Consider the following 144,179-nt stretch of genomic DNA (forward strand, 5'->3'; position numbering starts at 1 on the left):
AATCTAAATTCAAATACAAAAATCTAAAAAACAGCAGCTCACCAGCCTTTGGATGTGGTGGCTACGTTGGCTTTCCCTTTTCAAGTTGTTTTCACTTTATTTTCACCTGGTGATCCTTTGAATAACGCGCTTTCCTGTACCTGAGTGACTACACACATTACTCCACTGTATCTATGGAGGGAGCCAGGGGCGGACTGACCATTTGAGCACTCGGGCACTGCCCGAGGGCCCGAGGTCAGTAGGGGCCCCATGATATGCCCCTGGTTTCTTTCATTGGCTTTTTCATAGGCTTTTTTGGGTGTGGGCGAGGACACAAGGGTCCCATGATTCCCTATTGCCCAGGGCCCCATGAGTTGTCAGTCCACCCCTGGTGGGAGCCATGGTTGCCATCCAAGCATGTCTGTATTCGTTCATCTCCGTTACATGGGGAATGGGGTGACTGGTGGTTGACAGAAAGAAGATAACATTGTTTTTGCTTTCAATTCATCTCACAAGTAGTAACCAGGACCAGGGGCAGACTGACAACTCATGGGGCCCCCGGGCAATAGGGGATCATGGAGCCCCTGTGTCCTTGCCCAAACTCAAAAAAGCCTATGAAAAAGGTATCAGGGGTATCTCATGGGGCCCTCTACTGACCCCGGCCCTCAGGCAGTGCCCGAGTTTCCAAATGGTCAGTCCTCCCCTGACCAGGACACTGCATTTCTGGCAGGATCCACACGTTTTTTGCTGAAAATGTTCTTTGCCTGAAAATATCAGGATCCTACTTTGATGTCTCAGATGTACGTGTAGTTTACCAGCTTTGTCCCGGTGGTAATAGAACCTGTGACTAGTAAAAAAAAAAAGACTGCCGTAGTTCTGCTTCCTTGGTCACCTCCCCATCCCCAGCCTGAAGCTGATAGCTCATTGGTGAGGCGATCTCTGTGTCCTCCCCTCCTGTAAGCAAAGTGACAGTGTTAGAGTGACAACACAGTGCTGTACAGTAGAGCTTATTTCACCTTAAACCTCAAGCTGGTTCCTTATGGACCAGCCGAAACTGAATCAGTGGGTTATCCCGTTGGCACCACTTCAGCCAACATGTCTTGCCGGAGCAGCTAAATAAAGAGAAAATGAAGGACTGAAATACAACCTTGCCTGGGGAAAATGCTGCTGCAAGCTCTTCCTAGTACTGCTCACATATCCAAAAGTTCTTTGTGTTCACGGCAGGGGCAGACTGACAACTCATGGGACCCCGGGGCAATATGGGGATCTTGGGGTGCCTGTGTCCTCGCCCACACTCAAACTACACCCAAAAAAGCCTATGAAAGGTACCAGGGGCATCTCATGGGGCCCCCTACTGACCTCGGGCCCTCGGGCAGTGCCCGAGTGCTTGAATGGTCAGTCCGCCTTTTGTTCATGGTGATGGGGGAGAGCAGCTAGTCTATCCTCTGATCTTCATAGCAGGGTGCCCATGATCATTTGGTCACCTGACACCCTGCTCATGGAGAACAAAGGCTTTTCTTGAAGTGAGCAGCACTGGAGGGAGAACAAAGCAGCATTTTCTCCTTGCAGCCATTTTAGTTGTTTTATTCCTATCTAGTGAGCTTCCGAAAGAGGATCTTCAGTATGAAAAAAATTAAAAGTCCTTTAGCTGCTGACTTTTAATAAAAGGACACTTCCCTGTCCAAGGCTTCCAGCGCCGCCCTCACCTGGGCCGGTTCTTTACTGGTCCTCATGTCCCATCATGTTTACTATTGGAAGCCGGCTGTGATTCCTTGTGGCTTCACAGCTTGCTTCCGACTGCGCATGTGCGAGCCGTGCAGTTCTTTGTGAGCGGTCCCACAGCCTTCTGGGACTTTTGATGTGTCCTTAAAGGCTAAAGGAGGGGGCCCCCCCATCAAAAATTAGGGGGGGGGGATGAGGAGGAGGGGGGGGGGTGAGGAGGCGGAAAAGCAGAACTTCCCCTTCTGGGTGAAATTCTGCTTTCAAATCTAAAGTGGGATTCCTTTGAGATCAGTGAGGCTTTTCTTTCCCGATTTTTTTTTTTTTTTTTTCTTCAAAAAATTTAACTATGAAATACATACAATAGGAACAAAGCATATCCCTCTATAGTGTGTGCTAGTCTCAATCCAGAGCACAAAGTGTCACATCTGCCACTTTGCTCCTCTGTATCTGCATGAGTCACTTCTAAAAAGTTTTGAAAAAAGGTGACCGGGGAGGGAGCTCCAGCACACAGCCTGTGATTGACAGCCTCAGCTCTGTTCCTGTGTGCTGTGTGGAGGGAGGTGTGTCCCTTCCTCCAATCAGCTCTCAGAGCTCTCCTCACCGTGCTGTTTCAGCTCTCCTTCCCCCTGCTTTCTGACACCCCAGACAAGCTTTATAAATTCTGGATTTTTAAAGGAGAAGAGAGGGCTACAGATAAAAAGGTACAACTTGTGTAGGAGGAATTGTTTCATCTTTCTGTCACCTCACTGGGTGTTTGAAAGGGTTTACAGCCACTTTCAGTTTTGTCTCTTTAAGAAGGTGCAAGTACAGAAAATGACTCGGTGATCTGCCAGAAATCCAGTCAACTCTTAGGCCCCATTTAGATATCGCATTGCGGGAACATGCGTTCTGCTGGAAATTCCGAAATCTTTTTCCGCTTGGCGCACATAGGACATACCATTCACTTCAAAGGGCTGCCCTACGCACGTTTGTCGCCCAAAAGAAGCTCCTGCTCCTTTCTGGGCTACAAACTTACTGCGATTTTCAAAGCGCTTGCTTTGCCGTGCGATTCGGTGCGACAATCATGGCAGAATCAACATGATTTCCATATCACCTCTTAACAGGGCCCTGTTGTGGGCTGAGATCGCCGACTAATGCAGGCCATACATGGTTCGAATTCCGAACGATGATTTGTCCGAAAATGGAAACGTCGTTTGTTCTCTAATCTGATGGTTCCACCAATGATTTCGAAAATCGGTCGTTTTTCAAGAATTATCCAGCATGCCCAATAAACGAAAATGGGGAGGAACCACGAAAATTGGCCGATGCCATTGCCCCACTAACAGAGCGAAAATCGGCCGATTATTCTTAGGTCCGATTTTTGTAGGAAAATCGTTCGGAATTTGAACCATGTATGGCCTGCGTTGGTCCCCAGTCACACCAATCCGACCGTGAAGTCGCACGATTTCAAAGTCGGGTGTCATTCCAACACAGATGTCTATGCAAGCCGCACCTACTTTAGAAATCGTCGCGGCTCCGACCAAGTCAGAATCGCACCGATATGACCGCTTTAATATCGGACAACAGGGTGCGACTTGCCATACGATTTGAAACTCGCATGGTGTGACTGGGGTACTAGATTGGACTACAAAACCCCCGCCCCTGTGCTCTCCTAACATGAGGAGGAGGTGTTCTGTAGTTCAGCCAGGAGTACTCAGGCAATGCTGGACTACAACCCCCCACTCCCGTGCTCTCCTAACATGAGGAGGAGGTGTTCTGTAGTTCAGCCAGGAGTACTCAGGCAGTGCTGAGCCTCCGTGTAGCAGAGCGTGCTCAGCTCAAATGCACCCAGCAGACATGCACCCTGCTTTATACACGCATGTTGAACACCTGTTAGCGTGTGTGCACTGAAAACCCATTCATCTTAAATGGGCCGCACCGCTGCTGCATGCCACACGCCGTGGACAGAACCTTCACATCTGTGTGCTGTGGTGTGTCGCGGGTCCTATATCCAATGAATCGCAGTGCAGTGCAGTACATGGGTAGAGGTGCATTTGCAAAGGGTGCAAAAGTGTGAACCGCTACTAAGGATTTCACCCCTTTTTTTTTTTAGCGTGTTGCAGTGGGAATAGCGCCTGTTCTTATCTCAGCGCTGCACCGCCTTTGGGGGTCCTTAGTCATTGGCAGCACATAACATGTGGGGGCAACTGATACTAACAAGCCATGGCCGATGCCTAATGAGCCTAACAAGCCATGGCCGATGCCTGGTGACCATAACAAGCCATGGCCGATGCCTGGTGACCCTAACAAGCCATGGCCGATGCCTGGTGACCCTAACAAGCCATGGCCGATGCCTGGTGACCCTAACAAGCCATGGCCGATGCCTGGTGACCCTAACAAGCCATGGCCGATGCCTGGTGAGCCTAACAAGCCATGGCCGATGCCTGGTGACCCTAACAAGCCATGGCCGATGCCTGGTGAGCCTAACAAGCCATGACCGATGCCTGGTGACCCTAACAAGCCATGGCCGATGCCTGGTGACCCTAACAAGCCATGGCCGATGCCTGGTGACCCTAACAAGCCATGACCGATGCCTGGTGAGCCTAACAAGCCATGACCGATGCCTGGTGAGCCTAACAAGCCATGGCCGATGCCTGGTGACCCTAACAAGCCATGGCCGATGCCTGGTGACCCTAACAAGCCATGACCGATGCCTGCTGACCCTAACAAGCCATGGCCGATGCCTGGTGACTCTAACAAGCCATGGCCGATGCCTGGTGACCCTAACAAGCCATGGCCAATGCCTGGTGACCCTAACAAGCCATGGCCAATGCCTGGTGACCCTAACAAGCCATGGCCAATCCCTGGTGACCCTAGCCGCTCCAAATGGTAAATTCCAAAAATGTCAGAAAAATGCGGGCTGACGCTCTGACTACAAAAAAAAATGCACGTGCAAAGATCTAAAAGGGTCCTAGTCTATTCTTTCCAAGTCTTCAACATATGAATAAATCCAACTGAGTTGGCATGTATCTGCTGAAAGCTGAAATCAGGCTTGCAGTGCTTGCCCTGTGAGCTTATGGACAAGAAGGGGAGGAACTTTAGTCTCCTTTTTAGCTTCGGCTCTTCCCCATCCGGCGTCGCCATCTTTGTTACTCTGGCACGTGTGCAGGTGAGCCCGCAGGGTTTCGGGTCCGCTCAGAGCAGGGGTGGACTGACCATTTGGAAACTCGGGCACTGCCCGAGGGCCCGGGGTCAGTAGGGGGCCCCATGAGATGCCCCTGGTACCTTTTTCATAGGCTTTTTTGAGTTTGGGCAAGGACACAGGGGCCCCATGATCCCCTATTGCCCGGGGGCCCCATGAGTTGTCAGTCTGCCCCTGGCTCAGTGCACTGCTGCGCATCTGCCCATGCGTGTGCGTGTGCGTGTGTGTGTGTGTGTGTGTAGGGGGGGGGTCCGCACATATGCTTAGCTGTGCAAAAAAAGTAATACACCTTTGCATCCAGATCTGCAGATTTTACGCGTGTGCGCACCTAAACGCATAAACACCTAAATATGTAGCCATTCATTCGAATGAAAGAAGAACTGTACGTGTGTAAACGCACCTAAACACGAGTGCAGATTTTCTGCAGGAACTTCTATCAGCAAGAACCTGCGTTCATGCGGAAAATACGCCTATGCCCCCCGTGAATGGACCTTCACCCCACGTTCACACCTAAACGTTCTCCGCAGCGTTTTGCAGAAACGCAGCGCTGTCCATTTAACATGCTTTCCTATGGGACACGTTCACACATCCGCGTTTTCACCCGGTGCGTTTTTTCAGAAAAGGTCGGGGACTTTTTTGAATGCAAAAAGTTGAGTTTTTGGTTCTATAGACCTCAATGGAAAAGCATGTGGTGGGTTTTTGCTGCATTTTTTATGCATTTTCACATTTTTTATGTGTTTTTCATTTTAAATCTGCCTAGCAACAAGAAAAAATTTTAAATTAAAAAAAAAACGCATCAAAAACGCAATACAGAAATGGGTCGAACGCAACCAGCATAGGTGTGAACCTAGCCTTAGGCTGAAAGTCCACTGTACCCCATTTTCACACCTAAGCGTTTTCCGCAGCGTTTTGCAGAAACGCAGTGCTGTCCATTTAACATGCTTTCCTATGGGACACGTTCACATCTCCGCGTTTTCACCCGGTGCGTTTTTTTTGGAAAGGTCGGGGACTTTTTTGAACGCAGAAAAGTTGCGTTTTTGGTTCTATAGACCTCAATGGAAATGCTGCAGAAAAGCATGTGGTGCTTTTTTTGCTGCATTTTTTATGCATTTTCATCATATTTTTTATGTGTTTTCCATTTTAAATCTGCTTAGCAACAAGAAAAATGTTTAAAATGACAAAAAAAACGCATCAAAAACGCAATGCAGAAATGGGTCGAATGCAACCTGCATAGGTGTGAACCTAGCCATAGGCTGAAAGTCCACTGTACCCCAGGTTCGCACCTAAGCGTTTTCCGCAGCGTTTTGCAGAAACGCAGTGCTGTCCATTTAACATGCTTTCCTATGGGACACGTTCACATCTCTGCATTTTCACCCGGTGCGCTTTTTGGAAAGGGTCAGGGACTTTTTTGAATACAAAAAGTTGCATTTTTTGGTTCTATAGAAATGCTGCAGAAAATCATGTTGTGCGTTTTTGCTGCATTTTCGCTGCGTTATTGATGCGTTTTGTGTTTTAAATCTGCCTACAACAAGAAAAATTTAAAAAAAAATGAAAAATATGCACCTAGGAAATCATCTCCGCATTTTCACCCGGTGCGCTTTTTGGAAAGGGTCAGGGACTTTTTTGAATACAAAAAGTTGCGTTTTTTGGTTCTATAGAAATGCTGCAGAAAATCATGTAGTGCGTTTTTGCTGCATTATTGATGCGTTTAAAATCTGCCTAGCAACAAGAAAAATTAAAAAAAAATGAAAAATATGCACCTAGGAAATCATCTCCGCATTTTCACCCGGTGCGTTTTTTGGAAAGGGTCAGGGACTTTTTTGAATACAAAAAGTTGCCTTTTTGGTTCTATAGAAATGCTGCAGAAAATCATGTAGTGCGTTTTTGCTGCGTTATTGATGCGTTTTAAATCTGCCTAGCAACAAGAAAAATGTAAAAAAAATGAAAAATGTGCACCTAGGAAATCATCTCCGCATTTTCACCCGGTGCGCTTTTTGGAAAGGGTCAGGGACTTTTTTGAATACAAAAAGTTGCATTTTTGGTTCTATAGAAATGCTGCAGAAAATCATGTAGTGCGTTTTTGCTGCGTTATTGATGCGTTTTGCGTTTTTAATCTGCCTAGCAACAAGAAAAATGTAAAAAAAATGAAAAATATGCACCTAGGAAATCATCTCCGCATTTTCACGTGCTTTTTGGAGAGCGTCAAGGACTTTTTTGAACGCAGAAAAAACGGCGTTTTTAGTTCTATAGACGTCAATGAAAATGCTGCAAAAAAGCATGTAGTGTAATTTTGCAGCGTTTTGCCGTGCTTTTGGTGTGTTTTGTTTTGAATCTGCCTAGCAACAAGAAAAATTTTAAAAATGAATAAAAAATGAAAAACGCGTCAAAAACGCAGGTGCAAAAATGGGTCAAACGCAACCTGCATAGGTGTGAACCTAGCCTTAAGGTGGCTTACAGGAAGGGGAGGGCTTAGGGTGGGCGTCACCGGAGTAGTCTAAAGGACAGGCGGGGGGGGCGGAGCAGTGGCACCGGGTCCTCCGAGAAGTCCTCTTGTCCCCATCATGCGACCGTAACACGCAGCAAGTTCACACAGCTCCCATGTATATTTCACACACATCTTTGGCAGGTACACGTGTTCCACTCTATATGTATTTAGTCGGTTGACTGGAGTTGCCCTTTAACCTTTTAACGGCTAAAGTGACCCCGTGACCCACTTACTTTTGTGGGCTTATTTAACCCCGCCTCCTTCCTGTAATCAAAAAAACCGTCTATGGCATTGGGACACTTTTCCGACACTCATAGTATTTTTACCCCCCCCCCCACGGGCAACGTTGTTACAACACGGAATGTATATCTTGTAATATTAACAGACCTGTGTTTTCTAATTCCTGAAGTAACTGCATAAATTAATAATTTATTGTCTTTTTTTATTGCTTTGACCGTTTTTTTTTTTTTAATTTATACACTCTGTAGATCTTTTGTCATTTTTTTAACATAGAATTTATGTTTTTAGTATTTTTCTTTTTTCTGATGTCAATAAACATGGTACATATTGAAAACGCATCTTGTCTTTATTGCTTTATGTTTGCGCTGTCCATCAAGAGAACAAGACCCTTTATTAAACATTTGTTGGGCAAATGCAAACCGCACAAATTTCTACTGTGATTTCTCTAATAGATTCATTCCTGTAATCATCCACTCCATCTAGTGGCCAAAATGCAGTATAGTTTTCTCCAGGAGCAATAGATCTTTTTTTTTTGACCGCTAGATGGAGCTGACAAATATTGGAATTATTCTATTACAGAGATTGCGATCTAAATTCATGCGGCCTGCACAAATGTGTGATTAACCACTTCAAGTCCGGATGCTTTCACCTCCAATTTTCACTTTGAGGGGGATTTACTAAAACCGGTTCACTCAGAATCTGGTGCAGCTGTGCATGGTAGCCAATCAGCTTCCAACTTCATTAACCACTTAAAGTCCAGACACTTTCACCCCCTTCCAGTCCAGGCCAATTTTCAGCTTTCAGCGCTATCACACTTTGATTGACAATTGCGCGGTCATGCTGTACTGTACACATTTTTTAGCATTTTTTTGAGACAGATAAAAATTTTATTTTAGTGGTATTTATTCAACACTGGGATTTTTATTTTTTTTGCTATATAAATGAAAAAGTCCAAAAATGTTTTTAAAAAAGTGTTTTTCTTATTAAGTTTTGCAAATAAATAATCTTTCTTCATCAATCTTGGCCAAAATGTATTCATCTATCTTTTTAGTAAAAAAAAAAAATAACACAAATTAGTTTATAACCAAAAATTATAATTTTTTAAAAATGTTTTTACATTTTTATTTTTTTTTTAATATTATTATTTCTTTTTTTTGTTTTTTTTTAAATAACCCAAATTAGTTTATAACCAAAAATTATAATTTTTTAAAAATGTTTTTACATTTTTATTTTTTTTTTTAATATTATTATTTGTTTTTTTGTTTTTAAACCCAAATTAGTTTATAACCAAAAATTTAATTTTTTTCAAAATGTTCTTACATTATTATTTTTTTTAATATTATTATTTGTTTTTTTGTTTTTTTTTCAAAACCCAAATTAGTTTATAACCAAAAATTTAAATTTTTTCAAAATGTTTTTACATTTTTATTTTATTTTGTATTATTATTTGTTTTTTTTGTTTTTTTTAAATAACCCAAATTAGTTTATAACCAAAAATTATAATTTTTTAAAAAATGTTTTTACATTTTTATTTTATATTTTATTATTATTTGTTTTTTTAAAATAACCCAAATTAGTTTATAACCAAAAATTATAATTTAAAAAAAAATGTTTTTACATTTTTATTTTATTTTTTATTATTTGTTTTTTGTTTTTTTTTAAATAACCCAAATTAGTTTATAACCAAAAATTAAAATGTTTTCAAAATGTTCTTACATTATTATTTTTTTAATATTATTATTTGTTTTTTTGGGGTTTTTTTCAAAACCCAAATTAGTTTATAACCAAAATTTTAAATTTTTTTAAAATGTTCTTACATTTTTATTTTTTTTTAATATTATTATTTGTTTTTTTGTTTTGTTTTTTTTAAACCCAAATTAGTTTATAACCAAAAATTATAGTTTTTCAAAAATGTTACATCTGTAATTTTTTTTATATTATTATTTATGGTTTTTTTTAAACATACTGTCACCCTAGCAGTGCAGTGTCGCCATAGTGACACTGTACTACTTGTGGGGGGTGATAAAGATTATTTTTTTTCTTTTTTTACACTGATTGCTTTTATACCCATAAAGGCTGTAAAAGCAATCATTTCTCCTTCTCTCTGGCTGCATTCATGCAGCCATTGAGAAATACTGTGAGTGCTGTGATTGGTCACAGCTTGTCACATGGTACAAGGCTGTTGTGAATCACATGTGATCACATGAATCAGGAAAGCGCTCTGTGTTCCGGACACAGAGGGCGCCGATCACTCTGCCGCGCGCCCCCAGGGAGAATGCACAGGTAATGGATGTGGGGGGACCTTTAGAAACGTCCACCCGCATTGGCAGCGCTCCCTTCCGGCCATTTATCTTCATGGGCCGGACTGGAAATGGTTAATAATGCACATAATACCCATCCAACACCAACAGACCATTAACAATGCAAAGGTGAAAAATATACTTGATAGTAAAGCAAAAACTAAACCAACAACCTACATATAATACACTATGTACAAATGGAAGGAAGCTCACATGAACAGGGCATGATCACGACTGGGCCTGGATACAATGGGGTAACAGGATACAGGGTACTGGTTGCAAATTAGAAGATCAGGCAGGGAAGTGACTCACAGGCTGAACACTGAGGCATAAGCAGGGACGGACTGACCATTTGGAAACTCGGGCACTGCCCGAGGGCCCGGGGTCAGTAGGGGGCCCCATGAGATGCCCCTGGTACCTTTTTCATAGGCTTTTTTAAATTTGGGCAAGGACACAGGGGTCCCATGATCCCCTATTGCCCGGGGGCCCCATGAGTTGTCAGTCCACCCCTGGGTATAAGGAAGGGATTATATACCTTCCCAGCAGCCAGCATCAGGTGAAACTTAATTACTGGAAGCTGCTAGCTCCAGGGAGACACCCGCTGGTGGCCACCAGAACTGTGCCCTTCTTTTCTGGGAACCACAGATGGGGTCAGGAGAGTGTAGTGCAGCATGTAGGGGTCAACAATATGTAACACACAAGCCAGGGTGCACAGTCCATTGAAATTACCCCCTCCTCCGTACAGATCCCTCCTCTCCAAATCCCCCCAGTACAGAACTCCCCCAACAAAATCCCACCTAGTACAAAGCTCTCTGGGACTAACCCCAGTACATACCTCCCCCCCCCCACACACAAATATTCATAAATACAGACCTCTCTGCCAAATACAGACCTCTCTCCCTGGTACACACTCCCCCCTCCCTTAGTACAAACCTTTCTTCCCCCAGTACGTCTCTCCCCCAATACAGACCTCCCTTCTCCATACAGACCTTTCCCCCCTCACTAGAGCCAACCCCCCCGCCATTACAGACCATTCCTCTCGGGTACAGACCTCCCCCCCAATGCCGACCTGTCTTCCCAATGCAGACCTCTCCCGCTCACTACAGCTCCCCCCTCTGCCAATACAGACCTAACCTTCCTAGTACAGACCTCCCCAGTACAGACCTCTCCCCCAAGTACAGATCCCTCCTCCCCAGGACAGACCTCTGGAGAGCAGGGGGAAGGTGTGGTAAAAAAGGTTGCATTTACCAGCCCTTCCTTTCCCGAATGAACACAATGACTGATCGGTACCGATCACTCACTGTGTTCATTCAGAAATAAAGCCTAGTAAACTGTTTTTCTTGGGGGGCCTGTCCAGTTGGCTGCATGGGGCCCCGTGGTTTGTAACAGCAGCCCTGGGTGTAAGGTACACATTTTGGACCAGTTACCCCCTTGCTTGCCCCTATTAAAACACGCCTCTTTATTATACCTTCCACCACCTGCTTTTTCACAACCCCCTACCCCTTCCACTTTACTGCTTCAAAGTAAATGAAGGCAGAGGTGGTGTAAGATGTTTCTACACATAGAGCTGTACTGGTAAATTGCAGGGTTAGCACAGGTTGCAATAGTGATTTCCCATGTGTACCTTGGGGTTTTGGTCATGTGATCAGACCACATGATCAAGTGCAGGATTCCCAGCAGTGATAGATGCAACTTAGCCTTCTGTTGCATTTCACCGTTGCCAGGCTAATTAGTTACATAATTACATAGTTAGTCTGGCTGAAAAAACACAAAAGGCCATCCAGTTCAACCATAAAAAAAAAATAGTTCTAATCCTACACCCACAGTGGATCCAGAGGAAGGCAAAAAAACCCAGCAAAGCATGATCCAATTTGCTCCTGCAGGGGAAAAAATTCCTACCTGATCCCCCGAGAGGCAATTGGATATTCCCTGGATCAACTTTACCTATAAATGTTATATCCAGTTATATTCTGTGTATCCAAGAAAGAATCCAGGACTTTCCTACAGCAATCCACTGAGCTGGCCAGAACCAGCTCTTGAGGGAGTCTATTCCACATTTTCACAGCTCTCACTGTGAAGAAACCTTTCCATGTTTGGAGATTACATTTCTTTTCCTCCAGATGTAAAGTGTGCCCCCTTGTCCTCTGTGATGACCTCAGGGGGAATAGCTCTACACCGAGTTCACTATATGAACCACTGATGTATTTATACATGGAGATCATATCCCCCCCTATGTATTATACATGGTGATCATATCCCCCCCCTTATGTATTATACATGGAGATCATATCCCCCCTTATGTATTATACATGGTGATCATATCCCCCTTATGTTTTATACATGGAGATCATATCCCCCCTTATGTATTATACATGGAGATCATATCCCCCCTTATGTATTATATATGGAGATCATATCCCCCCTATGTATTATACATGGTGATCATATCCCCCCTTATGTATTATACATGGAGATCATATCCCCCCTTATGTATTATACATGGAGATCATATCCCCCCTTATGTATTATACATGGTGATCATATCCCCCCTTATGTATTATACATGGAGATCATATCCCCCCTTATGTATTATACATGGAGATCATATCCCCCCTTATGTATTATACATGGAGATCATATCCCCCCTTATGTATTATACACGGTGATCATATCCCCCCTTATGTATTATACATGGAGATCATATCCCCCCCTTATGTATTATACACGGAGATCATATCCCCCCTTATGTATTATACATGGAGATCATATCCCCCCTTATGTATTATACATGGAGATCATATCCCCCCTTATGTATTATACATGGTGATCATATCCCCCTTATGTTTTATACATGGAGATCATATCCCCCCTTATGTATTATACACGGAGATCATATCCCCCCCTTATGTATAATACATGGAGATCGTATCCCCCTTATGTATTATACATGGAGATCATATCCCCCTTATGTATAATACATGGAGATCATATCCCCCCTTATGTATTATACATGGAGATCATATCCCCCCTTATGTATTATACATGGAGATCATATCCCCCCTTATGTATTATACATGGATATTGTATCCCCCTTATGTATTATACATGGTGATCATATCCCCCCTTATGTATTATACATGGAGATCATATCTCCCCTTATGTATTATACATGGTGATCATATCCCCCCTTATGTATTATACATGGAGATCATATCCCTCCTTATGTATTATACATGGAGATCATATCCCCCCTTATGTATTATACATGGAGATCATATCCCTCCTTATGTATTATACATGGTGATCATATCCCCCCTTATGTATTATACATGGAGATCATATCCCCCTTATGTATTATACATGGTGATCATATCCCCCCTTATGTATTATACATGGAGATCATATCCCCCCTTATGTATTATACATGGAGATCATATCCCCCCTTATGTATTATACATGGAGATCATATCCCCCCTTATGTATTATATATGGTGATCATTGTTGGGGATGCAACAGCATGTACTATATACAGTATTGTATGTTAATATCACTTGACCAGTAGATGGCACTGTACACTAAGGTTACCAGTTGTGCATATCTGTAAAAATTGTTGGTTCTCTCTCTTCTCTCTCTCTCTCATAACCAAGATGTCTGCTGTTACAGATTGCTGAAATGTTTTGTATGTTTGCAAGTTAAGCCACACAAGTAAACCAAGTTCTGCCTCATCACAAGCTACTGGTGTCTTCTCTAACACATAACCAACAGGTTATGGGCTCAGCTCAAGACACTGGAAAAAGGAAAACTACAAGCAAGTAAGTGCTGCATTTACAATCCTACCAAATCCTGTGTGAGGAAACAAGAGCTGTATCCAATTCACTGAAAGATGGCAAGTGCTTCAGATATGAAGTTTACAATAGCAAAGCTCAACAACACCAACTACCAGCTATGGAAGTTTAACCTTGAAATGCTGTTATCCGAAGATGACTTGTGGCAGGTACTAGATACACACAGACCCAATGACAACCCGGAAGAATGGAACAGAAAAAACAGGCAAGCAAAAGCAGTCATAAGCCTGTTAGTGGAGGACGATGAACTCATTCATATAAGGAAAGAAAACACAGCTAAAGGTATGTGGACTGCATTACAAAAGCTGCATGAACATGCAAACCTAAACAGTAAACTATATCTGCTACGCAAACTGTATAAGATGAGGCTGGAAAAAGGGCAGGAAATGGGTGAACATGTAAATGCTATGCTAGAAATTGTGGACCAGCTGGGTGCAATAGGTGAAGAAATTAAAAACAATCATGTAGTAGCACTACTGCTATGCAGCCTTCCACAATCATACAGTGCCCTTATAAATGCTCTAGAAACTAGACCGGAAACTGAACTGACGCTAGAATATGTTAAGGGTAAATTAATTGATGAATACAGCAGAAGAAAGGAAAATTTGCATAGTGAAGAGAACGAGAGACCAGAGGCAGCTCTGAAGGTGCATGAAGGCATAAGACAAAGCAAAGAAACCAGGGTATGTTTTCACTGCAAAAAGGCCGGTCACCTGAAAAAGAACTGTTCAATCTGGAAAGCTGAGCAGCGAAAGCGGGAGCTACCCACAAGAGAGCTAAAGCAGTCATGAAAGAAAATTAAAGTGCATCATGGAGTGGTACTTTTAAAGTGACTCAGAATAGTACCTCACATGGATGGTACATTGATTCAGGGGCAACAAGTCACATGACAAGCGACGAGACATTCTTCACAGAAATTGATTTTAGTGTAAAAGATAAAGTCTTCCTAGCAAATGGGAAAAGTATTACAGCGGAAGGTAAAGGTCAGGGATTTCTGAACTGCAAAACGCCATCAGGGGGCAAGCAGAGCATCCTTGTAAAGAATGTTCTATATGTTCCAAGCCTAGAAGGAAGCCTCCTATCAGTTAAAACCCTTGCAAGCAATGGACTCGCTGTCCAATTCAGAGGTGATGAATGCACAATTCAAAATGGAAAGCAAATTCTAGCAAGAGGAAGGTTACATGAACATCTGTACAAACCCGTCACTGAAAGTGAGAAGGCTAATGTGGCAACTCATAACCCACATGACAAGTGCATCCACCTGTGGCATAGAAGATTGGGGCATCGAAACCCAGAAGCTATAAAGGACTTTGTAAAGAGAGGTCTATCAGAAGACACGAAAATATTGCCTTGCCACACACTCAGCAAGTGCACGTGTTGCATCAAAGCAAAGGCCACCCGAACCTCTCTTCCACAGACCAGAGTAAAATCTTCAAACCCAAAACTGATTAGATATGTGGACGCCGATTGGGCTGGAGACACCACTGACCGCAAATCAAGTGGTTACATCTTCCAGTATGGACAAGGAACCATAAGCTGGTCTAGTCGGAAACAAGTGACAGTTGCACTCTCTTCAACTGAAGCGGAATACATAGCAGCAGCACATGCATGTCAAGAAGCCATTTGGATTCATCAACTTCTACTAGACATGGGACTGAATATGTCACAACCCACACCCATCTTTGAAGACAATCAGGGATGCATAAAGCTTACACACTCTGAGAAGATTAACCCAAGAACCAAGCACATTGATGTAAGATATCATCTGCTCAGAGACAAGCAAGAACAAGGGGTTATCGACATCCAGTACTGCCCATCAGAGGAGATGACTGCAGATGCACTCACCAAACCTTTGCCAAGAAACGTCTATGTTTTCTACAAAAGAGACTAAATGTCATATAATTATGCACATGCCATTGAGAAGGGGTGTTGGGGATGCAACAGCATGTACTATATACAGTATTGTGTGTTAATATCACTTGACCAGTAGATGGCACTGTACACTAAGGTTACCAGTTGTGCATATCTGTAAAACGTGTTGGTTCTTTTTCTTCTCTCTCTCTCTTTATAACCAAGATGTCTGCTGTTACAGTTTGCTGAAATGTTTTGTATGTTTGCAACTTAAGCCACACAAGTAAACCAAGTTCTGCCTCATCACAAGCTACTAGTGTCTTCTCTAACACATAACCAACAATCATATCCCCCTTATATATTATACATGGAGATCATATCCCCCCTTATGTATTATACATGGTGATCACATCCCCCCTTATGTATTATACATGGAGATCATATCCCCCCTTATGTATTATACATGGTGATCATATCCCCCTTATGTATTATACATGGAGATCATATCCCCCTTATGTATTATACATGGTGATCATATCCCCCCTTATGTATTATACATGGTGATCATATCCTCCCTTATGTATTATACATGGAGATCATATCCCCCCTTATGTATTATACATGGAGATCATATCCCCCCTTATGTATTATACATGGTGATCATATCCCCCCTTATGTATTATACATGGAGATCGTATCCCCCCTTATGTATTATACATGGAGATCGTATCCCCCTTATGTATTATACATGGAGATCGTATCCCCCCCTTATGTATTATACATGGAGATCGTATCCCCCCCTTATGTATTATACATGGTGATCATATCCCCCCTTATGTATTATACATGGAGATCGTATCCCCCCTTATGTATTATACATGGAGATCATATCCCCCCCTTATGTATTATACATGGAGATCATATCCCCCCCTTATGTATTATACATGGAGATCATATCCCCCCTTATGTATTATACATGGAGATCATATCCCCCCTTATGTATTATACATGGAGATCATATCCCCCCTTATGTATTATACATGGAGATCATATCCCCCCTTATGTATTATACATGGAGATCATATCCCCCCTTATGTATTATACATGGTGATCGTATCCCCCCTTATGTATTATACATGGCGATCGTATCCCCCCCTTATGTATTATACATGGCGATCGTATCCCCCCTTATGTATTATACATGGAGATCGTATCCCCCCTTATGTATTATACATGGAGATCGTATTCCCCCCTTATGTATTATACATGGAGATCGTATCCCCCCCTTATGTATTATACATGGTGATCGTATCCCCCCTTATGTATTATACATGGAGATCGTATCCCCCCTTATGTATTATACATGGAGATCGTATCCCCCCCTTATGTATTATACATGGAGATCATATCCCCCCCTTATGTATTATACATGGAGATCATATCCCCCCTTATGTATTATACATGGAGATCATATCCCCCCTTATGTATTATACATGGAGATCATATCCCCCCTTATGTATTATACATGGAGATCATATCCCCCCTTATGTATTATACATGGAGATCATATCCCCTTTATGTATTATACATGGAGATCATATCCCCCCTTATGTATTATACATGGAGATCATATCCCCCCTTATGTATTATACATGGAGATCATATCCCCCCTTAATCTCCTCTTCTCAAGAGAGAATAAATTCAGCTCCTTAATCTTTCCTCATAGCTGATCTCCTCTATGCCTCTTATCAGTTTGGTTGCCCTTCTCTGTACTTTCTCCAGTTCCCCAATGTTCTTTTTGTGAATTGGTGCCCAAAACTGAACTGCATATTCCAGATGAGGTCTTACTAATGATTTGTACCGGGGTAATGATATCTCTCTCTGGAGTCTATACCTCTTTTAATACAAGAGAGGATTTTGCTCGCTTTAGAAGCTGCAGCTTGACATTGCTGCCATTATTAAGCTTGTGATCTACCAGAACTCCCAGATCCTTCTCCACCATTGGCCCCCACCCCCTGATCCTTCTCCACCATTGATTCCCCCAATAGTTACATAGTTAGTCTGGGTGAAAAAAAGACAAAAGTCCATCCAGTTCAACCATAAAAAAAAAGTTATAATCCTACACCCACAGTTGATCCAGAGGAAGGCAAAAGAATCCAGCAAAGCACGATCCAATTTGCTCCTGCAAGGAAGGAATCGGATATTCCCTGGTTCAAGGTTACCTGTAAATGTTAGTAACCAATTAGTGGAGCCGAGTGCTGGAACTTGTTCTGACACTAGGCTCTGGGATTCGGCCCATCAGAGTGCATCAGTTTGGGAAATGATGATCTCATGCGTATGTGTGATAGAACTGGACTACTAGAAGAGGGGTATTAGTACTGTTGGTGTATAGTAGAGTAAGCCCTCCTTCAATAAAGGTGCATTGTAGGTGGACCGTGTTCTGATCTGGGCTGCTGCCTCTCCGATAGCCTCAAAAAGAATGCTCAGTAGATAAACTCTGGGTGGATTTTGAGGCGCGCCCAATGCAAACGTTCATGACACTAATTGAAAAATGCATGGAATATTTAGGTCAATATAAAATATTTTGAGGGAAACTCCACCCCCTTCCTCAGGACTGAAGCCTTAGATATAATTGGACCCATAGTGAGATGCAATTAGGAGACCCATAGTGGGGCTTGATCAAGACTGAGGAGGAGGGGGGTTGGCATTTCCTCCGAAACGGAGCAGATTCACTTGAAGCTCCTATTCAATGAACTTTTCTATTAGTAACCCCTGAGTGTTATAAATGTTTGTATTGGGCGCTCCTCAATTTCCACCCCAAAGTTGGGGAAATGAGGAGCCCACATGGAAGAAAAATATATTTGAAATACTATAATTTTGGCCGTTTTCAATATATATATATATATGTGTGTGTGTGTATATATATATATATATATAACACATACATGTATATATATAAATATATATATATATATATATATATACACACACTCTCTGTATGTTGGATTATATTTTTATTACAAAATTTATGAAAAATATTTTTTTTAAAATACATTTTCAAATAAATATTTTATGTCTTTAAAAATACATTTAATATAAATTTTTGGAATGCATTTACAAATATATGTAAAAATATATGTTAAAATTACTTTTTGTATGTTAAAAAAAATCTGAAGAATATATTTAATAAAAATATATTTTTAAAAATATTTTTCATATATTTTGTAATATATAAAAAATTAACATGCAGTGTGTGTGTGTGTGTGTGTGTGTGTGTGTATATATATATATATTACATATATTTTTAAATGCATTCCAAAAATGTAGATTTTGTATTTTTAAAGACATATAGTATATTTGAAATGTATTTTTAAAATTATTTTTAATATATTTTGCAATAAAATTGCATTTCAACATGCAGTATGTATGTATATATGTGTGTGTGTGTGTGTGTATATATATATATATATATATATATATATATATATATATATATATATATATATGTATTGTATCTACCTGTCAGACTTCCTTGGGAGTCCTGGATGTGGAGTACCAATGTACACTCAGTGAGATTTCGAGGTTTTTTTCCTGCCCTCTGTTTGTGGACTTTGTGATAATCTTGGCTCTTTGTTTACTAACTCATTGGTTTCAAATTGCCATTTTTGCAAATTAACATGTTTTATTTTACCTCCTCATATACTGTGCTCAGATTGTTTCCTTGTTTATACTTCAGTACATTCATGGCACTAATTATCAGAAAACTTGTATGTCTTGCATTTTTGTTGGTCAGTGATCTTGTTTGACTGTTTCTCTGATGTTGTCTTTTCTATAATAAAATCCAATGTAAGAGAAATATATTTTGAATTATATTTTGAAATACTTTGAATGTGGCCAAAATTGTAGTATTTCAAATATATGTCAATATATTTGGGAATAATATTTTAAAAATATATTTAAAATATATTTTTCTTCCATGTGGGAGGGCATGCATGGTGAACATCATAAAAGATATACAGTCATTTAAGAAGAAAGACGTCATTTTTTAAAAAAATGCTGCTTCTGTTTATTTCACAAACTTGACTTTATTATCTGTATAGTTCAGTTAACATTCCTGTATGTGATGGCCGTACATAGGAGCTGGAGGCGGGGTGGTGCAACAGAGGCACCGCAGGCATTATAGTTCTACAAGTCCAAGCATGCTCCACCAATTGGAAATACAAGGTGGCTCCATGCCTGTCTACCAAGAACTTGTGAATATATGTAGGACCCTGTTTTTATCATTGAACATTGCTCAAATCTTTATTTTTTAACTATGGGTTGGTGATATTTCTACCACCCATGACCTTGCCAGGGGACCTCCTCCCATCTTCAGTCCAGGAAGCTCACACTGATGGTGTCACACCATAGGAAGAATCTTCTTTTCAGTAGGTTCCTTGTGGGTAGGAATTACGGTGGAGGACATTTGGCCTGGGTCAGTGGCGGTATTAAAGACCTAATGGGTATCAAAACTACACAACTCCACCCAAAGCAGTTTAGGATCGAGTTTTGCTTCAATTAATAATGTAAAGCTAATGTGCTTTTTATGTAACTCCAATCTAGATATTGCATATCACAGCATTCACAAGTAATGTCACACCTCCCCACATGGAAGAAAAATATATATGAAATATATTTTAAAAATATTCTTCCCAAATATATTGCCACATAATTGAAATGCTATCATTTTGGCCATATTCAATATATTTCAATATATACATATACACACACACACTGCATGTTGAAATGCGATTTTATTACAAAATATATGAAAAATGTTTTTAAAAATAAATTTCAAATATACTGTATGTTTTATATATATATATATATATATATTTTTTATAACACATATAATATGGCCAAAATTATAGCATTTAAAAAAAAAATAAAAAAAATAAAATAAATATATATATATATATATATATATATATATATATATATATATATATATACACACACATACATACATATATACATATACACACACACATATTTATGTATATATACATACACACACACACACACACACACATATATATATACATATGCACACACATATATACATACACACACACATATATATATACATATGCACACACATATATACACACACACACACTGCATGTTGAAATGCAATTTTATTACAAGATATATGAAAAATACTTTTAAAAATAAATTTCAAATATACTGTACGTCTTTAAAAATGCAAATCTTCATTTTTGGGATGCATTTACAAATATATGTTAAAATGACTTTTTTTTTTAAATATATTCTTCAGGTTTTTTTTTTTTAACATATAAAAAAATCATTTTAACATATATTTGTAAATGCATCCCAAAAATGAAGATTTGTATTTTTAAAGATATTCAGTATATTTGAAAATGTATTTTTAAAAATATTTTTCATATATTTTGTAACAAAAACCCATTTCAACACGCAGTATATATATATATATATATATATATATATATATATATTTCTTGAAATATAATTTAGAAAATATTGAATATGGACAAAATTATAGCATTTAAAATATATGGTATATATAATATATATATTTATATATATATATATTTCCGCCTGGCAGTACTCGGGTCGTTGGTTTGAATCCCAGCCACGACACTACCTGCCTGGATTTTGTATGTTCTCCCTGTGCCTGCGTGGGTTTCCTCCGGGTACTCCGGTTTCCTCCCACATTCCAAAGACATGCTGGTAGGTGAATTGGCTCCTGTCTAAATTGTCCCTAGTATGTGTATGTATGAATGTGAGTTAGGGACCTTAGATTGTACTCCCCTTGAGGGTTAGGGACTGATGTGAATGTACAATATATATATAAAGCGCTGCGTAAATTGATGACGCTATATAAGTACCTGAAATAAATATATTATATATTTATTTATTGAAATATATTGAATATGAACACAATTGTAGCATTTCAAATATATGGCAATATATTTGAGAAGAATATTTTTAAAATATATTTAAAATATATTTTTCTTCCATATGGGTCGTAACAAATGTGTGAGACTGTGGAATCGATTTCGGGAAGAAGGCTCCTCTAGGGCGGAGTCTGGTCTGTGTTTAGAGCTGTGTGATAGGTTACACTATATCACTAAGTACCATACTGTAACATGAATACAATGTCAATGTCCATCACCACTTAGGACAACTGAAGTCTTTTCAACATCCAGATTCCGCTAAATGTTACTTTTTAAGGCACTTGCCATGGTACTATAAGGCAAAATATAGATAATTTGCTATGAATTAATACAAAATGTTACATTATTTAACAAATATTGGCTTATACATTATTTATTTCAATAAATTATCATTTTTATTTTATTAAATAACATTTAAGTCAATTTGTTACACAAATTAATCTAATAAATAGAATTTATTTTCAGCAGGATTTAGAGATGTGAGGAAGCTCTCGCTGTTAGATAGACAGCATAGTGCGCAATACAGCTGCACCTGATTGGCTCTTAGTGTTAGCTCCTCCCTTTTCCTGGCTGAGTGTTACTGTGCAGGGGATTGCAGAAGGGTAATATCAGGAGAGAGGTACAAACACTTTTGCCACCTGCAGGTAAAAATACATGTAATTATTTTTTTAATTAATACATAACTTGGAAGCTTTTTAATCTAGGGGTTTAATTAAAAAAAAACTGTTCAAAATATTAAAATGGGTATATGATTTTTTTAATTAATACATATCTTGGAAGCTTTTTAATGTAGGGGTTTAATTAAAAAAACTGTTCAAAATATTAAAATGGGTATATGATCTTTTTAATTAATACATAACTTGGAAGCTTTTTAATCTAGGGGTTTAATTTAAAAAAAAAACTGTTCAAAATATTAAAATGGGTATATGATTTTTTTTTATTAATACATAACTTGGAATTTTCTAATTTAAAGTTTTCATTAGTTACTTTTAATTGAATCTAAAAGGGATCTTTAAATTTTTTTTTCAAATCTCATAAAATTACATTGCACAGATTGAAATGTTTCTAGGCCTTTTGATGGTAATTTTAATAACCAGATATTTATGAAAGTATTTTCTAATTTAAAGTTTTCATTAGTTACTTTTAATAGAATCTAAAACAAATCTTTTCCATTTTTTTTTCAGATCTAATAAAATTACATTGCACAGATTGACATGTTTCTAGGCCTTTGAATGGTAATTTTAAAAACCAAAGATTTATGAAATTATTTTTTCATTTAAAGTTTTCATTAGTTACTTTTAATTGAATCTAAAAGGGATATTTTAATTTTTTTTTCAGATCTAATAAAATTACATTACGCAGACTGAAAAGTTTCTAAACTTTTTGATCATAATTTTAAAAACCAATGATATATGAAATTATTTTTACATTTAATGTTTTCATTAGTTACTTTCAATTGAATCTAAACTGACCTTTAAACATTTTTTTCAGGTCCAATAGAAAAAAAAAGTCATTAGGTAGATTAAAATGTTTTCAGGCCTTTTCGATGGGATTTTTAAAAATAAAAATATTTTAAAAATGATTTTTAGGTTTTATGCGTGCATCAGCTAATCTCAAAAATGAACATTTATTTTAAGAAAAATAAAATTATCCAATTGATGTGTGTATGGCTAAATAAGATAGGGAAAATTGAGTTGAGAAATTTCATGGCTATGTTGTCGTTTTATTAATATTCTTTTTTAAACATGGTCTCTTGTAAACTAGAAACTTTCTTGATATTTAGCCCACTCCACTGTATCTCAATGAGAATCAACATAAAATTTACAACAGCCAGCATCAGCATCCAGACCATACGCACTATGGGAGTAATTTTACTAAAATTACAGTAATACATAAATATTGTATCCAACAATGAGGGTTTTTTTTGTTATAGGGATTTTATCTTTATGTGAAATAAAAGTACCGTATTTTCCGACGTATAAGACGACTTTCTAACCCATGAAAATCTTCTCAAAAGTCGGGGGTCGTCTTATACGTCGGTATACGGCATGCTGACACTTGGTGTCAGGGCGGCACTTTTTAGGGGGGCCGTGCGGTGCTTCCAACGGAAGGGACACTAAGTACAGGGGTGGGCAGGGGGCTGCTGTTTCTTACCTGGCTTCGGTCCCAGTCCCACGACGATCCAGTCCAGGAAGCCTGGCTGCTCCTTCATTCAGTTTGGCCGCTCGATGTTCGCGCGGCCGTTCGGCTCCGCCTCCTCACCGGTGATTGGGCACCAGAACTGTAGCTCAGGAAAGGCACACAGGCGGCCAATCACAGGCAAGGAGGCGGAGCCGAGCGGCCCCACGAAAATCGAGTGAGGGAGCGGCCGGTAAGTGTGCCGTGCAGAGGTGCTGCTGCAACCACGTATGCTGGAACAGGGGTCAGCAAGTGTCATTGGTGTCAGTGGGAGGAATAGTGGGCCATCGTTGGTCTCACTGATATTAATGATGGGTCATTATTCCTCCCACTGACACCAACGATGGGACACTATTCCTCCCCCCACTGACACCAATGATGGGGCACTATTCCTCCCCCCACTGACACCAACGATGGGGCATTATTTCTCCTCCCCACTGACACCAACGATGGGGCACTATTCCCCCCCCCCCCACTGACACCAACGATGGGGCACTATTCCACCCCCACTGACACCAACGATGGGGTACTATTCCTTAGCCCACTGACACCAATGATGGGGTACTATTCCTCCCACTGACACCAATGTTGGGACACTATTCCTCCCACTGACACCAAAGACGGGGCACTATTCCTCCCACTGACACCAATGATGGGGCACTATTCCTCCCAGTGATACCAATGATGGGGCACGATTCCTCCCACTGAGACCAATGATGGGGCGCTATTCCTCCCACTGATACCAATGATGGGGCACTATTCCTCCCACTGATACCAATGATGGGGCACGATTCCTCGCTCTGACACCTATGATGGGGCACGATTCCTTGCTCTGACACCAATGATGGGGCACTATTCCTCCCACTGACACCCATGATGTGACACTATTCCTCCCACTGACACCCATGATGGGACACTATTCCTCCCACTGACACTAATGATGGGACACTATTCCTCACACACTGACACTAATGATGGGGCACCATCATTGGTGTCAGTGGGAGGAATAGTGTCCCATCATTGGTGTCAGTGGGAGAAATAGTACTCCATCAGTGTCAGTGGGAGGAATAGTGTCCCATCATTGGTGTCAGTGGGAGGAATTGTGCCCCATCATTGGTATCAGTGGGAGGAATAGTGCCCCATCATTGGTATCAGTGGGAGGAATAGTGCCCCATCATTGGTATCAGTGGGAGGAATAGTGCCCCATCATTGGTATCAGTGGGAGGAATAGTGCCCCCTCATTGGTGTCAGTGGGAGGAATTGTGCCCCATCATTGGTATCAGTGGGAGGAATAGTGCCCCATCATTGGTATCAGTGGGAGGAATAGTGCCCCATCATTGGTATCAGTGGGAGGAATAGTGCCCCATCATTGGTATCAGTGAGAGGAATAGTGCCCCATCATTGGTGTCAGAGCGAGGAATCGTGCCCCGTTATTGGTGTCAGTGGGAGGAATAGCACCCCATCATTGTTATCAATGGGAGGAATTGCACCCCATCATTGGAATACCATACTGAAATACCATACCATATTGAAATCAAATCTGATGTTTTTTAATTTTTATTTGGTGTGTGTTGGAAGAGGGGTAGTCTTATATGGCAAGTATAGCCCAAACCCTATATTTTACCAGGAAAAGTAGGGGGTCGTCTTATATGCCAGAAAATACGGTATACTTTTTTTGTTATAGGGATTTTATCTTTATGTGAAATAAAAGTATTCTTTTTTATTTTTTTTGGGGGGGGGGTCATTTTAATTACCGCATTATCTTTGCTTGGTTTTGGATAGTTTACATTGAAGTTCATTAATGTTTTTTCCAGTATTACAGATAAATAAAAAAAAATGGATAAATGGTAAATGGATGCATAGGACAGACAGTTGTGGGGTTTTTTTCTTGGGTGTAAAGCGAATGTTTCCATTTATGTCTCAGCCTGTTCCTGATGGTGTTGATCAGGGATCCAAACAAATAAAGGTCCCACCAGCTGCACCCACCCTTCTATAATCTTCACTCTATATACCCCTAGTCCAGGAAAAAATAAATATGTGCAATGATCCTGCTGAGGGGCCATCACAAGAGGATCTTCTAAAACACCAGACCATGAAATGTTCCAGAAGCCCCCCCAGCCGTTGGGCCGAGTCCTCCTGATGAGCCGTCATCATCGCTGTCCTTGTCGAAGTCCTGCCACCATAGAGGAGATTTCAGGAGTGGGGAAATGTAAGCTGCTGTGTTCCTGGCTTCCTTTTCTTGTTCCTAGGAAAAAGAAAACAAATCCAAAGGGTTGGGAACTTTTTCGAGAACAAGTGCGCTTTAAAAACACCTTCAACATCAAGAGTCCCACCAGTTCAAATTTGCAGCAATCAGTGGAAGGGAGGGTGTTTCAGAGACTTAGGATACATCACATCAAACCGGTTTAAGGGTCTTGCCCACATGGAAGAAAAATATATTTGAAATATATTTAAAAAATATTCTTCCCAAATATATTGACATATATTTGAAATACTACAATTTTGGCCAAATTCAATATATTTCAAAATATATTTCAATGCATTTACAAATATATGTAAAAATATATGTTAAAATTACTTTTTTATATCTTAAAGAAAATCTGAAGAATATATTTTAAAAAAATATATTTTTAAAATTTTGTAAAAATATTTTTAATATATTCTTTTTTTTAACATATACTCTTCCCAAATATATTGACATATAATTTTTACCACATTTAATATATATATATATATATATATATATATATAATATGTTAAAAAAAAGTGAAGAATATATTTAAATAATATATATTCTTAAAATATATATGTTTTCAAATATATTCTTCAGATCTTTTTCAAAATATATTTATATATATATATATATATATATATATATATATATATACATATATATACATACACACATATATATATATATATATATACAAATCTACATTTTTGGAATGCATTTGCCAATATAGGGGACATACCCCGAAAGCTTGTCTTCAAAATTGTATGTTAGTGCAAATAAAAAAGTATCACGTCAGTACTCAATTGTTTCTGTCGCAAGTGCACTTATACGGCTAGAATCACCTCAACCAATATATGTTAAAATTACTTTTTTATATGTTAAAAAAAATGTGAAAACTATATTTTAAAAATATAAAACTATACTGCATGTCGAAATGCGTTTTTATATATTACAAAATATATGAAATATTTTTTTTTAAATTAATTTTTTTTAAATATATTTTTCTGATTTTTTTTAACATATAAAAAAGTCATTTTAATATATATTTTTACATATATTGGTAAATGCAATCCAAAAATGTAGATTTGTATTTTTAAAGACATACAGTATATTTGAAATGTATTTTTAAAAATATTTCTCATATATCTTGTAATAAAAATGCATTTCAACATCCAGTATATATATATATATATATATATATATATATATATTTATTGAAATATATTGAATATGGCCAGATATTTGGAAAGAATATTTTAAAAATATGTATCAAATATATTTTCTTCTGTATGGAAGGCTGAGGAGGGTCAGCCAACGGATTGCATCTCTGCAGAACTCTCTTACACGCATGACAAAATGTCCTCAAATTAGTCCAATATCATAACACCAGCTTGATAAAACTTGCTTTATTTGCAGTTGGTCCCATTCCAGCTCATGGAGTCAGTGGGTGGTGCACACCAGCCATTGTTTTGCCCAGAAGGCCACCTCTGCCTTCCACCAGTATGTGGAAAGTAGTGGGTCTGTGCAGCTGGGCTACACTGTCAGCAAGTAAGCAGGTGCAGTTAGCTAGTCTGCCACTAGGTGGCTCTGTCCCAAATGAGTATGCTAATAGGGAATTATGTAATTGGGTGTTAGGCCCCCTTTTTGAAAAAGTGATGTAATGGATGTAGTCACTGCCCATAAAAATGCCAGGATGGGAGGAGTCCTAGTTAGATGTGGCATGGGAGCCAAACACCCCACAGCCATGCAGATGTAATTAGCTACTGCAAAAGCACTGCAAAGGGCAGAAGGCCCCAAGTGAGTGACGCTCAGTGCATCCACGTGAGAGCTAACACACTCATTGACTATTTATACACAGACACTCATTGCAATTTAAAAAGCCACGAATGTGGGAAATGAACCTTTAATTGACATTTTAATCTGTGTGTGTCAAGGACAAACATTCCAGGGGAGGGAAACTTTTGATCGGGGCTATTTGGTTGATTTCTGTTATCATTAGGATTTAAAAAGGAGCCAAACAGCTGTAATATATATATATATATATATATATATATATATATACAGTCAGGTCCATAAATATTGGGACATCAACACAATTCTAACATTTTTGGCTCTATACACCACCACAATGGATTTGAAATGAAACAAACAAGATGTGCTTTAACTGCAGACTGTCAACTTTAATTTGAGGGTATTTACATCCAAATCAGGTGAACGGTGTAGGAATTACAACAGTTTGCATATGTGCCTCTCACTTTTTAAGGGACCAAAAGTAATGGGACAATTGGCTTCTCAGCTGTTCCATGGCCAGGTGTGTGTTATTTCCTCATTATCCCAATTACAATGAGCAGATAAAAGGTCCAGAGTTCATTTCAAGTGTGCTATTTGCATTTGGAATCTGTTGCTGTCAACTCTCAAGATGAGATCCAAAGAGCTGTCACTATCAGTGAAGCAAGCCATCATTAGGCTGAAAAAACAAAACAAACCCATCAGAGAGATAGCAAAAACATTAGGCGTGGCCAAAACAACTGTTTGGAACATTCTTAAAAAGAAGGAACGCACCGGTGAGCTCAGCAACACCAAAAAACCTGGAAGACCACGGAAAACAACTGTGGTGGATGACCGAAGAATTCTTTCCCTGGTGAAGAAAACACCCTTCACAACAGTTGGCCAGATCAAGAACACTCTCCAGGAGGTAGGTGTATGTGTGTCAAAGTCAACAATCAAGAGAAGACTTCACCAGAGTGAATACAGAGGGTTCACCACAAGATGGAAACCATTGGTGAGCCTCAAAAACAGGAAGGCCAGATTAGAGTTTGCCAAACGACATGTAAAAAAGCCTTCACAGTTCTGGAACAACATCCTATGGACAGATGAGACCAAGATCAACTTGTACCAGAGTGATGGGAAGAGAAGAGTATGGAGAAGGAAAGGAACTGCTCATGATCCTAAGCATACCACCTCATCAGTGAAGCATGATGGTGGTAGTGTCATGGCGTGGGCATGTATGGCTGCCAATGGAACTGCTTCTCTTGTATTTATTGATGATGTGACTGCTGACAGAAGCAGCCGGATGAATTCTGAAGTGTTTTGGGCAATATTATCTACTCATATTCAGCCAAATGCTTCACAACTCATTGGACGCCGCTTCACAGTGCAGATGGACAATGACCCAAAGCATACTGCAAAAGCAACCAAAGAGTTTTTTAAGGGAAAGAAGTGGAATGTTATGCAATGACCTGAATCCGATTGAGCATGCATTTCACTTGCTGAAGACAAAACTGAAGGGAAAATGCCCCAAGAACAAGCAGGAACTGAAGACAGTTGCAGTAGAGGCCTGGCAGAGCATCACCAGGGATGAAACCCAGCGTCTGGTGATGTCTATGCGTTCCACACTTCAGGCTGTCATTGACTGCAAAGGATTTGCAACCAAGTATTAAAAAGTGAAAGTTTGATTTATGATTATTATTCTGTCCCATTACTTTTGGTCCCTTGTCAAGTGGGAGGCACATGTGCAAAGTGTTGTCATTCCTACACTGTTCACCTGATTTGGATGTAAATACCCTCAAATTAAAGCTGACAGTCTGCAGTTAAAGCACATCTTGTTTGTTTCATTTCAAATCCATTGTGGTGGTGTATAGAGCCAAAAATGTTAGAATTGTGTCGATGTCCCAATATTTATGGACCTGACTGTATATATATATATATACATACACACACATATACATACATACACACACACTATAGATAGATAGGTACATACACATATATATATATATATCAGAGGCGGACTGACCATTTGGAAACTCGGGCACTGCCCAAGGGCCCGGGGTCAGAAGGGGGCCCCATGAGATGCCCCTGGTACCTTTTTCATAGGCTTTTTTGAGTTTGGGCAAGGACACAGGGGCCCCATGATCCCCTATTGCCCAGGGGCCCCATGGGTTGTCAGTCCACCCCTGATATATATATATATATATATATACACACACACTAAATAAATATATTTATTTCAGGTACTTATATAGCGCCTTCAATTTATGTAGCGCTTTACATATATATTTATATATATATATATTGTACATTCACATCGGTCCCTAACCCTTAAGGGGTGTACAATCTAAGGTCCCTAACTCACATTCACACATACACATACTAGGGACAATTTAGACAGGAGCCAATTAACCTACCAGCATGTCTTTGGAGTGTGGGAGGAAACCGGAGTACACAGAGGAAACTCACACAGGCAGAACACGCAAACTCCAGGCAGGTGGTGCCGTGGCTGGGATTCGAATCAACAACCCTAGTGACACACACACACACACACACACACACACACACACACACACACACACACACACACACACACACACACACACACACACACACACACACACACACACACACACACACACACACACACACACACACACACACACACACACACACACACACACACACACACACACACACACACACACACACACACACACACACACACACTATATATATATATATATATATATATATATATATATATATATATATATATATATATCATAATTGAGTCATTTTTACCGAAGGAATTTAGCAGAATAAATTTTGGCCTAAAAGAAAGATTATTTCTTTGCAAAATTTTATAACAGAAACTAAGAAAAACATGTTTTTTTTAAATTTGCGATATTTTTTTCGTTTATATAGCAACAAATATAAAAACCCAGTGGTGATTAAATACCACCAAAGGAAATCTCTATTTGAATGAAAAAATAATAAAAATTGAACATGGGTATAGTGTCGCATGACCAAGCAATTGGCAGTTAAAGTAGCACAGTGCTGAAAAAAAAAAAAGTCCTGATCATGAAGGGGGTAAAACCTTCGGAAGGTCAAGTGGTTAAACATTTAAACTGTCAAATAGGATTCTATATTGGCGTGAATGCTGGAGGGGTGCAATAATTCAAGGCCCATTATTCATGGTTAACTCTAAAATGATGACCTGTAGGGGGCTTTTACCCTTTGGGTACTGAAGATTATTATTATATCAGATTTAAGGCTTCACACGTTGGGCATTTATTTATTTGACACAACCTCATCTTTTGTATTTTACCAAATAATTGGGTAATACTGTATATTTTGTTTGTGTGCACTAAAATGAACACGTATTGAGTGTATATTTTACTAACAATATGGGTTTGATAAACCGTTCTTGCCATTGTGTTAGGTGGCAAAACAATTGCAAATACCGCTCTTTTATTCTCCAGAGTCTCTGCTTTCAGAAAATATATATTAATGTTTGAGGGTTTAAACTAATCTTCAGGCCTAAAATGTGTTCAAAATTGAAAAATGGCTTTGGGACTGAAGTGGATAAGGTGAAAGGTGAAAGCTCACCTGCAAATACTTGATGTTGTCTTTAGAAATTGCTTCCATTAGCTCCTTGTTCAGAGAGGTGTCACCATGTGGCTTGGCTTCTTCTAAGCCTTGTGATGCCTCAGGAAGTTCTTGTGGCCGGTGCCTGTAGAAGAGCACATAGGCCGTATCCTTGGGAAAAAAGGATGTTACATTGCTGACAGATTCAAAAGATGAGAAAGTCACTCTGGTGTCATTGAAGAGGTACCACTGTATCTCCATGTCCAGATGTTTTTCCGGAGGAAATCTTTTCATATCAGCACTGGGTGGTTTGTGGCTATCGGTGTCCATGCACTCTCTAGAATAACAATAGTAGTGACCACTTTCAGAAGACAGTCCCGAATGTACAATCACAGTACACAAGTCATAGGTTGCAGACTGGTGGACCTTCACAGAGGTGCATCTACTGCCCATTTCTGAAGTTGCATTCTCTGGCTGAGGAGAAGAAGGCACATGGATGGGTAACTTGAGAATCAGCGGAATGGACACATTGTCCAAGATTTTTCTCCTCCTCATGGCCTTCAAATCAAACGAAAACCTGAGCAAAGTCAAAATAAGGTATCGTGGACCAGTGGAAAGCTCCACAATTTTCTCTGCGTCTTGTAAGGACAGACAAGTTTCACATCGATATTTATTTTCTTCGGTCAACATCTCTGGGCATAAGAAATGATTGATCAGATCAGAAAGGGTAAGGGAACATTTTTTGATACCCGCTTTTTCAAAGGAGTTGATGGTGCTCAAATTCCGAATGCCAACCACCATACAATTATTTTCATCTTTGTCCTTAGTGCCATCTTTTCCAGGAATCTTCAAGGCTTCAGGTGAGGTCGTTTTACCTTGATTTTCCTCAATTTTCTGTTGCCACCTTACATCTATAGAATCTGTGGTTTGTGAGGCATGAGCTTTGGTTTTTGTGTGAACATTATATGGTCCTACCTCTTCTACTGGTGAGGAGGAACTAGAGATTTGAGGAACCTTTTTCTTAGCGAAGTCACTTGGAGGAAAAGCCAAAGATAAGTCAGTAAAGGCTTCTTCCCTTGCCGAAACACACTGACATTTCAGACACCGAATTTTGGTAACAATTCTTCCACCAAACATCTGCTCTACTAATGTCCTGTTACCCAAGAGGGTCTTCTTTGATTGTAAGCTACTGCTAGTTTGGGCCAAGGTTTGGGAAATTCTCTTTCCAGTTTTCTCTTCTTCGTGAAGCCTTTGAAAGAGAACATCAAATCAGAGATGAAAATCTCAAAAATACATTCAATAAAAAGAAGTCACACTTGGCCTTGGGTGTCACAAAGAAATCTTAATAAAGGGAAGAACACCTTGAAGTGCATGTTTAACATCTTTGCAAAGCATACACATTTACTTATGTTTAATCAATAACAACCCTGCAGCTACAAAAAAAATACCTGCTGACCTGCTAGAATTCCAGTGAGCTCCTATTTGGACCCTACTGGATGACTACCTATCCCTCTCCCAATTAAGCAGCAATGTTTTATTGGGAAAGAAATCAGTGCAGCTGCCGTAGCTCACATAAACCTGCCTACAAAATGTATGTAGGAGAAGGGCTCTTGGGAGATGTAGTTATGGGGGTGTGCCTACATCAGTATTAAGCTCCCAGCAGCTCCTCCTGCAAGGACCTTACAAGAAAATACATACTGCCGAGACATGCTCTAGAGCAGTGGTTCTCAACCGCTGGGCTGTGGACCACAGCCTCCTTCCTCCAGGGTCTCCTAGCTGCCGATCCCCAAACCTCCCATAGTGCCTCCTAGCTACCGTATTGTAATGCCTGTCCCTGTACCCACAGCCCCCTAGGATCCCTCCATGCCTACCAACCTTTGACAGCACCCCCAAGACCCCTACAGTGCCCCCCTGCTTGCTGCAGAGCCTCCAGCCCCTCATAGTGCTCCCAACAGTGTCCCAGAATGCCCCCTAGCCCCCCAGTGCCCTACAATCTCCCACATTGCCCCTACTTGGGGCAGCACAGTGGCTTAGTGGTTAGCACGTCTGCCTTGCAGTAAATGGGTCATGGGTTCGATTCCCAACCATGGCGCCTCCTGCGTGGAGTTTGCATGTTCTTCCTGTGCTTGCGTGGGTTTCCTCCAGGTACTCCAGTTTCCTCCCACACTCTAAAGACATGCTGGTAGGTGAATTGCCTCCTGTCTAAATTGTCCCTAGTATGTATGAATGTGAGTTAGGGACCTTAGATTGTTCGCCCCTTGAGGGTTAGGGACTGATGTGACTGTACAATATATATGTAAAGTGCTGCGTAAATTGATGGCGCTATAGAAGTACCTGAAATACATAAAAACTCCTGAAGAGATTCCCAGCTGCCTTCAAAGACCTCATCCTCCAAAATTACCTCCAGCCATCTAGAGACTTCATCTCTACGGGACTATCATGTCTGCTGAGTCCCCTAATCCCTCCAAAACCTTCATTCCCCCACAGTGATACCCAAGATTTCAATACATATTTTGTATTCCCATACTTTAATTTTGTGAGTATGAACTTTTTTTTCTTACTGTTGAAGCACAGAAGGTTTCGGAAGAATTTACTGGCCCCTCCCACATGAAAGAAAAATATATTTGAAATATATTTTAAAAATATTCTTCCCAAATATATTGAAATATATTTGAAATTATAAAATTTCGACCATATTCAATATCTTTCAATAAATATATATATATATATATATATATGTATATATATATATATATATATATATATGTGTATGTACTGCATGTTGAAATGTGTTTTTATTACAAAATATATAAAAAATACTTTTAAAAATACATTTCAAATATACTGTATGTCTTTAAAAATACAAATCTACATTTTTGGAATGCATTTACAAATAGATGTAAAAATATATATTAAAATGCCTTCTTTATATGTTAAAAAACATCTGAAGAATATATTGAAACAATATATATTTTTTTAAAAATGTTATCACATAAAAAAGTCGTTTTAATATATATTTTTACATATATTTGTAAATGCAATCCAAAAATGTATTTTTAAAGACATACAGTATATTTGAAATGTATTTTTTAAAATATTTTTCATATATTTTCATATATATCCTGCCAGCCGTGGCTGGAATCACGGCGGGAATTGCGGCCGCGGCGGGACGCCTCCGCTCCTCCGGGAAGCTACCACCACAACCACCAACGGTCCTGCTAACCTAGCAGGGATCCACCTCCACCCCGACGCTCCAGGACACCAGGTACTTCACCAGGGGCGCCCACTACCCACCAGGGAGCCCAACCACCATCACACCGCCAGCCTCCAGGGACCCTAAGCCACTATCCCTCCAGTGATCGCTACTACCCCACCAGGGATAGCACGGCCACCATCCCACCAGGGATCCCCTGCCCACCACCCCACCTGGGACTACCAGCCAGCCACCCCACTAGGGACCCCTCGCCCAGCACCCTGCTTTCCGACACGCTATTCCCTCTGGCGATGCCCCGGCGACTAGTGGCCCACCACGACCCTTGAAGCCGCGGTCTCTCCTACCGGCCGCAACAGATCACGGTTGAGCACAAACCACGCAGGGCCGACGATCGCTACCGCAACGCCCCGCTCGACCCTGACGACGATCCTTCAACACCTCCTGACGCTGCGCCCTTCAACACCTTCAGCGCCTCACGACGCCGAGCCCGCAGCACCCGACGCCTGGCCTCAACAACCCCAGTCACAGAGCCGCCAGCATCATCAGTCGCCGTGCCTACCAACACCCCCAGCCATCGCACCCTACGACCCCTCCGCTAGCCGAACCACCGTACTCACTGAAGACATGCCACAGCACCCACGGTCGCCAGCTTACTGCACCCACAGACTGCTGCCAACCAGCTGCCGCCCTCCACCCTCACTCTACCCCTACAGAAGGACTCAAATGACTCTCCCACGGTAATACAGATTCCCCACACCACCCTGCCCTGACCTGTATCCCTTCACCTCCCCTGACCCAACCGTCACTCCACCCACCCCAACATGCCTCCTGCACTCCTCCTCCTCGTTTTCCTCTCCACCATCCCAAAAATCACCTCCCTCTACCGGCCTACCCCCCCAAAACAGCTCTACATTGCCCCTTCACTTCTCCCCTCTCCCCACTACGGCACTCACCACCTCCTCCTGCTACTCCACTCCCCCGTCGACCCACGTGCCACCACTATCAGACCCACACGCTCCCACACGCTCCTGCACTTCCCATCCCCATGCCACCTTCCTCACCCTTCTCCTTCTCCTATCCGCTGGGGACATCTCCCCGAACCCTGGCCCCTCGCCACCTCACCCCTCCTCTAGGGACCCCCCTGCTCCCGCCAGCTGCCGTAACCCCCTCAACCTCATACCTGTGCCCCTTCTCCCCGCATCCATCCTCCCTCTCTCGGTTGCACTCCTGAACGCCCGCTCGGTCTGCAACAAACTTACTGCCATCCATGACCTCTTTATCTCCCGCTCCCTCAACCTCCTAGCCATCACCGAAACCTGGGTACAGGCCACTGACTCCACCTCCCCTGCGGCACTCTCCTATGGAGGTCTCGTCTGGTCCCATTCACCAAGACTGAGCGGTCACAAAGGTGGTGGGGTCGGCCTGCTCCTATCACCGCTGAGCACCTTCCAGGTCCTCCCTAACCCCCCCTCCCTAACCTTCTCCTCCTTCGAGGCTCACTGTATCCGGCTCTTCACCCCCACCCCCCTAAGGATCGCAGTGATCTACAGGCCTCCCGGATCCATACCCCGCTTCCTGGATGACTTCGCCGCCTGGCTTCCCTTCTTCCTCTCCTCTGAGCTAGCAACCATCATCCTCGGGGACTTCAATATCCCCATCAACGACAACAGCCCAGCTACCACCCAACTCCTCCACCTAACCTCCTCCTTCACGCTCACACAGCACACTCAATCCTCCACCCACATCATTGGGAACACCCTGGACCTCGTCTTCTCCCACCTCTGTACCCTCAACCAGTTCTCTAACACCCCCTTCCCTCTCTCCGACCACCACCTCCTCACGTTCTCCATCTCCCCTTCCCCTAACTCCCCCCCCCCAGAGCGCCAAACCATCACCAGCCGCAACCTCCGCAACCTGAACCCGGCCCCCCTCCACTCAGCTGCCGACCGCCTACACGACAGCATCCTTCCACTGTCATGTCCTGACCTAGCCACTAACACGTACAACGACTCACTATCAGCTACCCTAGACTCTCTGGCACCCCTAACCACACGCTACATCAAACCCAGACCGCTCCAACCCTGGCAGAACGACCACACTAAATGCCTCAAACGTCGCAGTCGCGCGCTAGAGAGACTATGGCGCAAAACCAGGTCCCCCCGTTCATTCTCCCTCTACAAATCTGCCTTCCTCACTTACACCTCCTCCCTCCATGCCGCCAAGCAGGCTTACTTCGTAAACCTGATCAACACCCAACTCCCTACTCTCCCCCCCCCCCCCCCCCCTCCTCCACTCAGTACCTCACTCACCGCCCACGAAATTGCCACTCATTTCCACAACAAGATTGATGCTATCCGTCAGGACATAGTCAACTCGCAATCTACCTCCCCACCTAGCCCCCCCCCCCCATCTCCCCCTCATCTCTTCCCTCCTCTGAGCTCGCAACCGCACTGCCCCCCTCCACACCCAAGACCCCGCTTACCATAACCCCCCCAGCTCTGCACTCCTTCAGCCCCGCTACCACTGAGGAAGTCACCAGGGTCTTCTCAGAAGCCCGCCTCACTACCTGCCCCCTGGACCCTATCCCCTCTCAACTCCTCCAGTCACCCCCCTCTTCCCTCATCTGCTCCCTCACCCACATCTTCAATCTCTCCCTCTCTACTGGCGTATTCCCCTCCCCCCTAAAGCATGCGCACATCACCCCCATACTCAAAAAGCCCTCCCTGGACCCCTCTGACCCAAACAACCTCAGACCCATCTCCCTGCTGCCACTCACTTCCAAACTCCTGGAGCGCTTAGTCTACGACCGCCTAAGCGCCCACCTAACTGACAACAACCTCCTTGATCCACTACAGTCCGGCTTCCGTCCCCTACACTCCACCGAAACCGCCCTCCTCAAAATCACCAAAGACCTGCTAACCGCCAAAGCCAAAGGCGACTACTCTGTCCTCCTCCTCCTGGACCTCTCCGCGGCCTTCGACACAGTTGACCACCCCCTCCTTCTTAATAAACTACTCTCCCTTGGCATCAGAGACACCGCTCTCTCCTGGTTCTCCTCGTACCTATCCCGACGCTCCTTCAGCGTTTCCTACAATGGTGCCACCTCCCCTTCCCTCCCCCTCTCTGTTGGGGTCCCCCAGGGCTCTGTCCTTGGACCCCTTCTCTTCTCCATCTACACCTCCTCCCTTGGCAAACTCATACACTCCCACGGCTTCAACTACCACCTCTACGCTGATGACACTCAAATTTACCTCTCCACCCCCCACCTCACCCCCACATTCTCCGCCCGCATCACTCACCTCCTAAACGATATCTCTGACTGGATGTCGCTCCATTTCCTCAAGCTCAACCTCTCCAAAACCGAGCATCTCGTCTTCCCTCCTGCCCGCGCCCCCCCCCCCATCCTATCCATCACTACTAACATCACCACCATCAATCCCGCCCCGCAAGCCAAAGTCCTTGGAGTCATTCTGGACTCTAACCTCTCCTTCCAACCTCATGTCAAATCACTTACAAACACATGCAGGCTCCACCTCCGGAACATCGCCAAAATACGCACCTTTCTTACCCCAGACACCACTAAACTACTTGTGCACTCCCTGATTATCTCACGCCTTGACTACTGCAACTCCCTCCTCACCGGCCTACCCCAGTGCAGGCTCTCCCCGCTTCAGACCATCCTCAACTCAATGGCCAGACTCATCCACCTCACCACCCGCTCCACCTCTGCCACCCCCCTCTGCCTATCCCTCCACTGGCTCCCTATCGCCCAACGCATCAAATTCAAACTGCTCACCCTGACCTACAAAGCCCTTCACAACACTGCCCCTAACTACCTCACCAACCTGATTCCCAAGTACCACCCTACCCGTACCCTTCGCTCTTCACAGGACCTCCTTCTATCTTGCTCCCTGGTCTCCTCCTCACACGCACGTCTGCAAGACTTCTCCAGGTCCTCCCCCATCCTCTGGAACTCACTACCCCAATCCATCAGACTGTCACCTTCCCTCCTCACCTTCAGGCGCTCCCTGAAAACCCACCTCTTCAGGGAAGCCTACCCCACCCTCACCTAACTGCTGCTCTCCTTCATTCCTCCTACCACTCCATCCCCCACAGCCACTTCCTCCTGTACCACTACCCCCTCCCTCCTAGATTGTAAGCTCGAAAGAGTAGGGCCCTATAACCCCTCGTGTGCTGCTTGTAGGTGCTGTAATGTTTCATGTATTGTCCCCCCTCTATTGTACAGCGCTGAGCAAACCCTTTGGCGCTATATAAACTCAATGTAATAATAATAATAATAATATTTTGTAATAAAAGCACATTTCAACATGCAGTATATTTATATATATTTATTTAAATGTATTTTAAAATATATTGAATATGGCCAAAATTGTAGAATTTCAAATATATGTCAATATATTAGAGATTATTATTTTTCAAATATATTTCAAATATATTTTTCTTCCATATGGGCTGGTCTCCATAAGGTTGAGAACCTCTATTTTAGAGAGGGACAGGATGGTGTGGGGTTCAATTAAGAAAAAGCTCCATTAAAAGTGAAGTGGAGCTATTATTTTTGTGGTGAAAGGAAGTTGAGCTTCTGCTTACCGATCTAGGAGATATTTCAGATACTCTGAGCAGTCCTGCTGAACCCCAGGAGTAAACCAAGGAGGCCAAGAAGAAGCCAAAAAACTTTCCGGTGAGACTGCTGGACGCTGGGGAATAAAAACACAAAACTGAATCAATAATTTCACTTAAAATATTTTCAGATAATAATCAAATAAAAACATAATAAAATTGGCCAAAGTTTTGGATTTAAATAGGCCCTCCTAGAGATGTGCACAAAGGAAAGATGTGTTTCATTTCGGATTCGTTCATTAAGTTTATAATTTAGTTTTGCTACATTTGTTATGTTAGAATGATCTGTGTTTACCACTTGCCCTCCAGAGGATTTACCCCCCTTAATGACCACGCCTCTTTTAGCTACTCGGCGCTGCACTAATTCAACTGATAATTGCGCGGTCATGCAATGCTGCACCCAAATGAAATTTACGTCCTTTTTTCACACAAATAGAGCTTTCTTTCGGTGGTATTTGATCACCTGTGCGCTTTTTATTTTTCACGCTATAAACAAAAAAAGACCAAAAATTTTGAAGAAAAAGGATATTTTCTACTTTCAGCTATAAAAAATATATAGTAAACTCAAAGTTGGTTATAAATTTAGGCCAAAATGTATTCTGCTCCATGTTTTTGGTAAAAAAAATCCCAATAAGTGTATATTGATTGCTTTGTGTGGAAGTTATAGCGTCTACAAACTATGGTATAGATACTGCAATTTACGCCATTTTTTTGCTATACAGCGCTGCGCTAGTTTAACGGACAATTGTGCAGTCATGCAATACGGTACATAAATGAAATTTACATCCTTTTTTTCCCCACAAATTGAGCTTTCTTTCGGTAGTATTTGATCGCCTGTGCATTTTTTATTTTTTGCGCTATAAAAAAAAAAGGCTGAAAATTTTGAGGAAAAAAAACAATATTTTGGACTTTTTGCTATAAAACATGTCCAGTAAAAAAAAAATTAAAAAATTTAAATTTGTCATAAATTTCTGTCAAAATGCATTCTGCGACATGTCTTTGCTAAAAAAAAAAACCAATACGTGTAAATTAATTGGTTTACGTGAAAGTTATAGCGTTTACAAATGGCGGGAAAGATACTGGGATTTTTAGTTTTTTTTATACTAATAATGGCGGCAATCAGCGACTTATGGCGGCGATCAGTACTTATGGCGGCGATCAGCAACTTATGGCGGGACTGCGGCGGATATTCTGACACTGGGGGGGAACTGACTTGGGGTCACTGACATCCCCAGTGACACCAATACAGTGATCGGTGCAAAAAAAACGATGACACTGTACTAATGGCACTGGGGAGGAAGGGGTTAAGTTTATTATTCAGTGAAAGGGTTAACTGTGTGAGGGGAGTGTTTTACTAGGGGGCGGGGGTGTGTACTGCAGGGAACACCGCTGATCCAGACAGATAAACTCTTCTCTCCCGATCAGCGTGTCCTGGAGCTGTCAGGGAACTGACAGAAAGCACAGCTACTGCAGCCCTGCTCTTTGTCGCTGATTGCCGCTAATCGCCGGGACATAGCCGATAACGACCGGCTGTGACCCGGCGACTGACATCCGCAGCCGTGATCGGCGGGACAGGTATGGCGGTGGCGGCGCCTCGTGCGCGCCCCCTACTTGTTTTAAAAACACACATTTTAAAACGTGATTTTGCTCAGCCGTGCCGCCCTGCCACCGTATTTCTACAGTGGCTGGGCGGCATGTGGTTAAGATTAATTTTGTATATTCCTTATTTTCACAATGATTTGAAATTTAAATGTCGGAAGACAGCTAGATTCATTCAATGTTATTTCATTCTATTCTGTTTTTTTCTAGTCTGTTCTGTTCCATTCTATTCTAGTCTATTCTGTTCTATTCTATTTTATTATATTCCTTTGCTTTCTATTCTAATCTGTTTTATTCTTTATTTTTTCTAGTATACTATGTTATCTTCTAATCTATTCCTTTCTATTCTATTCTTTTACATTCTATCATTTCACTTTTATTCTATTCCTTTATTTCTATTCTATTATTTTTAATTCAATTCTTTTCTATTCTATCCTTTTATATTTTTATTCTTTCCTGTTCTATTCTTTTCTTTAACGCAGCCTAAGTAGAAATTATCATGTTATTTCACTTTTATACCCAATTGTATTTATTGCCTCCAACCTTCTTTTACAAAAATGTATAGGGAGGGATGTGTAATGTATAGGGAGGGATGGTAATGTATAGGGAGGGATGTGTAATGTATAGGGAGGGATGGTAATGTATAGGGAGGGATGGTAATGTATAGGGAGGGACGGGTAATGTATAGGGAGGGATGGGTAATGTATAGGGAGGGATGGTAATGTATAGGGAGGAATGGTAATGTATAGGGAGGGATGTGTAATGTATAGGGAGGGATGGGTAATGTATAGGGAGGGATGTGTAATGTATATGGAGGGATGGTAATGTATAGGGAGGGATGGTAATGTATAGGGAGGGATGTGTAATGTATAGGGAGGGATGGTAATGTATAGGGAGGGATGGTAATGTATAGGGAAGGATGGTAATGTATAGGGAGGGATGGTAATGTATAGGGAAGGATGGAAATGTATAGGGAGGGATGTGTAATGTATAGGGAGGGATCGGTAATGTATAGGGAGGGATGGGTAATGTATAGGGAGGGATGGGTAATGTATAGGGAGGGATGGTAATGTATAGGGAGGGATGGTAATGTATAGGGAGGGATCGGTAATGTATAGGGAGGGATGGGTAATGTATAGGGAGGGATGGTAATGTATAGGGAGGGATCGGTAATGTATAGGGAGGGATGGGTAATGTATAGGAAGGGATGGGTAATGTATAGGGAGGGATGGTAATGTATAGGGAAGGATGGTAATGTATAGGGAGGGATGGTAATGTATAGGGAAGGATGGTAATGTATAGGGAGGGATGGTAATGTATAGGGAGGGATGGTAATGTATAGGGAGGGATGGTAATGTATAGGGAGGGATGGGTAATGTATAGGGAGGGATGGTAATGTATAGGGAGGGATGGGTAATGTATAGGGATGGATGGTAATGTATAGGGAAGGATGGTAATGTATAGGGAGGGATGGTAATGTATAGGGAGGGATGGTAATGTATAGGGAGGGATGGGTAATGTATAGGGAGGGATGGTAATGTATAGGGAGGGATGGGTAATGTATAGGGAGGGATGGTAATGTATAGGGAGGGATGGGTAATGTATAGGGATGGATGGTAATGTATAGGGAGGGATGGGTAATGTATAGGGATGGATGGTAATGTATAGGGAGGGATGGGTATGCATAGGGGGGATGGTAATGTATAGGGGGGGTGGGTAATGTATAGGGGGGGATGGTAATGTATAGGGAGGGATGGTAATGTATAGGGAGGGATGGTAATGTATAGGGAGGGATGGTAATGTATAGGGAGGGATGGGTAATGTATAGGGAGGGATGGTAATGTATAGGGAGGGATGGGTAATGTATAGGGATGGATGGTAATGTATAGGGAGGGATGGGTAATGTGTAGGGAGGGATGGTAATGTATAGGGAGGGATGGGTATGCATAGGGGGGATGGTAATGTATAGGGAGGGATGGTAATGTATAGGGAGGGATGAGTAATGTATAGGGAGGGATGTTAATGTATAGGGGGGGATGGTAATGTATAGGGGGGGATGGTAATGTATAGGGAGGGATGGTAATGTATAGGGAGGGATGGTAAATGAAAATGGTAATTTGTTTTGTTACATTTATATAGAATTCCTTGGAATTCATTACTATTGGGATTTGGAAATTCGGGTAACATTTGAATCTCTGAATAACGAAAATTTAATCTGAATTTCAATTTGTAAATAAACAAATCACACATGTCTGAGCTTCCCTGCTTTCCCTATGAGTGATCTGCCCTGTGGCTGCACCCGGACACTCCCTGATCCCTTCAGTAGCAACAATCAGACTCCAAGCCTCCAACCTTCTTTTACTAAAATGTATAGGGAGGGATGGTAATGTATAGGGAGGGATGTGTAATGTATAGGGAGGAATGGTAATGTATAGGGAGGGATGGTAATGTATAGGGAGGGATGTGTAATGTATAGGGAGGGATGGTAATGTATAGGGAGGGACGGGTAATGTATAGGGAGGGATGGGTAATGTATAGGGAGGGATGTGTAATGTATAGGGAGGGATGTGTAATGTATAGGGAGGGATGGTAATGTATAGGGAGGGATGGTAATGTATAGGGAAGGATGGTAATGTATAGGGAGGGATGGTAATGTATAGGGAGGGATGGGTAATGTGTAGGGAGGGATGGTAATGTATAGGGAGGGATGGGTATGCATAGGGGGGATGGTAATGTATAGGGGGGGTGGGTAATGTATAGGGGGGGATGGTAATGTATAGGGAGGGATGGTAATGTATAGGGAGGGATGAGTAATGTATAGGGAGGGATGTTAATGTATAGGGGGGGATGGTAATGTATAGGGGGGGATGGTAATGTATAGGGAGGGATGGTAATGTATAGGGAGGGATGGTAAATGAAAATGGTAATTTGTTTTGTTACAATTTATATAGAATTCCTTGGAATTCATTACTATTGGGATTTGGAAATTCGGGTAACATTTGAATCTCTGAATAACGAAAATTTAATCTGAATTTCAATTTGTAAATAAACAAATCACACATGTCTGAGCTTCCCTGCTTTCCCTATGAGTGATCTGCCCTGTGGCTGCACCCGGACACTCCCTGATCCCTTCAGTAGCAACAATCAGACTCCAAGCCTCCAACCTTCTTTTACTAAAATGTATAGGGAGGGATGGTAATGTATAGGGAGGAATGGTAATGTATAGGGAGGGATGGTAATGTATAGGGAGGGATGGTAATGTATAGGGAGGGATGTGTAATGTATAGGGAGGGATGGTAATGTATAGGGAGGAATGGTAATGTATAGGGAGGGATGGTAATGTATAGGGAGGGATGGTAATGTATAGGGAGGGATGAGTAATGTATAGGGAGGGATGTTAATGTATAGGGGGGTATGGTAATGTATAGGGAGGGATGTGTAATGTATAGGGAGGGATGGTAATGTATAGGGAGGGATGTGTAATGTATAGGGAGGGATGTGTAATGTATAGGGAGGGATGGTAATGTATAGGGAGGGATGGTAATGTATAGGGAAGGATGGTAATGTATAGGGAGGGATGGTAATGTATAGGGAGGGATGGGTAATGTGTAGGGAGGGATGGTAATGTATAGGGAGGGATGGGTATGCATAGGGGGGATGGTAATGTATAGGGGGGGTGGGTAATGTATAGGGGGGGATGGTAATGTATAGGGAGGGATGGTAATGTATAGGGAGGGATGAGTAATGTATAGGGAGGGATGTTAATGTATAGGGGGGTATGGTAATGTATAGGGAGGGATGGTAATGTATAGGGGGGGATGGTAATGTATAGGGAGGGATGGTAATATATAGGGAGGGATGGGTAATGTATAAGGAGGGATGTGTAATGTATAGGGAGGGATGGAAATGTATAGGGGGGATGGTAATGTATAGGGAGGGATGTGTAATGTATAGGGAGGGATGGTAATGTATAGGGGGGGATGGTAATGTATAGGGAGGGATGGGTAATGTATAAGGAGGGATGTGTAATGTATAGGGAGGGATGGTAATGTATAGGGGGGGATGGTAATGTATAGGGGGGGATGGTAATGTATAGGGAGGGATGGGTAATGTATAAGGAGGGATGTGTAATGTATAGGGAGGGCTGGTAATGTATAGGGAGGGATGGAAATGTATAGGGGGGATGGTAATGTATAGGGAGGGATGGAAATGTATAGGGAGGGATGGTAAATGAAAATGGAGTTTGTGGATATATCTATCTGGCAGAATATCTCATTCTGTGACCTAAGTTAGGCCTAAAAAAACAAACAAAAAAACACAAAAAAAACCAAAAACAAAAAAAAAGGTCCCACTTACCTGACTGTGCTCAAGAAAAGCAAATAGATACTGCAACTTCATCATCAGAGGCTGGGAGCTGCTGTCTGGCAGGCAGAGCACCGAGTGTCTGAAACTGACAACACAAAGTCAATGGACATCAAAACTATTTCCCCCTTTATTGGGGTCAATTTTATTTTATTTATTATTTTCAGGTAATTTACGCCGTGCTTTACATATATATATTGTACATTCACATCAGTCCCTAACCCTCAAGGGGCGTACAATCTAAGGTCCCTAACTTACATTCATACATACACATACTAGGGCCAATTTACCTTCCAACATGTCTTTGGCGTGTGGCAGGAAACCGGAGTACCTAGAGGAAACCCACACAGGCACAGGGAGAACATGCAAACTCCATGCAGGTGGTGCCGTGGTTGGGATTTGAACCAATGACTCCAGTACTGCCAGGTGGAAGTGCTAACCATTTAGCCACTGTGCTGCCCCAAAACAGAACAAAATGGATTCTCTTCTTTTTCTACACCTACTACACTTCTACTGCTGCATTGCAACTGTTGAAGCTCAGGGGATCCCACCATGGCTGTATCTACCATAATGGTAGCTGCGGGCCAGTGCCTAGGGCAGCAAGGTTATTGGGGGCAGTACCAGGCCCCAGAATTCATCTGTTGTCATATTTTGACTTTATTTTGTTTCTGGGCATTTGCGGCTAAAGGCAGCAAGAAAACTGTAGTGGGGAAAGAGGTACATGGGCATGTCGAGAGGAGTCAAAAGACTTGCTGAAGTTCAAGGAACATTAACCCCTTGACGCCGATGTAACACAAATATGCGGCCTCACAGAACTGGGCTTTTTACGGTAGGGCCGCACCTGTCTTTCTGCTGGGAGTGCGCCGCACAGCATAAAGACCGCAATGTCACTGAGAGCCCTGGGTCCTGTTCTAATGATCGCTGTGATAGCCTCTGATTTGCTATCACAGTGATCAGTCACTGTACAGCCCCGCCCCCTTGTTTTTTCTTCTCTCTCTATGAATGGAGGAGAGAGATACATTGTATCTCTCAAACTCCTGGCATAGATGGGGAAAAAATGTTTGTTAAAAAAAATAAATATAAGGAAGGAAGGAAAAGAAGGAAGGAAAGGAAGGAAGGAAGGAAGGAAGGAAAGAAGAAAAGAAAGAAAGGGAAAGAAAGAAGGAAAGAAAGAAAGAGAGAGAGAGAAAGAAAGAGAGAGAGAGAAAGAAAGAAAGAAAGAAAGAAAGAAAGAAAGAGAAAAAGAAAAGAAAAAAAGAAAAAGAAAGAAAGAAAGAGAAAAAGAAAGAAAGAAAAGAAAGGAAGAAAGAGAAAAAGAAAGGAAGAAAGAAAGAAAAAGAAAGGAAGAAAAAAGAAAGAAAAGAAGGAAAGAAAGAAAAAGAAAGTAAAGAAAAAAAAAATATATATACAGTTGCAAGAAAAAGTATGTGAACCCCTTGGGATTACGTGGAGTTTTGCATGAATTGGGCATAAAATGTGCTCTGAACGTCATCTAAGTCACAACAATAGAAGAACACAGTCTGCTGAACATAATAGTACACAAACATTAGATGTTGCCATGGTTTAATTGCACATAACATGTAAACATTCACAGTGCAGGGAGGAAAATGTATGTGAGGCCCTAGCTTAATGACTTCTCCCAGAGCTAATTGGAGCCAGGAGTGAGCCAACCTTGACTCCAATCAGTGTGATGATATTGGATGTGTTGCTGACAGCTGTCCTGCCCTTAAAAAACACACACCTGTTTTGGGTTTACTGCTTTCAAGAAGCACTGTCTGATGTGAACCATGCCTCGCAGAAAAGAGCTCTCAGAAGACCTACGATCAAGAATTGTTGACTTGCATGAAGCTGGAAAGGGTTACAAAAGTATCTCCAAAAGCCTTGATGTTCATGTGTCCACGGTAAGACAGACTGTCTACAAATGGAGAAAGTTTAGCACTGTTGCTACTCTCCCTAGGCGTGGTCGTCCTGTGAAAATGACTGCAAGAGCACAGCGCAGAATGCTGCATGAGGTAAAGAAGAATCCCAGAGTGTCAGCTAAAGACCTACAGAAATCTCTGGCACATGCTAACATTTTTGTTGACACATCTACAATAAGGAAAACATTAATCAAGAATGGAGTACATGGGAGGTCACCACGGAGGAAGCCATTGCTGTCCAAAAAGAAGATTGCAGCACGTTTGAAGTTTGCAAAATGCACCTGGATGTTCTACAGCACTACTGGCAAAATATACTGTGGACAGATGAAACCAAGATTGAGTTGTTTGGGAAGAACACACAACACTATGTGTGGAGAAAAAAAGGCACAGCACACCAACATCAAAACCTCATCCTCACTGTGAAACATGGCGGAGGGAGCATCATGGTTTGGGGCTGCTTTGCTGGCTCAGGGCCTGGACGGATTGTTGTCATTGACGGGAAAATGAATTCCAGAGTTTATCAAGACATTTTGCAGGAAAACGTACGACCATCTGTCCGCCAACTGAAGCTCCGCAGAGGATGGGTGATGCAACAGGACAATGACCCAAAGCATACAAGTAATTCTAAAAAACAATGGTTGCAACAGCACAGAATACGCCTTCTGGAGTGGCCCAGTCAGAGTCCTGACCTCAACCCCATTGAAATGCTGTGGCATGACCGTAAGAGAGCGATTTACACCAGACATCCCAAGAATATTGCTAAACTGAAACAGTTTTGTGAAGAGGAGTGGTCCAAAATGACTCCAGATCGTTGTGCAGGTCTGATCTGCAACTACAGGAAACGTTTGGTTGAGGTTATTGCTGCCAAAGTAGGGTCAACCAGTTATTAAGTCCAAAGGTTCACATACTTTTTCCTCCCTGCACTGTGAATGTTTACATGTTATGTGCAATTAAACCATGGCAACATCTAATGTTTGTGTAGTATTATGTTCAGCAGACTGTGTTCTTCTATTGTTGTGACTTAGATGACGTTCAGAGCACATTTTATGCCCAATTCGTGCAAAACTCCACGTAATCCCAAGGGGTTCACATACTTTTTCTTGCAACTGTATATAAAAAAAAAAAATATTAGAAAGAAAGAAAGATGAAGGAAGGAAAGAAGGAAGGAAAGGAAGGAAGGAAAGAAAGAAAGAGAAAGAAAAAGAGAAAGAAAGAAAGAAAGAAAGAGAAAAAAAAAAAGAAACAAAGAAAGAAAGAGAAAAGAAAGAAAGAAAAAATAAAAATAAAGAAAAGAAAAAGAAAGAAAAGAAGGAAAGAAAGAAAAAGAAAGTAAAGAAAAAAAAAGATATATATATATATATATATATATATAAAAAGAAAAGATAAATAAATATTAGAAAGAAAGAAAGAGAGAAAGAAAGAGAAAACAAAAGAAAGAAAGAGAAAAAGAAAAAGAAAGAAAAAAGAGAAAGAAAGAAAGAAAAAGAAAAGAAAGAAGATAGAAAGAAAGAGAGAAAAAAAAGAAAGAAAGAAAGAGAAAGAAAAGAAAGAAAGAAAAAAAGAAAAAGAAAGAAAAGACAAAGAAAGAAAAGAAGGAAAGAAAGAAAAAGAAAGTAAAGAAAAAAAAAGATATATATATATATATATATATATATATATATATATATATAAAAAAAAAAGAAAAGATAAATAAATATTAGAAAGAAAGAAAAAGAAAGAAAGAAAAATACCTAGACCAAGGTTTGATCTAGTTCAGTGCTAGGGTAAGTGTTTGGGTCAAGGTTAGGGTCAAAGGTCAGGAATTTTTTTTTGTAATTGGTATTAGTGTCAGTGTGTTTTAGGTAAAAAAAAAAATGCGCACTATTGTTTCTGGGCTGTACTCTGGGTACAAACAACAAATAACATACACATATATGGTATCGCTTCGATCGTCAAGAGCTGGAGAATTTATTTTGGGTTGTTCTTTGGTGGTAGGTTATGGTTGTAACAAGAAACACACAGCTAAATAATAAAAAATATTTTTTTTTTACTATTTTGGGCCAGTTTTCCCTTGATATTAAAACAAATCAGGAGATATCCATTACCACTTACCACCAAATGAAAGCCCAATTTGTCCTGAAAAAAACGCGGTATAATCCACCTGGATGTACAAAGTAGTTGTGATGATATGTACGGTTTTACTAGCACATGTCAACGTTGCAGAATTGTACTTAGGCGTTACGATTTGTTTTACCCTTAGGAGTGAAGGGGTTAAACCATTTCTCTTTACTTTTTTCTGGTGGTCTGTACATATAAAGCATCACTCCGCATATAAAGCAGACCCCATGCTGCCTCCAAGAGCACAATATAGTAGTCTCTTTGCCAGAACATGATGGAAGCATCAGAGGGCGCCAACTAAGTGCAGTATATAGAAAAATATTTTGGCAAAATGAAGAGAGTTATTAAGAATGTCGCAGGTAGGGATACAGCTAGTGGCGTCCTGAGGCAGGTGCGGGGGGTGCGGTTTCAACCAGGACATGCACAGTTGCTTCAGGGGGGACATATCTACATGGGAGACGCATCTTGCCGCTACACTGGACCCACTCCAAGAAAAGGTAAGTTATAAAGAAAGTCAACGATCCCCGCCGGATGGATCGGATCTGTGTATTGAGCATAATGGATCGGAGTCCGATCCATTATGCTCGATCCGCAGATCCGATCCATCCTGCAGGGATCGTCAGAGGGGGTGTCACCAAGTGTTACCACACCGGGTGACACCAACCCTAGGGACACCTCTGGTTACAGCTAAAATACAACGTAATCCTACAAGTGACTGTGGTGCGGGGGTGTAGGATTATACTAAAAAGTCTCTAGGTCCAATGATATCCATGGCAACTCTTCAATGAGACTGAAGTCATCTCTGCTTTATATAAAGGAAACGGCAGAGGGCGCCAACTAAGTGTAGTATATAGAAAAATATTTTGGCAAAATGGAGAGAACGATTGAGAATGTCGCAGGTAGGGATACAGCTATGCTATGAAGTCATCTCTGCAATATATAAAGGAAACAGCAGAGGGCGCCATCTAAGTGCAGTATAGAGGAAAAGCCTTTATTAAAAATCACAAGTGGCAACTCAAGAGATGTATAAGAGGAAATTCATGTCATCCAACCAGTGTGGTTTGCTGTTGAGCCTCGGTGTGTCTTCAGGAGCCAGGAAGCAGATGCCGCTGTCAGCTCAACAGCAAACCACACCGGGTGGATTGTATGCTCTTATCCTTAAGCATCGTGTGAATAAAACGTGCCTCCTGTGTTTTTTTTACACTACACTTTTTTTTTTTGGTGAATGAGTAAGGGTATCCCCTACTCATTCACATAGAGGGGCAGGATCTGGGGGCCCCCTTGTTAAAGAGGGTTTCCAGATTCCAATAAGCCCCTCGCCTGCAGACCCCCACAACCACAGGCCAGAGCTGGGGGGAAGAAGCCCTTGTCCCATCAACATGGGGATAAGGTGCTTTGGGCGGGGGGCAAAGCCCTGCCTCAAAGCACCCCCCATGTTGAGGGCATGTGGGATGGTATGGTTCAAGAGGGGGGAGCCCACACTCCCCCCCCCTTTCCTGACCTGCCAGGCTGCATGCAAGAGGAGAGAGATACATTGGATCTCTCTAACTCCTGGCATAGAGGGGGAAAAAAATGTTTGTTTAAAGAAAAAAGATAAATAAATAAATATAAGAAAGAAAGAAAGAAAGAAAAAGATATATATATATATATATATATATATATATATATATATAAAAGAAAGAAAGAGAGAAAGAAAGTAAAAGAAAAAGAAAAAAAAAGAAAAGAAAGAAAGAAAAACGAAAAAGAAAGAAAGAAAAAAAGAAAAAGAAAGAAAAGAAAGAAATAAAGAAAAAGAAAGTAAAGAAAAAAAAGATATATATATATATATATATATATATATATATATATAAAAAAAAGGTAAATAAATATTAGAAAGAAAGAAAAATACCTAGACCAAGGTTTGATCTAGTTCAGTGCCAGGGTAAGTGTTTGGGTCTAGGTCAGGGTCAAAGGTCAAGGTCAAAAGGTCAGGGTTAAAAGTCAGGATTTTTTTTAAACTTGTTTTATTTATTTATTTCAGGTACTTTTATAGCGCCGTCAATGTACGCCGCGCTTACATATATATTGTACATTCACATCAGTCCCTAACCCTCAAGGGGCGTACAATCTAAGGTCCCTAACTCACATTCATACATACACATACATTAGTGTCAGTTAGTATCAGTGTGTTTTAGGTAAAAAAAAACCCACTGACACTGATACTAACTGACCTCACCTGCCGGGCTGCATGCTCTGTTAAGAGTCTGGTATGGATTTTTGGCGGGACCCCTGCGCCATTTTTTTAATTTTTATAAGGGGGTTCTCCTCAAACTCCATACCAGACCTGAAGGGCTTGGTATGGGATGGACTGAGGGGGGACCCCATGCCATTTTTGTTAATTGCTGGCAATTCTTTTTTACATTCAGCCATCAGCGGGGAACCCCACTGAGAGCTGACAACTCATCGGTTGGTAAGGACGCAGCTCCTTAACAACCATGACAGTTACTGGTTGTTGAGGATGCCGCCGGCCACCCGCTCCTTAACAACCAGTACATACCTCATGCCTCAACCACTAATTAATTACCGCATGCATTTAATAATTTTTTTCCTTCTGTGAATTGACTTTAACGTCTTTTTATGCGGTATTCACTGATTGTTTTTGCTATTTGCTGTAAATACCGCATACTAGCAGTAGTGAATTGACATTTTCACTATCGCATGCAATATGTGGTCACGTCATAACACATGCAATAATTCCCTTTGTGAGCAGCTCACAGTGTGCAGTGAAATCAGAGTAAGTAGTGTGCGCCCAGGAGAGGAGCCGGTACAACTGTGCAAGACTGAGAGGCTGCAGGTCAGATTTGACCTTGGTTCAGCTTTTACACGCAATGTCTGGGCACACGGGACTGGCTTTAGGGCAAGTTCACACCACATGCAGTCCAGTGCGGTTTTTTTTTCTGCATCAAAAACGCATTGATAGTAGGTTAGATCATGTGCAGTAACCTCTAGCAACCAATCAGTGAGTGGTAATGATGTGCAGTAACCTCTAAGAACCAATGGGTGAGCGGTATGGATGTGCATTACCCTCTAGCAATTAATCAGTGAGCAGTAATGATGTGCACCAACCCAATCAGAAAGCAGAAATGATGTATTGTAAGCTCCAGCAACTGATCAGTGAGCCGTAATGCGTTCTGTAACCTCTAGGAACCAGTCAGTGAGCAGTAATGATATGCTGCAACCAATCGCTGCCTAATCTGCTGCAGTAAACTGATTTTGAGTCTAGCTGCTATCTATTGTATGTCTTAAAGTGGGGGGCGGCAAAAAAAAAATGTTTGCCTAGGGTCCAATCAATAGTAAAGGTTACATGGTTTTCAATTACATAGTTTACACCGGTGCAGTCAGTTCCAGAAAAAAAAGGAGACCATGCTGTATTTTTTCTGCACTGAACAGTACTGGAACGCAGTAAAACGCATCAAAAATGCACCAGAAGGCACCTAAACACACCAAAAGCACACTGCAATGCACATGTCCTTATTTAAGTTAAAGAAAAAGGGAGGGGAAAAATGAACAGGAAAGCATCAAAAACGCACCAGAACACATCAAAAATGAATCATAAACGCATCAAAAATATGTATACAGAAACGTATTAAAAATGCACCAAAAATGCACCGTAAGGCATCTAAACACACCAAAAGCACACTGCAATGCACATGTCCTTATTTAAGGTGAAGAAAAAGGGAGGGGAAAACAATGAACAGGAACGCATAAAAAACGCACCGGAACACATCAAAAACTCATCATAAACGCATCAAAAACATACATACAGAAACGCATTAAAAATGCATCAGAAGACACCTAAACTTGCCAAAAATTAACTGCAATGCATAAGTTTTTATTTAAGTTGAAGAAAAAGGGTGGGAAAAAATGAACAGGAACACATCAAAAATGCATCAAAACATGCATACAGAAACACATAAAAAATGCACCTGAACACATCAAAAACACGTCATAAACGCATCAAAAACATGAATACAGAAACGCATCAAAAATGCACCTGAACACATCAAAAACACGTCATAAACGCATCAAAAACATGAATACAGAAACGCATCAAAAATGCACCTGAACACATCAAAAACACGTCATAAACGCATCAAAAACATGCATACAGAAACGCATCAAAAATGCACCTGAACACACCAAAAATACGTCATAAACGCAACAAAAACATGCATACAGAAACGCATCAAAAATGCACCTGAACACACCAAAAATACGTCATAAACGCATCAAAAACATGCATACAGAAACGCATCAAAAATGCACCTGAACACATCAAAAACACGTCATAAACACATCAAAAACATGCTTACAGAAAAGCGCCCGGAACGCATCCCAACTGCATTTCTCTGGTGTGAACCGGCCCTAAAATTGCAATTCTGAAGCACACAGAAAGAGAATTGGAGTTGAAATGCAGAAGAAACCATCGTGTGCAGGGACCCCTAGAGGCGAGCCAAGGCCATGCGGCAGTTTTGTGATGACACAGCAATTGAAGACAAAAGTCAGTCCTCGCTGCTATTTCAGTCCCAACACATTACTGAATGCCAAAGAACAGAAAAGTCAATCAACATTTCCAGTAAACATCCTCCCTGTGGGATCTGATGCTGGAATATAGGTAAACGCAGGTTCCTGTTCTACAAGGACACGCTCAGATGTTCTCAGTCTCACTAAGAAAGCTGAACTCCGGGGTAAGTAAAGAATGTCTCAATCAGGGGCGGACTGACAACTCATGGGGCCCCCCGGGCAATAGGAAATCATGGGGCCCCTGTGTCCTCGCCCACACTCAAACAACACCCAAAAAAGCCTATGAAAGGTACCAGGGGCATCTCATGGGGCCCCCTACTGACCCCGGGCCCTCGGGCAGTGCCCGAGTGGCTAAATGGTCAGTCCGCCCCTGGTCTCAATCCATCCTTGAATCTTGGGGTGCTTTGTGCATTTCTTCCAGATCTGTGCAAAATTTGGAGCTTCCTGTATTACAGACCTGTCACTGCTGCTCTCTCTCCATGTGCAGGGTAACTGGTCTTCACTCCGCCCCCTCCTGCTGTTTTCTGCAGGCAGCCTGTAGTGGGTGGGGCCCCACAGCTGTGCTCTCTGCACAGGCTATGTACAGCACACTACTACTTTTACAAGGTAATACCAGGGCTTGCAAAGGCGGATTTATATCCTTTGTGGCTATCAAGGAACATATTTAACCACTTTAAGTCTGGACACTTTCAACTGTGGGTGTAGGAATATAACTTTTTTTTTCTTTTCTATGGTTGAACTGAATGGACCTTTGTCTTTTTTTCAGCCAGACTAACTATGTAACCCCCTTCCTGACCAGGCCAATTTTCATCTTTCAGCGCTATCACACTTTGAATGACAATTGCGCGGTCATGCAAAACTGTACCCATATGAAATTTTTTGCATTTTTTTGAGACAGATAAAACTTATATAAAACTGGTATTTATTCACCACTGGGATTTTTATTTATTTTTTTTGCTATATAAATGAAAAAGTCCAAACATTTTGGGAAAAAAAGTGTTTTTCTTATAAAATGGTGCAAATAAATAATCTTTCTTCATAAATCTGGGCCAAAATGTATTCTGCTACCTTTTTAGTAAAAAAAAATAGATAATAACCCAAATTAGTTTATAACCAAAAATTATATTTTTCTTTTTTTCCATTATTTTTATTTTTTTTTATATTATTATTTATGTTTTTTTGTCACCCTAGCATGGTGACACTACTACTTGTGGGGGGTGATGAAGATTTTTTTTTCCTTTTTTACACGGATTGCTTTTACACCCATAAAGGCTATAAAAGCAATAATGTCTCCTTCTCTCTGGCTGCATCCTTGCAGCCACTGAGAAATGCTGTGAGAGCTGTGATTGGTCACAGCTTGTCACATGGTACAAGGCTGTTGTGAATAGCCTTGTACCATGTGACCTCTGTGATCATTCACAGATTTCACACGTAGTAAGCAATGATGTCAGAAGTGACATCTTGCTTCCTACTCTTCATGTGATCACTGATTGGCCAATCAGGGATCACATGATCGGGACCTCACACAGAGGTCCCGTACAGCGATCGGTGTTCCCAGGGAGGCTTGGCAAGGGGCCAGGACACCCTTAAAACTAAGTGAGCCTGCTCAACAGCAGGGGAGTCGGGTGGAAGACAGAGAGAAAGATGTGAGGCTGAAGGCAGGAGCCTGGGAGGGGGCCCAGATGGAGAGAGGGGACAGGCAGCACAGCTGGAAAGTAAGAAAGCTCAGAGCTTCACTAACCCCCAGAGCGAGGACCACCTGTACAGCAGGGAAAGAGTGGCCCAGCTACAAACCCTGGTAGCAGCCACCAACCCAACAGTGGTATGGGAGAGGATCTGAGTGAGTACCCCTGCACCCCTTGGGTGGATAGGAGAAGGAGCACTCTGGTGGGAAACCAGATTCGCTACCTACTTGGGACTGTCCACTTCTTAAAGAAACAGGCACCATGTTCAGGGATACCTCCAGATTGCTGGGAGAAGGAAAAGGAGTTCATCTAGGCTCTGGGGTCCTACATTCGGAGACGCTGGCTAGCTCTCCAACAGAAACTGTGCTACAGTGGAGGCATGTAAATAGTTCCAGGAATTGGCCTCAGTTCACCAGTTCCCATTGGCATCCTGTACACCCCAAACCCCATCCCAGTTCAAATCCCCTGAATAAAAAAAACAAACCCAAAGCTCAAGGACTGATCTCTGACCAGATGCAAGACTGATCTCTGACCGGATGCAAGACTGATCTCTGACCGGATGTAAGACTGATCTCTGACCGGATGCAAGCCTGATCTCTGACCGGATGTAAGACTGATCTCTGACCGGATGCAAGCCTGTGAGAAGATGCATGTTGCCTGGCTGTGCAGGGCTATAGGGGGACCCAAATCTTCAGCAACTCCTAAGGGGGTAGCGCTACATATATATTTGTTTACTTTTATCAAGTTACAAAATGCAAAGTGAGCAAACAAAAAGAAAAATCTAACTCAAGTCAATGTATGGTGTGACTATCATTTGGCTTCAATCTGGCATCAATTCTAAGGCCCCATGTACACGGGACACTTCTGAACGATGGAAACTGACTGCTGGAAAACGTAGGTTAAAAAATGTCTGTTTAGCCGTGTTTGCATAATGCGTTTATGTCCGTTTGCGTTTAGAAGCGTTTTTGGAAGATAAGCACAGGAGAACCTCCCAAATGCACAGAATGCACTGAAAAGTGGTAAATGATTAACTATTTCAGACTGTTTCAGAGAAATACAGAGAGTAGAAGCAGAGACAGCAGTATGTGTTGAGATTAGCTTAGGTGTGAGTTGCTCATTAACATTTCTTTTGTTTCCAAGGGTGGGAAAGGTGCCTGGTGGAGGGAGTCATTAAGGTCACCTGGCAGGGGGTCTTCATGAGGAATGTGAAGTGTGAATGGTCATTAACATATCTTTTGTTTCCAAGGGTGGGAGAGGTCTGAGGTGTGAATTGGTCATTAACATATCTTTTGTTTCCAAGGGTGGGAGAGGTCTGAGGTGTGAATTGGTCATTACAATGTGTGACAAGCTTTGTAGGAACATCATGTGTTCAGTGTTTTGTCCATCTGAGTACCTTGAAAATGCTTTGCGTTTCATGATGAAAAAACCCCCCAGTTTACTATGCTTCAATTAAGAATGAACACAATGAGTGATCGGTACCAAGCACTAGTTGTGTTCATTCAGGATAGGAAGGGCTGGTAAATGTGACAAATTTACCAGGCCCTTACCCCACTCTCCATCCTGAAGGATCCTATTGTGTACTTGAGGCTGCCAGTGAGAAGGAGAGGAGGGAAGCCGGCAGCACTTCAGGGGTGAGAGCCCACAGGGGGGCCTGGGTAGCAGGGGGAAATGTATTGTGCACAGGGAGGGTGATGGGTGCAGCAGGGAAGGGGGCAATTACTGGAACAGATCCCCTGTATGGCTCTCTTTAGCAGCTGAAAGCCAGCAGGAGGGAGAGGAGAAGAAGCCGGCTTCCAGCTGCTACAGAGTCATACAGGGGATTGGTTCCAGTAATTAACTCCTTCCCCCACCATGTGGATCAGTCTCCCTGCCTGCATCGGATTCACCCAGCTGCCTGGGCCCCCTTGCTGGCCTGGGCCCCATACAGGAGGACCGGTGGTACCCCTTAATCCACGGCCCTAGGTAGAGGTGACATTTTGGGATTTGGAGTCCTCCTGGGAGGAACCCTTGAAGATACTGACTGCCATGAAGCTCCACTTGGGCCTAGAGGAAGCAAACTGCAGTTGTCCTCCACAATGTAGGTAGTGAGAAGTCAACACAGGAACCTTCTCATACCTTGAATATCAAGACAGAGATACCTAGACCCTCAAATGTCAATAAGACACATTCAAAGTTTAGGTGATCAGCCAGTACAGCTTTGGGAGAGAGGAACCCACAACATCAAGAAAGATATGAAGAAGACCAAAGACTGTGTACTACGTAGCAGGGGCGGACTGACAACTCATGGGGCCCCCGGGCAAAAGGGGATCATGGAGCCCCTGTGTCCTTGCCCAAACTCAAAAAAGCCTATGAAAAAGGTACCAGGGGCATCTCATGCGTCCCCTACTGACCCCGGGCCCTCAGTTTCCAAATGGTCAGTCTGCCCCTGCTATGTAGAAATATTCAGACATCTTGTGTTCCCCTCACCTTTCTGGTCTCCATGCAACTACAAACCAACCAAAGTGAATTGACTGGCCCCATCTTTCTGTACATCCGCATACAATGTACCTGGGGCCTTATCGCCACGTTGGTGGGCTTAGGACATTCACAATGTAACTCTTGGTTAGCTGAAGATCAATATTCCTTCATGATTATTGTGTCTCATTACCATCAGCGCTACAACCGTACATCCATGTTTTACTTACTCGGAAGCCATGAACAAAGCTTGCAGGATGCTGTTCATGTAACATGTATTTCCCAGATTAATCAGGCCGATTTTCCCCGTGTCAGATTTGGATACCAGTCTGGGGTAATACGGAGCCAGTTCATTCCTCTGAGATGTCCAGGCGTTCTGACCCAGCAACTGTTTTATCCGGTCTTCATTTGGTACCGGGAGTTTCTAATTCAAAGAGAAACACGGGAAGTGACATGCTGAGCGTCCTTATAATAACTTGTGAAGGGTCAGCATAGGCAGAGAGGGGGGCATACAGACAAACTCCGACTCATGTAGCTGGCTTCTCTCTCTGCCATGCATTTTCTGAAGGTGCTCTATCAATAGCAAAACACAGAATGAACAAGCTGCATGTTATCTGTTCCCAAAGCAGCTCAGTGCTGCCCTCTATGTGAATTACAAGGACTAACAGAATATGAGTACATAGAATAAGAGGTGAGGAGATCCCTGCAGAGCATTGCACCCGCAATCAGTGCATCATATGAATGCGAAGCACCCCACCAATTCATAAATGGTGGGGTTAGGAAAGTGTTTCTCAATCAGGGTGCTGCAGCATCCTTGGGTGCCATCCGGGTTCCCCTGGGTGCTGAGAGCATGGGACCCAGTTTTTCCCTTGATCTGCGTCAGGAGTTGCCAAGGTGCAGCCAGCACAGTAACAACCAGTGACTCTCTATGGCCAGGACGCAAGGTGCCATTCATTGCTATGATGATGCTGGCCAGCTTGCCCACAGCATGCAACGCATGGCTCCGATCCAGGACAGGTGGGCATGCAGGACCACCCCCAACATTCAGAAACCAGGAATACACCTCCTCAGGACCTCCCTCACCTCGCACTCTCTGCTGTGCTGCTAGAGTTAAATGGTAGGCCTCTGATGTGACGAGGGGAATATGCAATTGGGGTGGCTCTGCAATTCAGGGACTCTATGTAGATGGAGGGACTGTAATGTGATGGAGAGGCTCTGATGTGATGGGAGGACTATGCCATGCACAGTGGGTGTTTGATGTATAGGGGGGACTCTGTTGTGATAGGGAGCACAAATATGTATAGGGGGCATTCCTGATGTGAAAAGGAGACCCTGACGTGACATGGGAACTCTGATGTGATGGGGGGACTATATTGTGATGGAGGGATCTCTAATGTGATGGAAGGACCTCTATTTTAATGGGAGGACCTCTGATGTGATGGGGGACCTTCTGATGTGATGGGGGAACCTCTGATGTGATGGGGTATCTCTGGTGTGATTTCGGACTGTTTTGTGATGGAGGAACCTCTGATGTGATGGGGGACCTTCTGATGTGATGGGGGAATCTCTGATGTGATGGGGTATCTCTGGTGTGATTTCGGACTGTTTTGTGATGGAGGAACCTCTGATGTGATGGGGGACCTTCTGATGTGATGGGGGAATCTCTGATGTGATGGGGTATCTCTGGTGTGATGTGGGACTGTTTTGTGATGGAGGAACCTCTGATGTGATGGGGGAACTTCTGATGTGATGGGGGAACCTCTGATGTGATGGGGGAACCTCTGATGTGATGGGGGAACCTCTGATGTGATATCTGTGGTGTGATGTGGGACTGTTCTGTGATGGAAGAACCTCTGATGTGATGGGGGAACCTCTGATGTGATGGGGGAACCTCTGATGTGATGGGGTATCTGTGGTGTGATGTGGGACTGTTCTGTGATGGAGGAACCTCTGATGTGATGGGGTATCTCTGGTGTGATGTGGAACTGTTCTGTGATGGAGGAACCTCTGATGTGATGGGGGAACCTCTGATGTGATGGGGAACCTCTGATGTGATGGGGTATCTGTGGTGTGATGTGGGACTGTTCTGTGATGGAGGAACCTCTGATGTGATGGGGTATCTGTGGTGTGATGGGGGAACCTCTGATGTGATGGGGTATCTGTGATGTGATGTGGGACTGTTCTGTGATGGAGGAACCTCTGATGTGATGGGGGAACCTCTGATGTGATGGGGTATCTGTGATGTGATGTGGGACTGTTCTGTGATGGAGGAACCTCTGATGTGATGGGGTATCTCTGGTGTGATGTGGGACTGTTCTGTGATGGAGGAACCTCTGATGTGATGGGGGAACCTCTGATGTGATGGGGAACCTCTGATGTGATGGGGTATCTGTTGTGTGATGTGGGACTGTTCTGTGATGGAGGAACCTCTGATGTGATGGGGTATCTGTGGTGTGATGTGGGACTGTTCTGTGATGGAGGAACCTCTGATGTGATGGGGGAACCTCTGATGTGATGGGGAACCTCTGATGTGATGGGGTATCTGTGGTGTGATGTGGGACTGTTCTGTGATGGAGGAACCTCTGATGTGATGGGGTATCTGTGGTGTGATGTGGAACTGTTCTGTGATGGAGGAACCTCTGATGTGAACAGAGCCTATGATATGTAGACAGTTGTGTGCATTTTCCCAGGTTCACATTTCCTATTGATAATAAGTATAAAGGGTTCCATGATTGAGAAAAGGTTGAGAATTGCTGTGTCCGGGACAGTGCCCATATCTCATGTTACACCCTAAATATGAAGCATGGTCTAAAACATGGACGCACCTTAGGTTGATACTTAAGGTTGCATTTTGCGTGTAATAGACTTCAGTGGAACCGCAGCAAAAACACATGTACATGCGTTTTTGGTGCATTTCCTGCATGACAACAGACACCTCCCCCTAGCAACAGTAAATACATCCCATAAAAACGCAAAATGCATTAAAAAACGCATTGAAATCATGTCAAAAATGTGTGTGAAAAAAATCGAAAACACACTGGGAAAAATGCATCAATCACAACCTGCAAATGTGTGAACGTAGTCTTAGACTTTAAAGTTTGTCTAAAGCCAAAAAAGGGTTAGACTGCAGAGATACTACAAGAGGTGGTCAGAGACTTCAGACATACTACATGAGATGGTCAGAGACTTCAGACATACTACAGGAGGTGGTCAGAGACTTCAGACATACTACAGGAGGTGGTCAGAGACTGCAGACATACTACAAGAGGTGGTCAGAGACTTCAGACATACTACAGGAGGTGGTCAGAGACTTCAGACATACTACAGGAGATGGTCAGAGACTTCAGACATACTACAGGAGATGGTCAGAGACTTCAGACATACTACAGGAGATGGTCAGAGACTTCAGACATACTACAGGAGGTGGTCAGAGACTGCAGACATACTACAGGAGGTGGTCAGAGACTGCAGACATACAACAGGAGATGGTCAGAGACCGCAGACATACTACAGGAGGTGGTCAGAGACCGCAGACATACTACAGGAGGTGGTCAGAGACTTCAGACATACTACAGGAGATGGCCAGAGACTTCAGACATACTACAGGAGAAGATCATAGACTTCAGACATAGTACAGGAGATGGTCAGAGACTGCAGACATAGTACATGAGATGGTCAGAGACTGCGGACATACTACAGTAGATGACCAGAGGCTGCGCACATAGTACAGGAGATGACCAGAGACTGCGGACATAGTACAGGAGATGGTCAGAGACTTCAGACATACTGCAGGAGATGGTCAGAGACTTCAGACATACTACAGGAGATGGTCAGAGACTTCAGACATACTACAGGAGAAGATCATAGACTTCAAACATAGTACAGGAGATGGTCAGAGACTGCAAACATACTACAGGAGATGGTCAGAGACTTCAGACATAGTACATGAGATGGTCAGAGACTTCAGACATACTACAGGAGAAGATCATAGACTTCAAACATAGTACAGGAGATGGTCAGAGACTTCAGACATACTATAGGAAATGGTCAGAGACTTCAGTAATAATATAGGAAATGGTCAGAGACTTCAGACATACTATAGGAAATGGTCAGAGACTGCAGACATATTATGATGGACACTGTAAGTACCTAATGAGGCATGTACTCTATAGAATTGGCAGAGGAATGAAGTCTCTGCCTCCCTGTACTACTCCAAGAACATATTTTCTGAAGGCCGGCCATATATTATACACCTTTCTTATACAATGCTATAATCAGGCGGCCCTCCCACTACATAGCTGAAGGTAAATCGTAAGCAAATTGAACAAGAAAATAGTAAAACGTATAGCCAGCTTATGATGTGAGTTGAGAGCCCAGTCCCAGATCCACAGCACAGAGAATATATCATTTGTACTCATGATAGGACTATAAGAGACGTTGATACATGCAACCTTTTGTAGATAAAAAAACCCCACCTTTATTGATTCCATGATTGGCTCATAAAGATCCGGATATCCCGAGAATCGGAAGACCATGCAGTGGACGAGCTCCGCTAGCTGCTCCACACAACTGGCCGCTGAATTTGTGTTCTCATTAGAGAGGCTGGAAACCACCTGGGGGACGTGAGGGATGATCTGTGGGAGCAAGAGGGGTTGTAGAGGGGTTATAGAGGGGTTGTAGAGAGGTTGTAGAGGGGTTATAGAGGGGTTGTAGAGGGATTGTAGAGGGGTTGTAGAGGGATTGTAGAGAGGTTGTAGAGGGATTGTAGAGAGGTTGTAGAGAGGTTGTAGAGGGATTGTAGAGGGATTGTAGAGAGGTTGTAGAGGGATTGTAGAGAGGTTGTAGAGAGGTTGTAGAGCGATTGTAGAGAGGTTGTAGAGGGATTGTAGAGAGGTTGTAGAGGGATTGTAGAGAGGTTGTAGAGGGATTGTAGAGGGGTTGTAGAGAGGTTGTAGAGAGGTTGTAGAGGGATTGTAGAGCGATTGTAGAGAGGTTGTAGAGAGGTTGTAGAGGGATTGTAGAGGGGTTGTAGAGAGGTTGTAGAGGGGTTGTAGAGGGATTGTAGAGGGGTTGTAGAGAGGTTGTAGAGCGATTGTAGAGAGGTTGTAGAGGGATTGTAGAGGGATTGTAGATAGGTTGTAGAGGGATTGTAGAGAGGTTGTAGAGGGATTGTAGAGGGGTTGTAGAGAGGTTGTAGAGCGGTTGTAGAGGGGTTGTAGAGGGATTGTAGAGAGGTTGTAGAGGGATTGTAGAGAGGTTGTAGAGGGGTTGTAGAGAGGTTGTAGAGAGGTTGTAGAGGAATTGTAGAGAGGTTGTAGAGGGGTTGTAGAGGGATTGTAGAGAGGTTGTAGAGGGATTGTAGAGGGATTGTAGAGAGGTTGTAGAGGGATTGTAGAGGGATTGTAGAGAGGATGTAGAGGGGTTGTAGATGGATTGTAGAAGGATTGTAGAGGGATTGTAGAGGGATTGTAGAGGGGTTGTAGATGGATTGTAGAAGGATTGTAGAGAGGTTGTAGAGGGGTTATAGAGGGATTGTAGAGGGGTTGTAGAGGGATTGTAGAGAGGTTGTAGAGGGATTGTAGAGGGGTTGTAGATGGATTGTAGAAGGATTGTAGAGAGGTTGTAGAGGGGTTATAGAGGGATTGTAGAGGGGTTGTAGAAGGATTGTAGAGGGGTTGTAGAGGGATTGTAGAGAGGTTGTAGAGGGATTGTAGAGGGATTGTAGAGGGGTTGTAGAGGGATTGTAGAGAGGTTGTAGAGGGGTTGTAAAGAGGTTGTAGAGGGGTAGTAGAGAGGTTGTAAAGGGATTGTAGAGAGAGCACAGAATGGAAATCTTCACAAAGAGCAATGCTGCTGAACAGGGGCGGACTGACAACTCATGGGGCCACCGGGCAACCAGGCAATAGGGGATCATGGGGCCCCTGTGTCCTTGCCCACACTCAAAAAAGCCTATAAAAAAGGTACCAGGGGCATTTCATGGGGCCCCCTACTGACCCCGGGCCCTTTGCAGTGCCCAAGTCCTCGAATGGTCAGTCCTCCCCTGCTACTGAAACACACGAGGATAAAGGCTCCCTTCAAGTAAACTTCTATTCTCAATTATTCTCTGTTGGGGTCTATTAGTAAGAAATTGGCATAGCTGTTTATCTAGAGTAGGGGTCTCCAAACTTTCTAAACAAAGGGCCAGTTTAGTGTCCTTCAAACTTTAGGGGGGCAGGAATGTCGCCAGCAAGAGTACAAAATGTCCTGGTGTCAGTGTGAGCAAATAGTGTCCCCTCTTTGGTATTAGTGGGAGGAAAAGTGATCCATTATTGGTGTCAGTGGAAGGAATAGTCCCCCATCATTGGTATTAGTGGGAGGAAAAGTGATCCATTATTGGTGTCAGTGGAAGGAATAGTGCCTCATCGTAGGTGTCAGTGGGAGGAATAGTGCCACATCATTGGTGTCAGTGGGAGGAATAGCCCCTCATCCTTGGTGTCAGTGAAAGAAACAGTGCCCCATCGTTGGTGTCAGTGGGCGGAATAGTGCTCCATTGTTGGTGTCATTGGGAGATATGGTGCCCCGTTATTGGTGTCCCTGGGAGGAATAGTGCCCTGTCCGTGTTTGTGGGAGGAATACTGCCCATCATTGATGTTAGTAGGAGTAATACTACCCCATCCTTGGTGTCAGTGGAAAGAATAGCACTCTGTTGTTGGTGTCAGTGGAAGGTATAGTGCCCCATTGTTGGTGTCAGTGGAAGGAATAGCGCCTCATCGTTGGTATCAGTGGAAGGAATAGCGCCCCATCGTTGGTGTCAGTGGGAGGAATAGTGCTCCATTGTTGGTGTCAGTGGGAGATATGGTGCCCCATCATTGTTGTCCCTGGGAGGAATAGTGCCCTGTCGGTGTTCATGGGAGGAATACTGCCCATCATTGATGTCAGTAGGAGTAATACTGCCCCATCCTTGGTATCAGTGGAAGGAATACTGCCCCATCCTTGGATACACAGAATATAACTGGATATAACATTTATAGGTAAAGTTGATCCAGGGAATATCTGATTGCCTCTCGGGGGATCAGGAAGGATTTTTTTCCTCTGTAGGAGCAAATTGGATCATGCTTTGCTGGTTTTTTTGCCTTCCTCTGGATCAACTGTGGGTGTAGGATTATACCTTTTTTTTTTAATGGTTGAACTGGATGGACTTTTGTCTTTTTTCTACCAGACTAACTATGTAACTATGTAATCCTTGGTGACAGTGGAAGGAATAATGCCCTAACGTTGGTGTCAGTGGGAGATATGGTGCCCCATCATTGGTGTCCCTGGGAGGAATAGTGCCCTTTTGGTGTTCGTGGGAGGAATACTGCCCATCATTGATGTCAGTAGGAGTAATACTGCCCTATCCTTGGTGTCAGTGGAAGGAATAACACTTCATCATTGGTGTTAGTGGAAGGAAGCGTGTCCCATCATTGGTATTAGTGAGAGGAATAGTGCCCCATCGTTGGTGTCAGTAGAAGGATTAGCGTCCCATCATTGGTGTCAATATAAGGATTAGCGCTCCATCGTTGGTGTCAGTGGAAGGATTAGCACCCCATCGTTGGTGTCAGTGGAAGGATTAGTGCCCCATCATTGGTGTCAGTAGAAAGATTAGCGCCTGATCGTTGGTGCCAGTGGAAAGATTAGTGCCCCGTAGTTGGTGTCAGTAGAAGGATTAGCGCCCCATCACTGGTGTCAGTGGAAGGATTAGCACCCCATCGTTGGTGTCAGTGGGAGCAATAGTGCACCATCGTTGGTGTCATTGGGAAGAATAGTGCCCCATCGTTGGTATCAATGGGAGGAATAGTGCCCCATCATTGGTATCAGTGGGAGAATAGTGCCCCATCATTGGTATTAGTGGGAGGAATAGTGCCCCATCATTGGTGTCAGTGGGGGGAATAGTGCCCCATCATTGGTATTAATGGGAGGAATAGTGCCCCATCATTGGTATCAGTGGGAGGAATAGTGCCCCATCATTGGTGTCAGTGGGGGGAATAGTGCCCCATCATTGATATCAGTGGGAGGAATAGTGCCCCATCATTGGTATCAGCGGGAGGAATAGTGCCCCATCATTGGTATCAGTGGGAGGAATAGTCCCCCATCATTGGTATCAGTGGGAGGAATAGTGCTCCATCATTGGTATCAGAGGGAGGAATAGTGCCCCATCATTGGTATCAGTGGGAGGAATAGTGCCCCATCATTGGTATCAGAGGAAGGAATAGTGCCCCATCATTGGTATCAGTGGGGGGAATAGTGCCCCATCATTGGTATCAGAGGAAGGAATAGTGCCCCATCATTGGTGTCAGTGGAATAAATATCACCAGGTTGTCAGTGTCAGTAGCAGAAACTATGCCACATTGTTGCTGACACAGGGGGAATAGTGCCCCAAGGCCCAGATAAAAGCAAGCAAAGAGCCACATCTGGCCCCAGGGCCGCAGTTTGGAGACCACTAAACTAGTAATCTTGCTTGTACATCCATTCTGGAGAAAAAAAAACAAATATTCTTTAGGCTATTTTCTCATCTGAAGGAATTTTCTTTTTAATATGGACAGTAGTAAAATATTACAATCTGTCCACTAGATGGAGCTGAGAATCATAGGAAATACATAGGTCTAGGTAACAAGAGATACAATGTAACAGTTCTAGAGCAAGCTGGTTACATTTATTTGCCAATTCCCTCTGGAATCGTTACATTGTCGCTCTCATTACAATGGTGTATCTATTTCCTATACTCCTCAGCTCCATTTTGTGGTCAGGTTGTAATATTTTACTACTGCCCATAAGAAAAAGAACATTTGTAAAGAAAAGAAAATAGTTTAAATAATCCTTTTTTTTTTTAAATCAAATTCACACAAACAAATGTATATTCAGATTTCCTGGATTATGGGCTACAGATTTTTCTTTCTATAACGTTTTGCCATGAATTTAGAGCTAAAGCTGAACTGGGCAAGCAGCTAAATACACACATTAAATACATATATGGGAAGATTATTTTTTTACCAGCTAATTTTCTTTATGTCCAACCAGTCCTAAGATTTACACAGTTCTGCTACACAGCACGGCCAGGGGGGTGGTACCATTTTCTCTGTTACGTTAAAGCCAAATTGAGCTTTAGATGTAAACGAAATGCATTCCAGGTGCATCAAAACAAAAATGCGTTTAGTGTTTTAGAGTTCATTTTCTGTAGGATGCAGCCACAGCCTGAGTAGTATAGCCTGCTCCCTGCCAGGATATTGCACAAAAGGACCCTTGTTCTCTGTGTGGAAGCAGTGGTCTCTCTGCAGAAGTCCGACGTGACTCCCCCCCTGTTCATTCAGAGTTAGACTCTCTAATCAGAGGGTATAATGAGCTTTGCTGGCTGCATATGGGTCTGGCTCAGCAAGGAGGGCATGTCAGACCTCTACTCAGTGGTGTCCCGAGGCAGGTGCGGGGGGTGCGGTCCGCACCGGGTGACCCCGACAGCATGGGGTGACACCGGACCCGCTCCACAAAAAGGTGAGTTCTAAAGCAAGCCGACGATCCCCGCAGGATGTCTTTCTTTACAACTTACCTTTTCTTGGAGTGGGTCCGGTGTCACCCCGTATAGGTTGCATGCCGACGATCCTGCGGGGATCATCGTCTTTCTTTACAACTTACCTTTTCTTGGAACGGGTCCGGTGTCACCCCGTATAGGTTGCATGCCGGCGATCCTGCGGGGATCGTCGTCTTTCTTTACAACTTACCTTTTCTTGGAGCGGATCCGGTGTCACCCCGTATAGGTTTCATGCCGACGATCCTGCGGGGATCATCGTCTTTCTTTACAACTTACCTTTTCTTGGAACGGGTCCGGTGTCACCCCGTATAGGTTGCATGCCGGCGATCCTGCGGGGATCGTCGTCTTTCTTTACAACTTACCTTTTCTTGGAGCGGATCCGGTGTCACCCCGTATAGGTTTCATGCCGACGATCCTGCGGGGATCATCATCTTTCTTTACAACTTACCTTTTCTTGGAGCGGGTCCGGTGTCACCCCGTATAGGTTGCATGCCGACGATCCTGCAGGGATCAACGTCTTTCTTTACAACTTACCTTTTCTTGGAGCGGTCCAGTGTCACCCCGTATAGGCTGCATGCCGACGATCCTGCGGGGATCGTCCGGATGCAACCTATACAGGGTGACACCAGACCTGCTCCAAGAAAAGGTAAGTTGTAAAGAAAGCCGACGATCCCCGCAGGATGGATCGGATCTGCGGACTGAGCATAATGGATCGGAGTCCGATCCATTATGCTCAATCTGCAGATCCAATCCATTTTGCTGGGATCGTCGGAGGGGGTGTCACCAAGTGTTACCGCTCCGGGTGACACCAACACTAGGGACGCCTCTGCCTTTACTTCCACACAGAGAGCAAGGGTCCTTTCCTGCAGCATGCTGACAGGAGATAGGCTTTACTACTCAGGCTGTGGCTGATTTCTAAAGAAAACCAACTGTAAGACTTTGAACCCATTTTATTTTGTTGGACCTGGAACCAGCTGATTCAGACTGAAAACTTCATTGGGCTTTATGGACTGTAGAAGGAATAAAGTCATGTCTTCTTTGGATCCCCAACCTGCTGATTGGTCAGTGAAGGAGCAGCAGGAGATTAGTAAGGTCACCTCTCTCCTCCTACCAGCAGGTTCCTAGTCTGCACATTGGTTTGCAGCATCCCTCTCCCAGGCTGAGTGCAGTTGTGCTTTACAATCTTACCAGGTGGAATGCTTCAGGGGAGTGTTGATAGCTCAGTAACATATATCGAAGGACAGAGAGCGCTCCCTCTCGGACCACAGGGTACAGCAGCTTGGAGAATACCTGGAAACAGACCCATGTAACATACATGTTAGGAAACCAGTGGGACTTCTAACGTTCCTTGGGGGAGGGCTTACTGGAAGTACCTACTTCTGTATCGCTGGGTTCTCATTGGGTAAATAGTGTCTTGGACCCCTTGGCCATATTGAATAGGTTCCTTTTGTTAGTGAGTGTTGATAAAGAAAAATATTAATTTTGTATTTTACTAATGATTATGGATGAGCTAATCTAACAAACTGCCATGTGATAGCAGGCCAGTGGCCCAATCAGCTCCGGCGGTGGGATTCCTGCATGTGACAAAGGGTTGGGATCAGGGGCGGACTGACAACTCATGGGGCCCCTGGGCAATAGGGGATCATGGGGCCCTTGTGTCCTTGCCCAAACTCAAAAAAGCCTATGAAAAAGGTACCAGGGGCATCTCATGGGGCCCCCTACTGACCCCGGGCCCTTGGGCAGTGCCCGAGTTTCCAAATGGTCAGTCTGCCCCTGGTTGGGATCCTGATAACATCACTCATCCCAATGTCAATGGCATTGTCCAGATGTGGCCAGGTAGTCATAGTAGGTCAAATGATGACAATTTCCTTTGGCTCATCCTTAGCTCATGCTTCTTTATAATTAGTCAGTCATATACAGATCGAAATTCGGCCAGTTCAGCAGGGACTGGATGAATTTCAATCCATGTTTGGGGACAGTGGTTGTACACAGGGCTGCAGTTAGAAACCATGGGGCCCCATACAGCCAACCTGACAGGGCCCCCTCAAATAAACACTTTGCTTCAGGTATGAATGAACACAGGGAGTGATCAGTACCGATCACTAATTGTGTTCATTCAGGAAAGGAAGAGGCTGGTAAATGTGGCATATTTACTGGACCCTTCCCCCCACTCTCCTTCATGAAGGATCCTATTGTGTGCTTGCAGCTGGCAGTGGGAAGGAGAGGAGGAAAGCCGGCAGCACTGTGGGGGTATGGAGGGTACACAGGGGGTCCTGGGTAGTAGAGGGAAATGTATAGTGCACAGGGAGGCTGAACAGTATGGAGTGTGGGGGAAGGGGCAATTACTGGAACTGATCCCCTGCATGGCTCTCTCTGCAGCAGCTAAAAGCCAGCGGGAGGGAGAGGAGAAGAAGTCAGGTTTCAGTAATTGCCCCCTCCCCCATACTACTGTACCGATCACCCTCCCTGCCCACATCCAAACCACCCTGCTGCCTGGGCCCCCCTGCTGGCCTGAGCCCCATACAGGAGGACCAGTGGTACCCCCTTATCCACAGCCCTGGTTGTCAATCTACCAATGGACTTCTGTACAACAAGCCTGTTGGATAAATGTCATTCGATCAGTGCTGCTGGCTATAGCAGGCAGTGCTGATCTGTGTATTCTGATGACAGGGAAGTCTCCCCACTGTCAGAACACAATAACTCAGCAGGAGGATTCCCCCATCCACATGGAATGTGTGGATGGGGACATCGGGTCAGTTTTTTTTCTGTTCAATGCTTCCAGAGGGTCTCTGCTGTCATAAAATATGTAATGTTGAAGTGTGTTTTTTTAAGTAAAAAATGTACCTTTTAGGATTCGTGCGCAACATGAAAGGAACTGGTTATGGCAGTGAAAGGGGTAAAGTGTTGCTCTGACCAAACTGACCTTTTGTATTTTGGCGAGAGAGACTTCCGTAAGTATACTAAACTTCTTCACTGCTGCCAGTCCCTTTAAGAGGGCAATAATCCACTTGTCAATGTTCTTTCCTAAAGGCCAGGACACCCAGTCAATCATCCTGTAAACAGAGGACATATGTTAGAGAGCAACTAAAAATGAACTTCAATTGGACAATATGACTCTAGGCACTGTGGAACAATTCATCCTCAAGGTTCAAATTAGAAGTGCTGAAGTCAAACAAGTAATTTTCAAAGCAGTTCAGCTCCTCCTGCTTCCCTCCTCTCATCTGAGACTCAGCAGCTCAGCTCCCCCTGCTCCCCTCCTCTCATCTGAGACTCAGCCGCTCAGCTCCTCCTGCTTCCCTCCACTCATCTGAGACTCAGCAGCTCAGCTCCCCCTGCTCCCCTCCTCTCATCTGAGACTCAGCAGCTCAGCTCCCCCTGCTCCCCTCCTCTCATCTGAGACTCAGCAGCTCAGCTCCCCCCGCTCCCCTCCTCTCATCTGAGACTCAGCAACTCAGCTCCTCCTCCTGCTCCCCTCCTCTCATTTACAGCTCAGCTCCCCCTGTTCCCTTCCTCTCATCTGAGACTCAGCAGCTCAGCTCCTCTTGCTCCCCTCCTCTCATCTACAGCTCAGCTCCCTCTGCTCCCATCCTCTCATCTAAAAATCAGCAGGTCAGCTCCCCTTGCTCCCCTCCTCTCATCTGAAACTCAGCAGCTCAGCTCCCCCTGCTCCCCTACTCTCATCTGAAACTCAGCAGCTCAGCTCCCCCTGCTCCCCTCCTCTCATCTGAAAATCAGCAGCTCAGCTCCCCTTGCTCCCCTCCTCTCATCTGAAACTCAGCAGCTCAGCTCCCCCTGCTTTCCTCCTCTCATCTGAGACTCAGCAGCTCAGCTCCCCCTTTTCCCTTCCCCTCCTCTTGTCTGCAGCTCAGCTCCCCATGCTCCCCTCCTCTTGTCTGAGACTCAGCAGCTCAGCTCCCCCTGCTCCCCTCCTCTCATCTGAGACTCAGCAGCTCAGATACTCCTGCTCCCCTCCTCTCATCTGAGACACAGCAGCTCAGCGCCTCCTGCTCCCCTCCTCTCATCTGAGATTCAGCAGCTCAGCTCCTCCTGCACCCTACTCTCATCTACAGCTCAGCTCCCCCTGCACCCCTACTCTCATCTACAGCTCAGCTCCCCCTGCACCCCTACTCTCATCTACAGCTCAGCTCCCCCTACACCCCTACTCTCATCTACAGCTCAGCTCCAACCACACCCCTACTCTCATCTACAGCTCAGCTCCCCCTGCACCCCTCCTCTCATCTGAGACGCAGCAGCTCTGCTCCTCCTCCTGCTCCCCTCCTCTCATCTTCAGCTCAGCTCCCCCTGCACTCCTCCTCTCATCTGAGACTTAGCAGCTCAGCTTCTTCTGTTCCCCTCCTTTCAGTAACTCAGTAGCTCATCTCATCTCTCCCTGCTCCCCCTCCCAGTAGTGACTCGCAGCTCAGCTTCCCTTGCCCCCCCCAGTAGGGGCTCAACAACTAAGCCCCCCCCAACAGCTTAGTTCCCCCCTTCTCCCCCCCCCTTCCCCGCAGTGAGTTAACAACTCAGTTCTGCCTGTTCCCCCTCCCCCTGTAGTGACTCAACAGCTGAGCTACATAGTTACATAGTTAGTCTGGCTGAAAAAAGCCAAAAGTCCATCCAGTTCAACCATTAAAAAAAAATAGTTATAATCCTACACCCACAGTTGATCCAGAGGAAAGAAAAAAACCCAGCAAAGCATGATCCAATTTGCTCCTGCAGGGGAAAAAATTCCTTCCTGATCCCCCGAGAGGCAATTGGATATTCCCTGGATCAACTTTACCTATAAATGTTATATCCAGTTATATTCTGTGTATCTAAGAAAGAATCCAGGACTTTCCTACAGCAATCCACTGAACTGGCCAGAACCAACTCTTGAGGGAGACTATTCCACATTTTCACAGCTCTCACTGTGAAGAAACCTTTCCGTGTTTGGAGATTACATTTATTTTCCTCCAGAAGTAAAGAGTGCCCCCCTTGTCCTCTGTGATGACCTCAGGGTGAATAACTCTACACCGAGTTCACTATATGAACCACTGATGTATTTATACATGGAGATCATATCCCCCTTATGTATTATACATGGAGATCATATCCCCCTTATGTATTATACATGGAGATCATATCCCCCCTTATGTATTATACATGGAGATCATATCCCCCCTTATGTATTACACATGGAGTTCATATCCCCCCCTTATGTATTATACATGGAGATCATATCCCCCTTATGTATTATACATGGAGATCATATCCCCCCTTATGTATTACACATGGAGTTCATATCCCCCCCTTATGTATTATACATGGAGATTATATCCCCCCTTATGTATTATACATGGAGATCATATCCCCCTTATGTATTATACGTGGACATCATATCCCCCCCGTATGTAGTACACATGGAGATCATATCCCCCCTTATGTATTATACATGGGGATCATATCCCCCCTTATGTATTATACATGGAGATCATATCCCCCTTATGTATTATACATGGAGATCATATCCCCCCTTATGTATTATACATGGTGATCATATCCCCCCCTTATGTATTATACATGGAGATCATATCCCCCCTTATGTATTGTACATGGAGATCATATCCCCCCTTATGTTTTATACATGGAGATCATATCCTCCCTTATGTATTATACATGGAGATCATATCCCCCCTTATGTATTATACATGGTGATCATATCCCCCTTATGTATTATACATGGAGATCATATCCCCCCTTATGTATTATACATGGGGATCATATCCCCCCTTATGTATTATACATGGAGATCATATCCCCCTTATGTATTATACATGGAGATCATATCCCCCCCTTATGTATTATACATGGAGATCATATCCCCCCTTATGTATTATACATGGAGATCATATCCCCCCTTATGTATTATACATGGAGATCATATCCCCCCTTATGTATTATACATGGTGATCATATCCCCCCCTTATGTATTATACATGGAGATCATATCCCCCCTTATGTATTATACATGAGATCATATCCCCCCTTATGTATTATACATGGTGATCATATCCCCCCTTATGTATTATACGTGGAGATCATATCCCCCCTTATGTATTATACGTGGAGATCATATCCCCCCTTATGTATTATACATGGAGATCATATCCCCCCTTATGTATTATACATGGAGATCATATCCCCCCTTATGTATTATACATGGAGATCATATCCCCCTTATGTATTATACATGGTGATCATATCCCCCCTTATGTATTATACATGGAGATCATATCCCCCCTTATGTATTATACATGGTGATCATATCCCCCCCTTATGTATTATACATGGAGATCATATCCCCCCCTTATGTATTATGCATGGAGATCATATCCCCCCTTATGTATTATACATGAAGATCATATCCCCCCTTATGTATTATACATGGAGATCATATCCCCCCTTATGTATTGTACATGGAGATCATATCCCCCTTATGTATTATACATGGAGATCATATCCCCCCTTATGTATTATACATGGAGATCATATCCCCCCTTATGTATTATACATGGAGATCATATCCCCCTTATGTATTATACATGGAGATCATATCCCCCCTTATGTATTATACATGGAGATCATATCCCCCCTTATGTATTATACATGGAGATCATATCCCCCCTTATGTATTATACAAGGAGATCATATCCCCCCTTAATTTCCTCTTCTCAAGAGAGAATACATTCAGTTCCTCTAATCTTTCCTCATAGCTGAGCTCCTCTATGCCTCTTATCAGTTTGGTTGCCCTTCTCTGCACTTTCTCCAGTTCCCCAATGTTCTTTTTGTGAATTGGTGCCCAAAACTGAACTGCATATTCCAGATGAGGTCTTACTAATGATTTGTACCGGGGTAATATGATATCTCTCTCTGGAGTCTATACCTCTTTTAATACGAGAGGATTTTGCTCACTTTAGAACCCGCAGCTTGATTGCATGCCATTAGTAAGCTTGTGATCTACCAGAACCCCCAGATCCTTCTCCACCATTGACCCCCCCAGTTGTACCCCCCTAGTATGTATGATGCATGCATATTCTTAGCCCCCAAATGCAGAACCTTACATGTATCAACATTAAACCTCATTTGCCACATAGTTGCCCAATTACACAGAGCACATTGAGGTCGGTTTGTAAGTTGGAGACATCCTGTAAGGACGTTATTCCACGGCACAGCTTGGTGTCATCTGCAAAGACTGAAATGGGATTTATAATCTCAGACCCTATATGGTTTATAAATATATTACAAAGTAAGGGTCCCAACACTGAACCCTGGGGTACACCACTGACACCCCTAGACCATTCAGAGTATGAATCATTAACAACTACTCTCTGAATACCATCTTTTAGCCAGTTTTCTATCCATTTACATACAGATTTTTCCAAGCCTGTAGACTTTACCTTACACATTAGCATATCCACCCCTACCCCTCTGTCCAAGTATACCACGTCCACCGCCACCCCTCTGTCCAAGTATACCACGTCCACCGCCACCCCTCTGTCCAAGAATACCACGTCCACCGCCACCCCTCTGTCCAAGTATACCATGTCCACCGCCACCCCTCTGTCCAAGTATACCACGTCCACCGCCACTCCTCTGTCCAAGTATACCACGCCCACCGCCACCCCTCTGTCCAAGTATACCATGTCCTCCGCACCCCTCTGTCCAAGTATTCCACGTCCACCGCCACCCCTCTGTCCAAGTATACCATGTCCTCCGCACCCCTCTGTCCAAGTATACCACGTCCACCGCCACTCCTCTGTCCAAGTATACCACGTCCACCGCCACTCCTCTGTCCAAGTATACCACGTCCACCACCACCCCTCTGTCCAAGTATACCACGTCCACCGCCACTCCTCTGTCCAAGGTTTTGCTCACCCTCTCATAAAAGGAAATCAGATTTGTTTGACAACTTCTGTCTTTCATGAATCCATGCTGTCTGTTGCTTAAAATATTTTTTTCCAGCTAGAACTCATCTATGAGGTATTTTATTAAACTCTCCAGTATCTTCCCAACTATAGAAGTTACACTAACAGGTCTATAATTACTTGGTAAAGATTTTGATGCCTTTTTAAATATTGACACCACATTGGCCTTACACCAATCCAGTGGTACTATGCCAGTCATTAAAGAGTCCCTAAAAATGAGAAACAATGGCTTTGAAATGACAGAGCTCAATTCTTTAAGGCCCCGTGGGTGTGTGCCATCCGGTCCAGATGCTTCATTCACCTTTATACTGTCTACATATTTTTGGATCATATCAATTGTGAGCCAATGTGGATCATCTGGAGCTGTGTCAATACCATGCCCATTATGGACAAGAGCTCCCCCATGCTCCTTTGTATACACAGAGCTGAAGAAGGTATTTAATACATTTGCCTTCTCTTTGTCCCCAGTCCCCCACTCTAGATTATTCTGTAAAGGGCCTACATGCTCAGACCGGACCTTTTTACTATTAATATATTTGAAAATTTTTTTGGGGTTTGTCCTGCTATCCTTTGCAATCTGTCGTTCATTTTCAATTTTTGCGACCTTTATTTCCTTTTTGCATATTCTGTTATATTCATTGTAATGTTTAAACGATGATAGCGTTCCTTCATTTTTATATTTAATAAAAGCTCTTTTCTTATTATCTATAGCTTTTTTAACTTTGGCTGTAAGCCACATAGGTTTGATTTTTAGCATTTTAAACTTGTTGCCCATGGGAATTCATTGTGCAGTGTGTTCACATACAATCTTTCTGAAGAACTCCCATTTCTGTGTTGTGTTCATCGATGCCAATATTCCCCCCCAGTCTACATCTTGGAGAGCAGTCTACGTCTTGGAAAATTAGCGCTCTTGAAATTGATCGTTCTTATTTGTCCCGTATGTGCTCGCTGTTTACAGCTAACAATAAATGAAATCATATTATGGTCACTGCTACCCAGATGTTCTTTTATACGGACATTCGCAATAAGCTCTGCATGGTTTGAGATTACCAGGTCCAGCAGAGCATCATTCCTAGTTGGGGCCTCCATGAATTGTACCATAAAATTGTCCTGTAGTAGGTTTAAAAATGTTTGCCCTTTAACTGTTCCTGCAGTACCATTACTCCAGTCAATTTCCAGGTAGTTAAAATCCCCCATTATTATCACTGTCCCAGCCCTTGCAGCCCTTTCCATCTTTGCAAGGAGCTGAGTTTCCACCTCATTAACACATTAACGCCTATAACAAACTCCAATTATTACCTTTGTAGTATGCCCCCCCCCCCCCATGTGCAGTTCCACCCATAATACTTCAGCCTCATCACACTCTCCATCAATTAGGTCCTCTTTCACACTCGCTCTGGGATCACTTCTCACATAGAGGCAGACACCACCACCTTTCCTATTCCCCCCCCCCCCCCGTCTCTCCGAAAGAGAACATAGCCAGGAATATTAATGGCCCAGTCATGTGAAGAATGAAGCCAAGATTCAACAATACCAATTAAATCATAGCTCTCTTCATGCACCAAACCTTCCAACTCCCCTATTTTGCTTGGCAGGCTTCTGGCATTGGTGAACAAACACTTTAATTCATTGACACCTTGTGCACACGTATTTTTGCATATTTTTTATTTTCATACAAATGGTACCAATTCCACTGGTTGTTTGTGACATGGGAACCTTCTTATCATCTGCCATAGCCTTCCCCCCATCTTTCCCCATTCCACCCCCCAATAAGTACTGACCCCTGTCTGATCTGTCTACCCCGTTATAATCTAATTCTCCCTCCCCCTCAATTCTAGTTTAAACACTCCTCCAGCCTCCCCATAAACCTCTCCCCAAGCACAGCAGACCCCCTTCCATTTAGGTGCAGACCATCTCGAGCATATAGGTTGCACCCCAATGAAAAGTCAGCCCAGTGCTCTAGAAACCCTAATCCTTCCCTCTTACACCAGGTCTTGAGCCATGCATTGAGTTCTCTAATCTTCCCCTGTCTCTCCTGAGTTGCGCATGGCACAGGTAATATTTCAGAGAATATTACCTTAGAGGTTCTTCCCTTCAACTTTCAGCCTAGTTCCTTAAATTGATTCTTAAGGATCCTCCACCTTCCATGTATCCTGTTATTGGTTCCAACATGGAACAAGACAGCTGGGTCGTGCCCAGCCCCTCCCAGTAATTTATCAACCCAGTCCACCACATGCCGAACCCTGGCACCAGGGAGACAGCCAACCATTCGGTTGAGGCGATCCTGGTGACAAATTATTCTATCAGTCCTTCTGATTATAGAATCCCCTACTACCACCAACTGTCTGGGCCTTCCTTCAGTACCCTCACCACACCTCCCAGATGGTCTGTCCTCCCGGCTGTTAGGGATAGCAGTGACATCCAGGGCTGCCACCCCTGACCTTGCCACCCCCACATCTTCACCCAAATTGGCAAATCTGTTTGGGTGCTCAAACCCAGGGCCAGCCTTCCTTTTCTGTGAGATCCTACTACTCCCTCTCATTACAGTAACCCATCTTCCTACTTAATAATCCTGACTAGCCCCTCCGCCCTCCACATCAATCCCATTAGCTACCTGCTCAGAGGGCAGAAGACCCATTTTGATGTGGTCGGTTCTGCCCAGTGATGCAACTTGCTCCTCCAGATCTCTAACGCGAGTTTCCAGAAGGACAACCCGCTCACATCTGTCACAGCGGTATCCATCCTGGAGCTGTTGCTCCGTTGTTGCATATATGCGGCACGCTGTGCACTGCACAAAACCTTCCACCCTGCTAGCACTCATTATCCCAGTTACAATATTAACAGGAAATATCAGTTGTCACTTACAGGTTAGTAGACTCCTGTTATAATCTCCTGTTTTCCACTCTGGTTTTTAACTCCATTTATCAAATGTCCACTTGGTCAAAGGTCCGGCAAGCAAAATAAAGGCAAGCTCAAAATGAGCAAGCTCAGCATGAGCTCTACAACAAGTTATATATCTCCCTTGGCATCGGAGATGCTGCTCTCTCTTGGTTCTCATCCTACCTATCCCGACGCTCCTTCAGTGTCACCTACAATGGTGCCACCTCCCCCTCCCTCCCCCTCTCTGTTGGGGTCCCCCAAGGCTCTGTCCTTGGACCCCTTCTCTTCTCCATCTACACCTCCTCCCTGGGCAAACTCATACAATCTCACGGCTTCAACTATCACCTCTATGCTGACGACACCCAAATCTACCTCTCCACCCCTCACCTCACCCCCACTATCTCCGCCCGCATCACTCACCTCCTAAATGACATCTCAGACTGGATGTCGCTACATTTCCTCAAGATTAACCTCTCCAAAACCGAGCTTCTCGTCTTTCCCCCTGCCCACACCCCCCCCCCCCATCCTATCCATCATCACCAACAACTCCACTATCACTTCCGCCCCGCAAGCCAAAGTCCTTGGCGTCATTCTTGACGCGAACCTCTCCCTCCAACCGCATGTCAAATCACTCACAAACACATGCAGGCTCCATCTTCGCAACATTGCCAAGATCCGCTCCTTCCTCACCCCAGACACCACCAAACTTCTAGTACACTCCCTCATCATCTCACGCCTTGACTACTGCAACTCCCTCCTCACTGGCCTACCCAAGTGCAGGCTCTCCCCGCTCCAGACCATCCTGAACTCAGCTGCCAGACTCATCCACCTCACCACCCGCTCCACCTCTGCCACCCCCCTCTGCCTCTCCCTCCACTGGCTCCCGATTGCCCAACGCATCAAATTTAAACTCCTTACCCTGACCTACAAAGCCGTTCACAACACTGCCCCTGACTACCTCACCAATCTGATCACCAGGTACCACCCTACCCGTACCCTTCGCTCCTCACAGGACCTCCTTCTATCCTGCTCCCTGGTCTCCTCCTCCCATGCACGACTGCAGGACTTCTCCAGGTCCTCCCCCATCCTCTGGAACTCACTGCCCCAATCCATCAGACTGTCGCCTTCTCTATTCACATTCAGGCGCTCCCTCAAAACCCATCTCTTCAGGGAAGCCTACCCCACCCTCACCTAACAGCCATCCTCCCTCATTCCTCCTACCACTTCATCCCCCCCAGCCACTTCCTACTGTACCTTTACCCCCTCCCTCCTAGATTGTAAGCTCGTAAGAGTAGGGCCCTCTTACCCCTCGTACGCTGTCTGTCTTTGTTGTACTGTGCCATGTATTGTCCCCCCCTATTGTACAGCGCTGAGCAAACCCTTTGGCGCTATATAAACTCGTAGTAATAATAATAATAATAATAATAATAATATAGGACCTGTACAGGGGCGGACTGACCATTTGGAAACTCAGGCACTGCCCGAGGGCCCGGGGTCAGTAGGGGGCCCCCATGAGATGCCCCTGGTACCTTTTTCATAGGCTTATTTCAGTTTGGGCAAGGACACAGGGGCCCCATGATCCTCTATTGCATGGGGGTCAAATGAGTTTACAGTCTGTCCCTGGACCTGTATCACCTGCTCCCCCTGCCTGTAGGGGCTCTGCAGTTAACCTCTCCCTGCATACTCTCCCAGTAGTGACTCAACAGCTCAGCTCTTCCTACTTCCCTCTCCCAGCAGCAACTCAGCTCCTGCTGGTCCCACTTCAAAGCAGTGACTCAGCAGCTCAGCTCCACCTGCTTCCCTCTCTCAGCAGTAAGCAGTATCTCAGCAGTAAATCAGCAGCTCAGTTCTCCTTGACCCTCACCAGTAGTGACTCTGAGAATAGGAACTAAGCTGCCAAATCATTTCTGTGGGGGATAGGCAAAGAGAGTTGCTGGGTCACTTCTGGGGGCAGAGCTGCTCAGCTGCAACTAGGAAGGCTGAGTCACCAAGAGAAGGACTTAAGGGACTTTAAGGATGAATTGCTCCACAGTGCCTGCAGGAACAGAGAATATGAAGGCTTGTTTTAAAGACATTTTGCTGTTTGTTAAGGATATGAAAACACTTGATTTCCCAATTCCTGTTCACCTGGAGGAAGAAGTTACCTCTTAAAGGGAATGTATATTTTTCATTATATACTTTATTATATTACAGCCAGCACTAAAAAAAGATATAAAAAATATGAAACTTTGCACGTTAATATTTGCAATTAGACTTCTACTTTAAGACAGTCCATGTTAGGGGGGTGGAGAGAGAAAGCATGGACGTAGATTATAGACCACAGACCACAGAAAAGGAATATAAATTGAAAACTATTGTTTTAAAAGAGTTCTGACTTCAATAAAATTACAGGGAAAAGATCAAATTAAAAAAATAAATAAATAACAAAAATTCTACTAATAAAAAAGGTATGCATACTGCATTTATCAGAGATAACACACATTAACAGCCTGAATGCTAAATCCCATGTAATAACTGCCATTTACTGTTCAGTACAATGCTTCCACCGCATCACCCACACAGGAAAGGCACATTCAAGGTCAGTAATAATCTGTCTCCTGCGGCTCCCCCCACCAATCAATATCTTAGGAGAAATGAGCAACCCAAATCTCATACACAGTGAAAGAATAATACCTTTTCTCCTCTTATATGAAAGGACAATTTTGCTTTTTTTTAGAGACTCCACCCAAAATTATTTATCTATCGTGCCAGTAAACCCAATTGTTTTTTGTTATTAGCTGCAGATCTACTTCCCCTTGCTAAGTGTGCTTTAGGTTTTTTTTCTTTACTACCTAATGTATCATTAGATAGTAAATACCTGGTGGCCCTACCAGTTCCCAGCTCTTCCGTTTTGAGAGAGGCAACACTGTGCTAGCCATTTCTGAGTCTTCAGCGTTGCCACTCTTTCTGCGCATGCTCAGGTTTTCAGTGAGGAAGTTGGACATTTCCTTTCTTCTCCCTATCTAGCTGCCCCGAGTGACATTTCTGAATGCCTTGCAGGGTGGTTCCGGAATATCGACTGACAACGGGCAAAGGATGGGTATGGGAAGACGAATCTAATACAGGGGCGGACTGACCATTTGAGCACTCGGGCACTGCCCAAGGGCCCGGGGTCAGTAGGGGGCCCCATGAAATGCCACTGGTACCTTTTATAGGCTTTTTTGGGTGTGCTTTGAGTGTGGGCAAGGACACAGGGGCCCCATTATGCCCTATTGTCCGGGGGCCCCATGTGTTGTCAGTCCGCCCCTGATCTAATATTAGTATAACCATAGTGGTGCATGAGAATGCCAGTGGTTCCTACTAGATCATCCACAAGGTGACTTAGGCAGGAACCTATATCTCAGTGATTGTTCAGGGGGCCCAGAAAAATCCTTTCTGCAGTAAGCCAAAGAAGACCACAATTGGCCAAAGCTGTATACCTTATCTGTCCTTGTACCAGGGAAGGATATACTCATTGACCGTTGATGTTGGATGGAGCCACCTACAGACAAAGCAAATGGGGCAGCTTCTCTGTACTTATTGCAATACTTATCAATGTTGATGGAAAGTATGGGGGAAAGTTGCCACCTTGCCTAGGGCCCAATTCTACCTTGTGTCTATGCCCTTAATGGTTTTGCAATGGGACCTCATCACACAGTGGAGGTTATTTACTAAAACTTTAAACCAATCAGCCTCCAGGTTTTACTGCCAAAGCCTTATTGAACAAGCTGAAGTTAGAAGCTGATTGGCTACCATGCACAGCTGCACCAGATATTGAGTGCATCAGCTTTAGTAAATTTACCCTATAGTTAGACCACTGGTGGCAAAAGTAGTCTAGCCTACAGGCAGGGGCGGACTGACCATTTGGAAACTTGGGCACTGCCTGAGGGTCCGGGGTCAGTAGGGGGCCCCATGAGATGCCCCTGGTACATTTTTCATAGGCTATTTTGAGTTTGGGCAGGGACACAGGGGTCCCATGATCCCATATTGCCCGGGGGCCCCATGAGTTGTCAGTCCGCCCCTGCCTACAGGTTTAAAACTTTACTTTTGGCTGGTGGTAAACCAGTAGTATTTAAAGGCCACAGAATGTAGCAATGCAGTTGATTGCCATCCATATTTGTAAACCTGTTCCAGATACACTTACCTGTTAATGGCGGTCATCATCTGTGCATCTGTGATGCTGTCAGCATTGGCCAGATTTCGGACCACACCTTCCATGAGCTCAAGTGGAATGTACTGCACCACACTTGCCAAGGAATTAGAGGGAGTCTCGAACTCATCTGTGAAGCACATAAATAAATCCTTAAATTGCATACCTCCTGTTTTTATCATTGCAGCTTGGAGCCTGAACACCAAGTCACAATGCTCATTGCAGGGTTTGGAATATCATATAGCCCAGGAAGCCCAAAAACCTAAAAAATAGCGAATGATTCCAAAAAGAAATATGGAGGCCACCCTTGCTGACCTTCTTGTGAACATGTTACCCTGGCTGTCAATACCTCCTAGCTTAAACACCTTTTAGGTTACATACAGGTGAAACTCGAAAAATTAGAATATCGTGCAAAAGTTCATTTATTTCAGTAATGCAGCTTAAAAGGTGAAACTAATATATGAGATAGACTCATTACATGCAAAGCAAGATAGTTCAAGCCGTGATTTGTCATCATTGTGATGATTATGGCTTACAGCTCATGAAAACCCCAAATCCACAATCTCAGAAAATGAGAATATTCCATGCAATCAATAAAACAAGGTTTGTACATAGAACAATATCGGACCTCTGAAAAGTATAAGCATGCATATGTACTCAGTACTTGGTTTGGGCCCCTTTTGCAGCAATTACTGCCTCAATGCGGCGTGGCATGGAAGCTATCAGCCTGTGGCACTGCTGAGGTGTTATGGAAGACCAGGATGCTTCAATAGCGGCCTTCAGCTCTTCTGCATTGTTCGGTCTCATGTCTCTCATCTTTCTCTTGGCAATGCCCCATAGATTCTCTATGGGGTTCAGGTCAGGCGAGTTTGCTGGCCAATCAAGCACAGTAATCCCACGGTCATTGAACCAGGTTTTGGTGCTTTTGTCAGTGTGGGCAGGTGCCAAGTCCTGCTGGAAAATGAAGTCAGCATCCCCATAAAGTTCGTCTGCAGAAGGAAGCATGAAGTGCTCCAAAATCTCCTGGTAGACGGCTGCGTTGACCCTGGACTTAATGAAGCACAGTGGACCAACACCAGCAGATGACATGGCTCCCCAAATCAACACAGACTGTGGAAACTTCACACTGGACTTCAAGCATCTTGCAGTGTGTGCCTCTCCATTCTTCCTCCATACTCGGGGTCCTTGGGCCTCTCCATTCTTCCTCCATACTCGGGGTCCTTGGTTTCCAAATGAGATGCAAAACTTGCTCTCATCAGAAAAGAGGACTTTGGACCACTGAGCAACAGACCAGGTCTGTTTTTCTTTAACCCAGGAAAGACGCTTCTGACGTTGTTTGTTGTTCAGGAGCAGCTTGACAAGAGGAATACGACATTTGAAGCCCATGTCCAGGATCCGTCTATGTGTGGTGGCTCTTGATGCACTGACTCCAACCTCAGTCCACTCCTTGTGAAAGTCCCCAACACTTTTGAATGGCCTTTTCCTGACAATCCTCTCCAGGCTGCGGTCATCCCTGCTGCTTGTGCACCTTTTTCTTCCACACTTTTCCCTTCCACATAACTTTCTATTAATGTGCTCTGATACAGCACTTTGGGAACATCCAACTTCCTTTGCAATTACCTTTTGAGGCTTTCCCTCCTTATGGAGGGTGTCAATGATGGTTTTCTGCACAACTGTCAGGTCAGCAGTCTTTCCCATGATTGTGATTCCTACTGAACCAGACTGAGAGACCATTTAAAGGCTCAGGAACCCTTTGCAGGTGTTATGGCTAAGGTGTCTGTTTATGACACAGAGAATAGCTGCGATTCAGAGGATCGCAGCTATTCTCTGGTCATTCACAGTTTATGACACTCAGGAGATAAGTGGAGAACTGTTCAGCTCTTCACTGGAGATCTGTGTTCTCCCTCCAGATTCTCCAGCCCAGAGCTGGAGAATCGGAGGGACCGCAAACTAAGCAGCGATAATTTACCTCTGCTTAGTAAAGAGATTATAGTAAAATCAGCCGTTTTCCACCATTTGTAGACCGTTCTCCAGCGTTTAGAGACCGTTCTCCCTTCGTTCGGAGAACTGCTTCATAAAAGGCATTCACAGGAGAACTGAGCAATGATCATTTATCGCTGGTTCATAAACGGACACCTTAATTAGCTGATTAGAGTGGGACACTTTGAGCCTAGAATATTGCACCTTTTCACAATATTCTCATTTTCTGAGATTGTGGATTTGGGGTTTTCATGAGCTGTAAGCCATAATCATCACAATGATGACAAATCACAGCTTGAACTATCTTGCTTTGCATGTAATGAGTCTATCTCATATATTAGTTTCATCTGTTAAGTTGCATTACTGAAATAAATGAAACTTTGCACGATATTCACATTTTTTGAGTTTCACCTGTATATAGAACATTTTTGGAGATCAGGAAAGTAAGAGTAAAGTCAGAAGACCATATCTTCATACTTGTTTTGGGTTAGTGACCCAAAGTTTTGAGGCCAGAGGTTCAGCATAATAAAAATTATCTCTAATGTTTATAATATTTCATACCTGTTGATGAGATTACAGCAAATAATTCTTTTAAGGATGGCAGGATCAAAGATGTCTCTAGCCTCCAGATGTTCTGCAGTAGTCCACTAACTCTGTTAACCTGGTCCAGAAACTGTATAACTCCCTCCTCGTCTTCCGAATGGCAATGAAACTGACCTAAACATCGGATTAGCTGCTGGCAGAACAAGACCTGGTGATGTCCCATTGGGATGCACTGTGAGTAGGATGTAAGGAGTTTGCTGATCCTCACACATATTTTAAGGCTTGGCCTTTCACAGACAATACGGAGCACTTCTACCCTCAGAAGTCTGAAAATCTCTTCCGTGGAGGGTTTGTCTAAAACAAACTGAAGCCCGAGATGGATGTAGTCCAATATGAAGGCATGTCTCTTTCCAAGAGATCCATATCCTTCTTGCAGGAGGCTCAAGATGAACCTGACGTTGAAAAATTCTTCAAATTCCTCTGGATGGTACCTTCCATAGACCTCCAGAATTTCTCTGGCAGTTTCCCTTGCAAAACGGGACTCACCCAAAAAGAAGAGCTTGGTGGAAAGTTCCAGCATTGACCAACATTGTTCACTGTCAATTGGCTGCTTGGAGGCCTCAATTACTCTTCGAGCCAAGCTTTGCTTGACATACATGGGGTAAGTAGACTGCATGACGGCTTCCAAAATCTTGTCCATTGTTTCTTGTCCAGGCGCAACAATATATACTTATCTGTAAGTTATCAACGAGAAAGCTGGAAGACAATTTGAGAAATTTAACTTTACAGTGAAGATATGATTGTAAGGAACATATACATTGCATGGGGCATTCTTATCAAGGATCTCGGGTTTCAAGGGAATATTTCAGATTCTTTATCCCAAGAACAAAAAGTTTTTACCAAAATCTATTACAAGAAGTCTAAGGCCTTGTGTTTCTGTTGAACACTGACTGTTACATTTAAATGCAACACAACTCAACGGCACGTGTATGAATGTAAAAGGTTGAATTTGATCTGCCTTGCCTGCAATCCAAACTGATCTCCAATAGGATGTACTTACTGCGTTCAGGTACAGGCTAGGCAGCTCAAACAAGAGAAGTCTATCAAAGGTTTTTGAAACTCATTTATCCATATGATGGTATATCTAGTAGTAGTTCGATGGGGATCACCCAAGAAGAAGGCGCTTTGACCAGCATTGTGCACTGTCAATGGTTGGCTTGGAGGCCTCAATCAGCTTTGCTTGACAGACATGGGATAAAAGGAATGTACAGTTGCAAGAAAAAGTATTACGTGGAGTTTTGCATGAATTGGGCATAAAATGTGGTCTGATCGTCATCTAAGTCACAACAATAGAAGAACACAGTCTGCTGAACATAATACTACACAAACATTAGATGTTGCCATGGTTTAATTGCACATAACATGTAAACCTTCACAGTGCAGGGAGGAAAAAGTATGTGAGGCCCTAGCTTAATGACTTCTCCCAGAGCTAATTGGAGCCAGGAGTGAGCCAACCTTGACTCCAATCAGTGTGATGATATTGGATGTGTTGCCGACAGCTGTCCTGCCCTTAAAAAACACACACCTGTTTTGGGTTTACTGGTTTCAAGAAGCACTGTCTGATGTGAACCATGCCTCGCAGAAAAGAGCTCTCAGAAGACCTACGATCAAGAATTGTTGACTTGCATGAAGCTGGAAAGGGTTACAAAAGTATCTCCAAAAGCCTTGATGTTCATGTGTCCAGGGTAAGACATACTGTCTACAAATGGAGAAAGTTTAGCACTGTTGCTACTCTCCCTAGGCGTAGTCGTCCTGTAAAAATGACTGCAAGAGCACAGCGCAGAATGCTGCACGAGGTAAAGAAGAATCCCAGAGTGTCAGCTAAAGACCTACAGAAATCTCTGGCACATGCTAACATTTTTGTTGACACATCTACAATAAGGAAAACATTAAACAAGAATGGAGTACATGGGAGGACACCACGGAGGAGGCCATTGCTGTCCAAAAAGAATATTGCAGCATGTTTGAAGTTTGCAAAAGAGCACCTGGATGTTCCACAGCACTACTGGCAAAATATACTGTAGACAGATGAAACCAAGATTGAGTTGTTTGGGAAGAACACACAACACTATGTGTGGAGAAAAAAAGGCACAGCACACCAACATCAAAACCTCATCCCCACTGTAAAACATGGCGGAGGAAGCATCATGGTTTGGGGCTGCTTTGCTGCCTCAGGGCCTGGACGGATTGTTGTCATTGATGGGAAAATGAATTCCAGAGTTTATCAAGACATTTTGCAGGAAAACGTACGACCATCTGTCCGCCAACTGAAGCTCCGCAGAGGATGGGTGATGCAACAGGACAATGACCCAAAGCATACAAGTAATTCAACAAAACAATGGCTGCAACAGCACAGAATACGCCTTCTGGAGTGGCCCAGTCAGAGTCCTGACCTCAACCCGATTGAAATGCTGTGGCATGACCTTAAGAGAGCGATTCACACCAGACATCCCAAGAATATTGCTACACTGAAACAGTTTTGTGAAGAGGAGTGGTCCAAAATGACTCCAGATCATTGTGCAGGTCTGATCTGCAACTACAGGAAACGTTTGGTTGAGGTTATTGCTGCCAAAGGAGGGTCAACCAGTTATTAAGTCCAAAGGTTCACATACGTTTTCCTCCCTGCACTGTGAATGTTTACATGTTATGTGCAATTAAACCATGGCAACATCTAATGTTTGTGTAGTATTATGTTCAGCAGACTGTGTTCTTCTATTGTTGTGACTTAGATGACGTTCAGAGCACATTTTATGCCCAATTCATGAAAAACTCCACGTAATCCCAAGGGGTTCACATACTTTTTCTTGCAACTGTATGATGGCCAGTGCTGGCCAAAATCTTGGCCATTGTCTCGTCTTGGGTTCCAATCACATCAATCTACTCTAATCTAGACATAAGCAGTTTATTTCCTTTGTTTTGTTCAGAATCCAAACTCGGATGAAATTTTCATTATTTGGAGATTCAGATGTATCCCATTTTCCGAATTACAATAGTAACAAACATTTAAACGAATCCTAAATAACGAAACAGAAATGCATTCAAAAAGTGAATCAAATTTGAATCGAATTAAAAAATGAAATCAAATTCGTAAACAAATTCAAAATATAAACATAATGCTGACTTCCATCAAAGACAGCATTAGTGTTAGAATACAGCTATCTTCCAAAATTCGAATTTCGAAAAGAATAGAATAGAATTAAACAAAATAGAATAGAATATAAAAGAATAGAATATAAAATAAAAGAATTGAAAATAATAGAAATGAAAGGAATAGAACAGAAAAGAAAAAAAATAGAATATAGAAGTCTTCTGAAATTTGAATTTTGAATATAATACAATAAAACAGAATAGAATATAACAGAATAAAATAGAATAGAAAATAAAGGAATAGAATAGAAAAAAATAGAATAGATTAAAATAGAATAAAATAAAATATAACCTTCTGAAATTCAAATTTTCGATTAGACCAGAAACAGCTATCCTTCACAATGACTTGATATGATATTTTCTATTCGAATTCGATTCGATTTGAATTTTTTTAATGCATTTAAAAATTTCGAATCCGGTCAAAGACAAATAAATGAAATGAAATGAAACTAATTTTGTTACGAATGCAATGAAACAAAATTAATAACTTAATTTGATTCGAAATGAAATACATTTTTTCTTTCTGCACATGTCTACTCTAATCTGTCATTTAAAGTAGAACTATGAAACTGCCTTTTACTGTCTGTTGATTTTTTTCTGACACTCATTGGAACTGAAGAAATGGCTAGGATACGCTAAGAGATGTCTTCAACATTTCAGAACAATTCCAGTTGAGTGTGACTAACTCAGGGGCAGACTGACCATTTGGGAACTCGGGCACTGCCCAAGGGCCCAGGGTCAGTAGGGGGCCCCATGAGATGCCCCTGGGACCTTTCATAGGCTTTTTTGGCTGTGGTTTGAGTGTGGGCAAGGACATAGGGACCCCATGATCCCCTATTGCCCGGGGGGCCCCATGAGCTGTCAGTCCACCCCTGGACTAACAATTACCATATACTGTAGTCTCTGCCAGTCTCTTGTGACATAAAATTAGGGTTGTCACCCATCCAGATTTGAATGGGACAATCCATTTTGTATTTCCACTGTCCAGTTCTTTCAGTGCTATACAAAGTGCCAGATTTGGGTACCCCCGCCTCCTTCCCACTTGCTCAGTGTAGCTGCAGAACCAGTCGTCAACCCGATTCCCTGTTTGTGTTACTGCTGGTGGTTCAGCAATCCTGGTATCGAAAAACCCAAAAGAAAACTGGGATGAAAAACATTTTTTCTTTTCAATCTACACCCAATGTTTCTATGGAGTCTATGGCTGCTAAACTATACCTGTTTAACAATGCTTGAGGTTAGACACATGCTCTGTACCCCAGTCTGACACTGAAGATAAGTACCGAAAACTGGAGATTTCGTGTAACTATGGCCTCTCTTTAGTCTTCAGTCACACCAAATCAGTGTATCGGAACCGACCCAGACTGCGCTTGAATACGTCCGTTAGACTACCGCTTCCCCATCCGAACACCGACAACAGACACTACAGCCGACCATACAAGACTAGATGACACCAGTCTTGAAGTAAACCTGGAGGTAGACTAGTTTATATGAAAACAGATTCAACATATATACACTCAGGGGACAGTCCCCCCTCCCTGCATAATGACACAGGGCTGGGCAATCTACATTTAGTAACAAGAGGCACACAAGTATTCAAACTTCACACCAGCAGACAGTCCCATCAGGAGGGAGGGCTGCTGGAGACACCCCCCCCACACTAAGCTAATACATATAAACGCATACATCCCATAATAGTTTGCTCCAAACCCAGACAGACAATAGAACAATGGGATGCAGCCACATGGCATTAAACTATCCACAACCGTGATGTGAAGGAATGGGGGAGACTGAGCATCCTGGTGTGAAGGAATGGGGGAGAATGAGGACGCTGATGTGAAGGAATGGGGGGGGGGACTGAGGACTCTGATGTGAAGGAATGGGGAAGGGGACTGAGGACTCTGATGTGAAGGAATGGGGGGAGGGACTGAGGACTCTGATGTGAAGGAATGGGGAAGGGGACTGAGGACTCTAATGTGAAGGAATGGGGGGGGGAACTGAGGACTCTGATGTGAAGGAATGGGGGGGGACTGAGGACTCTGATGTGAAGGAATGGGGGGGGACTGAGGACTCTGATGTGAAGGAATGGGGGAGACTGAGCACTCTGATGTGAAGGGATGGGGGAGACTGAGCACTCTTATGTGAAGGGACTCTAGTTGGGAAGAGATGGGGGGGGGGACTACAGACTCTGATGTGAAAGTAAAGGATTGACTGAGGATTCTTGTGTAAAAGGGGGGGATGGATTGAGGACTCTATTATAGACTAAGGACTCTGATGATTTAAAAGGACTCTGATGTGAAAAGGAGGGAGATATTCAGGACTGTAATGCCCCCCCCCACACACACACACACATTACAGTCTTGAATCCCTCCCTTCTTTTCAGGACTCTGACTGATGTGATAAGAGAGGGATTGAGGACTCTGGTGTGAAAAGGAGGGAGATATTCAGGACTCTAATGCCCCCCCACACACATTACAGTCTTGAATCCCTCCCTTCTTTTCAGGACTCTGACTGATGTGAAAAGAGAGGGATTGAGGACTCTGGTGTGAAAAGGAGGTTAAATGGGAGAACTGACGAATCTGATGTAAAAAAGAAGGGGGGGGGGGGACTGAGGACTCTAATATGAAGGCGGGAGGAGGGGAGGTACTGAAGACTCTGATGTCAAGGGGGGGAATGAGGCTCCTGATATGGAAGGCTGGGGGGGGGGGGGCTAAGAACTTTGATGTGGAAGGGGGAACTGAGGTTTCAAATGGGAAGTGGGGGTGGTGGAAATTGAGGACTCTGTTACGAAAGGGGAGGTGGGGGGCTGATGACTCTGGTGTGGAAGGGGGGGTGGGATTCTGATGTGGCAGAGGACCCCCAAAAGGCTGAGATTTTTGAGACTCTCAGAGGGTTTCATGACTGAAAGGAGGTATGAAAACACTGACGTAATGTATGGGCCTGTGTGATTGGATGGAAATTGATGGCATTGAAAAAACTGTCCTCCAATTACCATTTTGTTTGGTAAAAGTAAATGAGATTGATCAGGGATTGTAAAATCAGATTGCAGTGTGTATTGCCCCAAAGGAACTTTTTTGTTTACTTGATGAGACTTGTATATCTGCCAGTCCCTGATTTAGGACTTGTGTAGACTGTCATACAGGAGGCTGGAGTTGTGCTTTACCACGTGTCTCTCCATCCTCCAGGACTTTCCTCCAGCTGACAGCAATCCTCCTTTAATAGGACCTCTGAATACATTCCTCGATCGGGTTTTAAATAGAATCTTGCTACCTCACCCTACATCTCTGATCCTTTCTTGCTGAGATCATGTTTTGCTGTGCCAGGACATTCTTGCAAGATAATTCTTATGAATAATAAACAAGGCACAAAATTTGGATTGGCTCTTGCCATCACTTAAAAGGGACAGAAGACGTTTCATATAGATTTTGTATATTTATCGAGTTCGGGGCTAAAAACAGAATCTAACGTTTTATTTATTAGATCACATGAAATGCTGAATGTGAATAGCCCGTATTTACTACTTGCAGCCAGCAGGTGTCTTACAAAAGGCTGGGTTTCTCATGGATTTATTGCTATGCTGTGAATAGCCTGAATAGTACGACATCCGGCTTTCTTCGCAATATGCACACGCAGCTGAATGAGTCAGAAAACGGACGTGAAACGCCTTGATGTCTGCGTTTATTTATGCATCGATGTGCATTGTAGGCAGTATTGATGGCAATGGCAGCACATGGTAGTCAACCCCTCCCATAGCAAGCTCGACTTTACTCACCATTTCATTGGCTTTTAGAACATAACTAACTAGTGCAGGACGCAGGAAACCGCATGCAGCAACGCACATTTTATATGTGTAGAACAATGCGTAACAACAAAGTAAATGTTGACTTTGCAAGCAGAATTCTGACTTAGTTGAGAGATAATTTTGAGCATACATGCCAACTGTCCTGGACTTGCTGGGACAGTCCCACATTTTGGCCCTCTGTCCTTCAATGCACTGTCACAGGCAGGGGCGGATTGACCATTTTTTTTTTTTTTTTTTTAAGTCCGCAAACGTGCAACTATAACGAAAAAACCCGTAAGTGTTCACAAAAAAAGTGCAAGTGCAAAACACCACACAAAAAAGTGCACTTAGGGGTGTGCTTTGTCCTTCCCCCGAAGGGGATGGACCACTACCCTGATCCCCCGGGGCACGAAGCTCCTGACAGGGACAAGGTTCCCATTTGGTCCTCCTGGCCAAAAGGCCTGGTGGACCACCGTTCCTTGTGTCCAGCCGAAGCCGGACACCCAGTACTTGGTCAGGGGGCTCTCCCGAAGAGAAAACCGGATTGACCATTTGGAAACTCGAGCACTGCCCGAGGGGCCAGGGTCAGTAGGGGGCCCCATGAGATGCCCCTGGTACCTTTTTCATAGGCTTTTTTGAGTTTGGGCAAGGACACAGGGGCCCCATGATCCCCTATTGCCTGGGGGCCCCATGAGTTCTCAGTCCGCCCCTGGTCACAGGCCATGTCCCGAGATCACAGTATCAACCTGATCTGCACATGAGCAGTAATTCTAAATGACAAAGTGTGGGGACTGTAGTAGTTGGAGGTTCCCACATAATTAGAGGTGGGGTCTTGGCTGGGCCAACCAGTAAAGGGCATGGTGGGTGATCCACACATATTTAGAGGCAGTGTCTTCTCTGGGCCAATCAGTAGCGATGCCTGCATATTTAGAGGTGGTCCTTGGCTGTACTAACCAGTAAAGTGGTTATTGTGGGCAATCCCTGCATATTTAGAGGAGGTGTCTTCTGTGGACCAACCAGTAAAGTGGTCATGGCGGGCGATCCCTGCATATTTAGAGGTGGTGTGTTCTGTGGGCCAATTAATAAAGTGGTCATGGTGGGCGATCCCTGCATATTTCGAGGTGGGGTCGAGGTTGGGTCTTGGCTGGACCAACCGTTAAAGTGATCATGGTGGGCGATTCCTGCATATTTAGAGGTGGTCCTTGGCTGTACTAACCAGTAAAGTGGTCATGGTGGGCGATCCCTGCGTATTTAGAGGTGGTGTCCTCTGTGGGCCAATCAATAAAGTGGTCATGGTGGGCGATTCCTACACATTTCGAGGTGTGGTCTTGGCTGGACCAACCAGTAAAGTGGTCAAGGGGGGCTATCCCTGCATTTTTAGAGGTGGGGTCTTGGCGGGACCCACCAGTAAAGGGCACGGTGATCTCCGCATATTTAGAGGCAGTGTCTTCTCTGGGCCAATCAGTAAAGTGGTCATGGTGGGTGATTCCTGCATATTTAGAGGTGGTCCTTGGCTATACCAACCAGTAAAGTGGTCATGGTGGGCAATCCCTGCGTATTTAGAGGTGGTGTCTTCTGTGGGCCAATTAATAAAGTGGTCATGGTGGGCGATTCCTGCATATTTCGAGGTGGGGTCGAGGTTGGGTCTTGGCTGGACCAACTGTTAAAGTGATCATGGTGGGTGATTCCTGCATATTTAGAGGTGGTCCTTGGCTGTACTAACCAGTAAAGTGGTCATGGTGGGCAATCCCTGCGTATTTAGAGCTGGTGTCTTCTGTGGGCCAATCAATAAAGTGGTCATGGTGGGCGATTCCTGCACATTTGGAGGTGGGGTCTTGGCTGGACCAACCAGTAAAGTGGTCATGGCGTGCAATCCCCTCGTATTTACAGGCGGGGTTGAGGTGGGGTCTTGGTGGGATCAACCAGCAAAGTGGTCAAGGTGAGCTATACCTGCATTTTTAAAGGTGGGGTCTTGGCGGGACCTACCAGTAAAGGGCATGGTGGGTGATCCCCGCATATTTAGAGGCAGTGTCTTCTCTGGGCCAATCAGTAAAGTGGTTATGGTGAGTGATCCCTGCATATTTAGAGGTGGTGTCTTCTGTGGGCCAATCAATAAAGTGGTCATGGTGGGTGATTACTGCATATTTCAAGGTGGGGTCTTGGCTGGACCAACCAGTAAAGTGGTCATGGTGGGCGATCCTTGCATTTTAGAGGCAGGTTCTTGGCAGGACCTACCAGCAAAGGGCATGGTGGGTGATCCCCACATATTTACAGGCAGTGTCTTAGCTGGGCCAATCAATAAAGTGGTCATGGTGGGCAATCCCTGCATATTTAGAAGTTGGGTCTTGGCTGGACCAACCAGTAAAGTGGTCATGGTGGGCGATCCCTCCATTTTTAGAGGCAGCTTCTTGGCGGGATCTACCAATAAAGGGCACGGTTGGTGATCCCCGCATATTTAGAGGAAGTGTCTTAGCTGGGCCATTCAGTAAAATGAACATGGTGGGAAATCCCTACATATTTAGAGGAGGGATCTTTGTGGGATCAACCAATAAAGTGGTCATGGTGGGCAATTCCTGCATATTCAGAGGTGGGGTCTTGGTTGGACCAACCAGTAAAGTGGTCATGGTGGGATATCCCTGCATTTTTAGAGGCAGTGTTGTGGCAGGACCAACCAGTAAAGTGGCCATGGTGGCCTATCTCTGCATATTTGGAGGTGGTGTATTGGAGGAAGCACCCAGTAAAGTGGACAGTCCCCGCATATTGAGAGGCAAGGGCATGATTCAAGTGCACCCATCTGAAATATGGGTGGATGAAATGCAGGCTGTGGACGGGGCTAACAGTGTCCCCAAATCCAAGACCATAATGTTGGTAAGTATACAGTACCAGCTACGTGCAAGAACAAAAAAAAGAATTTCTGCTTGCACATGATTGGATGGTTGAGAGAGAAGAGCTAAATGAAGTGATCACTCCCTACCCTAGTGCACTTTGACATGTAAACATGGGTTGCAGCAAAATGCAATGCATCTACATGGGTTGCGTTGTACTGCCGAAAATGTTGCATGCATGATTTCTGGTCCATTGTGGTGCCCAGGGCGGGCCATTACCTAATACCATGGAGACACATGAGGTCATACCCATCACTCATGAGGTCATACATGTCCTATATAACCATGATGACTCATGAGGTCATACCCATCCTATATTACCAAGATGAGATATGAGGTCATACCCATCCTATAATACCATGATGACTCATGAGATCATAGATGTCTTATATTACCATGATGACTCATGAGGTCATACCCATCCTGTAATACCATGATGACTCATGAGGTCATACATGTCCTATATAACCATGATGACTCATGAGGTCATACCCATCCTATATTACCAAGATGAGATATGAGGTCATACCCATCCTATAATACCATGATGACTCATGAGATCATAGATGTCTTATATTACCATGATGACTCATGAGGTCATACCCATCCTGTAATACCATGATGACTCATGAGGTCATACATGTCCTATATTACCATGATGACTCATGAGGTCATACCCATCCTATAATACCATGATGACACATGAGGTCATACCCATCCTGTAATACCATGATGACTCATGAGATCATACATGTCCTATATTACCATGATGACTCATGAGGTCATACCCGTCCTATAATACCATGATGACACATGAGGTCATACCCGTCCTATAATACCATGATGACACATGAGGTCATACATGTCCTATAATATCGTTATGACTCATGAGGTCATACCCGTCCTATAATACCATGATGACTCATGAGGTCATACCCGTCCTATAATACCATGATGACTCATGAGGTCATACCTGTCCTATATTACCATGATGACTCATGAGGTCATACCCGTCCTATATTACCATGATGACTCATGAGGTCATACCCGTCCTATATTACCATGATGACTCATGAGGTCATACCCATCCTATATTACCATGATGACTCATGAGGTCATACCTGTCTTATATTACCATGATGACTCATGAGGTCATACCCATCCTATATTACCATGATGACTCATGAGGTCATATCTGTCCTATATTACCATGATGACTCATGAGGTCATATCTGTCCTATATTACCATGATGACTCATGAGGTCATAACTGTCCTATATTACCATGATGACTCATGAGGTCATACCTGTCTTATATTACCATGATGACACATGAGGTCATACCCATCCTATAATACCATGATGACTCATGAGATCATACATATCCTATATTACCATGATGACTCATGAGGTCATGCCCATCCTATAATACCATGATGACTCATGAGGTCATACCTGTCCTATGTAACCATGATGACACATGAGGCCATACCTGTCCTATAAACAATATAGGATAGGTATGGCCTCAAGGTATATACCAGAGGTCTCCAAACTTTTCAAAGGACCAATATACTGTCCTCCAGACTTTAGTAGGGCCAGATTAGGGCCAGGGAGGATAGAAAATGTCCTGGCCCCAGCATCAGTGAGAATAAACATGGCCGCAGGGTTGATGGCCAGTTGGAGGAGCAGTTCTCCATCATTGGTACTAGTGGGAAGAATAGTGCCCCATCATTGGTATCAGGGGGAGGAATAGTGCCCCATCATTGGTATCAGGGGGAGGAATAGTGCCCCATCATTGGTATCAGGGGGAGGAATAGTGCCCCATCATTGGTATCAGGGGGAGGAATAGTGCCCCATCATTGGTATCAGGGGGAGGAATAGTTCCCCATCATTGGTGTCAGTGGGAAGAATAGTGTCCCATCATTGGTGTCAGTGGGAGGAATAGTGCCCCATCATTGGTATCAGTGGGGGGAATAGTGCCCCATCATTGGTATCAGTGGGGCGAATAGTGCCCCATCATTGGTATTAGTGATAGGAATAGTGCCCCATCATTGGTATTAGTGGGAGGAATAGTGCCCCATTATTGGTATCAGTGGGAGGAATAGTGCCCCATCATTGGTATTAGTGGGAGGAATAGTGCTCCATCATTGGTGTCAGTGGGAAGAATAGTGCCCCATCATTGGTATTAGTGGGAGGAATAGTGCCCCATCATTGGTGTCAGTGGGAGGAATAGTGCCCCATCATTGGTGTCAGTGGGAGGAATAGTGCCCCATCATTGGTGTCAGTGGGAGGAATAGTGCCCCATCATTGGTATTACTGGGAGGAATAGTGCTCCATCATTGGTATCAGTGGGAGGAATAGTGTCCCATCATTGGTATCAGTGGGAGGAATAGTGTCCCATCATTGGTATCAGTGGGAGGAATAGTGCCCCATCATTGGTATCAGTGGATGGAATAGTGCCCCATCATTGGTGTCAGTGAGAGGAATAGTGTCCCATCATTGGTATCAGTGGGAGGAATAGTGCCCCATCATTGGTATCAGTGGGAGGAATAGTGCCCCATCATTGGTATCAGTGGGAGGAATAGTGCCCCATCATTGGTATCAGTGGGAGGAATAGTGCCCCATCATTGGTATCAGTGGGAGGAATAGTGCCCCATCATTGGTATCAGTAGGAGGAATGGTGCCCCATCATTGCTATCAGCGGGAGGAATAGTGCCCCCTCATTGGTTTCAATGGAAGTACTGCCCCATTGTTGGTCTCAGTGGGAGGAATAGTGCCCCTAGGGCCAGATAAAGGGTAGCAAAGGGCCACATCCCGCCCTCGGGACGCAGTTTGGAGATCCCTGGTATATACCATAGACACACATGAGGTCACACCTGTCCTACATTATCATAGAGACAGATGGGTAGCACAGTGGCTAAGTGGTTAGCACTTCTTCCTAGCAGCACTGGGGTTGTTGGTTTGAATCCCAAGCTCAGCATCACCTGCCTGGAGTTTGAATGTTCTCCCTGAGCCTGCTTGGGTTTCCTCTAGGTACTCTGGTTTCCTCCCACACTCCAAAGACATGTTGATTGGGTAATTGGATACTGTCTAAATTGGCTCTGGTATGTAAAATGTCACTTTTTAAAAAATAGGAATCCTTATTCTGGTGTGTAAACTTTGTACAGTGAGCCCATGAAATGCTGTCTCCATGTAAAGTGTATCTAAACCCCAAACCAATCATGTATTATATTGCAGCTTACCAGTCCCTAGGTGTGGTGGCTCCATTTGTTTTCAATTTTCAGGTTTCTGCCCTTTATTTTTCACCTGGTGATCCTGCCTATAGCACACTTCCTGTCCCAGGGGGACAACACTTCGATTGCCTCTCGGGGGATCAGGAAGGAATTTTTTTCCCAGCAGGAGCAAATTGGATCGTGCTTTGCTGGTTTTTTTTTCCTTCCTCTGGATCAACTGTGGGTGTAGGATTATAACTTTTTTTTTTAATGGTTGAACTGGATGGACTTTTGTCTTTTTTTAGCCAGACTAACTATGTAACTATTTTCTATTCTAATCTGTTTTATTCTTTTTTTTCTATTCTGTTGTGTTATATTCTATTCTATCCTTTTACAGTCTATCCTTTTCAATTCTGTTCTATTCCTTTATTTCTATTCTATTATTTTTTATTCTATCCTATTCATTTCTATTCTAATTTATCCCATTATATATATATGTATATATATTATTTTTTTTTTTAATGGTTGAACTGGATGGACTTACTTTTGTTTTTTTGCCAGCCAGACTATGTAACTATGTAGTTGTATCCCTACGTGTGACATTCTCGATAAGTATCTTCATAATTCCAATTTATTCACATTACACAAGGCGTAGGGTTTGTACGAAAGAGCATGATATCTAAATACAGCCCTGCAGGTAGCTACATAAAAAAAAAAAAAAAAAATCACAGACACTAAGCAGAATGCCTTAGGTAACCCATTATATATATATATATATATATATATATATATATATATATATATATAACAAATTTTTTTTTTTTTTTTTTTAATGGTTGAACTGGATGGACTTTTGTCATTTTTCAGCCAGACTAACTATGTATCTATTTTCTATTCTAATCTGTTTTATTCATTTTTTTCTATTCTATTGTGTTATATTCTATTCTATTCTATTCTATCCTTTTACAGTCTATCCCTTTCAATTCTGTTCTATTCCTTTATTTCTATTCTATTATTTTTTATTCTATCCTATTCTTTCCTATTCTAATTTATCCCATTATATACAGTATATATATATATATATATATATATATATATTATATATATATATATATATTTTTTTTTTTAATGGTTGAACTGGATGGACTTACTTTTGTTTTTTTGCCAGCCAGACTATGTAACTATGTAGTTGTATCCCTACGTGCGACATTCTCAATAAGTATCTTCATAATGCCAAATTATTCACATCACACAAGGCGTAGGGTTTGTACGAAAGAGCATGATATCTAAATACAGCCCTGCAGGTAGCTACATAAAAAAAATAAAAATAAAAAATCACAGACACTAAGCAGAATGCCTTAGGTAACCCATTATATATATATATATATATATATATATATATATTTTTTTTTTTTTTTTAATGGTTGAACTGGATAGACTTTTGTCTTTTTTCAGCCAGACTAACTATGCAACTTCTTCCCCACCACCCTAAAGCACAAATACTGCTACAGGGCAGCAGAGATGTGTAAAATCACATATACATACGTGATTTTGTATTTCTGGGTAGGGGGCGTGCGCACACCGCCCTGCCTGTGCTGCCATTGGTGGCTACGGCTGTCAATCACCGGGTCCCAGCCAGAGATTTCCTGCCGGCACCCGACGATCACTGAGGAACACTGACAGGGGAGAGGTATGTATGTAAAAAACACAGGTCTCTCCCCTGTCAGCACCAGCAGCATGCCACCCTGGGACGGGACTACAAAACACCTCCCTCTCCCTAATACGTGGGAGGGGGTTGTAGTCCACTGTTGCAGCTGGAGACAAAGTAAATAATAGGGTACCCAGGGGCGGACTGACAACTCATGGGGCCCCCGGGCAATAGGGGATCATGGGGTCCCTGTGTCTTTGCCCACACCCAAAAAAGCCTATGTAACAGCCAATGAAAGGTACCAGGGGCATGTCATGGGGCCCCCTACTGACCCCGGGCCCAGTGCTTGAAGGGTCAGTCCGCCCCTGAGGGTACCACAATCAGAAAGCACGGGAAGTTATCAGCTTGCTGGATCAACAGGTATTCTTTTGTATTTATTGAGCAGATATAACAAATCGCTTTCTATAGTATATTTAAAGGACCAACAGGAAGCGAATAAGAGGAGTTGATTTTTGGGGTGTACATACCCTTTAAGCATTCTGCACTGTAAAGTGCCGTAGACGCGCCCCTTCTCCCGACAAGTAGAACTGCAACATTTCTCATTGGACTCGATCTATACTGGAAAATCTCATCGAGCTTTCACGGAAGCGGACGGGTTATATCTGAAGCTGTTGGCAAAGTTTGTGCTGAAAGCACTCTCCCTAATTGGAGCCGATTGTTTACGGAGGTGGACATGCACTTTAAGTGATGGATAGAGTTGCACTGGATGTAAACGACGTCCTATATCTCACTCACCTGGCTGTGATCGCAGGCAGGCAGACACACAAGTCACCATCAAAGGGATTTCGGAGAGGATAATGCAGCCTGTTCTAGAAATAGACAGAACTGACCGCGTGCGTGGATGGCAGCGAGAAAAAAAAAAATAATAAAAGGGAGCGTCGTCGTCGGTCATGAATTGTCCCCGGAGCCCCTCTGTGTAATCCGGTCCCAGGCAGAGGATGAGATGCTGCGTCTGCTCTCCCTCTCTGCAGGATCTACAGGATCATCCTCTGCCCAAAGTTCAATATTGCCTGTGCTGTCTGGCACGCTCCCTGGACGCCTCGCCACGCCCACTGCTATAGCGTGCAGGAAAGCGCTTTCACCGCACACGCCAAAAGACAAGGGCATCAGCTCACCGTCTCTAATGAGAAATGGCTTAAAGGGTGACTCCACTTTCATGGGGGGGAAAAAAAATTGCATTAGAAAAAAAATAATAATATAGGATATACAATTGTGACACAAGCAGGGGCGGACTGACCATTCAGGGGCCCAATGTTCCCCTATTGCCCGGGGGCCCCATGAGTTGTCAGTCCGCCCCTGGAAACAAGTCACACTGTGACAGAATGTTATTAACCCCTCGCCTACCGGGCACTTCTACCCCCTTCCTGCCCGGGCCAATTTTCAGCGCTGTCGCAATATGAATGACAATTGCGCAGTCATGCAACACTGTACCCATATGACATTTTTATAATTTTTTTCACACAGATAGAGCTTTCTTTTGTCGGTATGTAATCACCACGGGGGGGGGGGGGGGGGGGGTTATGTGTTGCACTATAAATAAAAAAAGAGCAAAAAATTGGAAAAGAAAAAAGTTTTTCTTTGTTTCTATTATAAGATTTTGCAAACAGGTAATTTATCTCCTTCACTGATGTGCGTTGATGAGGCAGCACTGATAGGCAGCACTGATGGGCACTGATAGGCAGCACTGATGGGCACTGATGAGGTGGCACAGCTAGGCAGCACTGATGGGCACTGATAGGCTGCACTGATGAGGTGGCACTGATGCTGCTGCACTGATAGGTGGCATTGATGGGCGACACTGCCTGACAGCACTGATGGGCACTGATGGGCATAGCTGCTGGGTGGACACTGATGGAGGGCACTGATAGGCGGCACTGATGAGGTGGCACTGATGCTGCTGCACTGATAGGTGGCATTGATGGGCGACACTGCCTGACAGCACTGATAGGTGGCACTGATGGGCACTGATGGGAATAGCTTCTGGGTGGACACTGATGGAGGGCACTGATAGGCGACACTGCTGGGCACTGATGGGTGGCACTGTTGGGCACTTTTGGTGGCACTGCTGGCACTGATATGCACTGGTAGGAGGCACTGCTGGGCACTGATGGGTTGCCCTGCTGGGCACTGGTGGGCACTGATGGGTGGCACTGATGTGCAATGGTGGGAGGCACTGCTGGGCACTGATGGGTAGCACTGCTGGGCATTGATGGGCACTGGTGGGAGGCACTGCTGGGCACTGATTGGTTGCCCTGGTGGGAGGCACTGGTGGGCACTGATGGGTGGCACTGCTGGCACTGATGTACATTGGTGGGAGGCACTGCTGGGCACTGATGGGTTGCCCTGTTGGGGACCGTTGGGAGGCACTGGTAGGCACTGATGGGTGGCACTGCTGTACACTGGTGGGAGGCACTGCTGGGTGGCACTGCTGGGCAGCACTGCTGGGCATTGATGGGTGGCCCTGCTGGGCACTGGCGGGAGGCACTGCTGGGCACTGGTGGGTGGTCCTGCTGGGCACTGATGGGTGGCACTGATGTACACTGGTGGGTGGCACTGCTGGGCACTGATGGGCATAACTGCTGGGTGGGCACTGATGGGCAGCATGGCTGGGCATTGATGGGTGGCACTGCTGAGCCTTGATGGGTACTGGTGGGAGGCACTGCTGGGCACTGATGGGTGGCACTGCTGAGCATTGATGGGTACTGGTGGAAGGCACTGCTGGGCACTGATGGGTGGCCCTGCTGGGTACTGGGCACTGATGGGTGGCACTGCTGAGCGTTGATGGGTACTGGTGTGAGGCACTGCTGGGTACTGATGGGTGGCCCTGCTGGGCACTGATGGGTGGCCCTTCTGGGTACTGGTGGGTGGCCCTGCTGGGCACTGATGGGTGGCCCTTCTGGGTACTGATGGGTGGCACTGCTGAGCATTGATGGGTACTGGTGGGAGGCACTGCTGGGTGGCCCTGCTGGGCGGCACTGCAGGGTACTGATCATCAGTGCATCATACGATGCCATTCCAGAACTGGACACTCGCACTGCAGCTGTCATTCAGCTATAGCGCAGTTAACAAGTGGTTAAAAATGACCTTTCCTTTTCAATCTGCAGCTGCTGTCATTTTCTGTAAAATGCAATATGTCGACCTGGAGATGTCCTGTACACAGAACACCCCCCAGAGAGGTCACTTTCTGCTTGTGTGATTGGCTCACTGATAAGATACAAGTCAGATTTTGGGCATCCCCTGCAACAAAAATGTCAAAAAGGCAAATCACGTCTAACCCTAAGCATTTTCCGCAGTGTTTTGCGGAAACGCATAGCAGTCCATTTAACATGATTTCCTATGGGACGGGTTCACATCTCCGCATTTTCACCCGCTGCGTTTTTTGGAAAGGGTCAGGGACTTTTTTAAATGCAAAACATTGCATTTTTGATTCTATAGACTTCAATGGAAACACTGCAGAAAAGCATGTAGTGCATTTTTGATGCATTTTTGATGCATTTTGTATTGTAAATCTGCTTAGCAACAAAAAAACCACGCAAAACGCATGAAACGCAGGTGCAAAAACACAAAGTGCAATGCAAAACGCAGTGCAGAAACGGGTCAAACACAAACTGCATAGGTGTGTACCTAGCCTAAAAGGGCCGGTGCACACTATAGAAACACAGTCCAGATGTGTTCCAGATGCATTTCCGCATGCGCCTTTTTTAAGCATTTCAGTGCATTTTTTATGCGTTTTTTACACGTTCCAGTGCATTTTTTATGCATTCCAGTTAATTTTTTTCCCTCTCTTTCTACTTCAATTTAAATAGGGAAATGTGCATTTTTGATGTGATTTGGTGCATTCCGGCATGTGTTTCATGCGTTTTACCGTGTTCCAGTACAGTTCTGTGCAGGAAAAATACAGCCTGTTCTACTTTCTTTTTTGCAACCGGAACGCACTGGAACTGTAAGCACTGATGTGAACTATGACATTGACAACCCCAAGGGCCAAATAAAGACAAGCAAAGGGCCACATCTGAACCGCGGGCCGTAGTTTCAAAAATCCTGGTCTAAAGAATGAGAGGGGCGGGCCAGGAAGAGCAAGGCTGGGGAGGAAAGTGCTGGATGGTTCTGGGCGTTCTCCAGCCAGGAAATGAGGCGGATCTCTCTCTGACCTCCTGCAGCTTCCAATGCACACTGTGAGAAGCTCACAGTGTGCAGTGAAATCAGCAGAAGCCATTTCAGTCCCGGAGAGGAGCCGGTACAACTGAGCAAGACTAGAGGCAAGGCTGGAGGTCAGTTTTCAAGTAGATTTAAAAGTCACCATTTATTGCAGCTCTGTAATCATTAATATGTCATTCAAAATGTATTTTACAAGCAGCATAAGTACCTACCTGGTGTCCGTCCCTATACAGAAGAGCTCAGGCTGGAGGAGGTACAGGCAGCAAAGGGAACCAATCAGTTCATGTGCTAACAAAGGAGACTGCTGACAGGAGGAGAGAGCAGAGTGACAGAAAGATGAGCTCATTACTCAGCAACTTCCTCTTCACTGTCCAATCACGGCTGGTGGCAGGTGACAGCCCTGGGCTCAGAGGAAGTAGGTGGAATGATGTCCTTAACCACTTCCCGTCCGGGCCATGTATATAAACGGCTGGATGGGAGCAATGCAGGGGCGGGTTGCCGTTCATAAACAGCACCAACCATTTTAGCCTGTATGCGCTCCCTGGGAGCGCGCAGCACCGCGATTCGGTGCTGGGGACACAGCAGAACACCGATCGCTGTACGGGACCTCTGTGTGAGGTCCCGATCATGTGATCAATGATTGGCCAATCAGTGATCACATGAAGAGTAGTAAGCAAGATGTCACTTCTGACATCATTGCTTACTACTTGTGAAATCTGTGAATGATCACACAGGTCACATGGTACAAGGCTATTCACAACAGCCTTGTACCATGTGACAAGCTGTGACCAATCACAGCTCACTCAGTATTTCTCAATGACTGCAAGAATGCAGCCAGAGAGAAGGAGAAATGATTGCTTTTACAGCCTTTATGGGTGTAAAAGCAATCAGTGTACAAAAAAAAAAATCATCACCCCCCCCACAAGTGGTAGTGTCACCATGGTGACACTGTACTGCTAGGGTGATGGCATGTTTAAAAAAAAAAAAAAACATAAACAATATAAAAAATAAGATAAAAATGTAAAAAAACATTTTTTTACATTTTAATTTTTGGTTATAAACTAATTTGGGCTATTTTTTATTACTAAAAAGATAGCTGAATACATTTTGGTCAAGATTTATGAAGAAAGATTATTTATTTGCAAAATTTTATTTAAAAAAAACACTTTTTTTTAAATTTTAGACTTTTTCATTTATATAGCAAAAAAAATAGAAATCCCAGTGGTGAATAAATACCACCAAGATAAAGCTTTAACTGTCTCAAATAAAGGCTAAAAAGCTCATATGGGTACAGTGTTGCATGACCGCGCAATTGTCATTCAAAGTGTGACAGCGCTGAAAGCTGAAAATTGGCCTGGGCAGGAAGGGGGTAAAAGTGTCCGGACTGGAAGGGGGGTGAAAGTGTCCGGACTGGAAGGGGGGGGGGGGAAGTGTCCGGACTGGAAGGGGGGGGAAGCGTCCGGACTGGAAGGGGGGGGAAGCGTCCGGACTGGAAGGGGGTGAAAGCGTCCGGACTGGAAGGGGGGTGAAAGCGTCCGGACTGGAAGGGGGGAAAGCGTCCGGACTGGAAGGGGGGGGAAAGCGTCCGGAATGGAAGGGGGGGAAAGTGTCCGGACTGGAAGGGGGGGAAAGTGTCCGGACTGGAAGGGGGTGAAAGTGTCCGGACTGGAAGGTGGGGAAAGTGTCTGGACTGGAAGGGGGGGAAAGTGTCCGGACTGGAAGGGGGGTGAAAGCGTCCGGACTGGAAGGGGGGGAAAGTGTCCGGACTGGAAGGGGGTGAAAGCGTCCGGACTGGAAGGGGGGGGAAAGTGTCCGGAATGGAAGGGGGGGAAAGTGTCCGGACTGGAAGGGGGTGAAAGTGTCCGGACTGGAAGGGGGGGAAAGTGTCCGGACTGGAAGGGGGGTGAAAGCGTCCGGACTGGAAGGGGGGGAAAGCGTCCGGACTGGAAGGGGGGGAAAGTGTCCGGACTGGAAGGGGGGGAAAGTGTCCGGACTGGAAGGGGGTGAAAGTGTCCGGACTGGAAGGTGGTGAAAGCGTCCGGACTGGAAGGGGGTGAAAGCGTCCGGACTGGAAGGGGGGGGAAAGTGTCCGGAATGGAAGGGGGGGAAAGTGTCCGGACTGGAAGGGGGTGAAAGTGTCCGGACTGGAAGGGGGGGAAAGTGTCCGGACTGGAAGGGGGGTGAAAGTGTCCGGACTGGAAGGGGGGTGAATGTGTCCGGACTGGAAGGGGGGGGAAAGTGTCCGGACTGGAAGGGGGGGGGGGAAGTGTCCGGACTGGAAGGGGGGGGAAGCGTCCGGACTGGAAGGGGGGGGAAGCGTCCGGACTGGAAGGGGGTGAAAGCGTCCGGACTGGAAGGGGGGTGAAAGCGTCCGGACTGGAAGGGGGGAAAGCGTCCGGACTGGAAGGGGGGGGAAAGCGTCCGGAATGGAAGGGGGGGAAAGTGTCCGGACTGGAAGGGGGGGAAAGTGTCCGGACTGGAAGGGGGTGAAAGTGTCCGGACTGGAAGGTGGGGAAAGTGTCTGGACTGGAAGGGGGGGAAAGTGTCCGGACTGGAAGGGGGGTGAAAGCGTCCGGACTGGAAGGGGGGGAAAGTGTCCGGACTGGAAGGGGGTGAAAGCGTCCGGACTGGAAGGGGGGGGAAAGTGTCCGGAATGGAAGGGGGGGAAAGTGTCCGGACTGGAAGGGGGTGAAAGTGTCCGGACTGGAAGGGGGGGAAAGTGTCCGGACTGGAAGGGGGGTGAAAGCGTCCGGACTGGAAGGGGGGGAAAGCGTCCGGACTGGAAGGGGGGGAAAGTGTCCGGACTGGAAGGGGGGGAAAGTGTCCGGACTGGAAGGGGGTGAAAGTGTCCGGACTGGAAGGTGGTGAAAGCGTCCGGACTGGAAGGGGGTGAAAGCGTCCGGACTGGAAGGGGGGGGGAAGTGTCCGGAATGGAAGGGGGGGAAAGTGTCCGGACTGGAAGGGGGTGAAAGTGTCCGGACTGGAAGGGGGGGAAAGTGTCCGGACTGGAAGGGGGGTGAAAGTGTCCGGACTGGAAGGGGGGTGAATGTATCCGGACTGGAAGGGGGGGGAAAGTGTCCGGACTGGAAGGGGGGGTGAAAGTGTCCGGACTGGAAGGGGATGAAAGTGTCCGGACTGGAAGGGGGGTGAAAGTGTCCGGACTGGAAGGGGGGGAAAGTGTCCGGTCTGGAAGGGGGGTGAAAGTGTCCGGACTGGAAGTGGCTGAAAGTGTCCGGACTGGAAGGGGGGTGAAAGTGTCCAGACTGGAAGGGGGTAAAAGTGTCCGGACTGGAAGGGGGTAAAAGTGTCCGGACTGGAAGGGGGTAAAAGTGTCCAGACTGGAAGAAGGTAAAAGTGTCCGGACTGGAAGGGGGTGAAAGCGTCCGGACTGGAAGGGGGTAAAAGTGTCCGGACTGGAAGGGGGTAAAAGTGTCCGGACTGGAAGGGGGTAAAAGTGTCCGGACTGGAAGGGGGTAAAAGTGTCCAGACTGGAAGAAGGTAAAAGTGTCTGGACTGGAAGGGGGTGAAAGTGTCCGGACTGGAAGGTGGTGAAAGCGTCCGGACTGGAAGGGGGTGAAAGCGTCCGGACTGGAAGGGGGGGGAAAGTGTCCGGAATGGAAGGGGGTGAAAGTGTCCGGACTGGAAGGGGGGGAAAGTGTCCGGACTGGAAGGGGGGTGAAAGTGTCCGGACTGGAAGGGGGGTGAATGTGTCCGGACTGGAAGGGGGGGGAAAGTGTCCGGACTGGAAGGGGGGGTGAAAGTGTCCGGACTGGAAGGGGATGAAAGTGTCCGGACTGGAAGGGGGGTGAAAGTGTCCGGACTGGAAGGGGGGGAAAGTGTCCGGTCTGGAAGGGGGGTGAAAGTGTCCGGACTGGAAGTGGCTGAAAGTGTCCGGACTGGAAGGGGGGTGAAAGTGTCCAGACTGGAAGGGGGTAAAAGTGTCCGGACTGGAAGGGGGTAAAAGTGTCCGGACTGGAAGGGGGTAAAAGTGTCCAGACTGGAAGAAGGTAAAAGTGTCCGGACTGGAAGGGGGTGAAAGCGTCCGGACTGGAAGGGGGTAAAAGTGTCCGGACTGGAAGGGGGTAAAAGTGTCCGGACTGGAAGGGGGTAAAAGTGTCCGGACTGGAAGGGGGTAAAAGTGTCCAGACTGGAAGAAGGTAAAAGTGTCCGGACTGGAAGGGGGTGAAAGCGTCCGGACTGGAAGGGGGTAAAAGTGTCCGGACTGGAAGGGGGTAAAAGTGTCCAGACTGGAAGTGGTTAAATCCTGAAGACTGAGGACATCCTATGGTGAAAAGGCAGTACTGCAGGGGGCAGCCCCAGATGGAAAGTATGTATCGCATCAAAAGCGATTTTTATATCTTGCATCGGACTAAATTTTTTATTTTATTTTTTTCAATTGGAGTTCTGCTTTGTATTTTACAATGTTAATCTGTCTTTGAATAAACTTTCTGAAAAATGCAGGAAAAAAAAAATGAAACACAAATCTCACCAGTGTGAATTGCATTAGGACTTGTTCACACAAGCAACCGGGGGGGCAGTATGAGCAAGCAGTTGAGCTGCAGTTTTGCTGGCCACCTAAACAAGGGCATGCAGGACCCCTCTTGGCTGTACACATGCTGCGGCAAAAATGAAACGGCGTGTCGCATGTAATCCATTGAAGTGAATGGGGCCGTGCCGCAACCTCCCTGCATCCGTGCGCAGAGCATGTGATCGCAGAGCGGTGGGTTGGCATTTTCAAGTTGAAAACAACTCACCTCCACGCCTCCTGTCATATACCTCTGAAAAGCAATCCACTGCCAGATTGCTTTTCAGAGGTTTATGACAGGAGGCGTGGAGGTGATATGTTTTAAACTTGAAAATGCCAACCCACCGTATCGTGACCACATGCAGTGCGCACGGATGCATGGCCCCATTCACTGACAAGCAATCCACCGCGGATCACTTTTCAGGTCTTCCCTGGGTGGGAATGAGCCCTGAAGCTAAACTCCATGCAGATATTTATTTGAAAAAAAAAAAAGAATGCAATGTATAATTACCCAAATTTGAATAGATTGCAGCCTTGTGTAATGTGGAGCAGCCCCTGGGAGGAGCTTTGAATTTGGGTCGACCAGAATAAAAGCTGTTTGCAGTTCACCAACAGGGCAAACTAAAAGGGCAGATATGGGTGCCGGTCCTCCAGAAGCTCTGGCTGAGGCAGCCGGAAATCATTCAGCCAGTTGGGTGAGGTCCTCAGGTGAATGGCCGGACTCCAATGCAGTGCCGCTGCTTCCATCTCATGGAATATATCGCAGGTTGCTGATGCCGTGTGCGCAGCGGAGATGCTGAGTTCCTATAGGATATCAGGCGGTGCGCATGTGGGAGGAGTTCTGGCACATGGACACTATACCTGGCTTTGGCATCATAGTACGCAAGCAACGCAACATGATTTTATTTTTTGCACAATGAGATGTGCTGGAAGGGATCTACTGTTGAGGGATGGGTCTATTGTTGCTTGGGAGGACTATTGTTGCTGGTGGGGGATCTGATGTTGATGGGGGCCAATTGTTGCTGGAATGGATCTACTGTTGAGGGAGGGGGTCTATTGTTGCTGGGGAAGATTATTGTTGCTGTTGGAAGATCTGATGTTGATGGGGGCCAATTGTTGCTGGAATGGATCTACTGTTGAGGGAGGGGTCTATTGTTGCTGGGGAGGACTATTGTTGCTGGTGGGGGATCTGATGTTAATGGGGCCAATTGTTGCTGGAATGGATCTACTGTTGAGGGAGGGGGTCTATTGTTGCTGGGGAAGATTATTGTTGCTGTTGGAAGATCTGTTGTTGATGGGGGGCAATTGTTGCTGGAAGGGATCTACTGTTGAAGGAGGGGTCTATTGTTGCTGGGGAGGACTATTGTTGCTGGCGGGGGATCTGTTGATGATGATGGCCAATTGTTGCTGGAAGGGATCTACTGTTGAAGGAGGGGTCTATTTTTGCTGGGGAAGACTATTGTTGCTGTTGGAAGATCTGTTGTTGATGGGGGCCAATTGTTGCTGGAAGGGATCTACTGTTGAAGGAGGGGTCTATTGTTGCTGGGGAGGACTATTGTTGCTGGTGGGGGATCTGTTGATGATGATGGCCAATTGTTGCTGGAAGGGATCTACTGTTGAAGGAGGGGTCTATTGTTGCTGGGGAGGACTATTGTTGCTGGTGGGGGATCTGTTGATGATGATGGCCAATTGTTGCTGGAAGGGATCTACTGTTGAAGGAGGTCTATTGTTGCTGGAGAGGACTATTGTTGCTGGTGGGGAATCTGTTGTTGATGGGGGCCAATTTTTGCTAAAATGGATCTACTGTTGAGGGAGGGATCTATTGTTGCTGGGGAGGACTATTGTTGCTGGTGGGGGGATGTAAAAAAAAAATGCTCATGCTGTATTTTTTTCAATGCAGCACATCGCAATGTGGATCATGCATTGTCGCACTATAGCGCCGGTGCGTTGCATGTGTGCATTGGAGTGCCATTGAAAATAGATGACAATACATACATATTATATAATTTGCATCTAATAATATTAATAATATGACAATACATACATATTATATATTATGTAAATAATAATACATATATCATAAAAATATTACTAATAACAATAATAATAATAATAACAATGCACCAATACATTTATATGATATACTATGTACTGTATATAATAACAGAATAATAATTATTTTAACACCAATACGCCAATACATACATATTATATATGTAAATATTATTATTAAAATATTATTATTAATAATTGTATTATTATTATTATTATTATTAATAATAATAATAATAATAATAATAACAATATTAATAATAGACCAATACATACATATTATAGAATATGTATATAATAACACAATAATAATTATTAGAATAATAATAATGATAAAAATAGTATACCAATACATACATATTATATAATAATAATAATAATAAACCAATGCATACATATTATATAATAAGTATATAATAACACAATATTATTATTATTACAATACATATTACATAATCTGGGTATAATACCATAATGTTAATAATAATAATAATAATAATATACCAAGACATACATATTATATGGATATAATAATAAAAAAAGTACCTTATGACAATGCATAAACACATACAATACCATACAGTACACTGATAGCACACATGGTGTCTCGTGTTATTGCAGTACACTGATAGCACACATGGTGTCCCGTGTTATTGCAGTACACTGATAGCACACATGGTGACACATGTATTATCCCAGTACACGGGGTGATAAATGGTGCCTTATATGAAATGAATTGATAGAAGAACCAGTAATATGTTCGCCCACCTCAGTTCTGCCATACAGAAAATGGACATGAGGTGGACTTGTTTTTCCCTTAAACGGCTCTCTAGTGAATACACATTGGATGGCCAGTGCTCCTGTGGAATGTCTGTGATCTGAGCAGTCATTGGACAGCTCAGGTCACAGGCACAATGTACAGAGCCAATCAGAGTTGCTCTGTATCTTGTGATCAGCATGAACCAATCACAGCCATCACAAGTGCAAACACTGCTGTTGTTGGCAAACACTCAGCCCCTTCACAATGGCGGAAGCTCTGTTTCCTATATTGTGAATGGGCTAAATAAGCAATAAGAAGGAACTACAGATGAAAGGTGAAGGGAGGGGAGGGGGTTGAAGTGTCCCCAACTACCACAGATTGCGAGGGGTCTGGGGCTTAAAGTGACACTGACCACCAAAGGTTGTTGATTTGTTTTTTAAAGGTGGGGGAGATTAAAGTGCCACTGACTAACAATGATTGTGGGGTCATTTTTATTTAAATGTGGGGGGGGGGCTTAAAGTGCCACTACCCACCAATGATGGCAGGGTCATTGTTTATAAAGGTGGGATGGGGGGCTTAAACTGGCCATACATTATACAATTTCAGCTATGTGGTACAAGGGGCTGTCTGATTGCACACAAATTGAAAGTGTTTAGGTTTGACCTCATGGACCTCAGGAGCTCAGTGACTCCAAGCGTGGTCCCGTGATAGGTTGCCACCTGTGCAATAAGTCCATCCGTGACATTTCCTGGCTACTAAATATTCCACGGTCAACTGTTAGTGGTATTATAACAAAGTGGAAGCAACTGGGAACAACAGCAACTCAGCCACCAAGTGGTAGGCCACGTCACATGACAGAGTGTGGTCAGCGCATGCTGAAGTGCACAGTTCGCAGAAGTCACCAACTGTCTGCAGAGTCAATAGCTAAAGACCTCCAAACTTGGTGTGGCCTTCAGATTAGCACAACAGTGTAGAGAGCTTCATGCAATGGGTTTCCATGGCTGAGCAGCTGCATCCAAGCCTTACATCACCAAGTGCAATGCAAAGCGTGGGACGCCGTGGTGTAAAGCACGCTGCCACTGAACTCCAGAGCGGTGGAGATGTGTTCTCTGGAGTGACCAATCACGTTTCTCTGGCTTGCAAGCCAATGGACTTGTCTGGGCTTGGCAGTTGCCAGGAGAATGGTACTTGCCTGACTGCATTGTGCGAAGTGTAAAGTTTGGTGGAGAGGGGATTATGATGTGGGGTTGTTTTTCAGGGGTTGGGCTTGACCCCCTTGTTCCAGTGAAGGGAACTCTTAAGGCGTCAGCAAGGACGGACTGACAACTCATGGGGCACCCGGGCAGTAGGGGATCATGGGGCCCCTGTGTCCTTGGCCAAACTCAAAAAAGCCTATGAAAAAGGTACCAGGGGCATCTCATGGGGCCCCCTACTGACCTCGGGCCCTCGGGCAGTGCCCGAGTTTCCAAATGGTCAGTCCGCCCCTGGGCGTCAGCATACCAAGACATTTTGGACAATTTCATGCTCCCAACTTTGTGGGAAGAGTTTGGGGATGGTCCCTTCCTGTTCCAACATGACTGCACACCAGTGCACAAAGCAAGGTCCATGAAGACATGGATGAGCCAGTTTGGGGTGGAGGAACTTGACTGACCTGCACAGAGTCCTGACCTCAACCCCATAGAACACCTTTGGGATGAATTAGAGTGGAGACTGCAAGCCAGGCCTCCTCCCCCGACATCAGTGCCTGACCTCACAAATGTGCTTCTGGAAGAATGGTCCAACCTTCCCATAGACACCCTCCTAAACCTTGTGGACGGCCTTCCCAGAAGAGTTGAAGCTGTTATAGCTGCAAAGGGCGGGGCCAACTCAATATTGAACCCTACGGACTAAGACTGGGATGCCATTAAAGTTCATGTGCGTGGAAGGGCAGGCCGACCAATACTTTTGGCAATATAGTGAACGTCCAGCCTATTGTGAGTGCTATTGACCCCGAGTGATTGTGGAATTGCTTTTTAGCCCCTTCCCGCCGGCGCCTCCCGGCCCTTTAAGAGTTTGAGACGCCGGGAGGTAGGGCGGGTGGGGCGTGGTTTAGGGATCATGTGACCGCTGTGACGTGACACGGAGAGGTCCCGATCGAAAGACCAGACCGAGACCTTTCCGTGAGTACCGGACATGTGTGCTGGGAGCACACAGGGCGCACGCTCTCAGCACAAATGTTTTTTCTCACATGAACGCAAATGTGCGGCCGCTCGGCGTCTAGGCCCAGACGCCGGGAGGCCGCACATTTGTGTGCGGCCGGCGGGAAGGGGTTAAAGGTGTTGGTGGTGGTGTTGGAGATGGTGTAGGTGGTGGTGGTGTTGGAGATGGTGGAGGAGGTGGTGGTGGAGGAGGTGGTGGTGTCTAAATTTCCACTGTCCACCAATGATTGTGGGATCATTTTTATATTGGTAAATACATGAAAGGTAAATGTCATCTATCCCAGATCCTTGCTCTTTTATCCTTTATATAGTACAAAATAATAAAATCCAACGGATGTTAAATACCATCAAAAGAATACATCTTCTGTGTCAACAAATTAAACTGAGGTACAGTGTTGCCTGATGGAGTAATTGTCAGCCAAAGTATCACAGAGCTGAAATCTGAAAATGGGCTGGTAATGAAGGGGTATTACAGGTTGAAACTTAGGGCAAGTTTTATTAAAAAAAAAAAAATACAGGCACCAAAAAATCCACTGACAGAACCCAAGGTGCCAATGAGTCTTTCATACAGACAGAAAGGGGTTTATTTACTAAAGCTGGAGAGTCCAGAATCAGACCTCCTTCTGCATAGAAACCAATCAGCTTCTAACCTCAGCTTGTTCAATGAAGCTTTGGCAATGAAACCTGGAAGCTGATTGGTTTCTATGCAGAAGTGAGTCTGATTTTGGACTCTCCAGCTTTAGTAAATAAACCCCAAAATGTCTGAGTGGGGTGAAGAGTTCCATACGGAAGAGAAATATATTTTCAATATATTTTAAAAAAAAATTATACATGCGACATATATTTACAATATATTGGCCTACATGAATATATTTTAACAAGTATTCCAAAAAATGTAAATTAAAATATATTTTTCCAAAGGCATATATTTAAAAATATATTGTTCAAAATATATTTTCTAGATATTTTTGAACAGCTAAAAAAAAATGCATTTAAACATAGATTTTTAAATATACTTTTAAATGCATTCCAAATTACACTTTGATATATATTGCAGCATGTGTTCTGAATACATTTTAATAATATATACACAAATATATTGAAATATATTTTTGAAATATATTAATTATGGACAAAATTGTAGTATTTGAAATATATATATCAATAAATTTGGGAAGAATATATTAAGAATGTATTTTTAAAATATATTTAAAATATATTTTTCTTCCATGTGGGGTTGATGATGAAGATAATGATTGTGCATTTATTTCTAGGAATTTACTGAACTAAAGACAAAAAAAAAATTCTTTCATATCATTACAGCCCTCTACGTTGCTCTCGATGTCGATTAAAAAAAGCTTTTTATAGAAAGCCACTGAAGGTCACAAGCCAAAGTCATTTTCACGAGAAGAGGAAAAAAGACATTTGAAGGCCCCATCATTATGTAAACATCAATTTTTACTGCCGTCTGTCCTGCAGATACAGAACAAATCCCATATGAGCTGTCATTATTCATCTTTTCATGTCTACAGTCTTCATCTCTGGTGATCCTGCCATGAAGGAAGAAGTTCAAGCACTTCCTGGTATAGGGTGACAACGCTCTGCCCCTGCCTACATGGACGGAAAATATATTTGAAATGTTACAATTTTGGCCGTATTCAATATATTTCAAAATATATTTCAATACACACATATATATAAATACATTTCAAATATACTGTATGTCTTTAAAAAAACAAATTTATGATTGTCCAAGATGGCACCCGGAGCAGCCGCATAATCAGGAGCTCCGTTGCCCCACCGTCTAATCCGCTGCCATCTAGGCGGCAGCGGACTCTATAGTGACACCGGAGACCCTGCGGCCCCTGTTTACCACCGGAGGAGGGGAGCTGGGCATTTTTGACCCCCCTCCAGAGCTCTGAAATTTTGCGGCCTGCTGTGGCCTGGCGGAGCCTCTGTGTTTCCTGCACTAGGTACCGAATTGGGACCTGTCGCTCAGCCCCTCGGTCCCCTATTGCCGGGCCCGTTGCTGGGATGGGTTCTTGGTGGCTCCCTGGCCTCCCATTCGGCTTCGGGGACCACAGCTGGCTGGGGCCCACATATATAAGGCCTGGGGGCCCATCATAAAGGCTGCACGGCCCCCATTGGGCCCAAAGGCCTACCTCATCTTCCATAGGGGGCTAATCTGAGGTCCTCGCACCCCCTATTGCGGGACTCTACCACCATGGTCTGCCTGGCCTGGAAGGCGAGGACCCTCAATCTCCATCTGATGCTGGGATCCTTCTGGGGCTCACGCCTGAGCTGCCTGGGACTCCATCCGTCATACAAAAGGAGGTAAAGATACCAATACAGCCTATATTTACCCCTCCCCCTCCACTGTGATAATCTCTTCTACAATTTAATGACTATGTCGGGACGCAAGGACCAGGGGCAGACTGACCATTTGGAAACTCGGGCACTGCCCGAGGGCCCAGGGTCAGTAGGGGGCCCCATGAGATGCCCCTGGTACCTTTTTCATAGGCTTTTTTGAGTTTGGGTAAGGACACAGGGGCCCCATGATCTACTATTGCCCAAGGGCCCCATGAGTTGTCAGTCCGCCCCTGGCAAGGACTGTCCCGCAGAGATGGATCTTCTGTAAACGCAGCCCCGTAGGAGGGCACACGCATGCAGCCAGGGTAGATGGCCATTTGATCTCCCTGCTCCGCGGTACCGGGAACGTTTACCTCGGCATATTGGGCTTCTATGCCCCTACGTACCGATACAAACAGTCAGAGGTGCTTGTGAAATACCCAGGCTTAACCCAAAAATGCATCGTACCCTGCACACTAAGCCCAAACACCGGGCCCAGCAGCAAACTCCTCCGCATAGCCATACCGGCAAGATAACGCCCAGCCCTCCAGAGCCTGATGATACCACGCGGCTCACGGGGGATCCGGAGTCGGATGGAGATGGTCAACAGCAATTCCCCTCGGGACTAACCGGCCCCCTTGAGCAAATCCCTGAAGCCTTGCTACACAAATTTCGCGCCATTGTGCAGGAGGAGACTACAGCTGCCCCTCGTAAACTGTCTTCTAATCTGGTAAGATGGCAAGGAATTGGGACATCAACTAGAGCAGCGTATGGATCTGGCGACTACAGTTTTGGAGGGTCATGAACAGGAAGTGGAGGATCTGCATGTTGAGCTGGACACTTTACCCTCTTAACGCCGGCCGAACGCAAATGTGCGGCCTCCCGGCGTCTGGGCCTAGACGCCGAGCAGCCGCACATTTGCATTCTAGTAAAAAAGGACATATGTGCCAAGAGCGCACGCCCTGCGCGCTCTCAGCACACATGTCTGGTACTCACGGAAAGGTCCCGATCACCTCTTTCGATCGGGACCTTTCCAGATCATGTGACCGCTGTGCCGGCGCGTCACGGCGGTCACATGACCCTAAACCTCACCCCGCCTCCTGAAATTCTTAAAGGGCCGGGAGGCGCCGGCATGAAGGGGTTAAAGGATAAATTGGAAGATGTTGAGAATAGAGCTTGTAGAGACAATCTTCGCATCCGCGGGGTTCCTGGGGTGATTACTGATTTACAGGGCACTGCTACCGCTCTATTCCAGGAACTGGCTCCTGAGATCCCCTTGGAATGACTGGAATTTGACCATATCCACAGAGCTTTAGCCCCTAAACCCACAGAGGGCCCTCCCAGGGACATTATTATTAAGTTCCACTTTTACCGTACCAAAGAGCGCCTACTACAGGCGGCTCGGAATCGTCCGGCTTTGGAATTTCAGGGTAACTCCATTCAGCTGTTTGCGGATTTGTCTCCAGTCACGATAGCAAAACATCGTACCCTGAGGCCCTACCTTCAGATTCTACAGTCTGCCGACATCAAATATAGATGGGGTTTCTCGTTCAAGTTCTCTTTCTCCTTCCAAGGTTGTCAGTTCCAGGCTTCTTCCCCAGCGGATCTTCGCCATCACTTTCAGAAACTGAAACTGGAACTGCCACACTCCCAGACTGAGGAGGCTACAGTCTCTACACGTCCGTGGGGCTCCCAGACCTCACGCAAATCATCTTCTCCGAGCCAAAGTGGCTCTCAGGCTCTTCGATCTTTACAGGCCCAGTGTTTCCAGGAAGTCTCTGCGAGTTGACATTTTGTGTCCGGTTGGGTATTCACATTTATTTTCTACTTTTTGAGATGCGGACGACACTGCCCATGTGCAGATATGAAATGTAGCACTTTCTCCGCTGAGGCCTGCTGTGTTAGTTCTGTTTAGATGTTTCTATTCATGTTGATGATGATGGGCGGGACTGGTGGTAGATCTCATGCCGTAGGTGTGACTCGGTTTACTGGGCTGGCCCGTGAGCGGATTCACTCCTCTGGTTATCCTGGAGCTTCTCCATCTCTGAGTTACTAGCCGACTGTAATTCCTATTTGTAATGGAACCGAACCCAGACCGCACTTGGGTATTTCCATTATACTCCAGCTTCCCTGTCCGAACACCATTCATGGACCCCCACCGCTGATCATGCAGGAAATAAGACAGCAACAGACTCTCTAAAGACAGGAAGTCAATTCCTTTATTTTTACACAAACACAAGTTATATACACAGGGCGGGGAAACAACCAGGAACAGGAAACACATCATCAGCCCGCCCCATCAGTGGGAAGGGCTGCAGGAAACACCCCCCACGAAACCAAGACACAGAACAATGGGATGCAGCACATGATAGTGAACAATGAAACAACCACATGGCAGTGAACAATGGACAACCCCCACACCCATATTAGAACATTTCACCCTGTACCCCCTAACAGGCACAGGGTGCCTTAGACATAAGAGGGATTTTGGAAGATGATACAGGGGTCCCCCCACCCCCAGAAGCCACTCCCATCACACTATTGCATTATTAGCCATTCGTAGATCACTTGATAGTGGGTTTATTAGCCTAATGCAGGCCATAGACGGGACGTTTATCGATCAAATTTTCATCCGCCAATATTCACGCCATTAGTGGGGCAATGTCGTCGTCCATTTTTCGTGGATCTTCTTGTTTCTTTTTATCGGTCATGCTGGAAAATCCACAAAAAATGGCAGTTTTTCGTAGACATTGGTGGCAGCATCGGCAACGACCGAGTTTTCGTTTATTACAATTCGGCTGATAAACAGCCCGTCTATGGCCAGCCTTAGTTGTTTGCTTAGTATTTCTCTGTTTTAACTAAGCCAAGTGGTTCCTGTGGATTATTGTGTCCCCCTCCGAGCTGGTGAGTGGACTGGACTGGTGTCCTGCCAACTACTCAGCTTTTTTGTGGGTTCATCACCCACAGTTGATTGTTACGATAATTGTACTAACAGGGGCGGACTGACAACTCATGGGGCCCCCCGGCAATAGGGGATCATGGGGCCCCTGTGTCCTTGCCCAAACTCAAAAAAGCCTATGAAAAAGGTACCAGGGGCAGCTCATGGGGCCCCCTACTGACCCCGGGCCCTCGGGCAGTGCCAGAGTTTCCAAATGGTCAGTCCGCCCCTGTGTACTAATCTTATTGTTTCAAATGTATATTGCTTGTATACCAGATGGTTTCTTGCCTTCTTCCTTCTTTTCCACCTTTCTCTTTTTTTCTTGGTTTTTTTGTTCTGTGTTTTTTGTGTATTTATCAATTTTTTTTCAGGGCTCCCAGGGATCGTGACGGAGGTTATTTTCTTCCTTTTCGATTGCCATGTCGCTGAACTGGTTATCTTTGAATGTTCAGGGAATGAACTCCTCTCAAAAACGGGTAACGATATTTAAGTTTCTCCGGGCTCGCCATGTCGATATTGCTTGTCTGCAGGAAACTCACTTCTCAACTACCTCTACCCCAAAGTACTTCAATGCACGCTATCCTCAGGTTTTTCAGGCTACTGGCCCTACTAAACAAAGGGGAGTTCTTGTTGCTTTCCACAGAAAAACCCCATTTGTTTGTGTGAAGTGTATTGCTGACCCAAGTGGCAGGTATCTTTTATTACAGGGCACAATTCAGGACACAGATGTCACAATACTGACCTATTATGCTCCTAATGTCAACCCTGGACCCTTTCCATCACATATCTGCTCCAATCTGGAAGTCCATCAACGGGGTACTCTCCTGGTGGCGGGAGATTCCAATTTAGTATTAAATCCTTCCCTAGATAAATACCCTTCGGAGAACTCTAATCCTTCCGCTTCTGCTAAGTCCTTTACCCATACGTTACGTACCCATCACACGGTAGATCCATGGCGTTAGTTCCATCCGTGGGGGAAGGACTATACTTTTTACTCTCACCCTCATTATTACCACTCTAGAATTGACCATGCTTTTGTATTTTGTATTACGTAAACATCTCCCTCTTGTGCGTTCCGTCTCTATTCTCACAGTTCTGTAGTCTGATCACGACCCCATTTTGGTGGTTTGTCGATCTCTCCTCTGTAAGCCATCCTACTCCTCTTGGATTATGAATGACTCCCTACTTTCGCTGAAGGAGGTTCAGGCAGATCTTTTGCGCAAAACTTTTTTCAACTTAACTTGGATTCTGTCTCTTCTTCAGTGACGCTGTGGGTAGCTTACAAGGCTGTCCTTCGGGGGCCATATTATTCAAGTAGCTTCAAGGCGCAAGAGAGAGAGGCAACACAAACAGCGTCAGCTTGAACTAAAACTGGCTTCTACATTGGCTCAATTTAAGCAATCACCGACCCCTTCTAACCGTAGGTTATTGGATCAGGCCCACCTGGAATTGGACCTTTGTTTGACAGATGATGCAGAGCGCTCCTTGTTTGAAGTGGTACAGTAGAGCAAACAAACCGGGTTCCAGATTAGCACGTAGACTGCGTTCTTTTATGCACCACCCTAAGCCAATATCTCTACGCACTTGCCATTGTCACGGTGTGAGGTCAGGTTCAGAGACCAGTAGCTATAGCAGCAGACCAACCAACAGGATAGGTAAACAAGCAGGTCACCCTGGGAAATGACGCAGGCTCACCTGAGGTGCGGGGTCTAAGCACTAACCGGCATTCACCAGAGCTCCTGATGGATTTTGCTGTGTGTTAGTACCAGGTCGCAGTTCTCAGGATCACCCCACCAGGAAGTGAGCAAGCCGGAATCCAGTAACTGATATGGCAGCTAAGGATCTAGCAGAAGTGTAGTCAGTAAACAAGCCGAGGGTCGGTAACAAGCGGTAGCAGGTTGGGATGAGGCAGAATCGTAGTCAAGGAACAAGCCAAAGGTCAGTAGCGAAGGTATGGACGGCAGCAGGAAAGTGTTACGGAACCGGACCCAGACCGCACTTGGGTATTTCCGTTATACTGCAGCTTCCCTGTCCGAACACAAATCCCTGGACACCACCCGCTGATCATGCAGGAAATAGACAGCACCAGACTCTTCTTAAGACAGGAAGTCAACTCCTTTATTTTTACACAAAAACAAGATATATACACAGGACGGGGAAACACAACCAGGAACAGGAAACACATCATCAGCCCGCCCCATCAGTGGGAAGGGCTACAGGAAACACCCCCCACCCAACCAAGACACAGAACAATGGGATACAGCACATGGCAGAGAACAATGGGCCAGGGGCGGACTGACCATTTGAGCACTCGGGCACTGCCCGAGGGCCCGGGGTCAGTAGGGGGCCCCATGAAATGCCCCTGGTACCTTTTATAGGCTTTTTTGGATGTGCTTTGAGTGTGGGCAAGGACACAGGGGCCCCATGATCCCCTATTTCCCGGGGGGCCCATGAGTTGTCAGGCAGCCCCTGCAATGGACAACCATGTGGCAGTGAACAATGGACAACCACATGGCAGTGAACAAAGGTCAATCCCCACAACAGGCACAGGGTGGGTTAAACATCAGAATTTGGGAAGATCCCCTTAACAGGCACAGGGTGGGTTAAACATCAGAATTTGGGAAGATGATACAGGGGTCCCCCCACCCCCAAAAGTCACTCCCGTCACAGAGAGACAAAGCGAGATACTGGCTGGAGAAGACACAATAATCTGGCAAACAGGAAATGCAGAGACATAGCTTTGATCAGGAAGTTCTTGGGAGGAGCAAGGGGTTCAAGGTTCAAGATAAACAAGGTCAAGGTAGGATCATCCAAATAATTGTAAAGGGAGCTGTCCAGCATTCCAGGTGGCTCAGCAAGAAGAAACATTGCATCTCACTGCAGAAGGCCTAGGTTTGGACCCAGGCTCTGACAGCCATAATGTTCTAATTAGTAATCCTGTAGCGGTGTTGGAGGAATTCTGGCATTGACTTGCTAAATTTTACACGGACCCCACGCGAGCTGATCCTCAGGCTATTTCTGATTTCTTGTCCCGCCTGTGTTTACCTACTTTGACTCAGGCCCACAAAGACTTGATGGACCGTGATATTCAAATGTCGGAAGTCTTGCATTGTATTGCTGACTTGAAGATGAGCAAACGTCCAGGCCCAGATGGATATACGGCTTTGTATTACAAGAAATTAGCTGATGTGCTTGCTCCTCACCTCACCGCTATGTTTAATGCAGTGAAGGGAGGTGCGGCTTTTTCCCCCGACTCACTGACTGCTAACGTGGTTATGATCCCAAAACCTGATCGAGACCATTCTTATTGGGCGAATTATAGGCCAATTTCTCTTATTAACATTGACATGAAAATCAGACAAAAATTCTAGCCACTCTCTTGAATTCCTTCCTTTCTGGTCTGATTAAGAAAGATCAGGTGGGTTTTGTCCCCCATAGACAAGCGGTGGACGCCATCAGACGAATTCTACAATTGCAACATCTGGCTCATACTCACAAAATTGATATGCTGCTCTTATCCTTGGACATTAATAAGGCTTTTCACACTTTATCCTGGCCTTACCTCATGTCGGTCCTTCGCCATTTTGGTTTTGGTTGGTCGTTATTGTGTTGGATTTCGTCCATTATATACGTGCCCTCAAGCAAAGCTCAAATATTATGGTTTTGAGTCTTCAACGTTTCTGATTGGTAGGGATACTAGACAGGGTTTCCCGCTTTCCCCCATACTATTCATTTTGGCTTTGGAACCCCTAGCAGAAGCTATTCGTATGCATCCTGATATTAAGGGACTGGATGTTGCCGGCTCTCAGCATAAGTTATTCCTGTTTGGCGACGATATAATGTTGTCAGTTACAAATCTGGGGGTCACTCTGCCAAACCTACTCTTGGTTTTGGATTCCTTCGCTGTTCTATCCGGCCTTTATGTCAACCCTTCCAAATCTAAGGTTACCCTTTCACCGCCGTTGTTGGCAACTCCGAAACATTTATTTCCTTTCAATGGCTCTTGGCCTTACCGTATTTGGGGATTAAGCTCACCCCGGCTTATGAGGGACTTTACCGGACTAACTTCCCCTCTGTTTTTAAGGATTTGACAGAGATGTTGTCCTCCTGGACTCATTTTCCGCTTTCATGGTTCGGTAGAATTAATGCTATTCGTATGACTTATCTCTCTAAATTATTGTACGTGTTTCGAGTTTTACCGCTCCCTGTCCCTTCACATATATTGCGCATTCATCAGCGGAGACATCTGTCTTTTGTCTGGAGCTCCACCCGACCTAGAATTAACAAACAGATTTTATTTGCCTGTAAGACTGAGGGAGGGTTGTCCGTCCCGAATCTTCAGGGTTACTATTTAGCGGCTAACATTGCTCCCTTAGCCCATCTTCACGCATCTCGCAATGTCCCCTTGTGGGCTACTGTAGATCTGATGGACTCTCACCCGATACCACTCTTCTTTATCATGGCTTCCCCCTATTCATCGCCCTTCACCTCTTAGTCCGACGTTGACGCACATGCTTCGTCTTTGGGATTCTATTAAATATTCCGCTTGTCTCATTTCTGCCCATTTGCCTTTGCTGCATTTGCTCCATAACCCATTATTTCCCCAGAGCCTTGACAATCCTGGGCAGTTTGCATGGTGGCTAGCCCATGGATTCTACGATGTGCATTCTTTGCTTTCTCCCACCCGGAAACTCACCTTTGAGACCCTGCGTTCTTCTTATGATATTCCGTTGTGGAAGCACAATGGCTACCTTCAACTTCATCACTTTATCAATACATTAATACATGAGCATTTGGGACCCTATAGGCTGACCCCCTTTGAAAGTCTTTGCAGACATAGACCCCATGCCCTGGGCTTGATCTCTCTTGTCTACTCCACTATTATTTCTTATAGAACGCCCCCGGTTCGTTCTTATCAGCAATGGCAGTTGCAACTCGGAGGAAGTCTGGATCAGCAAGACTGGCAGATCATGACCCAGACATTGTCTAAATGTTCAAGGAACGTTATTATTTTAGAAAATGCCTATAAGGTCCTCTATAGATGGTATTACACGCCTGCCTGTCTGGCCCGTTTTATCCCCGCATACTCCCCGACTTGTTTTCGGGGCTGTCGACAAGTAGGCACCATGGCCCATATTTGGTGGACTTGCCCTAAGGTTTGCAGACTGTGTTTCAGGGTTTATGCCCTTCTTCGCACTATGTTTCATACAGACATTAAGCGCAACACATACAAAGCGCTATTACTTAAACCATTGGTGGGCCTACTTCGTCCTGAGCGGCAGTAAGCATCGCACCTATTCATGGACACCAAACTAACGATCACGAAGGCTTGGAAGACCCCCCTCCTCAGCTTCGAAGCTGTCAAAAATTGGATAAATTTTATAATGGTTAATGAGAAACTGACAGCTATGCTGTCAGACACTCACATGAAGTTTCTACAGATCTGGCATCACTGGCTTGATATAGCCCAACCGTCCAGATTTGACCAGTCCCTTTTGTCAATATAAGTTTTTTTTTCCATTGCGACCCCCTGGAGCCCTCTATTTGTCTTTTCTTTCTACATTCCTCCCTTTCTCTTCTCTGTTCTGTTTGTTTTTATGATATTTGCGCTGATTGTAACTTTTTTTTGTTTTTGTTTTTATATAAGAACTGCACCAGCAATATTATATCTACCTGTTAGACTTCCATGGGAGCCATGGGCATGGTGTGCCAACATGCATCTAGTGAGGCTCTGTGTTTCACTTCTCTTGCCTTTTGTATGCAGATTTGGTGATAACCTTTGATCTTGGTTTACTAATTCTTGGTCTCTAAATTGTTTGCCATTTTTGCAAACCATTATGCTTTATTTTATCTTCTCATATACTGCGCTTGTGTACTCAGTTTATTTCCTTGTCTATATTTCAGTGCACTTATTGTACTATTCATCAGAAAATTTGTAAGTTTTATTTCTGTTGGTCAGTACTTGTCAGGAATGGACTCGCCACTGGTGGTGGGACTCACCTGCCTTGTGGTCTGCAGTACCAGTGCTAGCCAGCGGGTGCTATCAGCAGCCAGAATCTCACTCCTGCAGTCAAGCCATCACCTGAGGCTCATTGCAGGAGGTGTATTTAAGCAATGGCCAGGCCTGCAATCAGTGCCTTGGCGTATTGTTCCCATGAGCCCCTGTGCCTGAACCTGTCGGCTGCCTGCATTCCTGATCCCTCTGCCTGACTCCTGACATTGTTAGAACTCTGCCTGCACCGACCTCGGCTATTCCTGACCACTCTCCTGCCTGCTCCTCTGTTACCTTGTCTACCTGATTGTTCCTGACCCGGCCCATCTGACTACGCTCTGCCTGCTCCTTTGTACCTTGTCTGCCCGATGGTTCCTGACCCGGCCTGCCTGACCACTCCACCTCACCAGCCCTGACTACTCTTGTCTGTGTGCTTGTACTTTCCGTTATCAGTTGGAGGTTTGGTTTTGTTTATATTGTGCGTTTATATTTTTGTATAGCCTGTAATAAATTAGATTGTTTACACCGTACTTGAGCCTGCGTTTCCCTGTGTTAGCCCCACACACCTCTGGTCATACCTGGAGCCCTGACAGTACTCTTTGTGAAGGTGCGCTGCGTCAGACCCCAGCCCTTCTCACCAACTTGTGACCGAAGGACTAGCCGATCTAAGACCACGCTGCCACTTGCGTACCGATGCCACTCTCAGCTGCACCCTGCACAAAGATTTTCTAGCTCGCTGGACCACAATCTATGTTCAGCAGCCTGAGAGCGATTGTTACTGGGTCAGGTTAATTACACAATTAACCCTTCACACTGCCACCACCACCTTTTTACAGAGAAGGAGGAAACTCACAAATCTTAGCAGTAGTAACACTATGATGTTTGAATAAGCGTCTGTATACACATACCACCGCAGACAGATGTATGCAGAGGGATAATACATACAGTAGCACTCTCCAGAGACAGGGATTCTTTTAGTTTGCATTAAAAACTTTAGAGACAGTTTCAACACTTTTCAGAAAATAGGATTTATTACTGAAAAGGTCAAAATGGTGCAATTAAAATAATTACAGAAAAGATGTAACAAATATATATATATATATATATATAAAGAGAGAGCAATAAAACAACAGAGAAATAAAAGAAAGACGTTTCAGAAGGCAGGATACTTGCAAGAGTCGTTGGTTTGAGCAGAATCCAGTCGTCCGAACAAAAAGGTTGCCTTTCTCCCAAAGATGTTCCTGGTGTTAAAAGGGAGGTATCTCTTCTTACCTCTCTCCAGGCATGCCAGCCTTTTTTCTAGTAACCCAAAGGGGTGTCTCCTGAAAGCAAAGGGCCAATCGCCTCATTTGGGGATGGGTGTTATTCGGGGACCCAGGCTATGACCAAATCCCTTGCATGTTTATCCCATGGTCACTAACCTTCAATAGGTACAGGTAGCATCCTTGCAACTGGCAGATTAATATGCAGAATCATATTCCGAACGTCCAGATACCAATTATGGCATATCCTGCCACTCCGGATAAAAATATATTGCTTTCTACCCTCTTGTAGATGCTACATAGGGATGTAAGGTGTCATGTGACTCGTATTAAAATGACCCATCTGAATATATATTTTATATCAATGTGCCCTAGTTCCTGCTGAAGTTATGAATTTGTATGAAAAATGTGGAATGTACGTTTTATGGCCCCTGCTGTAATGCTTACATGTCAAGTGACCGACTGAGTGATAGTTTTACGACCCGGCAGAGGAAAGGGTTTGGCAGACACTCTGGCACCAGGCTACTTGGGGTTACAACCATGAAGCTTATCCAGCTGTGACCCCAGTGCACACACAGACATCATTCCATTCAAAGGGGAGGGGAGGGGGACGGAGTGGAATGATATTTGTAGAGTATGATACAAAATGATTGTCAGCGTGTCTAAGCGCACAATTATCACAGTCTTGTTTATGACCATTCCTCTGCTGCTGTTTATTCTATAATAAAATCCATTGTAAAAGAAAAATCTTAGCCTTATTTTATTAAAACTGCAAAAATAAAATTATAACATATTCCCCCCCCCCTTTTTTTTTTTTTTTTTCTTCTCTTTCCCTCCCCTCAATGCTTTCTCTATCTTCCTCCATCTGATGCACTCTTCTCTCTTTTTCTCTTTTTTCTCTCCTTTTGTCTCACATCTTTCTCTTACACATCTAATTATATCTACAAGAAGAAACTTGCCTTCCCCGGATACGGAATCACACGATGTGCGCGCTTTAGACGATATTGCTGTCTTTTGCTCCACTGCCCGATTACCTGAGCGATTTCTACCCCTTAGATTTACATCCTTCATACTTATCTCGATTACCATTTATATTCCATACTTTTTTGGTGTATATCGTTTACCGGGTATCGTGTTATTTTGTTTTCTGTTCAATGTACATTTCATATGCATATCTGATTACCCGTCTGCGTCACGGGAGATTAAGTCAGGACTGTGTTCCGTATCTGCTTATGGTCTGATATGCCTTTTACTTCAATAAAGACTTTTTTTGGAAAAAAAAAAAAAATAACATATTTTATAATTTATTATGTGTTCTTTTTTGATTTTTGAGTGCTAAGGTGATGTTTCTGGGATATCTTTACTTTGGGGTATAATAATATTTTATGTGTAAAATAATAAATAATTGCTGTCTAATGTATACTATATAAGTATAGTAGATAGCAATATGATAAAACACTCCCATATATCCCAAATAAAGAGATAAATTGTAAATCCAACCTTAGGTTATTAGATTGAAAAAAAAAAAAATTCAGTTTACATATCTGCCAAACGTCAATAGGTGGCAGCAGAGCACCCCACAATCTCCATAAGACCTTTTTGTTTCTATAGACTTCAATGGAAATGCTGAAGAAAAGCATGTAGTGCGTTTTTGATGCTTTTTGCATTTTAAATCTGCCTAGAAACCAGAAAAAAAAAAAATAACCCCCCCCCCACAAAACGCATCAAAAACGCAAGTGCAAAAACGCAATGCAATACGCAATGCAGAAACGGCTCAAACACAGCCTGAGTAGGAGTGACCCTAGACTAAAGTGAAGATCCAGTGGCCTGTTAATAAAATAAAAGTCAGCTGCTGACTTAAAAAAAAAAAAAAAATGCCACTCACCTGACCCAGGATCCAGCTTTGTGCTCACCGCAGCCGGGTTCACCGGCCGTCCTCTGTCCCCGGGGCCGGCATCTTAAGGTGTTACCGAACCCACAACAGTACAATCAGTCTGTATCTGCAGTAAAGCGTGCTTGTTATACTCCCTGTGGAACCTAAGGGGTTAATCCTCTGCATTGTGTAAATAAAGCCTGTTTGATCCGGTCTTCTCTGATCCTCCCCTTCTTCTAGGGTCCCCCTCTTATCTCCTGATAAGACATATGGCGTGGAGACACTCTGCACACGCTCTGTTTGGTGTGTATTGCTAGAGAGGTGGTTTTTTTTTTTAGAGTGCATATGATCAGCACAGGGCCAGTCAACACTGTCCAGACAGAGGTCAGGGGTCCTGCATCTTCCTAGAGCAGGAGGATACTCCTCCTACAAATTTAACCAGTGCTTTGCTGGACACTGATAGAAGTCACAAGACTGCTCTAACAGCTGATGAGAAAAGGTATTTAGTAGTTTATATTTACATTCCTGTGTCCTGTGGGAGATCAGATATAGTGAATGCGGGGTCCTGGGAGATCAGATATAGTGAATGCAGGGTCCGGGGAGACCAGATATAGTGAATGCGGGGTCCTGGGAGACCGGATATAGTGAATGCGGGGTCCTGGGAGACCGGATATAGTGAATGCGGGGTCCTGGGAGACCGGATATAGTGAATGCGGGGTCCTGGGAGACCGGATATAGTGAATGCGGGGTCCTGGGAGACCGGATATAGTGAATGCGGGGTCCGGGGATATCAGATATAGTAAATGCAGCATCCTGGGAGACCAGATATAGTGAATGCAGGGTCCGGGGAGACCAGATATAGTGAATGCGGGGTCCTGGGAGACCAGATATAGTGAATGCAGGGTCCGGGGAGACCGGATATAGTGAATGCGGGGTCCTGGGAGACCGGATATAGTGAATGCGGGGTCCTGGGAGACCGGATATAGTGAATGCGGGGTCCTGGGAGACCGGATATAGTGAATGCAGGGTCCTGGGAGACCAGATATAGTGAATGCAGGGTCCGGGGAGACCAGATATAGTGAATGCGGGGTCCTGGGAGACCAGATATAGTGAATGCGGGGTCCTGGGAGAGCAGATATAGTGAATGCGGGTTCCGGGGAGACCAGATATAGTGAATGCGGGGTCCTGGGAGACCAGATATAGTGAATGCGGGGTCCAGGGAGACCAGATATAGTAAATGCAGGGTCCTGGGAGATTAGATATAGTGAATGCGGGGTCCTGGGAGACCAGATATAGTGAATGCAGGGTCCTGGGAGACCAGATATAGTGAATGCGGGGTCCTGGGAGACCAGATATAGTGAATGCGGGGTCCTGGGAGACCAGATATAGTGAATGCGGGGTCCTGGGAGAGCAGATATAGTGAATGCGGGGTCCTGGGAGACCAGATATAGTGAATGCGGGGTCCTGGGAGAGCAGATATAGTGAATGCGGGGTCTGGGGAGACCAGATATAGTGAATGCGGGGTCCTGGGAGACCAGATATAGTGAATGCGGGGTCCAGGGAGATCAGATATAGTGAATGCGGGGTCCTGGGAGATCAGATATAGTGAGTGCGGGGTCCTGGGAGACCAGATATAGTGAATGCGGGGTCCGGGGAGATCAGATATAGTGAGTGCGGGGTCCTGGGAGACCAGATATAGTGAATGCGGGGTCCGGGGAGATCAGATATAGTGAATGCGGGGTCCGGGGAGACCAGATATAGTGAATGCGGGGTCCTGGGAGATCAGATATAGTGAATGCGGGGTCCTGGGAGACCAGATATAGTGAATGCAGGGTCCTGGGAGACCAGATATAGTGAATGCGGGGTCCTGGGAGACCAGATATAGTGAATGCAGGGTTCAGGGAGATCAGATATAGTGAATGCGGGGTCCTGGGAGATCAGATATAGTGAATGCGGGGTCCTGGGAGACCAGATATAGTGAATGCAGGGTCCGGGGAGACCAGATATAGTGAATGCGGGGTCCTGGGAGATCAGATATGGTGAATGCGGGGTCCTGGCAGATCAGATATGGTGAATGCGGGGTCCTGGGAGACCAGATATAGTGAATGTGGGGTCCTGGGAGATCAGATATGGTGAATGCGGGGTCCGGGGAGATTAGATATAGTGTCACACCAAACCCGACTTTGAAATCGTGCAACTTACAGTGAAGTCGTACAATATCAAAGTCAGATGAGATGCCGATTTCAGGTGCGATTTGCAAGACATCTGACACAGCAAATTGCAGCAATAGTAGAGCATGTACTACTTTAGAAATCGGTGTGAACCGCACTGATATGACCATTGTAATTGCGGACAATAGGGTGCGACGTGACGTAGCATGCAAATCACATGCCAATTCGCATCCAGTGTGACCGGAGACTTAGGGCTCATTCACACATAAAGTTGGGGGTGGTGGTAAAACCCTGAAGTTGAGTTGAGGTTTTACCAGCCCCAGTCCTTACCCCCTTTAGCTGCTGAGGCACATCTGGCGCAGCAGCAATGAACCCCCCTGTTGCTTTTGGTGGGCGCTACCGCCTGCCAATTTCGACCCATTCCAGTAAATGGGGCCAATCTGCAAGCGCCCCATATGCTTCTGCGGGGTACAAGGGCCAAAAGCAGGTGCTGCCTGCTGTAACCCCTTGTTTGCTGTACGGCACAAGGCTGCAGGGCACTGGTGGAGCGGCCTCATTCACTCAAATGGGTCAAGCTTGGCAGGTGCTACACCCACCAACCATGACAAGGTGTATCACTCCTCCATGTGTATGTCGCAATGCAGCTAAAGGGGGCATGGTTGGGTGGGGGTGGTAAAAACATGTCTTAACCAGGGATTTTTTTCCTCAGAGAATAGGTGAAAAACTCCCCCTTTCTGAATCACCACTTCGATCCGCCCTCTACCCACCTCCGAGCACCGTCTCTTGGATCCAACCCCTACCCACCTCCGAGCACCATCTCTTGGATCCACCCCCTACCTACCTCCGAGCACCGTCTCTTGGATCCACCCCCTACCCACCTCCGAGCACCGTCCCTTGGATTCACCCCCTACCCACCTCCGAGCACCATCCCTTGGATCCACCCCCTATCCGCCTCTGAGCACCGTCCCTTGGATCCACCCCCTACCCACCTGCCAGTACCGTCCCTTGGATCCACCCCCTACCTGCCTCTGAGCACCGTCCCTTGGATCCGCCCTCTACCCACCTCTGAGCACCGTCCCTTGGATCCACCCCCTACCCACCTCTGAGCACCGTCCCTTGGATCCACCCCCTACCCACCTCTGAGCACCGTCCCTTGGATCCACCCCCTACCCACCTGCCAGTACCGTCCCTTGGATCCACCCCCTACCCGCCTCTGAGCACCGTCCCTTGGATCCACCCCATACCCACCTGCTGGTACCGTCCCTTGGATCCACCCTCTACCCACCTCCGAGCACCGTCCCTTGGATCCACCCCCTACCCACCTGCCAGTAACACCCCTTTTTGTGGTGATAAGTAATTTGTATAGAATTTGTTAATGACGACAAGATAAGTAGATCCCCTTTAGCCAAAAACAATAGACCCTCCAGCAACAATAGTTCCCCCCACAACAATATACCCCTCAAGCAACAATAGATCCCCTCTACAACAAATGTTGCCCCACAACAATACACCCCCTCCAGCAACAACAGAACCCCTCTACAACAATAGCCGCCTTCCCCCAGCAACATTGGACCCCCCATAACAAAATACTGCCCCAGCAATAATAAACCCCAGCAGCAACAACAGATCTCCCAGCAACCATCATCAATAGACCTCTCCCTTAACAGTAAATCTCTCCCAGCAACAATAGATTCCCCACCAGCAACAATAGACCCCCTCTAGCAACAATAGATCCCCTTTACATAAATAGCCTCCCCCAGCAACAATAGACACTGCCCAGCAACAACAGACCCCCTCCAGCGACAATAGGTCCCCTCTACAACAGTAGCCGGCCCCAGCAACAATAGACCCCCTCCTTCAACAATAGATCCCCTCTACAACAATAACCACCCACGCAATAATAGATCCCCAACAGCAACAACAAATCTCCCAGCAACCATCATCAATAGACATCTCCCTTAACAGTAAATCTCTCCCAGCAACAATAGATTCCCCACCGGCAACCATAGACCCCCCTCTAGCAACAGTAGATCCCCTCTACAGCAACAGCCGCCCCCAGCAACAATAGACACTGCCCAGCAATAAAAGACCCCTCCAGCAATGATAGATCCCATCTACAACAGTAGCTGCCCCAGCAACAATAGACCCCCTCCAGCAACAATAGATCCCATCTACAACAATAACCGCCCCAGCAATAATAGACCCCCAACAGAAACAATAGACCCCACTTAAAGAAGAGATCCCCTCCAGCAACAATAGATGGCCCAGCAGCCAGCATCAATAGACCCTCCAGCACCCCTTGCCATTACATTTATTTATTTATGGAACTTATATAGTGCCATCAATTTGCGCAGCGCTTTACACATATATATTGTACATTCGCATCAGTCCCTAACCCTCAAGGGGTGTAAAATCTAAGGTCCCTAATGCAGGCCATAGACAGGTCTAAAACCGGCCGATTAAAAAAAAACAAAAAAAAAACGATCGTTCATTAGGCCAACGTTACCACCAATGGTTAAAAAAAATCGGCCAATTTTCGTCCCGTCTACGGCCGGCATTTAATTACTTCTGTCCCTGCAGAGAGCTCCGCTATTATATTTGACATGAAAAGGTATTGCTGTTGCAACAATGTATCTATTTGTATCCATTTCGGATGCAGATGTTTTTATTCGGATACAAATAGATACATTGTTGCAACCGCAATACCTTTTCATGTCAAATATAATAGCGGACTGGAATTCTTTTTCTTCTTTTTTTTCTTCTTGCAGGTCACGGCCCATGCGCAGATTTTTTATTGGTAAAAAGATCGGCCGATTTGCCCATGATTGCCGGGAAAATCGGCCGATCAGCAAAATCGGCCGATTTTTTTCCAACTTCACCGATAAAAAAGTTTAAAATCCCGAAAAACGGCCGACCAATAAACCCACTAACGGTGCGAACATCGGCATATTTTTTTTTTCGGCCGACAAATTGGCTGATTTTCAACCCATCTATGGCCTGCATAACTCACATTCACATACTAGGGCCAATTTAGACAAGAGCCAATTAACCTACCAGCATGTCTTTGGAGTGTGGAAGGAAACCAGAGTACCCAGAGGAAACCCACACAGGCACAGAGAGCACATGCAAACTCCAGGCAGGTGGTGCCGTGGTTGGGATTTGAACCAACGACCCGAGTACTGCCAGGCGGAAGTGCTAACCATTTTGCCACTGTGCTGCTGTTAGTGCTAGAGGTGCCAGAACTGCATTCCCACTGAAAAACAGCCCTGGTCTTAACTTTGGGGTTTTACCACCCCCCCTAAATACAAATTTAAGTGAACCCTTACTGTCCTGAGCCCCCTATAAGGCTGCTTTCACACCGATCTGCTGCGGTCTAACCGTCCTGAGGGTTCGCAGTGTGTCGCCATAGACATCTATTCTATCCTGCAGGTGTGGCGCACTTTCTGAATGCGGATATAATAGAAGTCTATGACTAAGCGCACCCAGAGGCTTATCCGGCTCTCGCTCCGTACTGCAGCCCTGAATCTACAAGTAGTCCCTGCCATGGCGGCACAGCCAGCCCGCACCGCCATCTACTGGTGGCTGACCCCCGCCACAACACCCCAGACAATACACCCAGAGTCATGTGACATAGTATATCATTCCACCCCACGTGACACGGCCTGATCTCCGACAATACAGAGGGCAGCACTGCTCTGGTGTAACAATGGAGATAACATGAGCTAGTAACACATGAAATAAGACATGACGTCATGTACCATGACCCTCCAATGGGTGACAGGTTCTCTTCACGCTCCGCCCAATATGGACAGGCACAGCTGTTTCAAGCTGCGGGAGGCCACGCCCGCACGTAGCGTCTCTGACTGTCACTGCCCGGCAGTTCCGGGTGCAGCAAGATGGCGGCCTCCAGAGGGGGAAGCATGGATAGGGGGACCCGGCAATCCGGGGACGGAGGCTGGTTTGTCACCCTGGCTGTGGGGGTGTCCCTGATGAAATGCCTGCTCATACCGACGTAGTAAGAGCCGAGGAGGATTGCTTCAATGGAAGGAGCACCATATGGGAGAGCTGGCAGAGGGAGGGAGGGTATTGTAGAACTACAAGTCCCAGCATGCTTTGTGAAGTAGGAGGTGATTGTAGGACTACAGGTCCCAGCATGCATTCTTATGTAGAAGGGTATTCAAGACTACTGGTCCCAGCATGCATTGCTAAGTTGAAGGCTATTGTAGAACTACAGGTCCCAGCATGCATTCCTAAGTGGAGGCTAGTGTGGGACTATGAGTGCCAGCATGCATTGCTAGGTAGGAGGTTATTGTAGGACTACAAGTCCCAGCATGCATTGCTAAGTAGGAGGGTATTCAGGACTACAAGTCCCAGCATGCATTGCTAGGTAGGAGGTTATTGTAGGACTACAAGTCCCAGCATGCATTGCTAAGTAGGAGGGTATTCAGGACTACAAGTCCCAGCATGCATTGCTAAGTAGGAGGGTATTCGGGACTACAAGTCCCAGCATGCATTGCTAGGTAGGAGGTTATTGTAGGACTACAAGTCCCAGCATGCATTGCTAGGTAGGAGGTTATTGTAGGACTACAAGTCCCAGCATGCATTGCTAAGTAGGAGGTTATTGTAGGACTACAAGTCCCAGCATGCATTGCTAAGTAGGAGGGTATTCAGGACTATAAGTCCCAGCATAAATTGCTAAGTAGGAGGGTAATCGGGACTACAAGTCCCAGCATACATTGCAGTGATAAGTCGGAGGGTAATCAGAACTACAAGTCCCAGCATACATTGCAGTGATAAGGTCTCATTACTTAAAGCGGGTAGTTGCTGGTATCTGAGAGTCCCTGTACAGGTGTATAGGCTCAGAAGAGGGTGGATCTACAATGGTTCAGCCAGCAGACATGTAATTGTCTCTTTTGTCTCCTGCAGTCATTCCACGGACTTTGAAGTTCATCGGAACTGGTTGGCCATCACTCACAGTCTGCCCGTCTCCCGCTGGTACTATGAGGTAGGTGCCAGAGAAGCCCCGTACCTCGGGGGGGTCTCTATGTAAACCAACTTTGTAATCCGGTTGCTCAAAGCAAACAGAGAAATAGATTTGCTGCACAACTGGCATCCCAAAGTGACCCTCCATCCCCCATCAGACAGAAACGGAAATTGCCTACAGGGAGTAAACAAGTACCCTGCACCCCCAACCCCACACATACACACACTGAACTCACATATATGACACATACATGTCCTCCCCTACCCACCACACACATACACACACTGAACTCACATATATGACACATACATGTCCTCCCCTACCTGTCCCACACATACACACGCTGAACTCACATATATGACACATACATGTCCTTCCCTACCCTTCCCACACATACACACGCTGAACTCACATATATGACACATACATGTCCTTCCCTACCCGTCCCACACATACACACGCTGAACTCACATATATGACACATACATGTCCTCCCCTACCCACCCCACACATACACACGCTGAACTCACATATATGACACATACATGTCCTCCCCTACCCATCCCACACATACACACACTGAACTCACATATATGACACATACATGTCCTCCCCTACCCATCCCACACATACACACACTGAACTCACATATATGACACATACATGCCCTCCCCTACCCATCCCACACATACACACACTGAACTCACATATATGACACATACATGCCCTCCCCTACCCACCCCACACATACACACACTGAACTCACATATATGACACATACATGTCCTCTCCTACCCATCCCACACATACACACACTGAACTCACATATATGACACATACATGTCCTCCCCTACCCATCCCACACATACACACACTGAACTCACATATATGACACATACATGTCCTCCCCTACCCATCCCACACATACACACACTGAACTCACATATAACGCATACATGTCCTCCCCTACCCACCCCACACATACACACACTGAACTCACATATATGACGCATACATGTCCTCCCCATACCCACCCCACACATACACACACTGAACTCACATATATGACACATACATGTCCTCCCCTACCCATCCCACACATACACACTCTGAACTCACATATATGACACATACATGTCCTCCCCGACCCACCCCATAAACACACTGAACTCACATATATGACACATACATGTCCTCCCCTACCCACCCCACACATACACACACTGAACTCACATATATGACACATACATGTCCTCCCCTACCCACCCCACACATACACACACTGAACTCACATATATGACACATACATGTCCTCCCCTACCCACCCCACACATACACACACTGAACTCACATATATGACGCATACATGTCCTCCCCATACCCACCCCACACATACACACACTGAACTCACATATATGACGCATACATGTCCTCCCCTACCCACCCCACACATACACACACTGAACTCGCATATATGACACATACATGTCCTCCCCTACCCATCCCACACATACACACTCTGAACTCACATATATGACACATACATGTCCTCCCCGACCCACCCCATAAACACACTGAACTCACATATATGACACATACATGTCCTCCCCTACCCACCCCACACATACACACACTGAACTCACATATATGACACATACATGTCCTCCCCTACCCACCCCACACATACACACACTGAACTCACATATATGACACATACATGTCCTCCCCTACCCACCCCACACATACACACACTGAACTCACATATACAGTTGTGCTCAAAAGTTTGAACCCCCTGGCAGAAATCGTTACATTCTGGCATTGATATTGAAAATATAACTGATCATGCCACAAAATGCTCTTTTATTGAAGGATGATGATCATATGAAGCCATTTATTATCAAATAGTGGTTTTGGCTCCTTTTAAATCATAATGATAACAGAAATCACCCAAATGGCCCGAATCAGAAGTCTCCGCCCCCCGGATCAGAAGTCTCCGCCCCCTGGAATGTTAGGCCTTGGTACAGACACACAAGGTGACACATACGGGTTACAATGCCAATTAGAGGTTAATGTCCCACATTTGTGGCTTTTTAAATTGCAATTAGTGTCAGTGTATAAATAGGCACGGGCGCCCTTCAGAGAACGCTTTTTCATTCTCTCAGTGAAAGCAAAACGTTTTCTTATTGAATGAGGTGGAGATCATGATGTAACTGTCCGCCTCTCCACCTCATCCAATCAGAGAATGCTTCGCATTCACTGAAAAAATCTCTGAACGGTGCATGCGCCTCTCTGCATGGGACTCAGCAGCAAGTGGAGATCACTGGTGTAGCTGTGCCTCCTACAATGATTTCCAGCTTCTAGAGCAGTGGTCTCCAAACTGCGGCCTGGGGGTTGAATGTGGCCCTTTGCTTGCTTTTATCCAGCCCTTGGATCACTTTTACCTCGCCAATGATGCCGGACACCATTCCTCCCACCAACACCAACAAAGGGGCATAATTTCTGTTACTGACATTTGGGCATGATTTCCGCTGTGCTTGGGACTCAGCAGCAAGTGGAGATCACTGGTGTAGCTGTGCCTCCTACAATGATTTCCAGCTTCTAGAGCAGTGGCCTCCAAACTGCGGCCTGGGGATCGAATGTGGCCCTTTACTTGCTTTTATCTGGCCCTTGGATCACTTTTACCTCGCCAATGATGCCGGACACCATTCCTCCCACCAACACCAACAAAGGGGCATAATTCCTGTTACTGACATATGGGCATGATTTCTCCCATTGACACCAACAATGGTGCACTATTCTTCCCCCTGATGCCAAAGATGCACAGTTTACTCCCAACCAACGACCCAGTAAAATTTCTACACCCAGTGGCCCCCCCCTGAAGTCTGAAGGACAGTCAACTGGCCCTTCGTTTAGAAAGTATGATGACCCCCTGTTGTAGAAGGTACAGCCCCACCCCCGTCCCTTTGATGGACATTGAAAAAAAGATGGCCCCTTTGAATGGCCCTGTAGACACCACCTAGACATCTAGTACATCCTCCCATAGGAAGATATAGGCAGGTGCCGGCTTTGACCAATTGGGTTATCTCCTTGGTTTAATGCAGAACTATAAGTGGGCCCTCCAGACACCTACCGGGTCCTAAGCTCCTGCCTAGGTTTCCTTGTGACCGATCTGGCTCTAGGCTATGGCTGTGTGCATTGTGAGGCACTCCCTTTTTGTTGGATTTTTTTTATATATTTTACATTACACACAATGCAACAAATTGCATGAGATACAATTTCTTGGCATTTTAGTGGGTCGGGATTGTTTTCTTTAACCTCTTCCCGTCCGGCCCATGTCGATAAACGGCCGGACAGGAGCGCTGCCGATGCGGGTGGACGTTTCTAAACGTCCCCCCCCCAACCATTGCCTGGGAGCACGCGGCACCGCGATCGGTGCCCTCTGTGTCTTCCGGACACAGCTGAACACAGATCGCTGTACGGGATCTCTGTGTGAGGTCCTGATCATGTGATCACTGATTGGCCAATCAGTGATCATATGAATAGTAGTAAGCAAGATGTCACTTCTGACATCATTGCTTTCTACTTGTGAAATATGTGAATGATCACAGAGATCACATGGTACCGGGCTATTCACAACAGCCTTGTACCATGCTACAAGCTGTGACCAATCACAGTTCACACAGTATTTCTCAATGGCTGCAGGAATGCAGCCAGAGAGGAGAAATCATTGCTTTTACAGCCTTTATTGGGTGTAAAAGCAATCGGTGTAAAAAAAGAAAAAAAAAATCTTCATCACCCCCCCCACAAGTAGTACAGTAGTAGTCACTATGGTGACATTGTACTGCTAGGGTGACAGTATGTTAAACAAAAATAAATAAGAATTTAAAAAAATATAATGTAAAAAAAAAATTTGGAAAAATTATAATTTTTGGTTATAAATTAATTTGGGTTATTTTTTTTATTTTATTTTATTTTTTTTTACTACAAAGATTGCTGAATAAATTTTGGCCAAGATTTATGAAGAAAGATTATTTGCAAAATTTTATAAGAAAAACTATGGTGACATTGTACTGCTAGAGTGACAGTATTTAAAAAACAAACAAATAATAATATAAAAAAATAAAAATGTAAAAAAAAATATTTGAAAAATGATAATTTTTGGTTATACACTAATTTGGGTTTTTTTTTCTTTTTTTTTTTTTTTTTTACTAAAAAGATAGATGAATACATTTTTGGCCAAGATTTATGAAGAAAGATTATTTATTTGCAAAATTTTATAAGAAACCCTTTTTTTTTTTTTTTCTCCCAAAATTTGTGGACTTTCATTTATATAGCAAAAAAATAAAATCCCAGTGGTGCATAAATACCACCAAAATAAAGTTTTATCTGTCTCAAAAAAAAATACTGAAAAATTCGTATGGGTACAGTGTTGCATGACCGTGCAATTGTCATTCAAAGTGTGACAGCGCTGAAAGCTGAAAATTGGCCTGGACTGGAAGGGGGTGAAAGTGCCTGGACTTTAAGTGGTTAATACCCTTCCCCTTGTCCTCCCCATGCATCCCCTTCCTTTTTTATTTATTTTTTGTTTGCATTATAGAGGCCTTATTTCCAAGGGTCTTCAAGCTGGGCACGTGATGTCCTGGTGTCTATTTCATCTTCAACGGCACTGGGCGCTCTCCAGTCATGCAGAGACTGACACTGACAGGTCTATGTATCTCTCTGCAGTGTTGTACAGTCCAGGCTGACATGATGGTGCACCCTGGAGGGGTGTGTCCATGACAGCCTGGGTATACAGGAAGTGGCTGGAATGACAGTAGCTGTCATTGAAAGAAGAGGACTGGCAGTGGAGTGAAGTGCCTGCAGGGGACAACACTGGAGAAGAGGGCGATATTGCAGCGAAAGCTGCATTTTTAGGATAGCTGGGCCAGGTTATTCAAAAGCAAATCAAATAAAATCTGGAGATAACTAATGCAATGTTGTACCCATTTCATAGGCAACCTCTGAATGGACATTGGACTACCCTCCCTTTTTCGCCTGGTTTGAGTACGGCCTGTCATATGTCGCCCGGCTCTTTGACCCGGAAATGCTGAAAGTGGAAAACCTCAACTATGCCAGCCAGGAAACCATCCTGTTCCAGAGACTCTCCGTAATCCTCACTGATCTCCTCTTTATATATGCTGCCAAACAGTAAGTATGCCCCAGGGGTGGACTGACCATTTGGAAACTCGGGCATTGCCCGAGGGCTCGGGGTCAGTAGGGGGCCCCATGAGATGCCCCTGGTACCTTTTTTCATAGGCGTTTTGAGTGTGGGCAAGGACACAGGGGCCCCATGATCCCCTATTGCCCGGGGGCCCCATGAGTTGTCAGTCCACCCCTGGTACGCCCGATACCTCATCCGTCTGTACTGAACTCCAGGTATGGATATTGTTTGCTGAACATCATGGCCAAAAATACTGGCACCCCGGCATTTATGTCAGATAACGCACCACTTCGCCCTGAAAATTGTTGCAATTACAAATTTTTAGGCATTCTCGTGTTTATTTCTTTTGTTTGTGTTGGTGTGGCACAAAAAAAGTGGAGAAACAAAAAGCCAAATCTGACACATTCCACCCAAAACCCCCAAAAGTGGACTGGACAAAATTACTGGCACCCTGAATTTAACCACTTTCCAACTGCGCTATAGCTGAACGATGGCTACAGCGCGGTTGTCCATTTCTGGGAGGGCGTCATATGACGTCCTCCCTCGCGCCCCCAGCAATCTCCGTTATCGCTGTGTTCTAAGGACACAGCTGATCACGTGATGTGGTAAACGGCCAATCACAGCGGTCTTTTTACCACGTGATCAGCTGTATTCAATGACTCAGCAAGTCACCAGGTAAATACAGTTGCCGGTTATCAGCTGCACTTTCCTCACACTGTCACAGCGTGAGGAAAGTACTACAGATAACCAGCAATTGTCAGAGAAGAGATTGGCACTGATGATCAGTGCCCAGCAGTGCCACCCACCTGTGCCCAGCAGTGCAACCAGTCAATGCCCAGCGGTGCCAGCAGGCAGTGCCCATCATTGCTGCATATCAGTGCAGCATCATTAGTGTCGTCCATCAGTGCTGCCTATCCGTGCAGCATCATCAGTGTCCATCAGTGCTGCCTATCCGTGCAGCATCATCAGTGCCCATCAGTGCTGCCTATCCATGCAGCATCATCAGTGCCCATCAGTGCTGCCTATCCGTGCAGCCTCATCAGTGCTGCCTATCCGTGCAGCCTCATCAGTGCCGCCTATCCGTGCAGCATCATCAGTGCCCATCAGTGCTGCCTATCCGTGCAGCCTCATCAATGCCTATCAGTGCCCATCAGTGCTGCCTATCCGTGCAGCATCATCAGTGCCCATCAGTGCCGCCTATTCGTGCAGCATCATCAGTGCCCATCAGTGCTGCCTATCCGTGCAGCATCATCAGTGCTGCCTATCCGTGCAGCATCATCAGTGCTGCCTATCCGTGCAGCATCATCAGTGCTGCCTATCCGTGCAGCATCATCAGTGCCCATCAGTACTGCCTATCCGTGTAGCCTCATCAGTGCCCATCAGTGCTGCCTATCCGTGCAGCATCATCAGTGCCCATCAGTGCTGCCTATCCGTGCAGCATCATTAGTGCCCATCCGTGCAGCCTCATCAATGCACATCAATGAAGGAGAAGAATTACCTGTTTGCAAAATTTTATAATAGAAACAAAAACTTATTTATTTTTTTTTTTCAAGCCCATCAGTGCTTCCCAGCAGTGCCGCTCATTGCTGCCTATCAGTGCCCATCAGTGCCACCTATCAGCGCAGCCTCATCAATGTGCATCAGTGAAGGAAAAAAATTACCTGTTTGCAAAATTTTATAATAGATACAAAGAAAAACTTTTTTTTTTTCACATTTTTTGCTCTTTTTTTGTTTATAGCGCAACAAATAAAACACCCCAGTGGTGATTACATACCACCAAAAGAAAGCTCCTATTTGTGTGAAAAAAAAATGATAAACATTTCATATGGGTACAGTGTTGCATGACCGCGCTATTGTCATTCAAAGTGCAACAGCGCTGAAAGCTGAAAATTGGCCTGGGCAGGAAGGGAGTATAAGTGCCCTGTAGGCAAGTGGTTATCATTTGGTAGCACACCCCTTGGAAAAAATAACAAGTCAATGGTTTCCTGTACCCATCAATGAGTTTCTTACACCCCTCTACTGGAATTTTGGACCACTTCTTTCACCAACTGCTCCAGGTCCTTCAGATTGGAAGGGTTCCTTTTCCCAACTCCTGTTTTGAGATCTCTCTACAGGAGATCTATTGGATTGAGATCTGGACTCATTGCTGGCCAGTTCAATACTCTCCAGCGCTTTCTCTGAAAATATTTCTGGGGGCTTTTTGACTTGTGCTTTGGGTCATTGTCCTGCTGTATGACCCAAGACCTCTGATGGAGACCCAACTTCCCGACTCTGGGCCCTACATTGCACCCCAGAATTCTTTGGTAGTCTTCAGGTTTCATAATGCCATGCACACCATCAAGACATCCAGTGCCTGAAGCAGCAAAGCAACCCCAAAACTTCAGGGAACCTCCACCATATGTGACTGTAGGGACTGGATTCTTTTCTTTAAAGGCCTCAACAGAATAATGGGCTTTATTAAATAGCTGTTATTTTCATCTGTCCAAAGCACGTTCTCCCAAAAGGACTTTGGCTTCCTCAGGTAAGTTTTTTTTGGCAAACTCCAATCTGGCTTTTTATGTTTCTGTGTCAGCAGTGGGGTCCTCCTGGGTCACCTACCCTAGCGTCCCTTTTCATTCAGATGGCGACGTATAGTGAGAGCTGACACAGTTGTACCCTGTGCCTGAAGGTCAGCTTGAATTTTTCTGGAAGTTGATAGAGGTTCCTTAGCCACCATTCCAACAATCCTTCCTTGCAATCTTTGATCAAGTTTTTCTCTTTCGTCCACGTCCAGGGAGATTAGCTACAGTACAAAACATGGCCACTGCCCCAGTCTATAACTGGCCTTCACAGCAAGGAGCACATGGAAGGGTGACGCATGTCAAACAAGAAAAATTCTCAGCTCTAACTTGCCAGCCAGCCTGCAAACAAACCAAATTAACCGGTCTAACAATATGCGTTACAAAACAGGGGTTTAGCACACATTGAGATTAGCTACAGTGCCATGGGCTGTAAACTTCTTGACAATGTTGCGCACAGTGGACACAGGAACATTAAGATCTCTGGAGATGGACTTGTAACCTTGAGATTGTCCATGCTTTTCTACAATTTTTTGTTCTCAAATTCTCAGACAATTCTTTGCTGCTCTTTCTCTTCTCCATGCTCCATGTGGCACACAGAGATACACAACAGAAAGGTTGAGTCAATTTCATCCAGATGGTGACGTATAGTGCGAGCGGACACTGTTGTACCCTGTGCCTGAAGGTCAGCTTGAATTTGTCTGGAAGTTGATCGAGGTCCTTTATCCACCATTCCAACAATCCTTCGTTGCAATTGTTGATCATGTTTTTCTCTTTCGTTCACATCCATGGAGATTAGCTACAGTGCCATGGGCTGTAAACTTCTTGACATTGTTGCGCACAGTGGACACAGGAACATTAAGATCTCTGGAGATGGATTTGTAACCTGGAGATTTTCCATGCTTTTCCACAATTTTTGTTCTCAAATTCTCAGACAATTCTTTGCTGCTCTTTTTCTTCTCCATGCTCCATGTGGTACACAGAGACACACAACAGAAAGGTTGAGTCATTTTCATTCAGATGGTGACGTATAGTGCGAGCGGACACAGTTGTACCCTGTGCCTGAAGGTCAGCTTGAATTTGTCTGGAAGTTGATCGAAGTCCTTTATCCCCCGTTCAAACAATCCTTCCTTGCAATTTTTTATCATTTTTCCTCTTTCATCCACATCCAGGGAGATTAGCTACAATGCCATGGGCTGTAAACTTCTTGACAATGTTGCGCACAGTGGACACAGGAACATTAAGGTCTCTGGAGATGAACTTGTAATCTTGAGATTGTCCATGCTTTTCTACAATTTTTTTTGTTCTCAAATTCTCAGACAATTCTTTGCTGCTCTTTCTCTTCTCCATGCTCCATGGGGCACACAAAGACACAAAATGGGTTGAGTCAATTCTTCACCATTTTAATGG

The 144,179-nt window shown here is 44.6% G+C and overlaps 2 protein-coding genes across 2 annotated transcripts in view; one reads left to right on the forward strand and one right to left on the reverse strand.

Moving 5' to 3' along the window:
* Positions 1-24,994: 24,994 nt before the first annotated feature.
* USP35 (ubiquitin specific peptidase 35) lies at positions 24,995-100,753 on the reverse strand. The gene is made up of 11 exons (XM_089691505.1): positions 100,485-100,753; positions 84,979-85,716; positions 82,432-82,567; positions 70,349-70,478; positions 68,614-68,715; positions 62,360-62,518; positions 58,115-58,308; positions 45,161-45,254; positions 39,176-39,282; positions 31,375-32,602; positions 24,995-26,004 (listed from the first exon to the last, which is right to left on the reverse strand). The coding sequence occupies exons 2-11, from the start codon at positions 85,658-85,660 to the stop codon at positions 25,837-25,839; spliced, it is 3,000 nt and encodes a 999-aa protein (XP_089547631.1). The 5' UTR covers positions 85,661-85,716; positions 100,485-100,753; the 3' UTR covers positions 24,995-25,836.
* A 33,132-nt stretch (positions 100,754-133,885) lies between these two features.
* The window catches only part of ALG8 (ALG8 alpha-1,3-glucosyltransferase), a 54,671-nt gene continuing 44,377 nt past the window's right edge, over positions 133,886-144,179 (forward strand). Inside the window, exons 1-3 of the mRNA XM_089691507.1 lie at positions 133,886-134,042; positions 134,954-135,032; positions 140,005-140,198. Of these exons, the coding sequence (XP_089547633.1) occupies positions 133,924-134,042; positions 134,954-135,032; positions 140,005-140,198 (392 nt within the window). The 5' untranslated portion in view covers positions 133,886-133,923. The remainder of the gene's footprint in view (positions 134,043-134,953; positions 135,033-140,004; positions 140,199-144,179) is intronic.

The sequence above is a fragment of the Staurois parvus genome, unplaced genomic scaffold, assembly GCF_062004578.1.
Source record: "Staurois parvus isolate SC_StPar_1 unplaced genomic scaffold, SC_StPar_1.0 ptg000563l, whole genome shotgun sequence".
Classification (NCBI taxonomy): domain Eukaryota; kingdom Metazoa; phylum Chordata; class Amphibia; order Anura; family Ranidae; genus Staurois; species Staurois parvus.

Excerpts from the sequence above, each read along its gene's own strand:
- USP35 (XM_089691505.1), bottom strand. The coding sequence starts at position 85,660 with ATGGACAAGATTTTGGAAGCCGTCATGCAGTCTACTTACCCCATGTAT. Across the intron at positions 68,716-70,348 it reads CTCTCGCCAAAATACAAAAG|GTATTCTCCAAGCTGCTGTA; the intron begins GTCAGTTTGGTC and ends GTCTGTTTCCAG. Across the intron at positions 45,255-58,114 it reads GCTTTGTTCATGGCTTCCGA|TTTCAGACACTCGGTGCTCT; the intron begins GTAAGTAAAACA and ends TTGTGTTGTCAG.